The 103734-nt window shown below is 42.7% G+C and overlaps 3 protein-coding genes and 3 long non-coding RNA genes across 6 annotated transcripts; 5 read left to right on the top strand and 1 right to left on the bottom strand.

The window, feature by feature from the left end:
* The first annotated feature begins 44220 nt into the window (after nucleotides 1-44220).
* On the top strand, nucleotides 44221-52714 carry LOC142391178 (nucleotide-binding oligomerization domain-containing protein 1-like). Its single transcript, XM_075476955.1, has 7 exons — nucleotides 44221-44274; nucleotides 44374-44811; nucleotides 44920-46537; nucleotides 49074-49337; nucleotides 49722-50153; nucleotides 51559-51990; nucleotides 52279-52714. Exons 2-7 carry the CDS (start codon nucleotides 44421-44423, stop codon nucleotides 52712-52714), a joined length of 3573 nt encoding a protein of 1190 aa, XP_075333070.1. The 5' UTR covers nucleotides 44221-44274; nucleotides 44374-44420.
* An 8986-nt stretch (nucleotides 52715-61700) lies between these two features.
* On the top strand, nucleotides 61701-70133 carry LOC142391322 (uncharacterized). Its single transcript, XM_075477092.1, has 3 exons — nucleotides 61701-62414; nucleotides 69087-69518; nucleotides 69671-70133. The coding sequence occupies exons 1-3, from the start codon at nucleotides 61960-61962 to the stop codon at nucleotides 70071-70073; spliced, it is 1290 nt and encodes a 429-aa protein (XP_075333207.1). The 5' UTR covers nucleotides 61701-61959; the 3' UTR covers nucleotides 70074-70133.
* LOC142391321 (uncharacterized) lies at nucleotides 64082-66265 on the top strand. Its single transcript, XR_012770531.1, has 4 exons — nucleotides 64082-64321; nucleotides 65200-65262; nucleotides 65410-65538; nucleotides 65679-66265. It is a non-coding gene; the product is annotated as an uncharacterized LOC142391321 (long non-coding RNA).
* On the bottom strand, nucleotides 66358-67694 carry LOC142391320 (uncharacterized). The gene is made up of 3 exons (XR_012770530.1): nucleotides 67416-67694; nucleotides 66987-67100; nucleotides 66358-66871 (listed from the first exon to the last, which is right to left on the bottom strand). It is a non-coding gene; the product is annotated as an uncharacterized LOC142391320 (long non-coding RNA).
* A 6917-nt stretch (nucleotides 70134-77050) lies between the features above and the next one.
* Nucleotides 77051-79589, top strand: LOC142391323 (uncharacterized). Its single transcript, XR_012770532.1, has 3 exons — nucleotides 77051-77479; nucleotides 77633-78031; nucleotides 79437-79589. It is a non-coding gene; the product is annotated as an uncharacterized LOC142391323 (long non-coding RNA).
* Nucleotides 79590-85722: 6133 nt separating this feature from the next.
* On the top strand, nucleotides 85723-92140 carry LOC142391324 (uncharacterized). Its single transcript, XM_075477093.1, has 10 exons — nucleotides 85723-86001; nucleotides 87895-88326; nucleotides 88540-88803; nucleotides 88892-89146; nucleotides 89229-89474; nucleotides 89623-89880; nucleotides 90118-90420; nucleotides 91164-91433; nucleotides 91744-91827; nucleotides 91951-92140. Exons 2-10 carry the CDS (start codon nucleotides 87992-87994, stop codon nucleotides 92015-92017), a joined length of 2082 nt encoding a protein of 693 aa, XP_075333208.1. The 5' UTR covers nucleotides 85723-86001; nucleotides 87895-87991; the 3' UTR covers nucleotides 92018-92140.
* The last annotated feature ends 11594 nt before the right edge of the window (nucleotides 92141-103734 follow it).

A 103734-nucleotide genomic window follows, 5' to 3' on the forward strand; every position in this document is an offset into this window, starting at 1 on the left:
TGATCATCACCTGATCATCTCCTGATCATCTCCTGATCATCTCCTGATCATCACCTGATCATCTCCTGATCAATACCTGATCATCTCCTGATCATCTCCTGATCATCTCCTGATCATCTCCTGATCATCACCTGATCATCACCTGATCATCACCTGATCATCTCCTGATCAATACCTGATCATCACCTGATCAATACCTGATCATCACCTGATCATCACCTGATCATCACCTGATCATCTCCTGATCAATACCTGATCATCACCTGATCATCACCTGATCATCACCTGATCATCACCTGATCATCTCCTGATCATCACCTGATCATCACCTGATCATCTCCTGATCATCTCCTGATCATCTCCTGATCATCTCCTGATCATCTCCTGATCATCACCTGATCATCTCCTGATCAATACCTGATCATCACCTGATCATCTCCTGATCATCACCTGATCATCACCTGATCATCTCCTGATCATCTCCTGATCATCTCCTGATCATCACCTGATCATCTCCTGATCAATACCTGATCATCACCTGATCAATACCTGATCATCACCTGATCATCACCTGATCATCTCCTGATCATCTCCTGATCATCTCCTGATCATCTCCTGATCATCACCTGATCATCTCCTGATCATCACCTGATCATCTCCTGATCATCACCTGATCATCACCTGATCATCACCTGATCATCACCTGATCATCTCCTGATCATCACCTGATCATCTCCTGATCATCACCTGATCATCACCTGATCATCTCCTGATCATCACCTGATCATCACCTGATCATCTCCTGATCATCACCTGATCATCTCCTGATCATCACCTGATCATCTCCTGATCATCACCTGATCATCACCTGATCATCTCCTGATCATCACCTGATCATCACCTGATCATCTCCTGATCATCACCTGATCATCTCCTGATCATCACCTGATCATCTCCTGATCATCTCCTGATCATCTCCTGATCATCACCTGATCATCTCCTGATCAATACCTGATCATCACCTGATCATCACCTGATCATCACCTGATCATCACCTGATCATCACCTGATCATCTCCTGATCATCACCTGATCATCTCCTGATCATCTCCTGATCATCACCTGATCATCTCCTGATCATCACCTGATCATCTCCTGATCATCACCTGATCATCTCCTGATCATCACCTGATCATCACCTGATCATCACCTGATCATCTCCTGATCATCTCCTGATCATCACCTGATCATCACCTGATCATCACCTGATCATCTCCTGATCATCACCTGATCATCTCCTGATCATCACCTGATCATCTCCTGATCATCTCCTGATCATCTCCTGATCATCACCTGATCAACACCTGATCATCACCTGATCATCTCCTGATCATCACCTGATCATCTCCTGATCATCACCTGATCATCTCCTGATCATCTCCTGATCATCTCCTGATCATCACCTGATCAATACCTGATCATCACCTGATCATCTCCTGATCATCACCTGATCATCTCCTGATCAATACCTGATCATCACCTGATCATCTCCTGATCATCACCTGATCATCACCTGATCATCTCCTGATCATCACCTGATCATCACCTGATCATCACCTGATCATCTCCTGATCATCTCCTGATCATCACCTGATCATCTCCTGATCAATACCTGATCATCACCTGATCATCACCTGATCATCTCCTGATCATCTCCTGATCATCTCCTGATCATCACCTGATCATCTCCTGATCATCACCTGATCATCTCCTGATCAATACCTGATCATCACCTGATCAATACCTGATCATCACCTGATCATCACCTGATCATCTCCTGATCAATACCTGATCATCTCCTGATCAATACCTGATCATCTCCTGATCATCTCCTGATCATCTCCTGATCATCACCTGATCATCACCTGATCATCTCCTGATCATCTCCTGATCATCACCTGATCATCTCCTGATCAATACCTGATCATCACCTGATCAATACCTGATCATCACCTGATCATCACCTGATCATCTCCTGATCATCTCCTGATCATCACCTGATCATCTCCTGATCAATACCTGATCATCACCTGATCAATACCTGATCATCACCTGATCATCACCTGATCATCTCCTGATCATCACCTGATCATCACCTGATCATCACCTGATCAATACCTGATCATCACCTGATCATCTCCTGATCATCTCCTGATCATCTCCTGATCAATACCTGATCATCTCCTGATCATCACCTGATCATCACCTGATCATCTCCTGATCATCACCTGATCATCTCCTGATCATCACCTGATCATCACCTGATCATCACCTGATCATCTCCTGATCATCTCCTGATCATCTCCTGATCATCACCTGATCATCACCTGATCATCTCCTGATCATCACCTGATCATCTCCTGATCAATACCTGATCATCTCCTGATCATCACCTGATCATCACCTGATCATCTCCTGATCATCACCTGATCATCTCCTGATCATCACCTGATCATCACCTGATCATCACCTGATCATCTCCTGATCATCTCCTGATCATCTCCTGATCAATACCTGATCATCACCTGATCATCTCCTGATCATCACCTGATCATCACCTGATCATCTCCTGATCATCTCCTGATCAATACCTGATCATCTCCTGATCATCACCTGATCATCACCTGATCATCTCCTGATCATCTCCTGATCAATACCTGATCATCACCTGATCATCACCTGATCATCTCCTGATCATCACCTGATCATCTCCTGATCAATACCTGATCATCACCTGATCATCACCTGATCATCTCCTGATCATCTCCTGATCAATACCTGATCATCACCTGATCATCACCTGATCATCTCCTGATCATCACCTGATCATCTCCTGATCAATACCTGATCATCACCTGATCATCACCTGATCACCTGATCAATACCTGATCAATACCTGATCATCTCCTGATCATCTCCTGATCAATACCTGATCATCTCCTGATCATCTCCTGATCATCTCCTGATCAATACCTGATCATCACCTGATCATCACCTGATCATCTCCTGATCATCACCTGATCATCTCCTGATCATCACCTGATCATCACCTGATCATCACCTGATCATCTCCTGATCATCTCCTGATCATCACCTGATCATCTCCTGATCAATACCTGATCATCACCTGATCATCACCTGATCACCTGATCAATACCTGATCATCACCTGATCATCTCCTGATCATCTCCTGATCAATACCTGATCATCTCCTGATCATCTCCTGATCATCTCCTGATCAATACCTGATCATCTCCTGATCATCTCCTGATCATCTCCTGATCAATACCTGATCATCTCCTGATCATCTCCTGATCATCTCCTGATCAATACCTGATCAATACCTGATCATCTCCTGATCATCTCCTGATCAATACCTGATCATCTCCTGATCATCTCCTGATCATCTCCTGATCAATACCTGATCATCACCTGATCATCACCTGATCATCTCCTGATCATCTCCTGATCATCACCTGATCATCTCCTGATCATCACCTGATCATCACCTGATCATCTCCTGATCATCACCTGATCATCACCTGATCATCACCTGATCAATACCTGATCATCACCTGATCATCACCTGATCATCTCCTGATCATCACCTGATCATCTCCTGATCATCACCTGATCATCTCCTGATCAATACCTGATCATCACCTGATCAATACCTGATCATCACCTGATCATCTCCTGATCATCACCTGATCATCTCCTGATCATCTCCTGATCAATACCTGATCATCTCCTGATCATCTCCTGATCAATACCTGATCATCTCCTGATCATCACCTGATCATCTCCTGATCAATACCTGATCATCACCTGATCATCACCTGATCATCTCCTGATCATCACCTGATCATCTCCTGATCATCACCTGATCATCTCCTGATCAATACCTGATCATCACCTGATCAATACCTGATCATCACCTGATCATCACCTGATCATCACCTGATCATCTCCTGATCATCTCCTGATCATCTCCTGATCAATACCTGATCATCACCTGATCATCACCTGATCATCTCCTGATCATCACCTGATCATCTCCTGATCATCTCCTGATCATCTCCTGATCAATACCTGATCATCACCTGATCATCACCTGATCATCTCCTGATCATCACCTGATCATCTCCTGATCATCTCCTGATCATCACCTGATCATCACCTGATCATCTCCTGATCATCTCCTGATCATCTCCTGATCAATACTTGATCATCACCTGATCATCACCTGATCATCACCTGATCATCTCCTGATCATCTCCTGATCATCACCTGATCATCACCTGATCATCACCTGATCATCTCCTGATCATCACCTGATCATCTCCTGATCATCTCCTGATCATCACCTGATCATCTCCTGATCATCTCCTGATCAATACCTGATCATCACCTGATCAATACCTGATCATCACCTGATCATCACCTGATCATCACCTGATCATCTCCTGATCATCACCTGATCATCTCCTGATCATCACCTGATCATCTCCTGATCAATACCTGATCATCACCTGATCAATACCTGATCATCACCTGATCATCTCCTGATCATCACCTGATCATCTCCTGATCATCACCTGATCATCTCCTGATCATCTCCTGATCATCTCCTGATCAATACCTGATCATCACCTGATCAATACCTGATCATCACCTGATCATCTCCTGATCATCTCCTGATCATCTCCTGATCAATACCTGATCATCTCCTGATCATCACCTGATCATCTCCTGATCATCACCTGATCATCACCTGATCATCTCCTGATCATCTCCTGATCATCTCCTGATCATCTCCTGATCAATACCTGATCATCACCTGATCATCACCTGATCATCTCCTGATCATCACCTGATCATCTCCTGATCAATACCTGATCATCACCTGATCATCTCCTGATCAATACCTGATCATCACCTGATCATCACCTGATCACCTGATCAATACCTGATCAATACCTGATCATCTCCTGATCATCTCCTGATCAATACCTGATCATCTCCTGATCATCTCCTGATCATCTCCTGATCAATACCTGATCATCACCTGATCATCACCTGATCATCTCCTGATCATCTCCTGATCATCTCCTGATCATCTCCTGATCAATACCTGATCATCACCTGATCATCACCTGATCATCTCCTGATCATCTCCTGATCATCACCTGATCATCACCTGATCATCTCCTGATCAATACCTGATCATCACCTGATCATCACCTGATCATCTCCTGATCATCACCTGATCATCACCTGATCATCTCCTGATCATCTCCTGATCATCACCTGATCATCTCCTGATCATCTCCTGATCATCTCCTGATCATCTCCTGATCATCACCTGATCATCTCCTGATCATCTCCTGATCAATACCTGATCATCACCTGATCATCACCTGATCATCTCCTGATCATCACCTGATCATCACCTGATCATCTCCTGATCATCACCTGATCATCTCCTGATCATCTCCTGATCATCACCTGATCATCTCCTGATCATCTCCTGATCAATACCTGATCATCACCTGATCATCACCTGATCATCTCCTGATCAATACCTGATCATCACCTGATCATCACCTGATCATCTCCTGATCATCACCTGATCATCTCCTGATCATCACCTGATCATCACCTGATCATCACCTGATCATCACCTGATCATCACCTGGAGATTATTCATATTTATTTTGTTTCTACACAGATTACTCCTTCAGGTTTGAGGGTGCAGTTGCTATTTATAACCACCAGGTGGCATCATGCAGACAGACCCCAAGCACAGAACTGAAAAGTCTCTTATTTATAATAAATTAAGTTATTTTTGGAGACTTAATGCTCCGTTTTAACAGTTCTCATGTCAGTAACACCTGTTAACACCTATTTCCTTCATTGTTCTTTAATAATAATAATGATAAGAGACTCTTGATATGACTTTAATATGATTCTGTTTCCTGCTCTTTGTGTATTTTACATTCCTTCAGTATGAAGAACTGTTATAAAGCACGTTTAAAATAGCTCAAATCAGTGGGAATCTTATTTGTTGAGACACTTCCTGAAGTCAACAGACAGGGAAACATGATGTGAAATAAATATCTTTTATTGATTTCATTATAGTCATAATTGTTGTAATTATGAACACCGAGCTGTCGCAATACTCCAGAATTTAGCCAAAAAACAGCAACCGTTGGACGGCACCGCTGCGTCTCTCAGGACCCAACCATGCATAAAATCTCCCGTTAAAAAAAGAAAAAGGAAAATAAAAACTATATATTAAAAAATGATGCGTACCACTGATATACAGATCTGATATAAACAGGCGTATCGGTCACAAACCAATCAGAATTATAAACATGGCTTCTTTTACAATACACAGAGACCGAACATGTGGGATATAAGAGTACCTTTTTTTAAAAATGAAGAAGAAGAAGGAGGGGACAATTTATTTCACACATCTGTACAGGTTCGTCATCATCGCTTTAATGTTCTCACCCCCTACAGTCAGAATGCTCGAGGCATTTTGGGCGCAGTGTCCAGTGAGCAAAATCTGCAGTAAATGCACATGAACACACACACACACACACACACACACACACACACATCCGTCCAGCTGTGGCAGCAGTGGCTAAAGACAGAACTACAGGTGTATCTGCAGGTGACAAATACAAGAACCCAAGAGTTAAACCACTGTGGTGAAGGAGGCCACCTGATGGTAAAAATGACACATCAATACATTCGGTAGAAGTTAACCGGACCTTCAACACACACACACACACACACACACACAGTAAAAATAAAAACAGTCCTTAAAATGTGCAAAGAAAAGGTGGCTGAACCGAGCTGCTCCAGCGACAGCCGACGAGGGACCGTGAGAAAGCATCAGTGGATCATCAATAGTGCAGAATCAAAGTTTAGCAGTGCTGGGGGGCTGATTTAGGATGGCTTTAATACCCAGTAGTATGATGACACTTTTATTTTAGCAGTGTCCTTCATCACGTAGAGGTCTGATTATGATGCAATATGTCTGAGTCACTTTATATTCAAAGAGTCAGAACTGTCAAAAGCACTGAAAAATAATAATTCCATTTTAAAAACAAGCTTTTTCAGGAGAGTTTGCAGCTTCTGCATCCTGAGCAGCAGAAAGGCTGAAAGCAGAAAGTTGTTGGAGCCTCAGAAGAGTCTTAATTCTACCTAAACACATGTTACAGTGGAGAAGTTCATCATGCATCATGTTTGTGTTCCACAGACCTTATTGTGTGTGTTTATTCATTCATATCTGCCATGAAGAAGCGCTGGGAAATGAAACGGCCGTTATTACTGCCCTCTAGCGGTCAAACCGCACAGCTACATCAATCAATGCTTCATGATTTAACCGGAAGTCAGATCACCAGCACCATGGTACAGCGAGAACTATAAAGTCTGCTCTGTTTAAATTTACTGTCACATGAAGTAGCCACGTTTTAGCACCACATTCACTCATTCTCTGCTTAACCTCTAAACTAAATATAACCGGAGCCAACAAAGATGCTAGCTAACTGCTGCTAACTAGCTAGCGTTAGCTGTAGTAGGGTGACCATATTTTCGTTTGGGAAAACCAGGACAGCTTGGAGCGGACGGGGGGACGACTCTGTTCCCATGCATATGGAGGATGATGCTGCTGCTTTAACAATATTATTATTATATTATATTATATTACATATTATTATTATAATATTATCATTATTTATGTCTGTGGCATGCGCTCACTTAACATAGGCCTACCCAGTCCTACAATAACAAGATTTACAGTTGGTTTATTAAAAATGCTTTTCAGTAAAAGTTAACAACAAAACTTAACAATAACTCTCAACTCCAAATAACACATGATAGGCCAACTCACTTAGCCTCAGTAATGAACAAAATAATGTCTGTTCTGTAGGCTATTGGAAAAAAATAAAAAATAAATGAGCAAGCACTACTCTCGCCTCGGACAGCTGTTTTGTGCTTCTCGGTGTCCAGGTGGCTTTTCAGATCTCTTGCACCCATATTGGACACCGAGACATATGTGCCTGCTTTGCACACTGTGCACAAGGCTTCCCATTTGTCTCGACCCGGTCTGAAAGCGGGGAAACTCTTTTGTAAATCGTTGGTAAACGTGCATTTGCGCTTCGGCATGATTGTTGCTTGCCTACTGACAGTCACGCTGTCTACATTCTGCCTGCACAGACGCGGGTCAGGGATTACGTCACACGCAGCGCCGTTGGCAGTGCCCTAGTGCCTGTAAATTTAATGGTCCAAAGAAGGTCATTTAAAGGATAAGACCGTTTTTTTGACATTGGGCCCTTGATTTCACATTATAACATGATGTTCTACTCACCCCTGCTTGTTGTTGGTCATTTGGAGCTGTTCCGAAGATATTCGAGAGGCGTCTGGCTGCTCTCTTGAGATATTCGGCCATGAAACGGTTTCCTATGGGCAAGTTCATACAGGCACAAACTATGCTGTTTATAATTTATTAATTACTCTACACCAGCACTGATAACGTGGAGGTGCGTCGCTTACTTAAAAAAATCCGGGTTACTAATTTTGAATTTTAGCCGAATGAATAAATAGGCAGCAGGTCTGTGGGCTGCCTGTGGCAGTAGCACGACGATGACGTCAGTAACACCCACTTTACGACAAAAAAATCAAAATTACAATAACCCTGATTTTTTTAAGTAAGCGACGCACCTCCACGTTATCAGTTCTAGTGTAGAGTAATTAATAAATTATAAACAGCATAGTTTGTGCCTGTATGAGCTTGCCCATAGGAAACCGTTTCATGGCCGAATATCTCAAGAGAGCAGCCAGACGCCTCGCGAATATCTTCGGAACAGCTCCAAATGACAAACAACAAGCAGGGGTGAGTAGAACATCATGCTATAATGTGAAATCAAGGGCCCAATGTCAAAAAACCGGTCTTATCCTTTAAAAACCAGGACATTTCCTCACTTTCTAAAAAAAATCCGGGACGCCCGGGACAGGACGTGAAATACGGACATGTCCCGGGAAATACGGACGTTTGGTCACCCTAGCTGTAGCTTAGTTTACACTTGAAGAAGAAACCTGCGCCTTTCACACAAAGAGGCCACCATCTTATTTACATTCAGTCACTCCTGAGTAAAACAAGTTTCCGCTGTTAACAGATCAAACAGCTTTATATTACGTCTGTGAGCTGCAGCACAGCATTAACAGCGTTTTATTGTGAAAGGTACCACCGGAAGTATTAGTCAGTTGTAACATCTCCAGCTTTACCTTTTCTGTAGATACCATCTGTGGCCACTAGAGGGCAGAAACGCCCTGCTCACAGCATAAAGACTGAATCTGCAGACTGCAGCTGGCTGCCTGCATCATATGAACAAAATGACTTTGGAACAGATTTCCCTCCATTTCAGACACAACGGGACAACAATGCTGTCAGTAAAACATTCAGACTGACAAAGTACAACAATCTTTAGGAGAAGTTTTGTTTGAAACTGATCTATCTATCTATGACAGTGTTGTTAAAGTATTAATATGACTGCTCTCTTCCATCATAAAACTTAATTTTATAAAGATTTCCCACATTTCAATGTAGTGATGGGATACTCGATTCCTTTTACTGACTCGAGTCACTCACTAAAGTGAATCGGGTTCTCGAGTCACTTGAATCAGTCACCCAGAGTGTGCGCAGGAATGTACAAACAAGTTCCAAACCACGTCCCAAATCATTGTGAAAAAGGCTAAAAGTCCAGAAGTCTCCAAGGCCAAACATTTATTTTTCTTTCTTTCTCTCTAAATAAATTCTAATAACCCAAACAGCCAATAAATTAACATTCAGTGCGAAACAGTGCAAAATTATAATAAAATGTATTAAACTGTGCACAAATAGAACATTTAAATAAGCTGAACTATAGTGCAAAGTAATAATATTCTAACATTCAACACTGCACCATTAGAATAAAACAATTATGTACAGAATGAAGGAACTCCCGCTTCCTTCAAAATAAAGCCGAGAGGGAGAGAGAGCTGTGAGCTGTGAGTCGGGTCAAATAAATCATGGAAATATAAATACTGTTGGAGCTATTTATTCCTGATCTTCATTACTTTGAATTTGGCTCAAATGTATTCTTAGTTTACTTTATATTTTTGGGGAGTTATTGACAGAGTTTATTTGTAGGTTAATAATTGTTTGTTTTGTGTTTCTTTGTTTCTTTGTTAGACAGGAAGAACTGTGGGTCCATTTCCTATAAGCACAGGGACTGGTATAGCACCAGGATGGGTTGGGCTGGGGCCTGTGGTTTTTTACCAGAGCAGGAGAAGCAGCAGAGGACAAAGAAAAGTTACATCTGTGCTATTTGCTTGTTGAGTTTATATTTTTGAGTTGTAAACCACGTCCCGGAGAGATGTTCCAATAGTGGAAGGAGTGTTGTTGTGTTGTAGAGGGGCGGGGCGTTATTCAGACGCACTCAGCCCACGAGCAGCAGAGCTCCTCAGCTGGCGTGTTACTCAGAAGATGTTTATGTTGACCTAATGTTTATTCTCTTTGGAAAGGCTTTGTATCCTGTGAAGTTTAGTTTGACCACAGCCATGTGCAGATAAATGCCCGTGCATGAGAGGAAGGACTTGTGTTGGTGATTCCAACTGAAGGGAGTAACACTCAGTCATTTCAGTGATGCGTCCCTCAGGTTCAGCCTCGGTGAACACCTTTACTTTCTCTCACAGCCTGCTGTGTTTCTCACTGACTGATTCCATCTGAGTTATGAAGCCAAAGCAGGAAACCCTGAAAAGATGTGAAAAACATCTGGATTCAACTGATGTGTGTGTTTAGAAAGCCTGAACTTCTAAAGGTCCATGTGGTGACCATGTGTTCTGATGGTGTTGTATGAGTTTTATAAACTCTGAGGTGTCAAACAGAAGCTGTGAACATTACAAGCGGCTCTGAATGTTGCTATAGGAACCCCAGTGTGCACATCACCTGTGGAATGCCCCGGTTGCTATAGGAACCCCAGTGTGCACATCATCTGTGGAATTCCCCGGTTGCTATAGGAACCCCAGTGTGCACATCATCTGTGGAATTCCCCGGTTGCTATAGGAACCCCAGTGTGCACATCACCTGTGGAATGCTCCGGTTGCTATAGGAACCCCAGTGTGCACATCACCTGTGGAATGCCCCGGTTGCTATAGGAACCCCAGTGTGCACATCATCTGTGGAATTCCCCGGTTGCTATAGGAACCCCAGTGTGCACATCATCTGTGGAATTCCCCGGTTGCTATAGGAACCCCAGTGTGCACATCACCTGTGGAATGCTCCGGTTGCTATAGGAACCCCAGTGTGCACATCACCTGTGGAATGCCCCGGTTGCTATAGGAACCCCAGTGTGCACATCACCTGTGGAATGCCCCGGTTGCTATAGGAACCCCAGTGTGCACATCACCTGTGGAATGCCCCGGTTGCTATAGGAACCCCAGTGTGCACATCACCTGTGGAATGCCCCGGTTGCTATAGGAACCCCAGTGTGCACATCACCTGTGGGCACAGGCAGCGCACGGCTCCTCGCTGTGTTGCGCTCCAACGCCGGCCGCAGCTCTGCGCACAGTTCCAGGAGGATTGACCTCGGGAACCTAAAGCGGCTGATGAGCCAGTCGCCATCATGTTCACACACGCTCTCTTCGAATTGCCCCATTTGCAAAGTCTTCTAAAGCAGCCATTGTTTTTAATGGTGTGCGTGTCACCACTTTGCGCTGCTTTTATATCCACTCGTGTAACTGCAGACACATGGGTGTGTTAATTGTTCATGTGTCTCAGATGTGCACATCACTGTCTGAGGACTAATTGTTTTCATATTTATTTATTATAGCAGTTTCCCAACATCACCTCTAAGTGTCGCCAAAGAATCAGCAGCTGTAGAAAAGTGCGTACGCCAGCCCTGAAGCAGCCGTGAGGCACCGCACATTTCCACGGTCATTTCGCTCTTGATACGGTCGTCCCATAACCAGAAGGTTGGCGGTTCGATTCCCACTCTCACCACTCAAAAAAGGTTGGAACTGACAGCGGGAGGGGTGTCTGTGTCTGCAGGCTGCCGTCACTCTGAAACTCAAACCATAAAAGAGTCTTAAAGTGATCAGAGGTCAGCTGCTGCTGCTTTATATGACTTTAACATCATCAATAATTAACCTGAGTACATTCTGAGTGAACCTGAAAACAAGCAAGTCTCACCAAACCAACACCGGAGGCCCAAATCCAAAGGAGATGGACACTGAGGGGATGTCCCCTGGAGAGTTTCATCATACGTGCCGTTCAGATGGTTTCTTTCCTAGTTTCAGCTCACATGTTTAGCAGCTCACATATTATCCATTTCACTATTCTTTTTATGTTGTACTGGAGACTCTGGAGAGTTGTACACAGGGCCGGGGTGGGCCATTTTCTCAGTCCGGGAATTTAATTCAAATTCAGGCCACTCTGATATTTATTTAATTGTGGTTGTGTTAAATGATTTGCATGATTTAGTCTACCACCCTACCACCTTATGGTTTTCTTCTCTATGCCAATATTTTACATCACAAATGTCTATCTTGACTAACTACAGTATCTTCCTCTACCTGGCCCTTCAGTAGTCGTGCCCTCCTTGGTATCATCAGTAGCACTGGAAGTGGTCTGCTGATCTGATGCTAGAAAACAATCGATAACAATAAAAAATATATATTTAATAGTGAGTTGATAACCACAGTGTGTGCGCCTCTGTGGAAATGCACGATATGACGGCGAGACCAAATAGGTTACAGTTGCAGAGGAGATAAGCGTGACAGCACATTTGAAACTGTTTGTCAAAAAATGGAAAACTGGAATGTAAAGCAAGTGTTCGGTTCGTTTACACACAGCAAGCACGGGACGTGAACGTGTCTGCATCTGCATTCGTGTTCAGTCCGAAATGGATAGAAATCAACAAGAAAACAGATTCTTCCTTTCACATCAAAGCGTCGTGCCCGCGCGGTGTCCGGATAAGTGCTCATTGCAACTTGAAAATAGAACAGTCTATTCCCTGCACGGGCGTGAGCGGGCTCAGCTCACATTATAATAAATGGGAGGGGAAGGCTTGAACATGAAACATGATGCTGATTCCCGCGGATAGAACGCGCGTGCAGACTCTCCAGTAATTAAAAAAGGCAACTAAACACCCCAACGTGCTCGCGCTGCCCCTGCCCTGCCATACTGCCCCTGTCCCTGCGCACGCGAACCATGTACAATATTTGCATACAGCCCTTCTAAATAATTATATTTATTTTAATTGCATGTTTGAGATGCATTTAATAACAAATATCAAACAACAAATGTGATCGCCCCTATTTAATATTGCGTTAGTAACCACATGTGCGCGCCTGTGGGAATGCAGGCTACAGTTGATGAGATAAAGCGTGATAAAGCGTTAAGCAATTGTTCATCAGAACTGGAATGTAAAGAAAGTGTTCGGTTCTTCTTTGAATATAGGAATACACTTCTAAATCATATAAATTGTGAGATTTTACATATTTAACAACAAAAGCTGTCGGATGACAGTTGAGTTGACATTGCAAATGTTCGCCACGTTATAGCCTATTTGATCAAATTCACAACCAGGCCTATTATCCATATCTCTCAGTAACCTACCAGCTTGTCTTGAGAAGATATCTGTCAATTTGGCACATTTGGCTGCCACCTCCTGTCTTTTTTTTAGCTTAGCCCTCTCCACCTGGCCTCTTTCTACCCTCCATCACTGACGCGCTCTGTTTCGCGCCATTGTTATTTAAAAGACGAGCCATGGGCCAAACCATCTGAAACATGTGGGAGGAGAGAATTCCCTTACATGGTAGAACCTATTTAATCTGCTGTGATGCAGCAGGCGGCTGCGCTGCAATGGTGAATTTATGCAGACTACAGTTGAATTGATATTAATGCAAGAATAAGATAAGTGACAAAAATTAGTTACAACTATTTTCCCCATGGGCCAAGCAGCCCAGGTCGATGGTTTGGGCCGGGATAGGTCCCGGATAATACCATTGCCAAACCGGCATTGGTTGTACAGTAGTTGGATTGTTCCAGGATTGGAGGATAATTCAAGCTTTGAGAACCTGTAAAGTAGATTCTGTGAAAGTAAAGGATTAAAACTTCTCAATGACTTTGTCTTCTTTCTGTAATAAAGTTCCAGTTTCTCTAATTCAAGCTCTTAGAGTTTCCAGCAGACATTAATACAATTAGAAGAGCTTTCCTGAAGTATTCAGAAACAGACAAACTGAAGATGAAAGATGATGAACGATGCAGAAGAAGATGAAAAGATTCAGACAGGATAGAAATATATAAGGAAGAAGAAGAAAATCCGAAGAAAGATAGAAACAGAATGAAGTAGTCTAAAGATACACGCTTTCTGTTTTTCCATCGTCATCCATGTCTTTTTACGTTGCATGTTTTAACCTCCGCTGCTGCACGCCATCACATACTTTTCCTACCAAGAAAGCCAGCGTCAAGCAACTTTTTGTTAACATTCTGTGAACCTAAGTTCACCTCATCAGAGTAATCAGCAACCGACCAACTCTGACACTTGGACAATTTTATCATTCTGTACGGTGAAGTCCTCGACACCAGCCAGTTCCCGTTTCCTGGTGGAAAGAAGCGACCGTCCAGGCAACTGAAAAGTCCGCTGAAGTCATCCACAACCAAGGAAAGCCCTGAGAGCGGAACCCAGAGAAATCCCCTCGGACCCCGTGTGGCTACCACCTGCTGTGTTCCCAGCTGACTAAACAGGACTTCAGTAAAGTAAGGTCGACCTGTTTCCATCTTACAGACGGTTAGATGGGTGTCTCCAGACTTTCACTGTTAGAATGATAAATTAATCCAAGATGTCAGTCTTTAGCTTCAAATAGTAAGCCAACCTAAACTATTTGAGTAAATCCGGTACCTCTCCATTCCCCATATTTTATTTTCAATTCACAAAGTGTTCACTAAGTTCGCGTGTTCTGATTGGATGTAGAAGACCAGAAACAGACAAACTGATTCCTGAACCTCATTTAAATAAAAGGTACAGATTCCAGACAAAGAGACTTGCTTGTTTTCAGGTTCACTCAGAATGTACTCAGGTTAATTACTGATGATGTTAAAGTCATATAAAGCTGTAGCAGCGACCTTTGATCGCTTTAAAACTCTTTTATGGTTTGAAGAGTTTCAGAGTAACGGCAGCCTGCAGACACAGAGGACCGATGTCGGAGAGGAAGCAGAGGATTTACTCTTCTTCTACACAGACCTGGTCCAGACAGCTGCAGAGGGAAGAAGTTTGTGGAAGAAGCTGAGTAAGTGACACCTTTATTCATTCTAATTTCAGCATTCGATGCTGTTTTCCCTTCTGACAGAGGAACTCTGAGTGTAATGTGCTCAGTCACACTCGGTTGATCACCGCGCTCTGAACAGAATAAAACCGGAAAACTAGAGCTCTGATTCAGATGTTGGACTGGGCTCTGATACCGGACTCGGGGGAAATTATATATATAATATATAACTTTATACATAATGTAAAGTACAGTTATTCATCAGATCGCTGGTCATGACAGCTCACAGTTGTCACAGTAAGATGGGAAAAGGTCAGTTTTTATCTTCCAGTATCATAAAAACTGACCTCTGCACTGATTATGTAATAATTGTAGCAAGCTCCGGTGTGGAATTAATATACCTTAAACCTTCGGACGATACAAGGATTCCTGTGGGGGATGTTTTTCTGGGTAAAGACCAGATGTGGGAAGTCTACACAAAGGAAAGGGACTGAAATCGCCTAATTTACAACAACCTTCGGCCTATGAAAGCTTTTGGGAGTGGATTTAGCAACAGACATTTGCCATAAAGTTGAGGGATGCATTGACAAGTTAAACAGAACAAACAAAGAACCCTTTATGAAGAAATGGGAGACTCACCCATTCCCTATCTTATCTGGACCAATAAATCAAAGTTGACATTTTATCCTCATTCCCCCAGATAAGAGAACCAGATGCCTAAAAAGAACTTGAAATGACTTTACTTAAGATTCACTTTCAGCCGAATCTTAAAACTGTGTTTGATATCTTTGAACGAGTTCTTTCAGGTTCTCAGCGAAGTCACGGGGTGCATGTAAAGACGATTTTCATGATCGTAACTGAAAATATGACGAAGAAATAATCCTGTTGGAAAAGTGACTGACCCGCCTATGGAACCACATTGCCCCCTAGTGGTCTGTAGTGTTGAATAGTTAAATCCACACTGAGTCAGTAAACTGGACAGTTATATGCAGTAATGCAACTGTTAAACGATGTCCCTTCTGTATCTTTTTGTACTCCATGGTTAACACAGGAAAATAACATTGTTTGGTTTGCTATTCATATGTCAGAACTTTACAGATATTCATCTTAATTTTGAGACTCATAATCATTGTCTATGTCATGTTATGTGTTATTTGATGTCTTTATATCATAAGTCTGTTATATCTTTAATCCGCATATCTTAAAAAGTTGTGGTGTTTTCAGAATCATCGAGACAAATGTTTTATCAATCAATCAATCAATCAATCAATCAATCAATCAATCAATCAATCAATTTATTTATAAAGCACATTTTAAATAAACACAAAGGTTACCAAAGTGCTGTACATTAAAATAAACACAATAAAAACATCATAAAACAAAACTGTGCACATAAAACAAACAACCTAGACGGTGGTAAAAGCCAAAGAAAAGAGGTGAGTTTTAAGACGACTTTTAAAACAGGACAAGGAAGGGGCCTGCCTAATGTGCAGCGGCAGCTCATTCCAGAGCCTAGGGGCAGCAACAGAAAATGCTCGGTCCCCCCTGAGCTTCCGCCTTGTTTTAGGAACCCTCAGGAGCAGCTGATCAGCTGACCTGAGGGTTCGACTGGGTGCGTAGGGCTGCAGAAGCTCAGAGAGGTACACTGGTGTAAGGCCATTCATGGCTTTAAAAGCAAATAAAAGAATTTTAAAATGAATTCTAAAATGGACGGGAAGCCAATGGAGAGATGCTAAAATCGGCGTAATGTGCTCAAATTTCCTAGTGCCAGTTAAAAGTCGTGCAGCTGCGTTTTGTACCAGTTGAAGGCGTGCGATGGAGGACCCGCTAACCCCCATAAAAAGTGCATTGCAGTAATCAAGCCTTGTGGTTACAAAGGCGTGCATTACTGTTTCTAAGTGCTGTCTTGGAAGAAAGGGTTTTATTTTTGCCAACTGTCTCAACTGGAAGAAGCTCGTTTTAACCACAGCTTTAATCTGGCTGTCAAACTTGAGGTACGCGTCCACTTTTACCCCCAGATCACTAATAACAGGTTTGGCGTACTGCGCCAAGGAACCAAGATCGATTGAGGGGGACTCAGAGGTGCCACCAAAGACCATCACTTCGGTCTTCTTTTCATTAAAATTTAAAAAGTTTAGGGCCATCCAAGCCTTGACTTCATCTAAACAATTTACCAGTGGCTTAAGGGAGAAGGAGTCAGCTTTTTTAAGGGGGACATAAATCTGTCATCAGCGTAACAGTGGAATGAAATACCATGTTTCCTGAGACGAAAGAATGGAGAAATAGAGTTTCTTTGTGTAGCGTAAGTCTACGTCACGCCCGCCTCCGAGAGTCAAACTTCGGAACCCGCGATTCAAAATAGGACTCTTCCCTTTTGAAATCCATGAGAAGGATTCTCTTCCCTTTGAAACATGAGAGAGCAGAAAGAGTAAACCATGGAGTAAAGCCATGCATCCATGAGCCAGAGAAACGAGACAGAAAACAATAGAATGATGCGGAGAGGATGAACGATGCAGAATAAGATGAAAAGACTCAGACAGATGAGGAAGAAGAAAATCCGAACAAAGATAGAAACAGAATGAAGTAGTCTAAAGATACACGCTTTCTGTTTTTCCATCGTCATCCACGTCTTTTTATCTCGCACGTTTTAACCTCCGCTGCTGCACGTCATCACATAGTTTTCCTACCAAGAAAGCCAGCGTCAAGCAACTTTTTGTTAACATTCTGTGAACCTAAGTTCACCTCAGAGTAATCAGCAACCAACCAACTCTGACACTTGGACGATTTTATCATTCTGTACGGTGAAGTCCTCGATACCAGCCAGTTCCCGTTTCCTGGTGGAAAGAAGCAACCGTCCAGGCAACTGAAAAGTCCACTGAAGTCATCCACAACCAAGGAAAGCCCTGAGAGCGGAACCCAGAGAAATCCCCTCGGACCCCGTGTGGCTACCACCTGCTGTGTTCCCAGCTGACTAAACAGGACTTCAGTAAAGTAAGGTCGACCTGTTTTCATCTTACAGACGCTTAGATGGGTGTCTCCAGACTTTCAGTGTTAGAATGATAAATGAATCACAGATGTCAGTCTTTAGCTTCAAATAGTAAGCCAACCTAAACTATTTGAGTAAATCCGGTATCTCTCCATTCCCCATATTTTATTTTCAATTCACTAAGTGTTGTATATAATCACCCATATTCAACGCATCTCCTGTTTATTTTAAGGTTCATGTCTTTGGTCATATCGTTTTAATAAATAGTTCATTCATATATATATATAAAAATAATCAACAGGTTGTGTTGTATGCTTTCTTTATGTAATGTCTGTCAAACCAAACGAGAATTCACGAAAGCGAGATATGAGACTGATTATTAATTGAAATATTAACTTAACATACAAGAATCGTAAGATTCTGTATTTTTCCTTCATTGAAGGTGGTGCCCTACATACGAGGTTAAATAAAGTTTATTAAGACAGTGAGAACTTCTGGTAAATCCTTATATTTGATCAAGTAAGGCTACATAATGATATTTTAGCTCTCTTCTCGTGTTGAAAACACCCATCTGAAATATTCCCTTCAGCTGATTAATCAATTCCTCCACCCATTTTGTCTACAGACACCTTAAATTAGATTTAGTTATTTTATCTTCGTGTCATTAAAGTGTTTAGATGATAAACCCTCACCCACGCCTTACCTGTGATAAAGTAAGTCAGCCTGGAATTTGTGGGATTCATCCTATCTTTGTTCTCTGAGAGGAAGGTAGTGGTCCACAAGGAGTTTAGGCTTGTAGGACTGTTTCCAAACAGCTGTTTAGAGCCAGAAATCTCTCTGTGGGCAGCATGAGTGAGTTAAACGGGATTCAGGCAGCCATGGATCAATGAGGGACACTCCTGATCTTTTTTGGTTTCTGGAACATCCAATGTGTCACGACATCATGACATTATGGAGCATCTGTAGGGGCTTGAAGATGGTTGATGTAGTTGAGGTGAGAGGCCATGGTCTGTCCCAGGGTTAGGAACAAGTTTTCAGCTCATGGTTGGGACGACCAATAGATGAGTGTCTGAGAGGTTTGGTGGAAGGTGGCGCCCCTTCACCCATGTGAACATCAGTGCTGGGAACCCAGGAGAGAGGCCATGGCATGTTTGCCCTTCCCGCGGCGCTTTGAAAGAACAGCCAAACCCAGGTGCAGGCAGATGGACATGGTGATGTCATAGGCTGCAGAGACGTCAGAGGACGGCGCTGACAGACCTCTCCCAGGTGGAAGGTGGCGCATCAGATCCTCAGCAGCTGTGAGTCCGTCTCCTGATGGGTGGCCTGTTGGATCAGGGCACCACACAGACCACCTGACTTCCTGTTGTTGGGAAATGTAGAGGATGAAGAAAACAGGCTCAAGGGAAACAGTAAAAGTGTGAATCCGTTGAGTTTACCATCAAACTGTCATCTTGTAACAGCCGGATGGTCAGTGGCTTTCGGTGTGTTTGGATTTGGTTCCTTGGTTTCTTGAATGTTGGCGTCCTGTATTGTCGGTCTCTGTTGGCTTTACCCATACCTGGGCTTCACCTGTCCGCTGTCACTCACTTGCATCCAGTGACGGACTGGGGTAAAAAAACGGCCACTTGTTTTAGATGTCCACTTCGCTCCTGCACCCTGTGTTTATATGCAAAAGTCCCTTCTTTAGATTGCTGTCCACTCGAGAGAGACCCAGCTAATACTTCATGACAAGACAGTTATGGTAGTCCAACTTCTATGCTAACCAGTCCAGAGCTAAATACAAAGCAACATGGAGATACTGTAAAATTGTCAGCAAGACAAGCCGTCAAATCGAGAACCCATTACCAAGTCATGAAGTTAGGAATAGGAATAAGAAGAACTACAATAGCCCTGCCATAGATTACCAGGCAGTTACCACAAGCTAAACAGGTTTACACATCGTGAAAAGTGTGCCTTGTATTACTCTTTAGGTTAGCCAGACTAGCCACAGACTAGCTTATGACAGTAGGCTACACACTGATTTAGAAAAGTGAGTGACAATACAGACTGTACGTGAAGGAGATGAGATGAAATAAAATAAAAAATAGTGCCACGGCGGACACAATGATTAGTGGAAAATCCTTCGCCCCTACCTTGTCTTGTTCGTAGCGTCTGTGCAACACATCTTGTTAATATACATATTTGTGTAGTTGCTATCCCATTGTGAACGTATTTCTTGGCTAGCCTAGAAATCTAGACGCCCCTAGCGACCGCAAATTGAATTTGCTCCCGGGCTGTGGTCGTTTTGCGAGGCTGAAAATCGAAACTTAATCAGGCCAATCAAATCGTGAGGAGCAGGGTCGGAGAGGGGTAAACGATGGCTGCGCCCAGCGAACAGTCTTTCGAGTTGGCTTTGGCAGCGACTCTAGAAGATTTAAATATACATTTTTCTTTGCGAGACGAACAGATAACTGCACTTAAGTTTTTCTTGAAAAAAAAGGACGTTTTCGGAGTTATCCAGCGTCACTAGACCCCTGTACAGTTTTTTGCTGTACGGGTCTGGCTTGCTAGGCTATATAGAGGCCGCAAGATGGCAGTATCTCACCGCGTAGTAACCACCAAAAAACCACAAGTCAAGTCAAATCTGCTTTATTGTCAGTTTCTTCACAGGTCACACAAGGACATTGACATTACGTTCTCTCTATCCCATCATGCCAGGACATTGGCATAGGCCTGCACAGGACTAACATTAATAGACAGACAGACATTAAGTGCAACAAGACAGGACCAGTAACAGTAGGCCTGCTATAGAAGTGGCGAGTAGGCCTAATAATAAAGTGAATTCCTAACAGGGAATGCAGGGCTACGCATGTAAGTGCTACATTTTATGCTACATAAAATAGGCACACATTTAAGTCAACAACATTTTTTGAGTTCATTAACTTTGGTACAAGTAGTATTCTCTTTTTTTTTTCTTTTTTTGATTTTTTTTAAGACCTAACAGGGAATGGGGTTGGTTGTGGTGTACTGGTGTGGGCTGTTGCTGTGTGTGTCATGCATCATGTTTGGGTGCTGCGTGTCAGTTCTGCCAGAGATGTTGTCTGTTCTGTCATCTGCACACAGCCTTGAAAGTAAGCCGGTGCGAGGCGGTGCTGCGTTCCTGTAAAAGATTTTGGGGCGGTGCGGCACACCGGTAAGATTTGATAAGGGTTTATTATGCTGAATTAAAAAAAAAAAAAAAACACCAAAAAAATACAAAAAATGCAGTAACGCTCGCCTTTTAAGAAGAAAACATATCTAGGCTACCCACAATATGTCATTTTTGACCAGCTCCGATGAAGATAACAGCTTGGCTTGCTGAAAAATAATCAAAGGATCTCCGGCGTGCGCCAGCTTCCAATTTCATCGACTGACGCTTTCAAATCCACCCCATTATTTTTTTTGTTTTTTCCATCATTTTGCATTTTTCAGTCCAGTTCCAAATGTACTGAAAATAAAGTACTCACAGTAAAATATTTACAAACTGAAATATTTTGTAATGTCATTTTTTCACATAGAACACTTAGGTAGGCCCACAAGAATGTGAAGTAGTTAAGAATATTAAAAAGTCATGAAATTGGTGTGAATCGCCTCTGAATACCCCCCCGGGTAAAACAGAGTTAAAAAATAATACAGTGAGTGACACACCGGACATTGTAGCACCGGTAAGAAATTAAAACTACTTTCACCCCTGTCTGCACATCACCTGTTACGACGTGGTAGGCCTAAACACACACAAAGAGAAAGCACATCAGGTAGGCCTAACAGTGGCAGACATCAGCCCCACGCATTTAACAACAATTAAAATCATGGAAATATCAATCCAGTCATACATATATATTATTAATATATATATAATATATATACATATTTTTTTAAGTGCCTTACCTTCATGACGTTAATAGAGTGCGCAGGAGCCTGCTCTTCTCCGCAACCCGATCGATGACGTCATATGTATCCAAGTTCATAAGGACCTCTTTCTCTGTAGCCATCAGCATAAGGGCCTCTAGGTTATCCTGTGTCAATCGGGTCCTTAGCCGATTCTTGATGAGCTTCAAAGTGGAAAAAATTCGCTCACAAGCCACTTGCGTACAGGACAGTGTCAGAAGGAATTTGTAGGCAGAACATATATTGCTGTAAGCATTGGTGAAGAGGTTTAACTGCTTTAGGATGAAGTAGCAACATACAACACAGTTCTTGCAGGCAGAACATTTCTTGCTGGCCAATTGTATTTCTGCATCTTCCTCCATCTATGACTCTGAGGCATCTGGCGCTGCCACGTCGACTGTGAACTCGTTTAGAGGCGACTTTTTCAGGCTGTCCCAGTGTGCTGCGAGGTGGGTCAATTCAGACAGCAGATTTTCGACAGTGGCATCTTCATTGAAACGCAGCAGACGTTCGCTCAGGCTTAGAAGCAGTGGCAGATCTAGGATATTTCTGAGTAAGGGGCCATTAAGGGGCCACAGTGTTCATAGAGGGGCCAAGTATTTGTCCAACACCCTTGCACACAATTCCCTGTTTTGGTAAGGTACTATACATTTCACCAGTCACACCATGTTCAAACACGTAATTAAAAAAAAAACTCCTAACCAATTTTACATGTATTTTTACTGTCCATAGACAAAATGCTCTCAAACACACACAGCATGTGAGAAAATCCAGCATTTTATTTAATTTTTTAAAACCTTTTTACTTTTTGACAAATACTGTCAGTTCAAAACATCTCTCTCACAAACATACGCAAAGTTGCATGTGGGTGACTACTGTAAATATCACTCTAAAACAGCATTATTCTTCGTTTTTTGTGACGGGAACTGAACCGGACAAAAGACAGATGAGTTACAGGACAGGGGCACGTCAGGGGGCCAATCAGATTTCAGCTGGGGCCAATGCCCCTGTGGCCCCGCCCCTAGAACCGCCCCTGCTTAGAAGTGCATTCTGGGGCAGCTCTTTTTCCAGAAGAAAGTTGAAATTCCGAGGGTCAAGGCATGATAGATCGGCAAACAGATCTCCGTGCTGCAGGAATCGACGATGCATACAGGTGCTTGCAGTATCCAGGATGATGTTGTGCACTTTGATTCTGTAGTCCGTCAATGCGTCGGTGACTAATGTTTCAACGGACTCTCCCGGCATAGCCTTCTTTTTTTCAGCCGTTTTTCGGGCAATGCGTCCATCACCTCCACCTCAACATCCTCATCGTCAAACTTCGAGTTTGCCCAGCTTACAAACTCTTCTGTGGCCTGTTTCACCGTATCAAAATCTCTCACAAGATGTTGGAGTTTCCCTAACCATTCGGTGGGCGCTTAAAGCTACGGTCGGCAACTTTTTTTTAGTCATATTAGCTTGAACTGTCATGGGATTCTGGAAGTAGAATATTAAATAGGCTGTTTAGGAAAAATAACGAAATCTGTAGCTCCCTCTGAAGCCTGTAATCATGCTTGCAAAAATCGAGCGCTCCCGGCTGTTTTTAACCAATCAAGTTAGGGTGGAGGAATCCTACCTGTCAATCACAGCTTGTGCACATGCTGCTGAGCGTGAGTCTGCCCCAGCTTGTGTGCGCTCACACTGGTGTGAACTCACGTGCACAACCTCGTCCACAGAGGGGGAGGGGTTTGGGGGGGCGATTCGGAGCTTGTTAGAGGTTGGGGGAGGGACCTGAAAGTTGTATCAGTTCGAATTTTCCGACTTTAGACTCGGAATTTTGAAAACCTGCCGACGGCAGCTTTAAGAGATCCAGGCCGCTGGTTTGGAGGTATTTCGACAGGGGTCCAGTAAGTGCAAAAATGCGCAGGAACAGCTCTGCGGTCAACACGTTTCATACTTCAAAAGTGACTCCATGTATGTGCGAGCCTTTGCGCGCGCTTGCGTTGTGAAGCGTGGGTTCTCATGTATGGCAAACAAAGCGTGAACAAGAGCTACATACAGACCACTCTCTGGTTTGCCGAACGATCCGAAGATCTTCTTCAGCGCAACATCCTTTGCAGAGCAATGCGTCTCGCAAATCAACGAAATCCGCCTCTGCTTTGGGTCCTGGCTGACATTCTCCCAGGCGTTCATCCGCTGATAGGAGTCACGGAAAAAAACGGCGATGTCATTCAGTAAAGCAAACAATGATGCTGCTGCTATCACGACACTTGTCAGGGTCTGTTTTATCTGTTCATGGTTTATTTTGATAGTCTTGTCTGCTTCCTGTTTTATTTTTCCCTCACTTCCTGTTGTGCGTCACTTTAGGTTTCTTGACTCCCGTTGTGTGTGATTGCCCATTGTTTTCACCTGTGTTCTGTTTATTTATACCTTTGCTCCCCAGTGTGTCTTTGTCAGATTGTCTGCGTATTTTTGGTAGCTTTCCTGCGATTTATTCCTTCGAGATTGATTTACATCCCTGGTTATTTCTACTTCTTGCTTGTTTTCTGGATATCCCTTTTGCCTAGCGATTTTGTACCTTTGCCTTTACTGACTGCCTTCCCGTGTACCGACTTGGAATAAACTCCCTTTACGCCTACCTCGTCTGCCTCTGGTCTGCTCTGTGGGTCCACTGTCTGTCTGATCCTGACAACACTTGTCGTTTCGCCCATAACCAGATTAAGTACGTGTGCGTAGCACCAAACATGAACCTGACCTGGAGACTCTTTGGACAGCCAAGCAGAGAACCCCTTGTATGTCCCTTGCATGTTGGCTGCGCCATCTGTTGAATTTCCAATGCAGTTCTTTATGTCTATGCCACAAGACTCCAACGTCTGTTTAAGCAGGTTCAGAAAGTCCTCTCCTGTCGCTGATTCACACTGAACAACTGCAAGAAGCCTCTCGTGGAAGGTGTCAGTGACGTAGCGAACAATGACACTGCACTGATCTTTGGCCGTCAAGTCCTGAGTTGTGTCGATTTGGACTGAGTACATTTAGGCTTGGGTGATGTCAGAGCAGTGCCTCTCTTTAATAAGCTGCCGGATGGCTTCAATGACAGAATTCACGGTGGTTTTGGACATCAGTGTCACAAAGGAACCCCTTCCCTGCCCTTCCGTACTTTTTGCAATGCATTCCTGGACGGGTTGCTGTAAACAAGGATCATATTTACTGAGCAACAAAAGTATCTCCAAGAAAGTTCCCGTGATCAATGGACAGGTCAGCTAACGTCCGTGCAGATTCATTTTTGTTGCCCCGGTAGCTCAATGCCCGCTTTCCGATTAGTTTCACGATGTCCACCACCCGCTCTAAAACCTGACGCCTCTTACGCACTTGCTCGCGGAAGGCCGTCATTTGATTTCTGTTAATCAGACTTTTTATGTCCGTCTCGTTCGTCCATGACAGGTACGCCTTAACACAGTCGAGATGGGTCAAGATTTTTTCATGCTCATCAAGCCTCTGGTGCAAGTGCCTGAAGTCGGTGCATCCATTTATTAATTTATTTGATTCTGTTTTTTTGGAGAAGGCTAAGCAGACTGCACAAAACACAGAATGCTTCTCCTCATTATAGCTGACCCATTTACGTTCTGTTCCGTCTTTACGGCTAAATGCCCTCCTAACAGCTGCGCTTTCGCTCTTCTGCTGTGGGTGGAACTTAAAAAACAAGCCCAATGAGCTGGAGTTTGGCCGGCTAAAATAGTCGATCTTCTCTGTAAAACTCACATGCGTTATGCTCTCCTCTCTTGCAGCATCAGTCTCCATCTCGGTCTCCATCTCAGTCTCCAAAGCTTCCCCATCCTCTTTAGGCTCATTTTGTTCCTCCTCGGTGTCCCCTTGCTGATTGTATCCATCCTCGTCCTCGCCAGTGTCAGCAACATCAGTGCTAGCGCAGCAGGTTGCAGCAGATGAAAAAAACCCATCCAATGTAGCGCATTTCTCGCCCCCCGAAAGCAGTGCTCTTTTTAATTTGTCCCTCTTTTTTTCCGCTCCCCCCTTCTGTCGTTTAATACCTCCTGGTCCTCGATTCATTTTTTAAAATTGTTTTAACTTAGTAATCCATCCGCGATTTGACCAACAAGCTACAGAATGTTGAATCTTCTACTACGTTCTATTTTGTTTTGGCGGGAGCCGGGTAAATGAAATTCCCACAAGGCATTGCTTTACTCCAGTTGTCTCAAACACATACAAAATATAGATAGATATACATTTCTTTTATTTTAAAAATTTTTACATCGTACGAAGGTATATTCAGATGAAATAAAATAATATAATGTAAATGAACCAAAATAAAACACACATCATCAAGGTCGCACCGTCAGTGTGTAATGTATAGCAATTTCAGTGGTATAAATAGCGAAAAGGTGCCATTGAAAGGTCAGTAAGAAGGAACTTTTTAGGATGACGAGGGCGCGTGATGACCGACCGTGACTGCGGGGCCGCGATGAGCATTGTCAGGGCCGCCCGCGATTAACATTGTTAGGGCTGGGGCAGTCGGTGGCGCAGTGGGTTAAGCAGCCGCCCCATGTACAGAAAAAAAAAAAAAAAAACATTGTCAGGGGCGCGGCCCTTCGGGCATGTGCCCGAAAGCCAGACCGCTCAGTCCGTGCCTGCCTGCATCCATTCTTCTCATCAGCTCTCCCGCTTCAGAAAGTCCTCAGTTTCTTTGTCCATTCCCAGTTCCTGACCCGCCTTCCACTGCCATCCTTCCTTCATCCTTTTCATGCTCTTGGTTTCTGTGCAGAATTATTCTCAGATTAAATCAGGATATATTCAGTTTTAGGACATCTGATCCATATTGTGTTTGGATGCTACAGAGCAGTCTGATATGCAGTTACATCCCCGAAGCAACTGTAATGTTTTCACTCATTTAAAGTCTTGATTGCATCCTGATACCTTTGTTAGCTCGATTCTTTCATTGGAAGCTCAAGAACAAGCCAGAGGAATCCCAAGTTAAATAAAGTGTTTATTGGTAGTCACACATGAAACATATCAGGGCTGGGCTCATGGAACAGAGCTCCCGCAGGAAATCCGTCAGACCGAGCCTCGATTTCCGGGCACATTTTGTATTTATATCACTTATTATTTCACATACTCACACTCGACAGAGTATAAAGGCTGATTTATGGTCGGAAACCAGGTCGTCTGCGTGTGTGTCGCAGTTAACGCAGACATGCCCCCCCCCTTACGCAGACACTCTGGTGCACCTCCCCAAAATTGTAACTCACCGCAGACAGTGCCGCAGACATCGCCGCAGGGGGGAGAGAAAGGAGGCCTCTGATTGGTCAACTCTACATCCGCTCTACACTATGTATTTCCGGTTTGCTAACCGGCTAATGGTGACACTAACCGTGCTAACCGTGACGATTCTTTTGCCTCTCTGCCAGCTCCAGTAGTAGCAATACTTCTTCTATTTCTAGATCGATCAGCTGCATCTCAATCAAAGTGCGCATTCGTCCAGTCGCCATTGTTGTTGAATGAATTGTTCGTGATTGTCCCTCTTGCGTTGTGGCGTGGAATTAACATAGCGCAGACCGTGCTATTGGGCATAAATCAAAAATAACTGCGTCATGTCTGCGACAAGCTCACTGCGACACACTGCTGCGAGAGTATACACGGCCCTTAATTGGGCATGAGTAAGTTCAACATGCTTCGTCATATTCTCTGGATAAGCCAAACAATGTGTATGTTGTTTTGTCTCACAATGCCTGGATCATTTAAGGTCATACATCGTGTGCATCGTGGAAAAGTACAGAGACTATTTGATATGCATTTCTAATGTCTAAGAACAAAGCCAATTTTAACACCTTCAAACAGGAAGCATTATAAACTGCGTTCTCCTTTGCCCTAAAGTGTGTCTTCTGGTCTCTGCTGGAGCTGGTGTTTCCAGGTCTGGAGACAGAAACAGGCCCAAAACAAACCACCCGAACCCTAAAGAAAGACCTGGAATGTGGAGACTAATCATTTATTGCAGGGATGTCAAAGTCAAATACACCGATGGCCAAAAAAACAAATTTGTTACAAGCCGAGGGCCGGACTGGTTCAATGTTTATTAAAACATATTGAAATGATTGCACATAGCCTATTGAACCAAGACCTAACACACTGTATATTATTTAATGATTAAATGAATAAAGCAATATTTTGTTATGGCTCTGTCAGTAACTTCAAGTGAAAACATTTTCAACAGGCAAACAGACAAAAACGAACTTCCTTCAAAGAAAAATCGCATGTCCTGTACATTAAATGAATAAAAAGCTAATAATAATAATAATGAGCTAGCCTTGACAGCAGCCACGCTTTGTGATTTGGCATATGTGAGCATAGCCTGCCTGGACTTACGGCCTCGTTTTAATTCTTCCACCTTCTGTAGTCTTTGTTCTGTGTCCATATTCTTGTCTTTGTCTGTGTGTTTCTGAGACGTTTGTTAATGCCTTCTTTAGATTATATTCTTTCATTACAGCCAAACTTTCTCCACACAGAAGACACACAGGTTTGTCTTTTACCTCCGTGAACATGTACTCTGCCTCCCACCCGGCTTGAAACCCCCTGTTCTCAGCGTCCACCTTACGTTTAGCCATTTTTGAGGAGGAGGGTAGCTGAAAGTTGATCTCTGCTCTGACTGCTGACGAATAATGAAGCCGCTTGTGCGCGCTGCAGTGACTTTGCGGGCTACCGTTGCATTGTGGGGAATGTAGTGTTGGTGTGTGCAAAACACCAGCGGGCGGCTTTGGCCTGCGAGCCGGTTCTAATAGTAATTAAATATCATCCAGGGGGCCATAGATAATTCATTTGCAGGCCGGATCTGGCCCGCGGGCCTTGACTTTGACATATGTGATTTATTGTGAAGCAGTCGGTGCATGTCGCACGAGTCCATGAGAGCTCCGGTAGGAAGGAGTGTGATGGTGTTCATGAGATCAGCTTTATTTGGTTATTGCTGACTGTAATGATGATCTTCTGCTGGTTTTATTCAGGGTTCGTTCTCAGTTAACCCAATGCTCCACAGAGGACGGGTCTGCTCACCACAAGCATTTCTGGCTTCTTTAAGAAGGCCATCTCTTGCTTCTAGCTTGTTTTACAGATCAGGGTTTTGTTGGTACTGGAGATAACTGTTAGAAATTTTTAGATTTTTGACTTTATAATATCCCTAACAAGCGAAATAATGCCAGAGACGACCGATAACGTTAGTTCAGCCCGACAGCACCCATACGACACGAGGGCTACGGCTAGCCAGGCCTCTCTTGCTGGCGCAGATGAGAGCACGAGTGGTGCTGAGGCGCCATCTAACATGGCGATTATGGGGTTTCTCCAGCAACTCGCTGAAGACCAAAAGACAAATTTTGCTGATATCCGGAAGGATTTGTCGGAGACACGGAGAGGCATTTCGGCTGTCGAAGAAAAGCTGGCGGATGTTTTAACCAGAATAACCAGCTCGGAAGCCCGCCTTGACATGCTGGAGGACGCTGAAAAACAACGCCATGACCACCCGGCGGCACCTGCATCGGAGGTGGAGAAACTGTACGCCAAATTGACCGAGTACGAGGACAGAGACAGACGTGTTAATCTACGCATCTATGGTTTTCCGGAACACTGTGAGAAGAAGGACGCAATCTCTTTTTTAAAAGAAAATCTGCCGGAAATCCTTCACCTTGATTTTCCAGACGGCCTTGACCTGGAGCGTGCGCACCGGGCGCTGGTCCCCATCAAGCCTGGAGCTCCGCCGAGGCCGTTTGTTGTGCGGTTCCTGCGATTCCAACAGAAAGAGCGCCTGAGGAAAGCAGCTAGGGAGATCGGCGACGTGCGCTGGCAAGGGAACCGGATCAGCATTTATCAGGATTTCTCAAAGGCAACTCAGGACCGGCGACACGCTTTCTTGGATTGTAAGCGGTTACTCCATGCGGCCAAGATCCTGTTTGGCATCGGATATCCTGCTGTCTTGTCCTTCACCACCTCCGGTGGGTCCAAACACCGATTTGATGATCCGAAGAAGGCGATACAGTTCATCAAAACGCTCTGACTCGGCACTGCTGCATCACATACAGGTCAGGTGCATACATGCTGAATTTACGTCCGTGTTCTCGGAGAAATTCGCACTGGTTTGAAACTATATTAGACCTTAAGATTTATGCTAAAGTGTTGGCCCGTCGCCTTCAGGGCTATATGTTTAAGTTGGTACACTGCGACCAGACAGGTTTCATAAGAACCAGACTAGCTTCGGACAATGTAAGAAGGATTCTACATGTCCTGGATGGCTCGCGCAATCTTGACTCTCCTGCAGCGGTTCTATCGCTAGACGCAATGAAGGCTTTCGACAGGCTGGAATGGCCGTTCTTGTGGTCGGTGCTGGAAGCTATGGGCTTTGGCTCTCCTTTTATCAACATATTTGATCAAGGTGCTATATTCGAATCCTACTGCTATGGTGCTCACAGGGAAGACCTGCTCTAATCTCTTTGACGTTGCAAGGGGGTCCAGACAGGGCTGGCGCTTAAGCCGACTCCTATTTCCACTCTCCCTCGAGCCGCTTGCCCAGACGATTCGACAATCGCCTCTTTTGTCTCCAATCTCGATCAACGGAACACGTCATCACATTTCATTGTATGCTGACGATCTATTACTGTATGTTGATGATGCGACGCAATCTATTCCTCGAATGCTTGTTATTTTTGACAGATTTGGCGAGTTGTCTGGTTTTCGAATAAATTGGCAGAAATCTGCCCTGTTGCCCCTGAACAACGCGATGGCCTGTGCACCCGTCCCTCCGAGTATTCCAGTGGTCAAACATTTTACGTACCTGGGTGTTGAGATCTTTTCATCAACCAGCACTACAGCGAAGCATAATTTTGAAAATGCCCTCAATACAATCACTACAGACCTAAACAGATGCGCCTCACTTCCCAATTCTTTGTGTAGCCGAGTCTCCATTATTAAAATGAATATTCTCCCCAGAGTTAACTTTCTAAGCTCGATGCTTCCTCTCACGCCCCCAGCCCAGTACTGGAGCAAGATACAGACTGCAGTGACTAAATTTGTCTGGCAAGGCAAACGCCCTCGTATAAGGCTCACCACGATGCAACGAGATAGACTGACAGGTGGGCTATCTTTGCCGAACTTTAAGTTTTATTATTGGGCCTTTGCTCTTAGACCTTTAATAACCTGGTTTGAGCCTAGTGCCGCAGTGTCTTGGCGGGCTGTAGAAGAGAGTTTTGTTCATCCTTACTCTCTTCAAGACTTCCTGTATTCTAACGTGCCTTTAGCACAACGCAGAGAAACGTACGGCCCAGTAGTCTGTCAGATGATTGCTGTCTGGAGGGCTATAGAGAAGATGAGTGGGTTCCCCGCTGAGTGGCATCCTCGTTCACCTATATTTGATAACTCCAAACTGTTGATAGGTGGTCGCCCCATACAATATCATCATTGGCGGGAGAGGGGAATTCGAACGTTGGGAGATGTTTTTGGAGACATGGGTTTGCATTCCTTTCAGGATTTGTGCACACAATTTGATATTCCACATTCTTCCTTTTATTTCTATCTTCAATTAAGATCTGTTTTGGGAGCTTGCAGAGTTCCGTCTCCTCTCACACCACATCCATTAGACAAGATTCTACGTAGCACCAGAAGCACGAGAGGTCTAGTCTCCAAACTATATTGGTATATTTCCGAGCATGCTTACAGACCCCTGGCAGTGGAAATTTCATGGAGAGCCGATATTCCAAATCTTAATACAGATTATGATTGGCTGAAAGTCTGGTCTAACATTTTGCTGGCCTCCAGAAACCCGGATCACCAGCAGATACACTTTAATTTTGTTCACAGAACATATATGACACCAAAGAAGCTTTGCTCCATGAAGCTAATTTCGGATCCCCACTGTAAACTGTGCTCTTTGAATGCTGTTGGCACCTTCTTTCACATGATCTGGGACTGCCCCCCAGTGTCAGTGTTCTGGGGGATGGTTGCCTCCAATCTCTCTAAGTTATTTGGGATTGTGGTACCACCGTCACCTATCATATTCATTCTCAATGATTTGTCTACCCTGGGGTTGTCACTGTCTAATAGCCGTGCCTTGCTGGCTGGGTTCACGGCGGCCAAAAAACTGGTTGCCACAAGGTGGAAGCCACCGCATTGTCTTTCACTTCGGGCATGGCTTCTTATGTATATGGACATTGTATACTTGGAGCTATCTACAGCTCGTGTACATGGAGCACAGGAGACTACTATTGAAATGTGGAATTCTCTTTCTATGAAGCTTAAGAATGTGTTAGACTGAAGGTCACTGAAACTGTATTGTGTTTTTCGACCATGTCCCTGAGGTAGGGGGTGGGGGGATGGGTGGGAGGGAGGGAGGGTTTATTTATATTATTTATATGATTTCAGATTAAGTTTAAGTTGTTGATTATTTTCATGTATTTCATTATTGTTTTCTGTTTATTTGATCTTGGTGATTACCTTATTTACTACTTGCTAATGTAATTGCTTTTCATTTTATGACATGTTCTCATTTTCTTTTCTCCTTTTTGTATAAAAATTTCTTGAATAAAGACAAATTTGATCACAAAAAAAAAAGTTAGTATGAGTAGTAGGAGAAGTATGCGGTTTCGAACACAGCCTGGGATTGTTGTGGAGAAATTAGAGTCGAATCCCGCGTTGGTCAGCCGTCCATTGGGGAGTTTATTGAACAAACCGTCACAGCAAAACGTGCATTCAGAATGTACAAAATGTCCGACGAGCTCATTTTGGGACACCCTTTTATACCGTTTTATCATAACAAGTGTACGTGGCCCTCTCTGGAGGCGCCTAGCTTTCGCAGTTTATCATAAACACGCTCATTCTAACTATCAACAATATTCTGAACCCGTCAACAAGGCACAGGATGTAACTAGGCCAGAAGTCATGAACATGTCATGACATCCTTCTCCCACATAGTCCCCCCTGAAATCACTTATCAGTGATTTAATAAAGAAATAATCTAAAATAAAAGAAAATCATCCCACATAGTTAATTAAGAATTAATTAACATAATCAACACTAAATTATTCTAATAATTCTACAATATCAATCAACAGAACCATTTTGAATAAATGAAAAGGAATATATATATGTGTGTACTCGAATCACATTAAATGATTAAATTAAATTAAACGATATTGAATTCAACAACACTACAAGTTTTACATTGCCATCACACTTGTCCACTGTTCGCAGTGCATAGGTGCGAAAAACCCACCGGCTGCTACTTTCGTAACTCATGTTCTTATCTTGGGAAAATTCACCTACGGCCCCCCCCACTGGCGACCGACCACTTTACCAAGGTCGCACTCCGAACAGTTGACTGACACAATTGGCAATGGACATATCAGTGATCAGTTTTGATTGATAATACACATAGACTGAATACACCACCTTCAAATCAGTTAATCACCGTTTTGTATCAAGTACAATACATAAAATTATGGATTATCACACAACAACAGTAATAAAATGGAATGTAATGCAGCCCCTCCAGTCCCGTCCCATCTCCTGTGCTCTGGTGTCGTCTGCTTCTGGCCGAACATCCGTCCGGCTGGGTCTGGAACTGCTAAGCTAACTCTGGGAGGAGAGGTCGCCAGTACGTCACTCCCAATCAAAGAGATCTTCAGCATCTCTTCTCCCTGTCAGACTAAACTTGGTTCCACCCTCGAGGAAAGAATCATGTGAACCGTCCGTTGGTAACCTTCATTCGTTGACCCGCTCTCCCATGCGTTGGTCCTTAGACCTGGTCTCGCATGGTCATCTGCCTCCAGATTCCCTCCACTGTTCGTTTGAACATCACTTGCAGCAAACACCTTCTCAGAATGGGTATAATGCAACACACCAATAGGGAGACCATTATCACTATCAACAATATTGCTATTCCCGCCTTAACTGTCATCGCTCCCCCTTCTCCCCAAAATCCCAAACAGACCAGTCCACTACCATTCACCTCCACCAGCATCACACGTCAGCTCCTCTCTCCGTTCTCTGAACTCCTTCACGGCCGTTGTGAACGTACCATCAGCTGCAGTATTCCCGGGTATAAATGTACAACATTTTCCCCAACCATCTGGCAAACACCAATTTCCCCTTCTAATATCCATTCTAAAACTTGTCTGTTCTACCAAGCCATCATACTCGTCTCATGTAGTTGTTCTCCAAAGCCTGCAAACCCTTCACTCGTGTAGTTAAGAATTCCCTGTTGGTTGTATCATATGTAATTAATCCACTCACCATTTTGTCAAATATGATCCACGGCAAACCAGCCTCAAATCCAGCTGCAACCTCCCTGCGTGCTTTGAGCCCAAAGGAATCCCTCTCGGCTGTCGTATTGCATCCAAGTAAACGTGCTTATCCCTGATGTAGCCATCACTCGATCTTTTAACTCTCCCTTCTTCCACATCCAATCCTAGCATCTCGTTTACCTTGTCATACACTACCACAACTGATGTGTTCCTCCTCACCAGTGCCCAAAAACCTATCTCCCTGTTGGGTAGCACATTTAACAAAACATGATCTCCACACATCCAGTAACTCTCAGCCACTGGGTGTGTCTGATCCCCAAAAAGATATAGAGTTAAAATGATCATTACTATATTTTCACATTTTGATCCAAATAAATAAATCCCAATAAATCTTGTTTTCATTTAACAGTAGTATTACCTACGCGAGTTCCAAAAGCATCCAAACTCACCATTGTAATCTACTCTATAATCAGTGGGAGGCCCCTCCTGTGATGTACTCAGATTAAATTCCGCACAAGAAGACTCAAATTTGTGGCCCTCCCTTATTTTGAAAATAACTATGTAATTTATTTGGCCCGAACATCAATCTGCACTTAATACCACACATAGGAAACAATAACCGTTTATCCTCTTCCGATGTGAACCTACCTTCTCTGCATTCCCGTTGCTGGACCACCGCACAGTCCCTGAAGGTGTGTGGCTCTGGAACAACAACAGGCAATGCTCCTGGAGCGTCTGCACATATGAGACACTCCGTCGCTGTCAGTTCTCTCGTAGTGTACCATGCCCATCTATACCACATATTCTGTGCTGCCTTCCCCCATCTTCCACAGTTACACTGTTTTCCCGACTCCACCTGTGCATGTACACTCCGTCTGTTCTTGGATTAACATGATTATTCTGTCCTGTAGTGCTAATGGTATCAAATCCCCCTAGCCTTTCCCGAAAAATCTTTCTATTCTTACAACCATTGTGAACAACTCCTTCTGACCCAATCTGACTTGATCTTACCAGATTGCCCCTTTGTCGTGGCGTCCAGAGGCGGTGATTTGGTCGTCTCCTCCACCGGACCCATGATCCCCACTTCCTCAAATCGTTTATTCCATGAACTTAAATTCAAGCTTAGCAGATACCTCTTCACGACTAGCTCTAGTGTGTATTGCTGGCAAAGTTTGTGGCGTGGCATGGTCTGAGTGGGTGTGTATTGTTGCATCATACTCATCTGACCCAAGCTGGCTACTTTCTCTGCGGGGTGGCTTCATCACGGGACCCTTCCAGCCTCTCCTGGATGCGGGATCCCGTCCAACATCTCCAGGCTTCGTTCTCCTGAGCCCATGCTGTCGGCCAACACCCACACCTGGATGCTCACAGTGTCAGAAATCTTAACCTCTTCCTTTTGTTCATCCTTTCCCTCGGACTCGACTCCGTCTGTGTCTTTAGTTCGAACCTTAGTGCAGTGATTCAAATGGTACCATGTGTTGCTACCTTCCATTTGAACTGCTGTTGATGTTGCTCGCACCATTGTGTACGGTCCTTTCCGTCTTGGCTCAAGCCACTCCCTTCGGAACACTTTGATGTGCACCTGGTCGCCCGGCATCACTGGTCTCTCAACCAGCTGTTTGAGACCTGAGTCTCTGAACTCCTCCTGTAGATAGATTGTTCTGTGGATTGCAGTTAATTGCTTCATGTAAGCTGTCCACTCTGTTTGCACCTGCTCAAGTGGGAACTGAGGTGCTGGCATGGGTCGACCCGTTAGCATTTTATGCGGTGTTAGTGCCTGACTCTATGAGTCTGCATACGAAAGCTCATTAGTGCAAGCGGCAAAGCATCTAGTTAGTTTAGTTGAAGCACAGATTCAATTCAATTTCACTTTCCAGGTTCCATTGATCCTCTCATGCATCCCTTGACTCTGTGGATGATAAACGGCCCCACAGCGCTGCTTGATTCGCAGCTGCTGCAGAATGCCTCTTGCACTTTTATAAACAAACACTTAACCATTATTTGAGCTAATCTCTGATGGAATGACAAACAGATGAATCAATTCTCTTACCAAAAAAAATTTACGACTATTTATCCAATATGTATGACCAATCTCCTTGTGATGGCGTGACCTCTGGCTCCAGTAACACCATTGGTGCCAAAACAGCAAGCTGGCACTTTGATGCTACTTTCGCTGCTTCATCAGCCGCGATATTACCTTTACTAACCATTTTGTTACCTTTACGATTATTTGACACTGTATCACTGCCAATTTTCAATTTTCATGACTGCAATCCGCTCCTTCATTTGGACCTCCTGTCGCACTGGACTTCCGTCTGACCTCCTGAACCCTCTCTGCTTCCGAACTGCTCCAAATGAAGAGAAAATATCATGAGCATATGCAGAAACTGTGTACACACTCGTAACCTTACCTTTCACCAGTCAACATGCTTCCGTTAGTGCCTTCAGTTCAGCCAACGGTGCCGAACATGGCCGTTCACACTTCTCAGCTTTCACCGTCACAAAGTTCTCCACCTTCCTGTTTCACAACTGCAAAACCTCATGATCACCCAAATGATCTCACAACATGATCCATGCACAACATAAGTGACATCAGCCTGCACAAGTGGAGTTGCTCCTATGTCAGGTCTCAGTTTAATGTATCTCACAGCTTCTGCCACACGCTCATGTGGTTCTCCTTCAACTCACGTGGAATGACATCTGCAGATCCCGATGTAGTACACCTCTGTATTCACATCTGGATGTGTCAAAAGATGCACAACCTGCAAACATCCTGTCCGAGTCACAACATACCTACTCTGATTTATTAGTTCTGAAATCTTATGGTTTTTATTGGAGACATATAAGGAAAATGGCTTCTCATAGACTAGTGTTGCCCGTTTTGGATGACTTTTGCTAATTTCGTTTCAAATTTCCAAAGGCTAACTTAGCCTCGTTTGTCCTCTCCAGTTGTGCTTTCAACCTTTGATCTTTGGATTTTTCATGATTCCTTTCAGAGGAAGCTAATTTCATTGCACAACCTTCCCAAAAGAAGATCATACTTGTTTTATTTTAATTTCACTTATTTATTCATTAGTTATTTATTCATTTATTTTGGACATGGCGCTTTTCTTACTCCCTCCAAGTGGGATGGAGAGATATCAGTAATTCCCTATGGGCTTAACTAGATACTCTAATTTAGGCTATCAATGCTAAAATTTAAATTAGACACTTTGTTCCGCTCAAATTTTAGAACTTCGTAATAGTGGCACATTTAAATTTTAAATTCAGAAACTTTGTTTTGTCCTATTAACAGTGACCTATTTACATTTAAGTTTTAGAAACTTAGTCATAGTTTTGTAATAGTAACATATTTAAATTCACGTTTTGAAAACTTAGTAATCGTGACACATTTACCTTAAAAACTTTGTTTTGTTTTGTAATGATGACACACCTGAGGGTGGTTTTTAAACCCTTTTGAGTACGTCTAATGTAAGTGTACTTCTTACCTCTATATGTCAATGTAAACCAATACTGGGATTCCTCTGCCAGAGGAACGCCTTGGACCTGCCGGGCCACTTGCTCCGCCCCGCAGGGACTGGCCACGGTCCTGCCGAACACTCGGGTTTCTCGGTGCTCTCGGACAGCTGTAAACAAAGTGTCCCCTCTCGCCACAGGCCCAACATGCCCCCGAGGACCTTCGTCCTCCTGGTGCACCTCTTCTTGACCTTTGACAGGGTCGACGATGGACTTGCCCCTGTGATGGCTGTTCAGCGGCCCCCGCTGTCATGGCCTCATTTCGTACCTCTTGCTTCGCTTGCAGTTCTTCTAACTGCAACCGTGCAAGTTCCCTTTGCATATCCTTCTCCTGCTCATTCAGTTTCAGTTCTTTCCTGTATTTGTTTACTGCATGCACCACGTGGTCTCGGAATTGTCCATGTGACATTGAATTCAGCCCCACCACATCCTCCAGCCTCCCCTGAACTGGGGCAGGCAGAGCCTCTTTGATGGAAACTCTGAACAATGTCACCCAAGCTGGGCTCTTCTCGATTTCTCCCTCAGACTCTTGTGTCCATTTCTTCAATTGTTGTGCAATATACACAGCTGGACTCTCTGTTCCTGACAGTGGCTCCCCCTTTAATGCTTCGAGGTCCACTCCTACAGGAAACTCAGCTCGTAACGCTCTCCAGAGTGCAGCTCGATATGCATTAAAATCAGTTCCATCAGCTCGGTGGCTTAACATCCAGTCATTCTCACTGTGTCTCAAAATGCCCTCCATGGTAGAAGTTCCAAAACACAGTGCCCACACTGCCTTAATGTGTCCCACAGACAACAGTTTATGCACAGTCTCTTGTTCAAAAGCTCTTATCCATCTACTTGCACCTGTGTGAATGTCCGGCAATCGAGCAACCAGCCCCCCTAGGACGAGCGTCTGCCACGGCACATACTGTCCCTGCGTCATTTCTATCAAACTCGGTGCTGACGCTGTTGGACCCTTATGTTCTTCAGAAGATGCCTTTTGAACTGGAGGTGCCAGTTCGGGTGATTTTTGGTATTGTGGGAGCTGTCCCCTTGCCTGATCTGAATTACAGATGGCGTCTGGCTCAGGAGCTCCATGACTGATTGATGTAGCTATTTGTAGTTCTGGACGTTCATGAGATATTTTGTGATCTTTTATTTCAGAATCTCCTTGTATGTTTGCTGCTCCCGGCAGTGTTGGATATAGCTCTGCATTTTCAAAGAAATGTAAAACTTTTAATTCAAGCTCTCTTTTTCCCTGTCTCTTTTTGCTTTTGTCCTTTGGTTTGTAAGCTTTAATCCTTTGTTCCATACTCTTACAGGTAGTTACATTGAAAGTGCCCCCTTTTGGCCAGGGTGAGACGTTATTTTTTGTTCGTTTTTCCCATTTTAGAGATATCTTTTTAATATCTTTGGAATGTTCAGGATGTTTGGCGCTGATGATTATTGTTGGTGTTACATCCATTGTTTCACCTAGTTAGTTCCCTTCTATTGACTTTTGACTTTTTCTTTACTTATTTATTTTCTAAATTTCCCTTATTTATTATTCGTATTCCCCCTTTTTTTTTTTTTTTTTCTTTTTTGAAAGTCAATTTAAATAAAACTAATTATTTACCTCTAATCAATGCTAATTTAATGCTCAGCTAAATTTAGCTTAGATGCAGCTAATTATTGGATTGGATATTATCAATGCTACTGTTAAGCTAATATAGCTCGTTGCTATTTTGATTCCTAATTAGGAGTTAGGTTCTTATTAGCTTATTGTTAATGCTATTGTTTGCTATCCACTGCCAACTGCTGTTGGTTTCCCAGCTGTTGTTAATGAATGCTAGCTTATTGCCAATTAAGATTTAAACCAATATTTGCCTTATTGCTATTGTTGATCAATGTTAATTGTCTTTCTGATCAATGCTAATTATGGCTAACGAAATGCTAACAAATGCTACTAATGCTAACTATTGCTAATCAATGCTAATTGTATTTCTGATCAATGCTAATTATGGCTAACAAAATGCTAACAAATGCTACTAATGCTAACCAATGCTAACTATTGCTAATCAATGCTACTTATTGCTAATCAATACTAGCTTCCTTGTTGACCAATGCTAATTGAATGCTAATTATGCTATTCAACGCTAGTGATTGCTAATCAATACTAGCTTCCTTGTTGACCAATGCTAATTGAATGCTAATTATGCTATTCAACGCTAGTGATTGCTAATCAATACTAGCTTCCTTGTTGACCAATGCTAATTGAATGCTAATTATGCTATTCACGCTAGTGATTGCTACTCAATGCTAGTTATTGCTAATCAATACTATTGATTGCTAATCAATACTTGCTGTATTACTAATGCTACCCAATGTTAATTTATTGCTAATCGAAAGCTCAGTTAATGCTTACTCTGTTTGAAGTGACTCAGGCTAAAGGCGTTGCCCCAACTTTTGCTCACATCCGGATGCTTCCGATCCAATCCACACACAATGTCCTCCACCAATCCAGATGATCCAATGTACGTCACAGCTACGTCAATTCTGACCAATGAAATAAAAATATTTTTTGACCAATGAAATCTGAACACACCTCTAAATCTAACTCCAGTGAAACACGTCTGAGACACGTAACTTCTAACCAATAAAATATGAACACACCTCTAAGCCCGCCTCCAATGAATCACGTGAATTTCTAACCAACCAAATCTGAACACATCATTACATCTGCTACCTAGACTGTTATTAACTCCTCCCAAACATAACAATTGAACCAGACATAACAATTGAACCACACCCCAACTCAAAATGGCGTTTGTCACACTTTTTGTTACAAGTTAAGAAAGAGGAAGAAATACAAACTTTCCAGCTGGACAGGGAAAAAATACAAACCAAACGACACAGAAATAACAGTTGCACTATTCTTCACCTCCAAATGGCATTTGTTAGGGAAGAGAAAGAAATACAATTTAACACGCTGTGGACAGGGAAAATACAGACCAAAAGATACAGAAACAATGCATAAGCGAAAAACTTCCTTTATCAGGAGTGTTAACATTCAACTGGACTAGAGACAGCAACCTCTCCTCTAGAATTGCGAAACCCTCATTACTCGACTGATAACAACTCTGCAATTAGCACATTACCTAAAGAAAACTAATAATTATTACAGTTCAACCATAAAGTGCCCCTTGAAGACACAAGGAAAGAAAATGTGATCACACACGAACATTTGAAGCAGCAGGAAACTCTCAAGGCCAGAGCACGCGCCCACACACCAGTCGCGGGAGCGCGCAGCACCCTCTGTCCCCCTGAGAGCCAGAACACAATTCACTCGCCTGTTAAGAATAGAACTTTAGAAACTTAACACCAATCACAGCGGTATTCAATAATAACAAGATGCACTCAACGAAAATATAGAGTCTTAAAGAAAGAAACCCACAGCGTTTAAAAATAGCAGCACATTTCGGCAACAACACCTTATTTCCCCAAGTTATTAATGCGGCAACTATCACAATTAAGCAGATTATACCAATGAAGCAAATTATGACCATAAAGCCAGTTATAATAATGAAGCAAATCTAAGTGTAAATTAAAATACTACGAATACTCAAAAGTCAAGGGATGAGATGAGTTAGGTTAGAACCTTGATTTATCACACAAAATAATTTTCCTTTTTCTTTTTTTTTTTTAGATTCACATAAAACATCAGATTTCACACACATTTGACAGACACAGACAGAGACCGGTCCCACACACTCATACCAAGTCAGTCGATTACCAAATCGGTCGATCAAAGTTTTTGTGTCAGTCACCGTTCAAATCTTCACATTTTTAAATTATCAATTTCTTTCATTTAGACTTTTAATTTTTCAGGAGATGTTGGTGTCGGCAATATATGGAATACAAAATGTGTTTTCCCTACAAGCCTTGTGATATGGTTTCTTGACCAATGCAGCAAATGCTGACGTGTATTTATCAGCTTCGCTGTGACCTCTTAATAATAATCTCCTGTGGTCAATACGTAAACGAATTTGAATTTTCTTCTCAAAATGTCTTTATACTGAGGTCTCGGATAACTCCAAAGAGTTCTAAGCAGATATATAAAATTATATAAACATATATACTTAAAATGTGCCCGTATAGAACTGGAATTGACTTTTTCGGAGTTTTCTTGAACTGCTCTTTTGATTCCACCTTCAAACTTTTATGTTCGCAAGTCAATCAATTACCAGCATTCGTCTACTCCTTGACTAGTGAAAATAACTTTCACATATATTAATGACTAATGCGAACCATAATCCCACGGTAGCCCGAACCCCCAATGCATTAAAGGTCGGCCGTCGGCTTTATGACATCACTATGAGCGGGTGATTTCCACCCTGCCTGCTCTAAAAGCGTATCTATTATTCCAGTTTAAACTCATCGATTTATTCCCTGCCCGAGCATGAGCGACTAGTCCTTCTTAATTATCACAACAATACATCAACACAATAGCCCGACCAGCTGCTCACAGCTGTCTGCTTCACAACTCACATCAGCTGCTGTTTACCCAATTTTATCCCAATTAAAACACTTGGCTCCCCTTGGCCCACAATTTCAACAATTTCAGCAGCCCCCCTGCGCAGAGGTAACAATGGAAGGGCTTACCGTGTGCAGGATCCGTCTCTCTCCTGTGTTCTTTTAAATTTGGGGAAGCCGGAAGAAGCCGTCAGCTGTGCTCCACTAACCGAGATTAACTGCATAATGGTAGGAACAAAATCCCACCTGCCGGCTTGTTACAGCCAATGTCGGCTGTCGGGGCACAGCGGACACGCTCCGCCGGGATCCAGATGCAAACTATCACGTCGGGGTCACCATTATGTTGTGGAGAAATTAGAGTCGAATCCCGCGTTGGTCAGCCGTCCATTGGGGAGTTTATTGAACAAACCGTCACAGCAAAACGTGCATTCAGAATGTACAAAATGTCCGACGAGCTCATTTTGGGACACCCTTTTATACCGTTTTATCATAACAAGTGTACGTGGCCCTCTCTGGAGGCGCCTAGCTTTCGCAGTTTATCATAAACACGCTCATTCTAACTATCAACAATATTCTGAACCCGTCAACAAGGCACAGGATGTAACTAGGCCAGAAGTCATGAACATGTCATGACATCCTTCTCCCACAGGATCCAGCTATCTTCTGTGGTTACTTCGACATTAAAGCGAGAAATGTAATGATAAAAATAAGCTGGCTGTGGTGTAGAGGTCCTGAGTTCGCAGGGTGGCGATCAGGTAGGTAGGTAGGTGAGGCTGGAGGATCATGGTGGTGTCCGCATGGATGCGAAGTCTCATAAACCAGAGCAAGACAAAAGAGGATGGTCTGGTTGCGCCTGCAGGTCCTTTAGAGGAAGCCTTGATGAGTGCAGATGAAGGACAGGTGTGTGAGCAGGAGCTGACCAGACTCCACCCCTGACTTGCTGGAACCTGCTCCATCCCACCTGATGCTCAGAAACCTAAACAAACACCACAGCAACAGGATGTGACAGTTATCTCAGTTTAGAATACATTTTGCAGGTAAATTCTGATGTGAAAGCAACATTTGAAGCAATGACAGAAAAACATATTTCTAAACTTAAAGCACTACTATGTAACATTTCTACCTTAAAATAACAGCTTGAAAAAAATTGTGCGGCTAGAATGAGTTTTAATATTACGATTGGCCTGTCTCCTATGCCCTTCGGGGGTCTGAGTTGGAATAACTGCGCTGAGCGGAAGTACTTCGACTTGCTTTCTGGCACACCTACCGCAAAAACAAATAGACCCTCTCACGCTCCCAGGTACATTTGATTACTCTTACCTTCTCGGTCGACATAGCTTGCACCTTCTGACTCCTCGCCGGTTCGTCAACAAACGTGAAACGTGAAAGCGAAAGGGTGTTGTATGTACGACAGTGTAACCGTACATTACCTCCAAGCCTGTAGGGGGAGCTCCATAGTGGGCTTTTTGAGAAGTTACATTGTATTGCTTTAAAGAAACCAAAAACTTTCTGTAATAAAATCCAATTTGAACTTTGTATGTTGAACAGGGCTCACAGGAAACAAAGAGAGTCACAGTTGACTGGTGTCATGCTGTCTCCATGGGTCTTCACTGGGGGAGGTGATGGGCTCTTGTCCCTCTGTTCATTTTCTGTTGTTTTTGTTGTTTTCTGTGATCAAAGGTGCTGAACAGTTGATGGAGTTCATCATCAGTGGAAACTTTGAAGCCAATGTGTAAACTGTGCTGTGTGCGATCATGTTTTCCACATAGATATCTTGTACCTGTTTTACTGTCTTTGTTAATCCAGTATAGATGTTGTTTTTGTTTTTCAGATCAGTAAAGTTGGGTGTGTGTGCAGAACACACAGAAATCAGCAGGCATGGCCTGTACAACTCAGTCGGCTAGAGAGTATGTCACGAATGCCAGAGCTGACCTTGTGGAGGGATTAAAGGGTCTCTCTTTGATTCTGGAGAACTTGTACCAGAAAAAAGTTCTCCATGATGAAGAGGTCAGCAAAATACAGGCAGAGAAAGATGACTATGATAGAACCAGAGCAATAGTAGACCACGTCATTAAAAAGGGGGAAGAAGCCTGCTACGAGTTACTCGGGATTATTGCCACGACGAGGGATAGGACCTTAGGAAGGCCACCTTGTTTTCCTGAGAATAAGAGCGATGCTTCTCATGGAAAGATGAAGTTAGACCTGCACCACTGGATCAGCTGCTTTTCTTTCAAAGAAGACACACTAATGGAGGGAAACTACTTTCAAAGTAAGTATTTAAATCTGAATTTGGATGGGAAACTAATACTTTGTACGAATCTGTAACGGAGCGATGGTCAGTTAATTTTCTTTCTGTTCTTTCACTGTTTTTATTTAGGACCAAGGCCGTGCCGCATATATCAGAAAAAGCTCAAGTCACACGCATGGAAACTATCAAAGGACTTTTGGGTGGCAAGTAAAAGGTTGTTTGAAGAAAACAAGACGCCTGATCTGTCATACACTTCACTTGTTCTAGATACACAAGCTAAAGGCTCTCCATCTAAAATAAAGAAACTGAAGAGAAAGAAAAGCAAGATGAGTCGTCCTAAAAAGCTAAGGACATACATCCCTGAGGCCAAACCAGAAATATCTCCCAGTGGCCTGCTGAAAAAAGATGAAGACATGCTCTTGGTTGGAAAACCTGGAATTGGAAAGACAGCCCTGACTCGTGAAATGTTGAGAGTCTGGGCAGAAAGAGACAACAATGAGCTGGATTACATGTTTTACTTTGACATGAGGAACACGGCTCACTTCACACCGGCCATGAGTTTGGAGGATCTTCTTTTCACTGTTTACAGTGAACCAGATGAGGGCAGAGATGAGGTCTTACAGGACATAAAGAAGAACTCTGACAAAGTTACAATCATTTTTGATGGACTCACAGAGCTCTCTCCATCAGTTGTTCAGAAACTTGCAGAGAAAGACCTCCTACCTGATTCAAAGATCATCATAACATGCAGACCAGACGATGAGGAGGACTTCTTTGAGGATCCTCTTAGAGTGGAGGTGAAAGGCTTCAGTGAGCCGACCATAAAGACATACTTATCTGCAACGCTGGGTGAAGATCACAAGAAGGTTTTGAGTCGTGTGGAGTTGTTAACTCTTTGCCATGTTCCCATGTATGCACTGATGGTGGCTGCCTGCTTTTCATCAGAAGACTCTCCACAACCAGCAACTATAACTGAAATATACATCAATATTGTTCGTTTTTGCCTCCAGATGAGCAGCAACAGAACCCGGAACAAGAATCTAAATCAAATCATCCGGTCGAAGAGAAAGGAAATCCTGTCTTTGGCTGAGGCTGCTTTTATTGCAACTGAAGCAAAAACTGTGAACCTGCCAGAGGTGCAGTGTGAAGACAGATGTGTCCTTTCCTTCCTGAAGCCACTTGTTGTCAAAGTCGCCCCGACTGAATCAATAACGACACATGCATTTCTTCATTACACCATGCAGGAGTTTTTTGCAGCACTGTGGCTTTTGAAGAATCCTGATGGAATCAGAAAGGTTTTTCAGCAGAGCCTCACTGAGGACATGAAACACATGAAACATCTGATTCCTCTCATGTGTCGATTGCTGAATCAGAAAAGTCCAAGTTTGATGAGCTGTCTGATTCCTGCTGAGGAGCTCAGCAATACATCTGAGTGGTTCTTCAAAGAGATGATAGCTACGTTCTGCCCTGTGGCTGACACTGAGGACAGTGAGTCTGATGTCCCCTTAGTGTTCTTATGCCAGTGCCTGTATGAGTCCCAGTGCCCTGAAGCATGCAGCTACCTTCTGGATGAGCTGGACTACTGTCTTGACCTCAGTGGAGAGAATCTGGATCCTTACTCTTGGTGTGCTGTGGCCTTTGTAGTCACTCAGTCCAAGGAAAGGAAAATCCGTCTGAACGTTGCAGACGTGACAGCGTCAGAACTAGGAATGAGACGACTGCTGGAATGCTTTGAAAATGTCCAGAGGTATGTGTGAGCATGTGCTTTTACTTTCACGTAACTGCTAATTTTACAGAAGTTGGACATTAAAAAGGAAACGGATTTTTATTGAGTCCTAAACTTCACCAATATTTAGATATAGAATCCACACGGTACATGCAGAAGATCTTTTATATATGCAGAAGTTCTTGATTGTTTTAGGGGGAGCTATGGAGCCATTTTGCTACATCCACCAACATATTTATAGTTTTGTGTTCAGATGGGACTTTCATCAGATCTGCAAAGTTTGAGGAAAATTGAATATTGTATGTGTCAGATAGGAAGGAGGACCTCCTTTTTTCATGGCAGAGCATCAGTTTGCTGTAGATACATTTGGTAAAAATGTTGAAAAAACCTGATAAAGTAGCAGAATGAAAGGTTCACACGTTCTCTGAGAAAGTGTGAAGAGTAAATTGTTCAGAAGTCAAATATAAAAACGATCACTTCCTGTTCTTAGTGGGGGGGCTGTGGCCGATACAGTGACATATCGCGATATTTAGCGTGGCGATATTGTATCGATTCAGAGACACCAAATATCGATATTTTGGTCACATACACATAAAAAATAAACTCTGTATTATGACATTGATCACATGCGATCTGCAGGGACTGTTGTGCGAAAGGGAAATACTCCGGGAACACAACTAACATGAGAGTTCACCTCTCCCGTTACCACCCAGCAGCACTGGCAGGTGAGGGGGGCCAAACGAATCCAGCGCTTCCCTAAAAAATAAAATAAAAATAATCAACCGACACTGGACACTCTGACATTAGCAAAGCTATCTTCACATTCTGAGCGTGCAAGTAAGATAACTCAGTCCATTGTTTTTGTTGGCGGGATACGTCCATGTCAAGTGTTTCGCCCACACACTTAATCTCGCATCACAGCCGGCATTAAAGCTGCCAACAGTAGCCAGGCTTATGGCGAGAGTGCGGCGCATCACTGCCTTTTTCAACACAAGCACGGTGGCAAACCACGCTGCAGCTTCCGAGCCACAAACTGAAAACTGACGTAACCACGTGATGGAATAGTGCATACGAAATGCTTCTGAGGTTTCTTGAACAACAACCTGCAATTTGTGCAGCCCTGTTGTCTCCCGAAGGCATTCAGTGAAATCTTCACTCTGAATGAGACGAACATCGCGCACGCGGAAGAAATTGACTAGACTGAAATACAAACAGTTACGTTGGTCAGGTAAAGGGGACATATAATTACAATGAGTACAATTTACAATGTTTTATTTTTCTATTGTAGTTGGGAAAAGACAGACATGTTTTATTTTTCTATTCAGTTTCTATTCAGAGTGTTTGCACATGTTGAATGAGCAGTCCATTTTGTTGGAATAAATGTTTCAAGAAAGATGAATTGACTGAAAACTTTTTTTAACAGATAAGCATGTTGATAAGATTAATTATGTTGGTATCCTTTGCAGCTGAAAATTTTGCTATATATCGTGATAGTTGGTGTAGCAATACTCAGCATATCGCAATATCGTGATAATATCCTATCGCGACTTAAATATTGTGATAATATCGTGATAATATCATATTGAGACTTAAATATCGTGATAATATCATATCGTGGTGTCTCTGGCGATTCCAACCCCTAAATAATAACCTTACATTTGATATGGAAAAGACATTTTGACTTAACCAATTAAGATATTTTCAATGGCAAAATATGCAGGTCTATTTCATATTACTTTTATTGTATTATCTTTCAATTGTGGGCTTTGTGTATTTACTATCTTACTTTTAATGATAAAAAATAAAACGGGTTTGGGCATAGAAAACTTACCTGTTCCTTCCACACTGACAGAAGCAGTCCCATTGCTACTGGCTGCTGGCTCTGCTTCTGACACTTAATCACATTTTAAAAATGGTCATAATTCTCAGCACAAATCTCCCGTTTTTACAAAGCCTTCTGATAATTTCAGGTCAGTTTCATTAATGAGGTGCTGAATCATCTAGCATCTCAGGGCACTTTTCATAGAGCAGCTCAATAGCTCAGCTCAGTAGCAGTCCAAGAGTGAATCATTTAACTCCTGGTTGGCAGTGGGTGGGGCTGTGGCAGAGAGAAAGTAATGACAGATAGATCTCTTTAGGGACCGGCAGTGAACATACGGCAGGCTGGATGTTGTATGTGTGAGTTCACAAGAGCTGGGAAAAGGGAAACTGGACTTCTTTTTGGATATTTTTGTATCTTAAAGATCCAAATGAAACTGCTTTGAGCATGATTACCATGACCTGGATGACTGAGAATCTTCAGTCAAGAGTCCAGGTTCTGCACCTCTGAAGAAGTACTCAAGCTTTTTATAGTCTTTATTTAGAGATGGCCAAATGTGCTGGAATAAGGTGGTAGTCTCAAGCTCTTTGGATTCCCATGACCCAGATGACTGAGAATCTACACTGACATATCACATTAGTTCCCATTGTTTTGTCCAACCCCTGTAAAATAAACTGAATCACACCTTTTGGTTGAATAGTTGAACAATGAAGAAACAGCCTCCTCTTTAAATTGCAGGTGTGACCTCCTGTCTCAGCAGCTCTGGAAGAGTTTCCTCCTCAGTAAAGAGCAGATGGATTATGAGGCCTTGCTTGGTCTTGATGGAAACCAGTTACATCTTCCGGTCTGTGGTGAAAAACAGCTGTTTGAAAGAGCTGTGGAAGTCATGCAGAGGATGTCCACAAAGGTTAATGTCTGCCTCTACTGGGACAGAGCAGCTGCTGTCTGCCAGAGTCTGTGTGAGTCCCTGCTGGAGGCAATGCCATCCATCGGCTCACTCAGGTGAGTAAAAATGATCCCACATTCCTTTAATTCCTTTCAGTCTGTCAGTATTGAAATAAAAATCCTCCCTTTTTGGTGACAACTCTTCAACCAGTGGGACAAGAGGGAACTTCTTATTCGTGGAATGGCTTATCCGTGGTTTTAAAACTTTAGTGTTTGAAGGGATCGTGGGTTTTACAACTGTGATTCATACCACTAATGACTCGAGTAGTTAGACTTTGGTTGGTGTTACACTCACACTCAGACATTTTCAGCCATTTCATTGTGTTTTATATCTTTACTGCCACAAAGTGCTGAGTAGTACAGACCTAGTTTAATCTTGATTTTACGGGAGTAAAATAACCTACATCAGAATTATGTTTCATATTTTTTGTCATCTCACAGCTTCAGGATGACTGACAGAGGTTCAGGTTTACAGAACAAGGAAAAACACACTGAGATGTTGGCGATGGAAAAGGAGAGACTGTTCCTTGATATATGTCTCAAAACAACACTTCACTATAAACACAACTTGCCCAGTTTTGTCAATAAGCTCCTCTCATTGTTTCCTCTTAAAACTGATATGAATAAAATCCTCTATCTGTATCAACACTTCAAGAGTGAAGGGTTTTCAGATGTAATTCCAAATCTGAAGCCCCTTTTCCAGTCAGCTGCTGCAGTCTGGTCCATAAACCTCTCAGAGAGAAAGAGCTCCATCCTCCTGGAAGTGCTGAAACTCCAATCAGAGAAGAAACAAGTGGAGCTGACAGGCTGCTCACATGAAGAGAGTGAAGTGAGGAGTTTCCTGCAGTGTCTGCCTTATATCTCACAGCTCAGGTAAATTCATTTAACTTTACATAACTAACTCTACATTAAAGAGGAACATTTTAAAAGATCAGTTTAAACTCCATAAATTTCAGTGTCAGCATATTCTTCTGAATAATTGTTGGATTTTATTTCCACTTAAAGACTTTATCCACATGGAGTCATATTTCAGTTTTATTGAAGCTTTGTCCCATATCAGAGGGAAACATTGTACTCTTTACTGCGCTATCATTACTTTACTGTTTTGGTCGTTTGTTTTCCTGCAGTCTGATATTTTATCTACATGTTTGATCACTTTATAAAACTGAGTTTTTGTTAAAGATTAAACAGAACAACTGAATATATAGAAATAGTTAGTTTCACCATGCTTCTGTTAGAGTTTTGGTGACATGATTGTTAATAGATTGTTGATTTCAATGACTTCTCTGTACAATCAGTAGGAAGGTTGAGTGTTTTCAGCTTGTTCTTCCAGTCCATCATGTCAAAGCACTCCCTGCTGTTTTTAGTCCTCTGAACAGCAACATGAAACATGACTGGCTGCTGAGCTAACTTGTCTTCATGAAGGTCTCTGTCTGAACAAATGAATCACAGAGAAGAATGTGGGAGAACAGGGATTTTAATGAGAAATATTTAGCTCCAACAGTTTGGAAACATGTGCCAGTCTTCTGTCTGCATGAGAAGAATGAAATGATGTGAATAATAAGAACTCTGTGGCTCAGTGACAACAACACAGCCATGTTCATACCTCCTGGTACACAAAGAGAAAAACATGCAGTCAGAGCTGCTGTTGGCTTTTTCAGTTTCTCAGCAGCTACAGAACAAAAAGGAGCTTCTCTTTCAGTTGAATTTAACAGCATTTTAAAGGAAATGAAGGAAACAAAGAAAGTTCCATTGAGCTGCCTTTTTAACTTGTGGCTGGAGTGAACTTTACTGACCATGATGAAGATGGTAGCAGCTCTATAGAGAGCAACACATTCAGGTCACAGACAGCAGTGAGTCATCATCACTTTGTGTCTCCACCTGCAGATGTTGTGCAGCAGAACTGTGATTTACATGTGTGTTAAATCAGCAGCAAGGTGGAGCATCAGCACCTATTGGACATGATACGGACTCTGGATTTGTTCTTTCACCGCTGTTTGATTTCAGTTTCTATGTTTGACTCTTAAAGGTCAGACAGCAGATAAAATGAGGCTGACAGTTAGAACTGAGTGATTTCAGTGTCAGGATCAGTGTTTGTGTTGTGAGTCAGTAACAGTCTAAAACAATGTTCAGCTGCTCTGATGAAAGATGTGTTTAAGCTGGAAGTTCATCATATACAGGACACACATGTACAAGATGGAGTCCATCAGTAGTGTGTGGTTGTATTTATGCAGCTGAGATCAAATCATCACTAAATGTTTCCTTCTTGTTGTTCCAGTTTGGAACGAATGAGCTCAGGTCTTCAAGAACAAACCAGGTTCTTTGTGAATCTGTTCTGTGCAGCAGCAGAGAGAGAACAGCAGACAGGAGAGAAGATGCTGCAGCTGTTATCATCAGTGTGCAGATATCAAAGGTTTCCCTTCAATGATGATTATCAGGAACGTCAATGTGATTTCCTGCTGGATCTGTGCTCCCATGTGAAGGACTGTGAGACTAAAACAGGTCTGAGTGTCCTTCCATCATTACAGCCAGTTTTCCAGTCAGCTGCTGCAGTCTGGTCCATAAACCTCTCAGAGAGAAAGAGCTCCATCCTCCTGGAAGTGCTGAAACTCCAATCAGAGAAGAAACAAGTGGAGCTGACAGGCTGCTCACATGCAGAGAGTGAAGTGAGGAGTTTCCTGCAGTGTCTGCCTTATATCTCACAGCTCAGGTAAATTCATTTAACTTTACATAACTAACTCTACATTAAAGAGGAACATTTTAAAAGATCAGTTTAAGCTCCATAAAGTTCAATGTCAGCATATTCTTCTGAATAATTGTTGTGAGTCAGTAACAGTCTAAAACAATGTTCAGCTTCTCTGATGAAAGATGTGTTTAACATGGAAGTTCATCATATACAGGACACACATGTACAAGATGGAGTCCATCAGTAGTGTGTGGTTGTATTTATGCAGCTGAGATCAAATCATCACTAAATGTTTCCTTCTTGTTGTTCCAGTTTGCTTCTTTGGAGCTCAGATCTTCAAGAACAAACCAGGTTCTTTGTGAATCTGTTCTGTGCAGCAGCAGAGAGAGAACAGCAGACAGGAGAGAAGATGCTGCAGCTGTTATCATCAGTGTGCAGATATCAAACATTCCCCTTCAATGATGATTATCAGGAACATCAGTGTGATTTCCTGCTGGATCTGTGCTCCCATGTGAAGGACTGTGAGACTAAAACAGGTCTGAGTGTCCTTCCATCATTACAGCCAGTTTTCCAGTCAGCTGCTGCAGTCTGGTTCATAAACCTCTCAGAGAGAAAGAGCTCCATCCTCCTGGAAGTGCTGAAACTCCAATCAGAGAAGAAACAAGTGAAGCTGACAGGCTGCTCACATGCAGAGAGTGAAGTGAGGAGTTTCCTGCAGTGTCTGCCTTATATCTCACAGCTCAGGTAAATTAATTTAACTTTACATAACTAACTCTACATTAAAGAGGAACATTTTAAAAGATCAGTTTAAGCTCCATAAAGTTCAATGTCAGCATATTCTTCTGAATAATTGTTGGATTTTATTTCCACATAAAAGACTTTATCCACATGGAGTCATATTTCAGTTTTATTGAAGCTTTGTCCCATTTCAGAGGGAAACATTGTACTCTTTACTGCGCTATCATTACTTTACTGTTTTGGTCGTTTGTTTTCCTGCAGTCTGATATTTTATCTACATGTTTGATCACTTTATAAAACTGAGTTTTTGTTAAAGATTAAACAGAACAACTGAATATATAGAAATAGTTAGTTTCACCATGCTTCTGTTAGAGTTTTGGTGACATGATTGTTAATAGATTGTTGATTTAAATGACTTCTCTGTACAATCAGTAGGAAGGTTGAGTGTTTTCAGCTTGTTCTTCCAGTCCATCATGTCAAAGCACTCCCTGCTGTTTTTAGTCCTCTGAACAGCAACATGAAACATGACTGGCTGCTGAGCTAACTTGTCTTCATGAAGGTCCCTGTCTGAACAAATGAATCACACAGAAGAATGTGGGATAACAGGGATTTTAATGAGAAATATTTAGCTCCAACAGTTTGGAAACATGTGACTGTCTTCTGTCTGCATGAGAAGAATGAAATGATGTGAATAATAAGAACTCTGTGGCTCAGTGACAACAACACAGCCATGTTCATACCTCCTGGTACACAAAGAGAAAAACATGCAGTTAGAGCTGCTGTTGGCTTTTTCAGTTTCTCAGCAGCTAAAGAACAAAAAGGAGCTTCTCTTTCAGTTGAATTTAACAGCATTTTAAAGGAAATGAAGGAAACAGAGAAAGTTCCATTGAGCTGCCTTTTTAACTTGTGGCTGGAGTGAACTTTGCTGACCATGATGAAGATGGTAGCATCTCTATAGAGAGCAACACATTCAGGTTAGACAGCAGTGAGTCATTATCACTTTGTGTCTCCAGCTGCAGATGTTGTGCAGCAGAACGAAAGTTATGTATGTAACTACAGTTCTATGAATCCTGGATGATCGCCAGAGGCGGTGCTTCAAGCACTGAATGATACATCTCGCGCATGCGCAGGTCGAGTGTTTATACCAACAAAGTCACTCGTGACCCCTAATGACCCCGTAGAGCCTAAATCTTCCGGTGACATCAGCAGATCTGTTCCTACAGAATCTTCTCGCGAGTACACAAGGATTCTGAGTGACAGAACACTCTGGCGGTCATCCAGGATTCATAGAACCGTAGTTACACACGTAACTTTCGTTCTATTTCATCCTTACTGACCGCCAGAGGCGGTGCTTCAAGCACTGGATGACTCATACCAGAAAAGTCACGAGGAATCCAGCACCTACTCACTTCACTGAGAGGAAGCAGAGTCGGGCAGCAGGACCACAGCACAGGAGTGGCAACATTCACTCGATAGAACCTGGAGAAAGGTACTCGGTGATGCCCATGAAGCTGCCTCACAGATGTCTTCCAGGGGAACGCCCCGTAGGGCTGCCCATGATGTCGAGACAGCTCTGGTGGAGTGGCAGCTCACCCCAGCTGGCGGGGGGTGCCCACTTCCTTTATATGCCTGGGTGATGGCGTCCACCACCCAATGGGACAGTTGCTGCTTAGAGAGCGCACAGCCCCTCCGAGGGCCACCATAGCAGAGGAAGAGCTTGTCCGACTGCCTGATACCGGCAGTCGCGGCCACGTAGGCTCTCCCAGGGCACATTAGCTGTAACCTGTCCTCCCCCTCCGGAGGAACAATCCGTGCCAGGTGGATAGGTCTGTTGAGGTTCGATGAAGACAGAACCTTCGGGAGAAAGGCGGAGTTTGGCCATAGGGAAATCCCCGAGCCATCCGAGTTCCACCTCATGCAGGAGTCGCTCACCGACAGAGCCTGCAGCTCCCCGACGCGCTTCGCTGATGCGATGGCGAGGAGAAAGGCAGTCTTAGCAGAAACCCATGTCAGCCCGCCTGAGCAAGGGGTTCAAAGGGAGGTGAGCACAGAGCACCAGGTGCAGATCCCATGGCGGGGTGCGCCGCACTTGTGGGGGGCGCAACCGCCGCGCACCTTTCAGGAAAAGGGACACCAACCTGTGGCTCTCCACCGTGCCGCTATCCACTTGAGCATGCCGAGAGGAAATGGCTGCCACATTCACCCTCAGGGTAGCGGGGGACCGGCCGCCATCCAGGAGTGACTGGAGGAACTCCAGAATCCTAGGGACAGGACAGTGCACAGGGTCCTCACCCCTGTCCAAGCACCATGTAGTGAACAGTCGCCACCTCTGTTCATAATGCGCCCCGGTAGAAGGTGCCCTCGCGTTAAGGATGGTATGGCAGACATCGCCAGAGCACTCAGTCAGCTGTGGGTCGGGCCCTGCAGTGGCCCGACCCACAGCTGCAGGCGGGAAGGGTCGGGATGCCAGATTCGAACCTGCAACTGAGACAGGAGATCTCTCCTGTCGGGGAGGCACCATGGGGAACCGCTGCAGAGCCTGTGCAGCAGTGGGAACCACGTCCTCCCTGGCCAAAAGGGGGCTACCAACAGCAGTCTGTGGCCCTGATGGAGGACGCTCTGTAGTGTTGGGACAATCAGAGGGATCGGCGGGAAAGCATAGAGGAGAACCTCTGGCCAGTCGTGGGCAAGAGCATCCTGGCCCAGTGGACTGCTCTCCTCTGTCCAGGAGAACCATAGGGGGCAATGGCTCGACTCCTCTGAGGAAAAGAGGTCCACATTTGCTCTGCCGAAGGTGGTCCAGATATTGAGAACCACCTCCGGATGAAGCTGCCACTCCCCCGGCGGAGGCTTGCAACGGGAGAGCAAGTCCGCCGTCTGGTTTTGTTCCCCGGGCAAATACATTGCCCTCAGGCTGGCCAGGCGTGGTGCTGCCCACAGCAGGAGGTCCTGGGATGCCTGCAGCAGCAGTGCAGACTTGGTGCCACCTTGGTGGTTTATGTGGGAGACGACCGAAACATTGTCCGACCGCAGAAGTACATGCCGGCCTCTCAAGAAATGGAGGAAAGCCTGCAACGCCCCGTGCACAGCCCGCAACTCCAGTACGTTGATGTGCTGTGAGCGGTCCCGCGCCGGCCACAGCCCCTGAGCTGTCCGGTTTTGCCACACGGCGCCCCACCCCGAGAGGGAGGCATCCGTCGTGACTGTCTCCCGACGGGATGCAATGGAACCCATGGGCATGCCCTGGAGGAGAAACAAACGCTTCCTCCACGGGGCCAGGGCAAGAAGGCAACGGTGGGACACCCTGAGCCTCCTGTGCCGGTGTCTCTTGGCATCCAGGTGAAAGCAGTGCAACCACCTCTGGAGGGGACGCAGCGACAGCAATCCTAAAGGGACCATGGCAGCCGCAGCTGTCAGTGTCCCCAGGACACGTAAGAACTCCACATAATGGAACCACCTGCCTTCCCGAAATGGGAGGAGGCGGCGGAGGAGGCGGCGGAGGATGTCGTCCACCCGTCGGGCGACGGGCAGGCCTTCATGGTGACCGCATCGAGGGTACCCCGAGAAAAACCGTGCTCTGTGATGGGGCCAGGACACTCTTTGTAAAATTCACCCTGAGGCCCAAACGGGCCACATGGGAAAGAAGACACGTCGGGTCGAGGGCCACCTGAGACTGGGACGGCGCACAGACGAGCCAGTCCTCCAGACACGGCAAGATCTTCATACCCCGCAACTGTAGGTGCGAGAGGGCTGCCGTCACACACCTGGTGAACACCCGTGGGGAGAGGGAGAGACCAAACCGGAGCACCCTGAACTGGAAATGACGCCCCTGAAAGGCGAATCGGAGAAACTGGCGATGGTGTGGTGCTATAGGAACGTGAAAGTAGGCATCCTCCAGGTCTATTGAGGTAAACCACTCCCCTCTCGAGACCATATGCAGAACCTCTGCAGTGGTCAGCATATGGAACCTCAAGACCTTCAGGAACCTGTTGAGGTTCCTGAGGTTAAGGATAGGACGGAATCCGCCATCTTTCTTTGCTACCAGAAAGTAAGTCGAGTAGAAGCCCCCGGGGTGCAACAGGGGATCTACTGGTTCGATGGCACCCTTGTCCAGGAGGACGAACAGCCCCTGGACAAGGGCTTGGGCTTTTGCCGGGTCGCGGATGATAGTCATCCTGACTCGGCCATGGGTTGGGGGCCGGCGTCGGAACTGAAGTTTGTACCCGTGGGTCAAGGTGGAAAGAACCCACGGGTACCTGGTGGAAGCAGCCCAGTAGCTGAGCTGCTGCTGGGAAAAACAGCTGACGGTCGGCCCCGTGGCCTCAGCGCCGGGCCCCCCGACCTCTAAAGGCTACAGGGGTACGACGGGCAGTATGTGAGCTCTGAGGTTGCCCAGGGGGCAGTTGCTCAGGTGCCCAAAAGGTCTGCGCCTGCCGCTGAGCAGGCTGTGGGCGTGAGTACTGTGGCCTGGGGAGGCCCCTGGCCTGTGAGTGGGTGCTGCGCTGTGGGGCAGCTGGACGGCCCCTAGGGTTGCCAGGAGGCGGCGCACTTCTGTGAAGCCCAGACAGCTGCTGTTGGGTCTTTCCAGCTTGGACCGTGCGCTCAAGGGCTTCCAGAGCCGCGGAACCAAACAGCTCCCCCGGTTCCACCGGAACACTGTGGAGGGTTCTTCTGCAGGCCTCCGAGAGAGGGGACTGCGCCAACCAGACCTGGCGGCGAGCCTGAACAAGAGTTGACTTTACCCGCCCCAACTCCCTAGACATCAGTGCAAAGGCCTGTAGAGAGGCGTCAGTAACACTGTGGACGGAAGTGTCCAGCTCAGCCTCCTGCAGGGATGATGACAGGGCGAGCAGCAGGTGGGACATGGAATTACCTATGCGAGCCATGCATGCCACCGCATCATAGGCCTTCGACAGCAAATCATCCGTAACCCGGCACTGGGGGCCAGGACACCTCGCCTCCCGTCTCAGAGCCTCATCGGCTGAGACGATCAGGGCAGCTATGGTGGGCTCAACCGCTGGCATGCGGTCCAGGCCGAACTTGGATGCGTCCTGCATGGCTGCCAGGGTCCGAGCATCAGCTGTTGGATGAGTAGGGGCCCTAGGGTCCCTCCAGAATGTCTGCAATTCCCTCAGATACTCCTCTGATGGAGGCACGGTTAATTCAGCGGGGGGTGAGGAGTGCCTGAAAAAGGCACTGGCCGAAGCTGGCTGAGCCTGCGGCACATCCAGCTGCAGCCTGGCTAGAGCCGTACGAATGGTGGCTCCCATAGAGCAGTCCTCAATACCACCCGTAGAGCTACGGGCCGAAGAACGGGAGCCTGCTGCAGAGGGACGGGAGGCTTCGTCTTCCTGGAGCACGCCCGGCGCGTAGTCCTGAAACATAGTAGCCGAAGCTGCTATGGAAAACGCATCCTCCTCCGACCCGAAGGAGGCCGTCGGAGGAACAAGAGCACCTGGCTGGCTTGCTTCAGCCCCAGGTTGGAGGGCCAGGAGGAGGGACTTCATGCTGTCAAGCTCCGCTGTTAGCTGATCGATTCTGGAGGTAAGCCCGGACCCCTTAGCCCTCTTCCCGGAGGTGGGGCCTGCAGTCTCAGGCTAGACCGAACTGGGGCCAGCCGCCGGTCAGGGGTCAACTGGGGAGACAAGGGAGGGCCCAACAGGCGCTCTACCTCAGCCAGCCTAGCAACTCTGACTGCATGAGGCAAGATACCATGCAGGACTCGTCTGAAAGACCCTGCCTAAGATGTCCGAGGCCAAAGCACGAGGGACACAAATCATGGCCATCCTCAAGCTGTAGAGGAGTCATACAGGTCGAGCAGGAGTGTTTGTCATCCATCTTGGCCACCGGTCATATATATATATATATATATATATATATATATATATATATATATATATATATATATATATATATATATATATATAATTTACTTATTTTCAATATTTATGTATTTATTTATCTATAGATGGATGCTGGGAGAGGGGAGCAGCAAACGCTGCCTTCTCCGACAATCAACTATAGGCCACCTGTGCTGGGAGCGGGGAGCGCACACGCTGCCGTCACCAGGAGAGGGGCTATTGTTCATTTATTTATTTATCTATAGGTGGATGCTGGGAGAGGGGAGCAGCAAACGCTGCCTTCACCAACAACCAACTATGGGCCACATGTGCTGGGAACGGGGAGCGCACACGCTGCCGTCACCAGGAGAGGGGCTAGTTATTTTTTATTATCTATTTATCTATAGATGGAAGCTGGGAGAGGGGAGCAGCAAATGCTGCCTTCACCAACAACCAACTATAGGCCACCTGTGCTGGGAGCGGGGAGCGCACACGCTGCCGTCACCAGGAGAGGGGCTAGTTATTTTATTTATTTTTTTATTTTTTTATATGGATGCTGGGAGAGAGGAGCAGCAAACGCTGCCCTCGCCGACAAGCAACTATAGGCCACCTGTGCTGGGAGCGGGGAGCGCACACCCTGCCGTCACCAGGAGAGGGGCAGAACAGTAGAGAGAAAAAAACGGCACAACCGAGTTGGCTGCGAGTAAACATTGACGTAGGCAGATTACAGATGCTGGGAGAGGGCTAGCAAACACATAGTCTTCAACAACGATGTAACTATAAACAAAAAACTGATACTTTCTTGCGGCTGCAAAGCACCGGGAGAAGGAGCGAACACGCTGCCTGTCACCGACACTTGTAACAACCGGCAGTACACTTCATCAGCCGAGGAATAAACAAAGTTTACAGACCTCTCGGCGGAGTTCGTTGCGTTCTCTGAAGGGCTCGCAGCTCGCAGCTTCGATGGAACGTTGCGAGGCCACCAGCAGCGAACAATGAAGCGGTAAGTATGGTTTAAAAATTTGTCCCGTATGTAGGCGCGGTAATACCTGCGAGCGAGAAGATGAAAGGGACAGATCCGCTGATGTCAGCGGAAGATTTAGGCTCTCCGGGGTCATCAGGTGTCACGAGTGACTTTGTTGGTATAAACACTCGACCTGCGCATGCGCGAGATGTATCATTCAGTGCTTGAAGCACCGCCTCTCGCGGTCAGTAAGGATGAAATAGAACTGTGATTTACATGTGTGTTAAATCAGCAGCAAGGTGGAGCATCAGCACCTATTGGACATGATACGGACTCTGGATTTGTTCTTTCACCGCTGTTTGATTTCAGTTTCTATGTTTGACTCTTAAAGGTCAGACAGCAGATAAAATGAGGCTGACAGTTAGAACTGAGTGATTTCAGTGTCAGGATCAGTGTTTGTGTTGTGAGTCAGTAACAGTCTAAAACAATGTTCAGCTGCTCTGATGAAAGATGTGTTTAACATGGAAGTTCATCATATACAGGACACACATGTACAAGATGGAGTCCATCAGTAGTGTGTGGTTGTATTTATGCAGCTGAGATCAAATCATCACTAAATGTTTCCTTCTTATTGTTCCAGTTTGCTTCTTTGGAGCTCAGATCTTCAAGAACAAACCAGGTTCTTTGTGAATCTGTTCTGTACAGCAGCAGAGAGAGAACAGCAGACAGGAGAGAAGATGCTGCAGCTGTTATCATCAGTGTGCAGATATCAAAGGTTTCCTTTTAATCATGGAGACAAACGTCAATGTGATTTCCTGCTGGATCTGTGCTCCCATGTGAAGGACTGTGAGACTAAAACAGGTCTGAGTGTCCTTCCATCATTACAGCCAGTTTTCCAGTCAGCTCCTGCAGTCTGGATCATAAACCTCTCAGAGAGAAAGAGCTCCATCCTCCTGGAAGTGCTGAAACTCCAATCAGAGAAGAAACAAGTGGAGCTGAGAGGCTGCTCACATGCAGAGAGTGAAGTGAGGAGTTTCCTGCAGTGTCTGCCTTATATCTCACAGCTCAGGTAAATTCATTTAACTTGACATAACTAACTCTACATTAAAGAGGAACATTTTAAAAGATCAGTTTAAACTCCATAAATTTCAGTGTCAGCATATTCTTCTGATTATTGTTGGGTTTTTATTTCCACTTAAAGACTTTATCCACATGGAGTCATATTTCAGTTTTATTGAAACTTTGTCCCATTTCAGAGGGAAACATTGTACTCTTTACTGCGCTATCATTACTTTACTGTTTTGGTCGTTTGTTTTCCTGCAGTCTGATATTTTATCTACATGTTTGATCACTTTATAAAACTGAGTTTTTGTTAAAGATTAAACAGAACAACTGAATATATAGAAATAGTTAGTTTCACCATGCTTCTGATAGAGTTTTGGTGACATGATTGTTAATGGATTAATGATTTAAATGACTTCTCTGTACAATCAGTAGGAAGGTTGAGTGTTTTCAGCTTGTTCTTCCAGTCCATCATGTCAAAGCACTCCCTGCTGTTTTTAGTCCTCTGAACAGCAACATGGAACATGACTGGCTGCTGAGCTAACTTGTCTTCATGAAGGTCTCTGTCTGAACAAATAAATCACAGAGAAGAATGTGGGAGAACAGGGATTTTAATGAGAAATATTTAGCTCCAACAGTTTGGAAACATGTGCCAGTCTTCTGTCTGCATGAGAAGAATGAAATGATGTGAATAATAAGAACTCTGTGGCTCAGTGACAACAACACAGCCATGTTCATACCTCCTGGTACACAAAGAGAAAAACATGCAGTTAGAGCTGCTGTTGGCTTTTTCAGTTTCTCAGCAGCTGAAGAACAAAAAGGAGCTTCTCTTTCAGTTGAATTTAACAGCATTTTAAAGGAAATGAAGGAAACAAAGAAAGTTCCATTGAGCTGCCTTTTTAACTTGTGGCTGGAGTGAACTTTACTGACCATGATGAAGATGGTAGCAGCTCTATAGAGAGCAACACATTCAGGTCACAGACAGCAGTGAGTCATCATCACTTTGTGTCTCCACCTGCAGATGTTGTGCAGCAAAACTGTGATTTACATGTGTGTTAAATCAGCAGCAAGGTGGAGCATCAGCACCTATTGGACATGATACGGACTCTGGATCTGTTCTTTCACCGCTGTTTGATTTCAGTTTCTATGTTTGACTCTTAAAGGTCAGACAGCAGATAAAATGAGGCTGACAGTTAGAACTGAGTGATTTCAGTGTCAGGATCAGTGTTTGTGTTGTGAGTCAGTAACAGTCTAAAACAATGTTCAGCTGCTCTGATGAAAGATGTGTTTAACATGGAAGTTCATCATATACAGGACACACATGTACAAGATGGAGTCCATCAGTAGTGTGTGGTTGTATTTATGCAGCTGAGATCAAATCATCACTAAATGTTTCCTTCTTGTTGTTCCAGTTTGAATCTTTGGAGCTCAGATCTTCAGGAACAAACCAGGTTCTTTGTGAATCTGTTCTGTGCAGCAGCAGAGAGAGAACAGCAGACAGGAGAGAAGATGCTGCAGCTGTTATCATCAGTGTGCAGATATCAAACATTCCCCTTTGATGATGATTATCAGAAACATCAGTGTGATTTCCTGCTGGATCTGTGCTCCCATGTGAAGGACTGTGAGACTAAAACAGGTCTGAGTGTCCTTCCATCATTACAGCCAGTTTTCCAGTCAGCTCCTGCAGTCTGGTCCATAAACCTCTCAGAGAGAAAGAGCTCCATCCTCCTGGAAGTGCTGAAACTCCAATCAGAGAAGAAACAAGTGGAGCTGAGAGGCTGCTCACATGAAGAGAGTGAAGTGAGGAGTTTCCTGCAGTGTCTGCCTTATATCTCACAGCTCAGGTAAATTCATTTAACTTTACATAACTAACTCTACATTAAAGAGGAACATTTTAAAAGATCAGTTTAAACTCCATAAATTTCAGTGTCAGCATATTCTTCTGAATAATTGTTGGGTTTTATTTCCACTTAAAGACTTTATCCACATGGAGTCATATTTCAGTTTTATTGAAACTTTGTCCCATTTCAGAGGGAAACATTGTACTCTTTACTGCGCTATCATTACTTTACTGTTCTGGTCGTTTGTTTTCCTGCAGTCTGATATTTTATCTACATGTTTGATCACTTTATAAAACTGAGTTTTTATTAAAGATTAAACAGAACAACTGAATATATAGAAATAGTTAGTTTCACCATGCTTCTGATAGAGTTTTGGTGACATGATAGTTAATAGATTGTTGATTTAAATGACTTCTCTGTACAATCCGTAGGAAGGTTGAGTGTTTTCAGCTTGTTCTTCCAGTCCATCATGTCAAAGCACTCCCTGCTGTTTTTAGTCCTCTGAACAGCAACATGAAACATGACTGGCTGCTGAGCTAACTTGTCCTCATGAAGGTCTCTGTCTGAACAAATGAATCACAGAGAAGAATGTGGGATAACAGGGATTTTAATGAGAAATATTTAGCTCCAACAGTTTGGAAACATGTGACAGTCTTCTGTCTGCATGAGAAGAATGAAATGATGTGAATAATAAGAACTCTGTGGCTCAGTGACAACACAGCCATGTTCATACCTCCTGGTACACAAAGAGAAAAACATGCAGTCAGAGCTGCTGTTGGCTTTTTCAGTTTCTCAGCAGCTGAAGAACAAAAAGGAGCTTCTCTTTTATGGAGGTAGATTTGTTTCTTTATTATTCAATCAAAAAAAAGGTTGCTTCAATCAAAAAATATATTTTCAATCAAAAAAACCCGTTTCAATCAAAGAAAAAAAGTGTTTGAATGCAAAAATATATTTGACACTCAAAAAAATGCATTTGAACACTATTTTTTTTTTGCTTGAAAATGTTTTTTTTGATAGAAGTGAAGGTTTTTTTGTTTGAAGCAACTTTTTTGATTGAAGTATTGTTGTTTTGTGTTTGGGCCATATTATGGGTAGGACATTTGTGTCTTTATAATTCAATCAAAAAAGAAGTTGCTTCAAACAAACAAAAAATATTTTCAATAAAAAAATCACTTCAATCAAAAAATAAACCTTTTCAATCATAGAAAAAATGTTTTTGAATGCAAAAAAATATTTGAGACTCGAAAAATTGCACTTGAACACTTTTTTTGATTGAAAATGTTTTCTTTGATTGAAGTAATCTTTTTTGTGTTTGGACCATGTTATGGGTAGGACATTTGTGTCTTAATTATTCAATCCCAAAAAAGTTGCTTCAATCAAAAAAAAAACATTTTCAATCAAAAAAAAATATTTTCAATCAAAGAAAAAACTGTTTAAATGCAAAAAAAAAAAAATCATTTGAAGTGTTTTTTTTTTTGATTGAACTTTCTTTTTTTTTGAATGAAGTGAAAAAAGTTTTGAAGTCGTTTTTTTTTTTAAATCATTTTGACACAAACGTACCGCAGTGGGCGGGTGCTTCCCCATTGGTCAGACATGTTTGAGTGACAAGTGTCTACACCAACGACGTCTTTCTGACAAGCAAGTCATGGTCGCCACTCGCCAGCGAGCCAGGAAGCCAGCAAGGCCGAGCGCATTTTGTGGCCGCGGCTGCGGCCACGACCGGCCATGACTTTCCGAGGCCGCGGCCACGACCGGCCATGACTCTCCTGGCCGCGGCCACGACCGGCCATGACTCTCCTGGCCGCGGCCACGACCAGCCATGACTTTCCGAGGCCGCGGCCATTACTGAGGGAGCAGCCAGACGCTGAGACAGACGTTGCGAACAGGAGTCAGGAGATTACCTTTCACAGGTAGGATTCAACATTATTATTGGTTGTATTTTGTCAATAGAATATTATTGTACTGTATTTGTGTCTGCCGAAATCGTAGCCAGCAAACGTTAAACTAGGATATGTTTATAGCCGGTGTTATGCCGAGAAGTGCACCCCCTGCTGGTCGTACTTTAAAGCGAGTCTGTGATGGAATGATATGATATAACTACATCATAATTTGTTTACCTGATTGAATTAACGGATGCGAATCTCAACAAGTCCAAATTTGTATATAAAATTAAAATAACCAAATTTCATAGTTTCAGGTTAATTTTTATATCATTTCCTCTGGGCTATAATGAGTTGAGATTGTTAATAGAAAATGTATCCAACCGTCTTTCGTGTTGACTACAAAAGTATTAGTCACGGCCCTTACTTTTGAATATATGTCCAATGATATAACAATAGTTAGGAATAGGAATACGCTAAACTGTACAATTGTCGGATTATCATAATTGTACACGTATTATTAATTTACATGAAGAGATGTGAAAAAAAGATGCACGAATGAAACACCATTGTCAGCTCAATATTATTTTTTTGGATAAATGTAATAATCCACACCTGAAACGGTTTACGCGCGCTCCCGTGAATGGGAATGCACTTCTCGGTAGAACACCTCTGTTCACACGGCTATTAGGCCAACGGAAACTTCATAAATCATATATTCCATAACACAGGCTTAGATTACAACTAACACAAGAATGCTACTTTTGAAATAATGCAAATATTACTGTTATAACATTGACCATCATATTTCAGGTTTATTAATGACGTTTATTATGCCTGTATTATTCATATGTAATTCTTTCATCCTAACAAAAGTATTTACCTCATGTCTCATACCCACCCCTCAGATTGTCCGACTGAGAGTTGGTGTTATTCCCTCCATCTTTGGCTTACAGGTTCACCTACAAAGAGTAGGTGTATCATCATAAGGCTATTAGCATTCATAAATTGAAATATTATCAATAACAGGGCAGGGTGAAATGCTTATCCCTGTGTGTGTGTGTGTGTGTGTGTGTGTGTATTTTTATATATTTTAATATTATGCTTCTTCATTTTAGCCAGAAAAGGGCAGGACTACATGTTCTTCCAGAAAAGATGAAGAGAGCCTGTCTGTGACCACTCAGGATGACAGTGCTAGTGTTTCTCAATCCCGGTCCTCAAGTACCACTGCCCTGCATGTTTTCGAGGTATTTTGGCACTTGCCGGTTACATCTCCAGGTGTTCACACAGCTGCCATTGAGTTGCCATGGCAACTGCTACTGTTTTACCTACAGTAAAGGTGTCAAAACCTTTATGTATTTGAATTAATTAATTAATTATTTTTCAGACCCAGATAAGCCAGGAGGTCCAGGGCCAGAACACCACCTACAGGTACCGTACATTAACAGCAGAATGACAGTGTGTGATAGACTGTCAGTAAGCTGTATTTATAAGACACTGATGCTTATTGTCAGCTGCCGCTGTTTTGGCAGCTCGAGCCTTGTCGTAATTTTGTACTTTGGAACGGGTGGAATAATGAGAATCCAGCTTTGTTATATATATTTCTAGTGTAAGGTAGAGGATGTTTGTGTTGTATGTGTATTTATTTGACGATTGCCCATGGTGCCCTACGAATGAATGAGTACGTATGTATACACACTGCTTGAAGATCATTCAAGCTGTTGACCTAACGAATTTTCCAATCATGTACTACAAGCTTTGTATCATTGAAGAGGAATAAAGACACTATACAGCTGTTATGATTTTCATGTAACATCTTTATCAAGTCTGTAATAAAGTCCAAAACAATGTAAGAAAATATCTTTGATTTTTGCTTTTTTGGCTTCACAGCATAACTTTGTTATGACCATAGCATCAAGGTTCAAGGTGCAATGTTTTTTAAATTGCCAATTGTGCATGAACCGCAGTCAAGACACATGCACTACTTGTTCAGGGATCTCTCTGAGTTAACAGTCTAGAAAAATAGAAATACTATAATAAAATATAAAAAACACTGTACAAGAAGGTAGTTGTATATACACAAGTTTTAATATTTTGAATGGTATCAACCTAAAGCAAAACAAAATAAGCTAAAAGCCCTGAAAGAGGAGTGTTTTGCAGAGCTTCTGTCTCGTGCTCCCTTTTATGCAGGTCAAGAGAGGTCAGTTTGCCAACGTGGTGGAGCCTTATTTTCAGAAACACAGACACAAACAATGACAACAAGTTGGAATAATGGTTGTTGATGCCAAACTTTGTCTCCTCAATGTGTTCCCCAAGCTGAAAAACATCCTCCGTTCTCCTCCCGGATGATGTACGTGACTGTCGCCGTCTTTACAGCTTTGCTGAAGCTTGGCAGAATCACCCACTCTGCAGCTCTCAGCACCTTCACTGTGCCACATGATGGAATCACTAGTACACTGTTGTTTTTCAGGACTAGAAAGTGGTAGCTATCATGAAATGATGAAGGTACAGCATCTCTGACCAAGCTTGCATGGCACACACCACAGGACAGCTTTTGCAGAATCTGGCAGACTACAAACCCTGCAATGTAGTCCAGAGCATTGTCCACAACATCCACCAGTATAAATATTGAGAAGTAGCTATTTAACATATTTAGAACGGTAATTTTTATGATGTTTAAAAAAGAAATACTCACATCATTAGGCTGAGTTAGTGAGTTTGAGGTTGAAGCTTCTGGGTCATCCTGAGTGGTCACAGACAGGCTCTCCTCAGCTTTTCTGGAAGAACATGTAGTCCTGTCCTTTTCTGGCTAAAATGAAGAAGCATTATATTAAAATATATAAAAATACACATACACACAGGGATAAGTATTTCACCCTGCCCTGTTGTTGAGATTTGCATCCGTTAATTCAATCAGGTAAACAAATTATGATGTAGTTATATCATATCATTCCATCACAGACTCGCTTTAAAGTACGACCAGCAGGGGGTGCACTTCTCGGCATAACACCGGCTATAAACATATCCTAGTTTAACGTTTGCTGGCTACGATTTCGGCAGACACAAATACAGTACAATAATATTCTATTGACAAAATACAACCAATAATAATGTTGAATCCTACCTGTGAAAGGTAATCTCCTGACTCCTGTTCGCAACGTCTGTCTCAGCGTCTGGCTGCTCCCTCAGTAATGGCCGCGGCCTCGGAAAGTCATGGCTGGTCGTGGCCGCGGCCAGGAGAGTCATGGCCGGTCGTGGCCGCGGCCAGGAGAGTCATGGCCGGTCGTGGCCGCGGCCTCGGAAAGTCATGGCCGGTCGTGGCCGCGGCCGCGGCCACAAAATGCGCTCGGCCTTGCTGGCTTCCTGGCTCGCTGGCGAGTGGCGACCATGACTTGCTTGTCAGAAAGACGTCGTTGGTGTAGACACTTGTCACTCAAACATGTCTGACCAATGGGGAAGCACCCGCCCACTGCGGTACGTTTGTGTCAAAATGATTTAAAAAAAAAAACGACTTCAAAACTTTTTTCACTTCATTCAAAAAAAAAGAAAGTTCAATCAAAAAAAAAAACACTTCAAATGATTTTTTTTTTTTTTGCATTTAAACAGTTTTTTCTTTGATTGAAAATATTTTTTTTTGATTGAAAATGTTTTTTTTTTGATTGAAGCAACTTTTTTGGGATTGAATAATTAAGACACAAATGTCCTACCCATAACATGGTCCAAACACAAAAAAGATTACTTCAATCAAAGAAAACATTTTCAATCAAAAAAAAAGTGTTCAAGTGCAATTTTTCGAGTCTCAAATATTTTTTTGCATTCAAAAACATTTTTTCTATGATTGAAAAGGTTTATTTTTTGATTGAAGTGATTTTTTTATTGAAAATATTTTTTGTTTGTTTGAAGCAACTTCTTTTTTGATTGAATTATAAAGACACAAATGTCCTACCCATAATATGGCCCAAACACAAAACAACAATACTTCAATCAAAAAAGTTGCTTCAAACAAAAAAACCTTCACTTCTATCAAAAAAAACATTTTCAAGCAAAAAAAAATAGTGTTCAAATGCATTTTTTTGAGTGTCAAATATATTTTTGCATTCAAACACTTTTTTTCTTTGATTGAAACGGGTTTTTTTGATTGAAAATATATTTTTTGATTGAAGCAACCTTTTTTTTGATTGAATAATAAAGAAACAAATCTACCTCCATACTCTTTCAGTTGAATTTAACAGCATTTTAAAGGAAATGAAGGAAACAAAGAAAGTTCCATTGAGCTGCCTTTTTAACTTGTGGCTGGAGTGAACTTTACTGACCATGATGAAGATGGTAGCAGCTCTATAGAGAGCAACACATTCAGGTTACAGACAGCAGTGAGTCATCATCACTTTGTGTCTCCACCTGCAGATGTTGTGCAGCAGAACTGTGATTTACATGTGTGTTAAATCAGCAGCAAGGTGGAGCATCAGCACCTATTGGACATGATACGGACTCTGGATCTGTTCTTTCACCGCTGTTTGATTTCAGTTTCTATGTTTGACTCTTAAAGGTCAGACAGCAGATAAAATGAGGCTGACAGTTAGAACTGAGTGATTTCAGTGTCAGGATCAGTGTTTGTGTTGTGAGTCAGTAACAGTCTAAAACAATGTTCAGCTGCTCTGATGAAAGATGTGTTTAACATGGAAGTTCATCATATACAGGACACACATGTACAAGATGGAGTCCATCAGTAGTGTGTGGTTGTATTTATGCAGCTGAGATCAAATCATCACTAAATGTTTCCTTCTTGTTGTTCCAGTTTGCTTCTTTGGAGCTCAGATCTTCAAGAACAAACCAGGTTCTTTGTGAATCTGTTGTGTGCAGCAGCAGAGAGAGAACAGCAGACAGGAGAGAAGATGCTGCAGCTGTTATCATCAGTGTGCAGATATCAAACATTCCCCTTCAATGATGATTATCAGGAACATCAGTCTGATTTCCTGCTGGATCTGTGCTCCCATGTGAAGGACTGTGAGACTAAAACAGGTCTGAGTGTCCTTCCATCATTACAGCCAGTTTTCCAGTCAGCTCCTGCAGTCTGGATCATAAACCTCTCAGAGAGAAAGAGCTCCATCCTCCTGGAAGTGCTGAAACTCCAATCAGAGAAGAAACAAGTGGAGCTGACAGGCTGCTCACATGCAGAGAGTGAAGTGAGGAGTTTCCTGCAGTGTCTGCCTTATATCTCACAGCTCAGGTAATTGATAATATTTTCATAAATTCTGTTTACTCCAAGAACTTTCTCATTGACTTCAAGTGCTTCTGTTGGAAGACTGAAGAATTATCTAATTTAATTTTGCATTTGAAAAAATAAAGCATTGTATAAATTATTTTTTGTCATAATTCCAGTTTAGTGACGGAAACTTCAGAAGAAATCCAGTTTTTGGGCTATCTATTGTGTGCAGCAGAAGAACAAGACCAGCAGACAGGAGAGAAGATGCTGCAGCTGTTATTATCAGTGTGCAGATACAAGGCAGACCCTCTAGATTTAAAATGGTGTGATTTCCTGTTGGACCTTTATTCCATTGAGACTAAAACAGGTCTGAGTGTCCTTCCATCATTACAGCCAGTTTTCCAGTCAGCTCCTGCAGTCTGGTCCATAAACCTCTCAGAGAGGAAGAGCTCCATCCTCCTGGAAGTGCTGAAACTCCAATCAGAGAAGAAACAAGTGGAGCTGACAGGCTGCTCACATGAAGAGAGTGAAGTGATTAGTTTCCTGCAGTGTCTGCCTTATATCTCACAGCTCAGGTAAATTCATTTAACTTTACATAACTAACTCTACATTAAAGAGGAACATTTTAAAATATCAGTTTAAACTCCATAAAGTTCAGTGTCAGCATATTCTTCTGAATAATTATTGGATTTTATTTCCACTTAAAGACTTTATCCACATGGAGTCATATTTCAGTTTTATTGAAACTTTGTCCCATTTCAGAGGGAAACATTGTACTCTTTACTGCGCTATCATTACTTTACTGTTTTGGTCGTTTGTTTTCCTGCAGTCTGATATTTTATCTACATGTTTGATCACTTTATAAAACTGAGTTTTTGTTAAAGATTAAACAGAACAACTGAATATATAGAAATAGTTAGTTTCACCATGCTTCTGATAGAGTTTTGGTGACATGATTGTGAATAGATTGTTGATTTAAATGACTTCTCTGTACAATCAGTAGGAAGGTTGAGTGTTTTCAGCTTGTTCTTCCAGTCCATCATGTCAAAGCACTCCCTGCTGTTTTTAGTCCTCTGAACAGCAACATGAAACATGACTGGCTGCTGAGCTAACTTGTCTTCATGAAGGTCTCTGTCTGAACAAATGAATCACACAGAAGAATGTGGGAGAACAGGGATTTTAATGAGAAATATTTAGCTCCAACAGTTTGGAAACATGTGACAGTCTTCTGTCTGCATGAGAAGAATGAAATGATGTGAATAATAAGAACTCTGTGGCTCAGTGACAACAACACAGCCATGTTCATACCTCCTGGTACACAAAGAGAAAAACATGCAGTCAGAGCTGCTGTTGGCTTTTTCAGTTTCTCAGCAGCTAAAGAACAAAAAGGAGCTTCTCTTTCAGTTGAATTTAACAGCATTTTAAAGGAAATGAAGGAAACAAAGAAAGTTCCATTGAGCTGCCTTTTTAACTTGTGGCTGGAGTGAACTTTACTGACCATGATGAAGATGGTAGCAGCTCTATAGAGAGCAACACATTCAGGTCACAGACAGCAGTGAGTCATCATCACTTTGTGTCTCCAGCTGCAGATGTTGTGCAGCAGAACTGTGATTTACATGTGTGTTAAATCAGCAGCAAGGTGGAGCATCAGCACCTATTGGACATGATACGGACTCTGGATTTGTTCTTTCACCGCTGTTTGATTTCAGTTTCTATGTTTGACTCTTAAAGGTCAGACAGCAGATAAAATGAGGCTGACAGTTAGAACTGAGTGATTTCAGTGTCAGGATCAGTGTTTGTGTTGTGAGTCAGTAACAGTCTAAAACAATGTTCAGCTGCTCTGATGAAAGATGTGTTTAACATGGAAGTTCATCATATACAGGACACACATGTACAAGATGGAGTCCATCAGTAGTGTGTGGTTGTATTTATGCAGCTGAGATCAAATCATCACTAAATGTTTCCTTCTTGTTGTTCCAGTTTGAAACGAAGGAGCTCAGATCTTCAGGAACAAACCAGGTTCTTTGTGAATCTGTTCTGTGCAGCAGCAGAGAGAGAACAGCAGACAGGAGAGAAAATGCTGCAGCTGTTATCATCAGTGTGCAGATATCAGAAGTTTCCCTTCGATTATGATGAAGATGATGATGATGAAGATGATGATGATTATTATCAGAAACTTCAGTGTGCTTTCCTGCTGGATCTGTGCTCCCATCTGAAGGACTGTGAGACTAAAACAGGTCTGAGTGTCCTTCCATCATTACAGCCAGTTTTCCAGTCAGCTCCTGCAGTCTGGTCCATAAACCTCTCAGAGAGGAAGAGCTCCATCCTCCTGGAAGTGCTGAAACTCCAATCAGAGAAGAAACAAGTGAAGCTGACAGGCTGCTCACATGCAGAGAGTGAAGTGAGGAGTTTCCTGCAGTGTCTGCCTTATATCTCACAGCTCAGGTAAATTCATTTAACTTTACATAACTAACTCTACATTAAAGAGGAACATTTTAAAAGATCAGTTTAAACTCCATAAAGTTCTGTGTCAGCATATTCTTCTGAATAATTGTTGGATTTTATTTCCACTTAAAGACTTTATCCACATGGAGTCATATTTCAGCTTTATTGAAACTTTGTCCCATTTCAGAGGGAAACATTGTACTCTTTACTGCGCTATCATTACTTTACTGTTTTGGTCGTTTGTTTTCCTGCAGTCTGATATTTTATCTACATGTTTGATCACTTTATAAAACTGAGTTTTTGTTAAAGATTAAACAGAACAACTGAATATATAGAAATAGTTAGTTTCACCATGCTTCTGTTAGAGTTTTGGTGACATGATTGTTAATAGATTGTTGATTTAAATGACTTCTCTGTACAATCAGTAGGAAGGTTGAGTGTTTTCAGCTTGTTCTTCCAGTCCATCATGTCAAAGCACTCCCTGCTGTTTTTAGTCCTCTGAACAGCAACATGAAACATGACTGGCTGCTGAGCTAACTTGTCTTCATGAAGGTCTCTGTCTGAACAAATGAATCACACAGAAGAATGTGGGAGAACAGGGATTTTAATGAGAAATATTTAGCTCCAACAGTTTGGAAACATGTGCCAGTCTTCTGTCTGCATGAGAAGAATGAAATGATGTGAATAATAAGAACTCTGTGGCTCAGTGACAACAACACAGCCATGTTCATACCTCCTGGTACACAAAGAGAAAAACATGCAGTCAGAGCTGCTGTTGGCTTTTTCAGTTTCTCAGCAGCTAAAGAACAAAAAGGAGCTTCTCTTTCAGTTGAATTTAACAGCATTTTAAAGGAAATGAAGGAAACAAAGAAAGCTCCATTGAGCTGCCTTTTTAACTTGTGGCTGGAGTGAACTTTACTGACCATGATGAAGATGGTAGCAGCTCTATAGAGAGCAACACATTCAGGTTACAGACAGCAGTGAGTCATCATCACTTTGTGTCTCCAGCTGCAGATGTTGTGCAGCAGAACTGTGATTTACATGTGTGTTAAATCAGCAGCAAGGTGGAGCATCAGCACCTATTGGACATGATACGGACTCTGGATTTGTTCTTTCACCGCTGTTTGATTTCAGTTTCTATGTTTGACTCTTAAAGGTCAGACAGCAGATAAAATGAGGCTGACAGTTAGAACTGAGTGATTTCAGTGTCAGGATCAGTGTTTGTGTTGTGAGTCAGTAACAGTCTAAAACAATGTTCAGCTGCTCTGATGAAAGATGTGTTTAACATGGAAGTTCATCATATACAGGACACACATGTACAAGATGGAGTCCATCAGTAGTGTGTGGTTGTATTTATGCAGCTGAGATCAAATCATCACTAAATGTTTCCTTCTTGTTGTTCCAGTTTGAATCTTTGGAGCTCAGATCTTCAGGAACAAACCAGGTTTTTTGGGAATCTGTTGTGTGCAGCAGCAGAGAGAGAACAGCAGACAGGAGAGAAGATGCTGCAGCTGTTATCATCAGTGTGCAGATATCAAACATTCCCCTTCAATGATGATGATGATGATGATGATTATCAGGAACATCAGTGTGATTTCCTGCTGGATCTGTGCTCCCATCTGAAGGACTGTGAGACTAAAACGGGTCTGAGTGTCCTTCCATCATTACAGCCAGTTTTCCAGTCAGCTCCTGCAGTCTGGTTCATAAACCTCTCAGAGAGAAAGAGCTCCATCCTCCTGGAAGTGCTGAAACTCCAATCAGAGAAGAAACAAGTGAAGCTGACAGGCTGCTCACATGCAGAGAGTGAAGTGAGGAGTTTCCTGCAGTGTCTGCCTTATATCTCACAGCTCAGGTAAATTCATTTAACTTTACATAACTAACTCTACATTAAAGAGGAACATTTTAAAAGATCAGTTTAAACTCCATAAAGTTCTGTGTCAGCATATTCTTCTGAATAATTGTTGGATTTTATTTCCACTTAAAGACTTTATCCACATGGAGTCATATTTCAGCTTTATTGAAACTTTGTCCCATTTCAGAGGGAAACATTGTACTCTTTACTGCGCTATCATTACTTTACTGTTTTGGTCGTTTGTTTTCCTGCAGTCTGATATTTTATCTACATGTTTGATCACTTTATAAAACTGAGTTTTTGTTAAAGATTAAACAGAACAACTGAATATATAGAAATAGTTAGTTTCACCATGCTTCTGTTAGAGTTTTGGTGACATGATTGTTAATAGATTGTTGATTTAAATGACTTCTCTGTACAATCAGTAGGAAGGTTGAGTGTTTTCAGCTTGTTCTTCCAGTCCATCATGTCAAAGCACTCCCTGCTGTTTTTAGTCCTCTGAACAGCAACATGAAACATGACTGGCTGCTGAGCTAACTTGTCTTCATGAAGGTCTCTGTCTGAACAAATGAATCACACAGAAGAATGTGGGAGAACAGGGATTTTAATGAGAAATATTTAGCTCCAACAGTTTGGAAACATGTGCCAGTCTTCTGTCTGCATGAGAAGAATGAAATGATGTGAATAATAAGAACTCTGTGGCTCAGTGACAACAACACAGCCATGTTCATACCTCCTGGTACACAAAGAGAAAAACATGCAGTCAGAGCTGCTGTTGGCTTTTTCAGTTTCTCAGCAGCTAAAGAACAAAAAGGAGCTTCTCTTTCAGTTGAATTTAACAGCATTTTAAAGGAAATGAAGGAAACAAAGAAAGCTCCATTGAGCTGCCTTTTTAACTTGTGGCTGGAGTGAACTTTACTGACCATGATGAAGATGGTAGCAGCTCTATAGAGAGCAACACATTCAGGTTACAGACAGCAGTGAGTCATCATCACTTTGTGTCTCCAGCTGCAGATGTTGTGCAGCAGAACTGTGATTTACATGTGTGTTAAATCAGCAGCAAGGTGGAGCATCAGCACCTATTGGACATGATACGGACTCTGGATTTGTTCTTTCACCGCTGTTTGATTTCAGTTTCTATGTTTGACTCTTAAAGGTCAGACAGCAGATAAAATGAGGCTGACAGTTAGAACTGAGTGATTTCAGTGTCAGGATCAGTGTTTGTGTTGTGAGTCAGTAACAGTCTAAAACAATGTTCAGCTGCTCTGATGAAAGATGTGTTTAACATGGAAGTTCATCATATACAGGACACACATGTACAAGATGGAGTCCATCAGTAGTGTGTGGTTGTATTTATGCAGCTGAGATCAAATCATCACTAAATGTTTCCTTCTTGTTGTTCCAGTTTGAATCTTTGGAGCTCAGATCTTCAGGAACAAACCAGGTTTTTTGGGAATCTGTTGTGTGCAGCAGCAGAGAGAGAACAGCAGACAGGAGAGAAGATGCTGCAGCTGTTATCATCAGTGTGCAGATATCAAACATTCCCCTTCAATGATGATGATGATGATGATGATTATCAGGAACATCAGTGTGATTTCCTGCTGGATCTGTGCTCCCATCTGAAGGACTGTGAGACTAAAACGGGTCTGAGTGTCCTTCCATCATTACAGCCAGTTTTCCAGTCAGCTCCTGCAGTCTGGTTCATAAACCTCTCAGAGAGAAAGAGCTCCATCCTCCTGGAAGTGCTGAAACTCCAATCAAAGAAGAAACAAGTGAAGCTGACAGGCTGCTCACATGCAGAGAGTGAAGTGAGGAGTTTCCTGCAGTGTCTGCCTTATATCTCACAGCTCAGGTAAATTCATTTAACTTTACATAACTAACTCTACATTAAAGAGGAACATTTTAAAAGATCAGTTTAAACTCCATAAATTTCATTGTCAGCATATTCTTCTGAATAATTGTTGGATTTTATTTCCACTTAAAGACTTTATCCACATGGAGTCATATTTCAGCTTTATTGAAACTTTGTCCCATTTCAGAGGGAAACATTGTACTCTTTACTGCGCTATCATTACTTTACTGTTTTGGTCGTTTGTTTTCCTGCAGTCTGATATTTTATCTACATGTTTGACACTTTATAAAACTGAGTTTTTGTTAAAGATTAAACAGAACAACTGAATATATAGAAATAGTTAGTTTCACCATGCTTCTGATAGAGTTTTGGTGACATGATTGTTAATAGATTGTTGATTTAAATGACTTCTCTGTACAATCAGTAGGAAGGTTGAGTGTTTTCAGCTTGTTCTTCCAGTCCATCATGTCAAAGCACTCCCTGCTGTTTTTAGTCCTCTGAACAGCAACATGAAACATGACTGGCTGCTGAGCTAACTTGTCTTCATGAAGGTCTCTGTCTGAACAAATGAATCACACAGAAGAATGTGGGAGAACAGGGATTTTAATGAGAAATATTTAGCTCCAACAGTTTGGAAACATGTGCCAGTCTTCTGTCTGCATGAGAAGAATGAAATGATGTGAATAATAAGAACTCTGTGGCTCAGTGACAACAACACAGCCATGTTCATACCTCCTGGTACACAAAGAGAAAAACATGCAGTTAGAGCTGCTGTTGGCTTTTTCAGTTTCTCAGCAGCTAAAGAACAAAAAGGAGCTTCTCTTTCAGTTGAATTTAACAGCATTTTAAAGGAAATGAAGGAAACAAAGAAAGTTCCATTGAGCTGCCTTTTTAACTTGTGGCTGGAGTGAACTTTACTGACCATGATGAAGATGGTAGCAGCTCTATAGAGAGCAACACATTCAGGTCACAGACAGCAGTGAGTCATCATCACTTTGTGTCTCCAGCTGCAGATGTTGTGCAGCAGAACTGTGATTTACATGTGTGTTAAATCAGCAGCAAGGTGGAGCATCAGCACCTATTGGACATGATACGGACTCTGGATTTGTTCTTTCGCCGCTGTTTGATTTCAGTTTCTATGTTTGACTCTGAAAGGTCAGACAGCAGATAAAATGAGGCTGACAGTTAGAACTGAGTGATTTCAGTGTCAGGATCAGTGTTTGTGTTGTGAGTCAGTAACAGTCTAAAACAATGTTCAGCTGCTCTGATGAAAGATGTGTTTAACATGGAAGTTCATCATATACAGGACACACATGTACAAGATGGAGTCCATCAGTAGTGTGTGGTTGTATTTATGCAGCTGAGATCAAATCATCACTAAATGTTTCCTTCTTGTTGTTCCAGTTTGGATCATTGGAGCTCAGATCTTCAAGAACAAAGCAGGTTCTTTGTGAATCTGTTCTGTGCAGCAGCAGAAAGAGAACAGCAGACAGGAGAGAAGATGCTGCAGCTGTTATCATCAGTGTGCAGATATAAGAGGTTTCCTTTCAATGATGATTATCAGGAACTTCAGTGTGATTTCCTGCTGGATCTGTGCTCCCATCTGAAGGACTGTGAGACTAAAACAGGTCTGAGTGTCCTTCCATCATTACAGCCAGTTTTCCAGTCAGCTCCTGCAGTCTGGATCATAAACCTCTCAGAGAGAAAGAGCTCCATCCTCCTGGAAGTGCTGAAACTCCAATCAGAGAAGAAACAAGTGAAGCTGACAGGCTGCTCACATGCAGAGAGTGAAGTGAGGAGTTTCCTGCAGTGTCTGCCTTATATCTCACAGCTCAGGTAAATTGATAATATTTTCATAAATTCTGTTTACTCCAAGAACGTTCTCATTGACTTCAAGTGCTTCTGTTGGAAGACTGAAGAATTATCTAATTTAATTTTGCATTTGAAAAAATAAAGCATTGTATAAATTATTTTTTGTCATAATTCCAGTTTAGTGACGGAAACTTCAGAAGAAATCCAGTTTTTGGGCTATCTGTTGTGTGCAGCAGAAGAGCAAGACCAGCAGACAGGAGAGAAGATGCTGCAGCTGTTATTATCAGTGTGCAGATACAAGGCAGACCGTCTTAATTGGAAATGGTGTGATTTCCTGTTGGACCTTTATTCCATTGAGACTAAAACAGGTCTGAGTGTCCTTCCATCATTACAGCCAGTTTTCCAGTCAGCTCCTGCAGTCTGGTTCATAAACCTCTCAGAGAGAAAGAGCTCCATCCTCCTGGAAGTGCTGAAACTCCAATCAGAGAAGAAACAAGTGGAGCTGACAGGCTGCTCACATGAAGAGAGTGAAGTGAGGAGTTTCCTGCAGTGTCTGCCTTATATCTCACAGCTCAGGTAAATTCATTTAACTTTACATAACTAACTCTACATTAAAGAGGAACATTTTAAAAGATCAGTTTAAACTCCATAAATTTAAATGTCAGCATATTCTTCTGATTATTGTTGGGTTTTTATTTCCACTTAAAGACTTTATCCACATGGAGTCATATTTCAGTTTTATTGAAACTTTGTCCCATTTCAGAGGGAAACATTGTACTCTTTACTGCGCTATCATTACTTTACTGTTTTGGTCGTTTGTTTTCCTGCAGTCTGATATTTTATCTACATGTTTGATCACATTATAAAACTGAGTTTTTGTTAAAGATTAAACAGAACAACTGAATATATAGAAATAGTTAGTTTCACCATGCTTCTGATAGAGTTTTGGTGACATGATTGTTAATAGATTGTTGATTTAAATGACTTCTCTGTACAATCAGTAGGAAGGTTGAGTGTTTTCAGCTTGTTCTTCCAGTCCATCATGTCAAAGCACTCCCTGCTGTTTTTATTCCTCTGAACAGCAACATGAAACATGACTGGCTGCTGAGCTAACTTGTCTTCATGAAGGTCTCTGTCTGAACAAATGAATCACAGAGAAGAATGTGGGAGAACAGGGATTTTAATGAGAAATATTTAGCTCCAACAGTTTGGAAACATGTGGCAGTCTTCTGTCTGCATGAGAAGAATGAAATGATGTGAATAATAAGAACTCTGTGGCTCAGTGACAACAACACAGCCATGTTCATACCTCCTGGTACACAAAGAGAAAAACATGCAGTTAGAGCTGCTGTTGGCTTTTTCAGTTTCTCAGCAGCTACAGAACAAAAAGGAGCTTCTCTTTCAGTTGAATTTAACAGCATTTTAAAGGAAATGAAGGAAACAAAGAAAGTTCCATTGAGCTGCCTTTTTAACTTGTGGCTGGAGTGAACTTTACTGACCATGATGAAGATGGTAGCAGCTCTATAGAGAGCAACACATTCAGGTCACAGACAGCAGTGAGTCATCATCACTTTGTGTCTCCAGCTGCAGATGTTGTGCAGCAGAACTGTGATTTACATGTGTGTTAAATCAGCAGCAAGGTGGAGCATCAGCACCTATTGGACATGATACGGACTCTGGATTTGTTCTTTCACCGCTGTTTGATTTCAGTTTCTATGTTTGACTCTTAAAGGTCAGACAGCAGATAAAATGAGGCTGACAGTTAGAACTGAGTGATTTCAGTGTCAGGATCAGTGTTTGTGTTGTGAGTCAGTAACAGTCTAAAACAATGTTCAGCTGCTCTGATGAAAGATGTGTTTAACATGGAAGTTCATCATATACAGGACACACATGTACAAGATGGAGTCCATCAGTAGTGTGTGGTTGTATTTATGCAGCTGAGATCAAATCATCACTAAATGTTTCCTTCTTGTTGTTCCAGTTTGGAACGAAGGAGCTCAGATCTTCTGGAACAAACCAAGTTCTTTGTGAAACTGTTCTGTGCAGCAGCAGAGAGAGAACAGCAGACAGGAGAGAAGATGCTGCAGCTGTTATCATCAGTGTGCAGATATCAGAAGTTTCCCTTCAATGATGATTATCAGAGGCTTCTTTTTTATCATGAAAACAAACATCAGTCTGATTTCCTGCTGGATCTGTACTCCCATCTGAAGGACTGTGAGACTAAAACAGGTCTGAGTGTCCTTCCATCATTACAGCCAGTTTTCCAGTCAGTTCCTGCAGTCTGGTCCATAAACCTCTCAGAGAGAAAGAGCTCCATCCTCCTGGAAGTGCTGAAACTCCAATCAGAGAAGAAACAAGTGAAGCTGACAGGCTGCTCACATGCAGAGAGTGAAGTGAGGAGTTTCCTGCAGTGTCTGCCTTATATCTCACAGCTCAGGTAAATTCATTTAACTTTACATAACTAACTCTACATTAAAGAGGAACATTTTAAAAGATCAGTTTAAACTCCATAAATTTCATTGTCAGCATATTCTTCTGAATAATTGTTGGATTTTATTTCCACTTAAAGACTTTATCCACATGGAGTCATATTTCAGTTTTTTTGAAACTTTGTCCCATTTCAGAGGGAAACATTGTACTCTTTACTGCGCTATCATTACTTTACTGTTTTGGTCGTTTGTTTTCCTGCAGTCTGATATTTTATCTACATGTTTGATCACTTTATAAAACTGAGTTTTTGTTAAAGATTAAACAGAACAACTGAATATATAGAAATAGTTAGTTTCACCATGCTTCTGATAGAGTTTTGGTGACATGATTGTTAATAGATTGTTGATTTAAATGACTTCTCCGTACAATCAGTAGGAAGGTTGAGTGTTTTCAGCTTGTTCTTCCAGTCCATCATGTCAAAGCACTCCCTGCTGTTTTTAGTCCTCTGAACAGCAACATGAAACATGACTGGCTGCTGAGCTAACTTGTCTTCATGAAGGTCTCTGTCTGAACAAATGAATCACACAGAAGAATGTGGGAGAACAGGGATTTTAATGAGAAATATTTAGCTCCAACAGTTTGGAAACATGTGACAGTCTTCTGTCTGCATGAGAAGAATGAAATGATGTGAATAATAAGAACTCTGTGGCTCAGTGACAACAACACAGCCATGTTCATACCTCCTGGTACACAAAGAGAAAAACATGCAGTCAGAGCTGCTGTTGGCTTTTTCAGTTTCTCAGCAGCTGAAGAACAAAAAGGAGCTTCTCTTTCAGTTGAATTTAACAGCATTTTAAAGGAAATGAAGGAAACAAAGAAAGTTCCATTGAGCTGCCTTTTTAACTTGTGGCTGGAGTGAACTTTACTGACCATGATGAAGATGGTAGCAGCTCTATAGAGAGCAACACATTCAGGTCACAGACAGCAGTGAGTCATCATCACTTTGTGTCTCCAGCTGCAGATGTTGTGCAGCAGAACTGTGATTTACATGTGTGTTAAATCAGCAGCAAGGTGGAGCATCAGCACCTATTGGACATGATACGGACTCTGGATTTGTTCTTTCACCGCTGTTTGATTTCAGTTTCTATGTTTGACTCTTAAAGGTCAGACAGCAGATAAAATGAGGCTGACAGTTAGAACTGAGTGATTTCAGTGTCAGGATCAGTGTTTGTGTTGTGAGTCAGTAACAGTCTAAAACAATGTTCAGCTGCTCTGATGAAAGATGTGTTTAACATGGAAGTTCATCATATACAGGACACACATGTACAAGATGGAGTCCATCAGTAGTGTGTGGTTGTATTTATGCAGCTGAGATCAAATCATCACTAAATGTTTCCTTCTTGTTGTTCCAGTTTGGATCATTGGAGCTCAGATCTTCAAGAACAAACCAGGTTCTTTGTGAAACTGTTCTGTGCAGCAGCAGAGAGAGAACAGCAGACAGGAGAGAAGATGCTGCAGCTGTTATCATCAGTGTGCAGATATCAAACATTCCCCTTCGATTATGATGAAGATGATGATGATGAAGATGATGATGATTATTATCAGAAACTTCAGTCTGATTTCCTGCTGGATCTGTACTCCCATCTGAAGGACTGTGAGACTAAAACAGGTCTGAGTGTCCTTCCATCATTACAGCCAGTTTTCCAGTCAGTTCCTGCAGTCTGGTCCATAAAGCTCTCAGAGAGAAAGAGCTCCATCCTCCTGGAAGTGCTGAAACTCCAATCAGAGAAGAAACAAGTGAAGCTGAGAGGCTGCTCACATGCAGAGAGTGAAGTGATTAGTTTCCTGCAGTGTCTGCCTTATATCTCACAGCTCAGGTAATTGATAATATTTTCATAAATTCTGTTTACTCCAAGAACTTTCTCATTGACTTCAAGTGCTTCTGTTGGAAGACTGAAGAATTATCTAATTTAATTTTGCATTTGAAAAAATAAAGCATTGTATAAATTATTTTTTGTCATAATTCCAGTTTAGTGACGGAAACTTCAGAAGAAATCCAGTTTTTGGGCTATCTGTTGTGTGCAGCAGCAGAGGAAGACCAGCAGACAGGAGAGAAGATCCTGCAGCTGTTATTATCAGTGTGCAGATACAAGGCAGACCCTCTAGATTTAAAATGGTGTGATTTCCTGTTGGACCTTTATTCCATTGAGACTAAAACAGGTCTGAGTGTCCTTCCATCATTACAGCCAGTTTTCCAGTCAGCTCCTGCAGTCTGGTCCATAAACCTCTCAGAGAGAAAGAGCTCCATCCTCCTGGAAGTGCTGAAACTCCAATCAGAGAAGAAACAAGTGGAGCTGAGAGGCTGCTCACATGAAGAGAGTGAAGTGAGGAGTTTCCTGCAGTGTCTGCCTTATATCTCACAGCTCAGGTAAATTCATTTAACTTTACATAACTAACTCTACATTAAAGAGGAACATTTTAAAATATCAGTTTAAACTCCATAAAGTTCAATGTCAGCATATTCTTCTGAATAATTATTGGATTTTATTTCCACTTAAAGACTTTATCCACATGGAGTCATATTTCAGTTTTATTGAAACTTTGTCCCATTTCAGAGGGAAACATTGTACTCTTTACTGCGCTATCATTACTTTACTGTTTTGGTCGTTTGTTTTCCTGCAGTCTGATATTTTATCTACATGTTTGATCACTTTATAAAACTGAGTTTTTGTTAAAGATTAAACAGAACAACTGAATATATAGAAATAGTTAGTTTCACCATGCTTCTGATAGAGTTTTGGTGACATGATTGTAAATAGATTGTTGATTTAAATGACTTCTCTGTACAATCAGTAGGAAGGTTGAATGTTTTCAGCTTGTTCTTCCAGTCCATCATGTCAAAGCACTCCCTGCTGTTTTTAGTCCTCTGAACAGCAACATGAAACATGACTGGCTGCTGAGCTAACTTGTCTTCATGAAGGTCTCTGTCTGAACAAATGAATCACACAGAAGAATGTGGGAGAACAGGGATTTTAATGAGAAATATTTAGCTCCAACAGTTTGGAAACATGTGGCAGTCTTCTGTCTGCATGAGAAGAATGAAATGATGTGAATAATAAGAACTCTGTGGCTCAGTGACAACAACACAGCCATGTTCATACCTCCTGGTACACAAAGAGAAAAACATGCAGTCAGAGCTGCTGTTGGCTTTTTCAGGTTCTCAGCAGCTAAAGAACAAAAAGGAGCTTCTCTTTCAGTTGAATTTAACAGCATTTTAAAGGAAATGAAGGAAACAAAGAAAGTTCCATTGAGCTGCCTTTTTAACTTGTGGCTGGAGTGAACTTTACTGACCATGATGAAGATGGTAGCAGCTCTATAGAGAGCAACACATTCAGGTCACAGACAGCAGTGAGTCATCATCACTTTGTGTCTCCAGCTGCAGATGTTGTGCAGCAGAACTGTGATTTACATGTGTGTTAAATCAGCAGCAAGGTGGAGCATCAGCACCTATTGGACATGATACGGACTCTGGATTTGTTCTTTCACCGCTGTTTGATTTCAGTTTCTATGTTTGACTCTTAAAGGTCAGACAGCAGATAAAATGAGGCTGACAGTTAGAACTGAGTGATTTCAGTGTCAGGATCAGTGTTTGTGTTGTGAGTCAGTAACAGTCTAAAACAATGTTCAGCTGCTCTGATGAAAGATGTGTTTAACATGGAAGTTCATCATATACAGGACACACATGTACAAGATGGAGTCCATCAGTAGTGTGTGGTTGTATTTATGCAGCTGAGATCAAATCATCACTAAATGTTTCCTTCTTGTTGTTCCAGTTTGAATCTTTGGAGCTCAGATCTTCAGGAACAAACCAGGTTTTTTGGGAATCTGTTGTGTGCAGCAGCAGAGAGAGAACAGCAGACAGGAGAGAAGATGCTGCAGCTGTTATCATCAGTGTGCAGATATCAAACATTCCCCTTCAATGATGATGATGATGATGATGATTATCAGGAACAACAGTGTGATTTCCTGCTGGATCTGTGCTCCCATCTGAAGGACTGTGAGACTAAAACGGGTCTGAGTGTCCTTCCATCATTACAGCCAGTTTTCCAGTCAGCTCCTGCAGTCTGGTTCATAAACCTCTCAGAGAGAAAGAGCTCCATCCTCCTGGAAGTGCTGAAACTCCAATCAGAGAAGAAACAAGTGAAGCTGACAGGCTGCTCACATGAAGAGAGTGAAGTGAGGAGTTTCCTGCAGTGTCTGCCTTATATCTCACAGCTCAGGTAAATTCATTTAACTTTACATAACTAACTCTACATTAAAGAGGAACATTTTAAAAGATCAGTTTAAACTCCATAAATTTCATTGTCAGCATATTCTTCTGAATAATTGTTGGATTTTATTTCCACTTAAAGACTTTATCCACATGGAGTCATATTTCAGCTTTATTGAAACTTTGTCCCATTTCAGAGGGAAACATTGTACTCTTTACTGCGCTATCATTACTTTACTGTTTTGGTCGTTTGTTTTCCTGCAGTCTGATATTTTATCTACATGTTTGACACTTTATAAAACTGAGTTTTTGTTAAAGATTAAACAGAACAACTGAATATATAGAAATAGTTAGTTTCACCATGCTTCTGATAGAGTTTTGGTGACATGATTGTTAATAGATTGTTGATTTAAATGACTTCTCTGTACAATCAGTAGGAAGGTTGAGTGTTTTCAGCTTGTTCTTCCAGTCCATCATGTCAAAGCACTCCCTGCTGTTTTTAGTCCTCTGAACAGCAACATGAAACATGACTGGCTGCTGAGCTAACTTGTCTTCATGAAGGTCTCTGTCTGAACAAATGAATCACACAGAAGAATGTGGGAGAACAGGGATTTTAATGAGAAATATTTAGCTCCAACAGTTTGGAAACATGTGCCAGTCTTCTGTCTGCATGAGAAGAATGAAATGATGTGAATAATAAGAACTCTGTGGCTCAGTGACAACAACACAGCCATGTTCATACCTCCTGGTACACAAAGAGAAAAACATGCAGTCAGAGCTGCTGTTGGCTTTTTCAGTTTCTCAGCAGCTACAGAACAAAAAGGAGCTTCTCTTTCAGTTGAATTAAACAGCATTTTAAAGGAAATGAAGGAAACAAAGAAAGTTCCATTGAGCTGCCTTTTTAACTTGTGGCTGGAGTGAACTTTACTGACCATGATGAAGATGGTAGCAGCTCTATAGAGAGCAACACATTCAGGTCACAGACAGCAGTGAGTCATCATCACTTTGTGTCTCCACCTGCAGATGTTGTGCAGCAGAACTGTGATTTACATGTGTGTTAAATCAGCAGCAAGGTGGAGCATCAGCACCTATTGGACATGATACGGACTCTGGATCTGTTCTTTCACCGCTGTTTGATTTCAGTTTCTATGTTTGACTCTTAAAGGTCAGACAGCAGATAAAATGAGGCTGACAGTTAGAACTGAGTGATTTCAGTGTCAGGATCAGTGTTTGTGTTGTGAGTCAGTAACAGTCTAAAACAATGTTCAGCTGCTCTGATGAAAGATGTGTTTAACATGGAAGTTCATCATATACAGGACACACATGTACAAGATGGAGTCCATCAGTAGTGTGTGGTTGTATTTATGCAGCTGAGATCAAATCATCACTAAATGTTTCCTTCTTATTGTTCCAGTTTGCTTCTTTGGAGCTCAGATCTTCAAGAACAAACCAGGTTCTTTGGGAATCTGTTCTGTGCAGCAGCAGAGAGAGAACAGCAGACAGGAGAGAAGATGCTGCAGCTGTTATCATCAGTGTGCAGATATCAAACATTCCCCTTCAATGATGATTATCTGGAATATCAGTGTGATTTCCTGCTGGATCTGTGCTCCCATCTGAAGGACTGTGAGACTAAAACAGGTCTGAGTGTCCTTCCATCATTACAGCCAGTTTTCCAGTCAGCTCCTGCAGTCTGGATCATAAAGCTCTCAGAGAGAAAGAGCTCCATCCTCCTGGAAGTGCTGAAACTCCAATCAGAGAAGAAACAAGTGGAGCTGACAGGCTGCTCACATGCAGAGAGTGAAGTGAGGAGTTTCCTGCAGTATCTGCCTTATATCTCACAGCTCAGGTAAACTCATTTAACTTTACATAACTAACTCTACATTAAAGAGGAACATTTTAAAAGATCAGTTTAAACTCCATAAATTTCAGTGTCAGCATATTGTTCTGAATAATTGTTGGTTTTTATTTCCACTTAAAGACTTTATCCACATGGAGTCATATTTCAGTTTTATTGAAACTTTGTCCCATTTCAGAGGGAAACATTGTACTCTTTACTGCGCTATCATTACTTTACTGTTTTGGTCGTTTGTTTTCCTGCAGTCTGATATTTTATCTACATGTTTGATCACTTTATAAAACTGAGTTTTTGTTAAAGATTAAACAGAACAACTGAATATATAGAAATAGTTAGTTTCACCATGCTTCTGATAGAGTTTTGGTGACATGATTGTTAACTCTTTCGGTGCCATTGACGTCTATAGATGTCAATTTAAAAAAAAACGCTGACTGCCAAAGACGTCTATAGACGTCAATTGCGTTTTTTAACGGAGCGGGCTGGGGAACAATCTAGCGGAGTTCGTCACTAAATCTTAGGCTTGTAAACACTAAACAGAGAATATACTGGCAAAATTACCCGCAAGGTGGCAGCAGTGCCACTTTGCACAAAAAAAGAAGAAGCGTGTTTTCTCCGTTTTTTTGGTCAAACAGCTGTTTTTGGTGAAACCAACCTATGTTCTACTGTCTATTACTAAAGGACTGAAAATGGTAGAAACAAACTTTTTTTTCCTGATGAAAGAAGAGAGTCTACTCTTTCGTTTGGTAATTTCGGTGTGTACATAGTCATAAGACACACTTTTCTGTGGGTCTTGGAAAATCAGTCAAAATACTGTAAAACACTTGGCAGTATGGGTCTCTCTGAACTGAAAATGGCTGGCAGCCAATGAGTTAATAGATTGTTGATTTAAATGACTTCTCTGTACAATCAGTAGGAAGGTAGAGTGTTTTCAGCTTGTTCTTCCAGTCCATCATGTCAAAGCACTCCCTGCTGTTTTTAGTCCTCTGAACAGCAAACATGACTGACTGCTGAGCTAACTTGTCTTCATGAAGGTCTCTGTCTGAACAAATGAATCACACAGAAGAATGTGGGAGAACAGGGATTTTAATGAGAAATATTTAGCTCCAACAGTTTGGAAACATGTGCCAGTCTTCTGTCTGCATGAGAAGAATGAAATGATGTGAATAATAAGAACTCTGTGGCTCAGTGACAACAACACAGCCATGTTCATACCTCCTGGTACACAAAGAGAAAAACATGCAGTCAGAGCTGCTGTTGGCTTTTTCAGTTTCTCAGCAGCTACAGAACAAAAAGGAGCTTCTCTTTCAGTTGAATTTAACAGCATTTTAAAGGAAATGAAGGAAACAAAGAAAGTTCCATTGAGCTGCCTTTTTAACTTGTGGCTGGAGTGAACTTTACTGACCATGATGAAGATGGTAGCAGCTCTATAGAGAGCAACACATTCAGGTCACAGACAGCAGTGAGTCATCATCACTTTGTGTCTCCACCTGCAGATGTTGTGCAGCAGAACTGTGATTTACATGTGTGTTAAATCAGCAGCAAGGTGGAGCATCAGCACCTATTGGACATGATACGGACTCTGGATTTGTTCTTTCACCGCTGTTTGATTTCAGTTTCTATGTTTGACTCTTAAAGGTCAGACAGCAGATAAAATGAGGCTGACAGTTAGAACTGAGTGATTTCAGTGTCAGGATCAGTGTTTGTGTTGTGAGTCAGTAACAGTCTAAAACAATGTTCAGCTGCTCTGATGAAAGATGTGTTTAACATGGAAGTTCATCATATACAGGACGCACATGTACAAGATGGAGTCCATCAGTAGTGTGTGGTTGTATTTATGCAGCTGAGATCAAATCATCACTAAATGTTTCCTTCTTGTTGTTCCAGTTTGAAACGAAGGAGCTCAGATCTTCTGGAACAAAGCAGGTTCTTTGTGAATCTGTTCTGTGCAGCAGCAGAGAGAGAACAGCAGACAGGAGAGAAGATGCTGCAGCTGTTATCATCAGTGTGCAGATATCAGAGGTTTCCCTTCAATGATGATTATCAGGAACATCAGTGTGATTTCCTGCTGGATCTGTACTCCCATCTGAAGGACTGTGAGACTAAAACAGGTCTGAGTGTCCTTCCATCATTACAGCCAGTTTTCCAGTCAGCTCCTGCAGTCTGGTCCATAAACCTCTCAGAGAGAAAGAGCTCCATCCTCCTGGAAGTGCTGAAACTCCAATCAGAGAAGAAACAAGTGAAGCTGACAGGCTGCTCGCATGCAGAGAGTGAAGTGAGGAGTTTCCTGCAGTGTCTGCCTTATATCTCACAGCTCAGGTAAACCTGGCAACAATGTTCAGTTGAACAGCAACTTCTGTTGTGTTTTATTTTTAATGTATTGTGATGTTATCATATCTAATAACATGCTTTGCTTTGTTCATCATGATGCATCAGCTTTTGCATCCATCAGTGTACAAAATATAAAAGCAACACTTTATAAACATATAATCCTGCCCTCTCTCTCATTTTTCCACGCTCGCTGTGTATTAGCTGTGGTCCAGAGTTCTTCCAGAGTGTGTGCGCCTCCATCTCTGTGAGGTCCAGGGAGGAGCTGCAGCAGCTGCTGTCTCTGCTGCAGCTCCTCGATTTCCAGCTTCTGTTAACAGGAGAGTTGCCCAGGAAGACCTGCTGCTCTGTGGGGAGAGTTCTCAGACTGTGCTGCTCTAAGGTGGATCTGATCCTCACAGCCAGCAGGATGTCTGTCAGAGGAGCCTCCCTCCTCCTCAGACATACAGCACAGCTGCGCAGCCTGAGGTAGGAAGTTCAGTCCCTCTGTGTCCCTTTAACACTATTTACCAGCTTCAGTTCTTGGTGCCTTTTCTGATCAGCGCTCTATTTTCAGGCTTTCCAACAGCACAGCCTTGCTCCTGTGTCGGTGGGTCAGAAGAGGCAGACTGGTGTGTCCACTGGCTGCTGAAGAGCTTTCTCTGCTGTCTGAGAAAGCTCAACCATCAGAGAGAGTGTTGTTGAAGGTGGTCAGCAGTTTGGCTTCTCTGCTCAGATACTGGACAGTCGGCCGGTTACAGCTGACTGAGTCCTGCATCCCTGCTCAGCATCTCGTCACACTGCTGCTTCATGATGGTTCTCTCACAATCAGGTGAATGTCTTTCCTGAACCGTCTGAAAACTACATGGAGATGTTTTTATTAACGGATGTTTTTCTGTTTTTTAAATCTTCAGACTGAATGAAAAGAACGTCCAGCAGCTTGTGTCCCTCCTCCATGAAGTCCAGGACAAGGACTTGGCTTCGTCCTTCCTGAGTAAGCTTGGTGGAGACCTGACCTCCTGCTGTCTGAACTGGGAGCTCCTTCACTCTCTGCTGCAGCAGTCAGCTCAGACCATCACTGTGAACCTGAGGAAGAACCGCTTTTTACAGCACAGAGCTGCTCCTCTGCTGCCCTTTCTGCACAGGATCGTGTTTAAAAGGTGATCGTTTAACCTTTTTAACAGATAAACAGACTGTTTGTCCTCTTTAATCATTTGTAAATGAAATGTTGTGGCTCATCTTTCAGCATCAGTTTATGAGTTTCTGAACTAAACAAAGTGTTCCTCTGAATACGCTGAATGCTTTCAGGCCCAGTCCCAGTTTTGTGAGGACCTTCATCAGAGAGCTCTACTCGGCTCATGCAGGTCACATGGTGCCCAGTTTACTGAGGTCACTGGATCATGTGATCAACCTGGGCTGCACAGAGCTGGACTCGGTGGACTGTGCTGCTCTGCTCTTCATCCTCAGGCACAGTGACAGAGTTCAGCTGAAGCTGCTGTGGGCCTCCGTCCCAGCTGAGGAAATCAAGTCCATCCTCTCTACGCTGGACAGAGTTTCTGATCTCAGGTCAGACATCAGAGCTTGTTTCTCACTGCTGTGAATAACAGCCACATTCTCACCTCATCAGCCCAAACCGACAGATTGGACTCAGTCTGACTGCAGTAATCACATAAACCAGGGAGCTAAAAGCAGTTTGTTGTCTTTGGAATATCTGCAGATCATGTCGGTAATGAAAATATATGAAATAGTTTCTATCTGTGTATGAACTGTTTGATTCGGTTAATTTCTGCATGTTTCCACCAGTGTGGACAGGAAGCAGCTGCTGAGGTTCATCCACTGCTGTGCTGCCTCTGACGGCCAGCAGGAGGCAGCATCCCACCTGCTGAGGACCCTGCAGCACAGGCTGGATCTGTCCTGCTCCTCCTGTGTGGAGCTCCCAGAGGAGGATGAGACTGAGCCTCTGAGTCTGACCGCTGGTGACTGCAGGGCCGTCTGCACCGTCCTGAGACACAGCAGCCGGGACACGCAGCTCCACCTACGAGACTGTGAGGTGGAGGACAGCGGGCTGGACCTGCTGTTTGCTGTCCTGGACAGGGTCTGCCTCAGGTGAGAGGGAGCACTAACAAAGCTGAGCCAGAGAGAAGCTTGTTCACATTCAGAACTCATCCATGCATTCATCTCCAGTAGACTCCATCACTGTAACGCTCTTTGAACTGGACTTCCCAAAAAGAGCATTAAACATCTGCAGCTCATCCAGAACGCTGCTGCTGGAGTTTTAACCCGGACTAAGAGATCTGAACACATCACAGCAGCTTTAAAATCTTTACTCTGGCTTCCAGTCAGTCACAGAATAAATTTTAAAAGCCTGCTGATGGTTTACAATCTGTGATGTGTTCAGAGAATATAAAGCCAGCAGAGCTCTTAGATCCAAGGACTCAGGTCAGCTGGTCCAGTCCAGAGTCCAGACTAAACATGGAGAAGCAGCATTTAGCTGTTATGCTGCCAACAAGTGGAACAAACTGCCAGTGGAGATTAAACTTTCACCAAATGGAGACATTTTTAAATCCAGGTTAAAAACATTTCTGTTCTCATGTGTCTATGCATGAAATCTGCACGCTATCTTTGAACTTATCTGGAATGTTGCTTGTTTTTAAATTAATTTTAATGATTTTATTTGTTTCTCTTTATATTCTTTTATGTATTTTAATGCTTCTTCCACTCCCTGCTGCAAAGCTTTTATTTTATGTAAAGCACTTTGAATTGTTTGTACATGAAATGTGCTATATAAATAAATGTGATTTGATTCATGTTGCTGCATCCTAACAGTCTGCCCTGCTCCTCCTGTTCAGAGTCAGTAAGACTGTCCTCCTCCAGCTGCTGTCCCTGCTTCCTGTGAACAGTGAGAGGGACACGGTGAGACGGGCGGTGTCCCTGTGCAGAGCCCTGGGTGGAGAGCTGGATCTGAGTCACACCACACTGGATCAGAGGCTCTGTGGAGCTCTGCTCCGGATGCTGGACTTTTGTGAAGGTCTGACAGAGCTGGACCTCAGTCACTGTCAGCTCACTGACCAGCTGCTGCTGCAGCTCATCACACATCTGCACAAAGTCTGCGTCCTGGAGTAAGTGTCACAAAGTGTTCCCTCTGGAGACAAACACAAACATCTGGAGCCCAAATAAAGTGGTGCACCTGATTCAGAGTTCTGCATCAGCCCAAACATGCCTTCAAGGAGCCGTGATGCTGCATCCACATCCAGGAGAGCCTGGAGTCCCTGTTAGTGTCTGTGTGATGTGGACGCACTCCTGCTAGAGGAGAGGCACATCTGTACAGCAGCACTGTGTTTACAGATGTTTGTAGCTGTGCTTCACTTTGACATGAACCTGCTCGCAGCAGAGCAGAACATAATGTTCAGTGTTGTGTTTGTGTTCCAGTCTGAGTCACAATAAGATCAGCGATGCCTCCACTGATGGCTTACTGCAGCTGCTCTCCACCAACCCCTCCATCAGCTCTGTGAGGTGAGCAAACATTCATTAATGCAGCGTCAGAGAACAGCTTCCTGCTCAGAGGAATCATGGGCTGGATTCATGTTGTTGTGTCTGAATGAGGGACATCTGCGCTCTGCTTTGCTCTTTTTCCAGACTCTTCAGCAACGACATCGTGGACAGATCTCCCTTTAAGAAAAACAAGCAGTTTGAAATCTGGTGAAGCGGCCGTCAGTCGGTGGTCATGTGACCATCGGGGGCGTCGCTGTTTTCTGGCCTCTTTAAAAACTCTTTTCCTGATCATGAGAGGAAGATATCGTCTGCAGTGCAGCACTAACTCTGTGTGGGGGGGTCAGCAGGGACCCCTTCAGGGACATTAGGTCAGACCAGCTCTGATGATGACCACATGAGGATGTCTGTCTCTGTATCTGCTGATGGAGAGGAGGCAAAGAGCCGCCCGCCGGCAGCGTTTGTCTTGCTGGATGTTTCTGAGCGGCTGCAGCTTCTTCTTCTTCTCTGGAGCTCATATTCATGACGGCACCCTGTGACCATCATCCTGACGTTCACACTTCTGACTGCTGGCTTCAGCAGGAAATCATTTTGTTGTTGTGTGAAACAAAGAGAAGCCATAACTGTTGTATCAGTGCTGTGAGGAGGCGGATTTATTTCTGCTTCTCTGTATTTATTCTGGAGGTCGTCTCAGGGTAACGATGCAGCAGCTGAACACTCAGGAAAAAACAGGTTAAAACCACTTTAACTGTAAGAAACGATAAGAAGGATGAGTTTTAGTTCAGTTTAGTTTGCACGTGCCCCCGTAAACATGCGTTGTGCCCCTGTAAACATGCGTTGTGCCCCTGTAAACATGCGTTGTGCCCCTGTAAAATTCCCAAATACATCCTTCAAACTACGCTAAGACGGAGGGAGGTGAGAGATTTGTTTTCTCTGTTGTGTTGACGCCTACCTATAGGCCACTGTCATTTCTTACACCAAATACACAGCGTCTGGTTCCACGGCAGATGAATTAATGCGAGACAATATCCTATTCTGCCTTTTTATAGCCTATTTACTAAACTATCTTAGCCATTATAAACGGGTAAAATGTGGGTAGGCTAGTTTAAAAGGCTACTCAATCAGGGGAATAACTTATCAGAAAATATCAGGTACTCTTAATTTAAGATTTTGACTTTTTGTAGAAGTATTTATTGACTGTGCTGCAGTAAGATTAAAACATGTTCAGTACCTGGACTGAAATATTGTTCATTATTCTGTATCTGTTGATCTGTTGAAAGTTGTAACACTGGGCATTCTGTGTTTTTTAGTAATATTTCCTCTTGTTAAAGGCTGACTTGATTATGTTTGATGAGCTACAGAAGGAGGAATTGAAAAGCTAAATGGCTGAACTCAAAGGTGTTTTTATCTGCTTGGATAGCCTATAGCTCTGTTAAACCTGTTGAGGTTTGTGCACATTTGAATAAATGTTCTTATACATCCAGTACAGGCTCATTTTCTGTATACAGTAATGCTGGTGGTGTTCTGGGGGGCCTGGGCCCCCGTACAGCTGTAGGCCAGGCAGCGTCCCTGCAGCCGAGTGACTCTGTGGCAGAAACAGAGCTGGATCTCAGAGGCCTTTTCTGTACGAGCCAGTTTACAGCAGAAACACTTTGATCTGCTGCTGAGGAGAAGAAATGTTCCAGCGTGTTCCTGAGCAGCTGCTGATGGACTCATTCAGAAAGAGGCAGATCCCTGAAGCTTCCAGCTGCTGGCTTTCACACATCATTTCATCAGCTGTGACACAAGTCACGAGTCAGCTTTTAAACAGCAGCAAACAGGTGTGCACGCTAACATTTAGAAATGCAGAATAAAAGAAGATATCAGCAGTTCTCAGTGAAACTCTCATCCTGGAAGACTGAGAGTCTGCAGGCTTGTTGGCAGCTCTCAGCTAAATGCTGACAGCACTCAGTCTGCAGCAGGCCTCCAAAGACCTGAGAGTCCAGGCTCCAGTGCGGATCCTCTGGGACCAGACAGCCTGCAAATGGACAAATCACTCATTTAATAAGGTTTCTCTTTCCTTCTGAACAGGAAACCTTTTTCTCCGTCTCAGGGGCCGAATCCTGTTTGTTTCTGGCTTTGGAGCGACTGACTCCACGATGGTGAGATCAGGACTGAGGCTCAGATCTGTGGCCAAGCAGTGTCCTTCATCACGTAGAGGTCTGATTATGATGCAATATGTCTGAGTCACCTTATATTCAAAGAGTCAGAACTGTCAAAAGCACTGAAAAATAATAATTCCATTTTAAAAACAAGCTTTTTCAGGAGAGTTTGTAGCGAGAACTATAAAGTCTGCTCTGTTTAAATTTACTGTCACATGAAGTAGCCACGTTTTAGCACCACATTCACTCATTCTCTGCTCAACCTTTTAACTAAATATAACCGGAGCTAACAAATATGCTAGCATCTGCTGCTAACTAGCTAGCGTTAACTGTAGCTTAGTTTACACTTGAAGAAAAAACCTGCGCCTTTCACACAAAGAGGCCACCAACTTATTTACATTCAGTCACTCCTGAGTAAAACAAGTTCCCGCTGTTAACAGATCAAACAGCTTTATATTACGTCTGTGAGGTGCAGCACAGCGTTAACAGCGTTTTATTGTGAAAGGTCTCACCGGAAGTGTATGTCAGTTGTAACATCTCCAGCTTTACCTTTTCTGTAGATACCATCTGTGGCCACTAGAGGGCAGAAACGCCCTGCTCACAGCATAAAGACTGAATCTGCAGACTGCAGCTGGCTGCCTGCATCATATGAACAAAATGACTTTGGAACAGATTTCCCTCCATTTCAGACACAACGGGACAACAATGCTGTCAGTAAAACATTCAGACTGACAAAGCACAACAATCTTTAGGAGAAGTTTCATCCTTAAAGCTTTTTACCAGTTACTGTGCAGGTTTGAAACTGCTCCTACTTTCCATCTTCACTGAGTAATGATGAGAAATGTGAGCTGTGGTAAAACTCCAGCATTAACTAAATATGACAGAGTTGTTAAAGTATTAATATGACTGCTCTCTTCCATCACAAAACCTCATTTTAGAAAGATTTCCCACATTTCAATGTTAATCCTGACTGAGGGTGTAGTTACAGCTTATGGCCACCAGAGGGAAGCATAGAGACAGATGCAAAGAGATTGTCAAGTTAGCAGAGACGCAGTTGCCTCTATGCTTCCCACTAGTGGCCATGAGCTGTAACTACACCCTCAGTCAGGATGAACATTGAAATGTGGGAAATCTTTCTAAAATGAGGTTTTGTGATGGAAGAGAGCAGTCATATTAATACTTTAACAACACTGTCATATTTAGTTAATGCTGGAGTTTTACCACAGCTCACATTTCTTATCATTACTCAGTAAAGATACAAATGTGAATACCTTTATTCCTCCCACAGTGGGGACATTTTTATGTTACAGCAGCAGCAGCAATAGATAAAAAAGAAATTAAAAAATACAAAAATAGTAAAGGAATTAAAGTAACAGTATAAACAAGGAACAATATGGGACATATATACATCAGTATATTTATAGTGTTCTTCTTGACCAGTTTATCAAGTCTCTTCCTGTCAGCCGTCCAGATGCAGCTCCCCCGGCAGAGCGCTCCATACAAGATGGCCGATGCCACCACGGTGTCACAGAAGGTCTTCAGGAGAACCCCCTGCTCTCCGGAGTCTGTTTGACTTTGAAAGTCCTGCGTAAGTTCTCTGTTCTCCCTGTCATCCTAATGAGTGATGAGGCCGAAAATTGCCTCCTTTCCTCCTTTCCTTCCTCCTCCTTTCCTCCTCTCTCCTCTCTCTGCCCCCCCCCCCTCTCTCTCTCTCCTCTCAAATCAGTGTAAGTCTCTTGTCTACAAGTATTATGTATAAGTCTACAAAACTAATTTGAACATTTGTAATGACAAATGTTCAACTCCAGGATGTACAATGAAAATGAAGTGGCAGTCCTCTCCATGCTACTCACAAAAACATTATATTGGACCAAAATGTTTTGTGTATTATATTCCAAGACTTGAGTAGTTACTAATATTACCACAAAACAATCAGATAAAATAAAGCTGCCAGCTGACGGTAACTGAAGCTTGTTAACAGACTGTCCTCTAATCAGACAGAAAAATATAAGAATAAGCCAGTTTTTTCCTCTTAAAATGGTGTGGTTCAGTCCATCATTACAGTAAATATAAACTTCCATTAACTTGGACACAATCACTGATATTTCTTGTGTTTATTTGATTACTTTCATTTTGATTGAGTCACAGGAAGTGTAGTTTATACACAATTCCGCCAGCTTTCCTGTTGTTGTAGTTACCATTTATGGCCACAAGAGGGCGGAAAAACGCCCGCCTGGATATAAATACAACACTACGATTTGTTACCCATCCAGGTTTTGTCAGTGTCAGACTTCATCTTTGTGCACGTGCACCGTTTGATAAATTGATCAAATGTCAGACTCCACTGAGAGGACCACAGACGGCCTTTTTTGAACTGCCTCCACCCAGAAGTCTTCACCTTCCTCCTTTCTGTTACCCGAAGCCGTTGCTTGACCCGCTCATTCTTCTGAGCTTGGGAGATGCAGCCGGCTGACGCCCTCGTTGGAGAGCTCAGCGCCGGTTCTCATCCTGCTCATCGTGCTCGCTCTCAGCATGGCCGCCTGGAGCTGCTGGAGCTGCTGGCACCGCTGTGGGCGCAGGCTGCAGCTCCTCCTTGCTCTTCTCCTCCTGAGCTGACAAAGCCTGCAGGTGGGCACATTAACAACGTTTCCAAGTTTGTTTCATCAAAGCTTTGAAGAACTTTCAGCCAGAACATGCAGTTGTTCCCATCTCAGTCAGATTGTCGAGGACACCATAAATAAGGCCACAGAGGAAGCCTGCAGTACCTTGTGCTGCCACTCGGTGGCCTCATTCTGCTCCTTTTTCTTGGCCTCTTCCAGGAGAGAAATCTTGGCTGAAACCCCCCAGTGTCTCTTGGCTCTTTTGCTGCTCTGCAGCCTGCTGGTCCAGCTCTGCCTTTGCCTCCTCAGCTGTTGGTCTTTCTCTCTCCAGCCTTTCAGCCTCCTCCCGTCCTCTCCTCCTTTCTTTCCTGTTCCTCAACTTCTGTAGGAAAGCAGAGCATTTCCAAATGTTACACACGCGCTTTCATTACATTTTACACACGTTTCATAGCCAATCGAACGCAGAATCTCTTCTCAAAGCGTTATTATGAACTGAGCATGAACTTGCAGCCACATCATGAGACGCTGAAAATGAGAATGTTTCTGAATACTCCAGTGGAAAGGCTCTTCTGTATCAACTTCATGCTTTCATCTATCCAATAATATTAAATCAGTGTAAGTCTCTTGTCTACAAGTATTATGTATAAGTCTACAAAACTAATTCATTACAAATGTTCAACTCCAGGATGTACAATGGAAATGAAGTGGCAGTCCTCTCCATGCTACTCACAAAAACGTTATATTGGACCAAAATGTTTTGTGTATTATATTCCAAGACTTGAGTAGTTACTAATATTACCACAAAACAATCAGATGAAATAAAGCTGCCAGCTGACGGTAACTGAAGCTTGTTAACAGACTGTCCTCTAATCAGACAGAAAAATATAAGAATAAGCCAGTTTTTTCCTCTTAAAATGGCGTGGTTCAGTCCATCATTACAGTAAATATAAACTTCCATTAACTTGGACACAATCACTGATATTTCTTGTGTTTAGTCGATTACTTTTATTTTGATTGAGTCACAGGAAGTGTAGTTTATACACAATTCCGCCAGCTTTCCTGTTGTTGTAGTTACCATTTATGGCCACAAGAGGGCGAAAAAGCCCGCATGGATATAAATACAACACTTCGGCTGTTTGTGATGTAGCCAGAGTAGCTAGCTGAACTGGCTCTTTAAAACGTAATTAGCAACATTATCTCACATTTTTATGAGGGATTTAGACGCACTCTTGATAGCTCTACCAGTCTATTAAGTCCCAACTTTAAACACCATGGTACACTCTCATTTTCAGGAAAACTAAAGCTGTTTGTTGATCCTTTTCCGTTTAAATGTTGTCTTTACAACCCCGAAAATAATTAGAACAAACAGGCAATCTGATTAGGTCAAATGTGAGGCTTTTATACTGATGTTACCTATTTTTATTCTTATTTATTTAGTTTCTACACAGATTACTCCTTCAGGTTTGAGGGTGCAGTTGCTATTTATAACCACCAGGTGGCAGCATGCAGACAGACACCAAGCACAGAACTGAAAAGTCTCTTATTTGTAATAAATTAAATTATTTTTGGAGACTTAATGCTGTTTTAACAGTTCTCATGTCAGTAACACCTGTTTATTCTTTATTCTTGTATTTTATTCTTTTAATTTCTTTGTTTTTATTTTTTGTACAGCACTTTGGTCAACTGAGGTTGTTGTAAAGTGATTTATAAATAAAATTGGATTGGATTGGATTTCCTTCATTGTTATTCGATAATAATAATAAGAGACTCTTGATATGACTTTAATATGATTCTGTTTCCTCCTCTCTGTGTATTTTACATTCCTTCAGTATGAAGAACTGTTATAAAGCACGTTTAAAATAGCTCAAATAAGTGGGAATCTTATTTGTTGAGACACTTCCTGAAGTCAACAGACAGGGAAACATGAGTTGAAATAAATATCTTTTATTGTTTTCATCATAGTCATAATTATTGTAATTATGAACACCGAGCTGTCGCAATACTCCAGAATTTTGCCAAAAAACAGCAACCGTTGGACGCGTCAGGACCCAACCATGCATAAAATCTCCCGTTAAAAAAAGAAAAAGGAAAATAAAAAATATATATTAAAAAATGATGCGCACCACTGATATACAGATCTGATATAAACAGGCGTATTGGTCACAAACCAATCAGAATTATAAACATGGCTTCTTTTACAATACACAGAGACCGAACATGTGGGATATAAGAGTACCTTTTTTTAAAAATGAAGAAGAAGAAGGAGGGGACAATTTATTTCACACATCTGTACAGGTTCGTCATCATCGCTTTAATGTTCTCACCCCCTGTAGAGGCAGGGATATGTTTCTCACTTGTCACTGGGGGTAATAGGTGTGTGTGTGGGCGGAGCTATGCATGTGTGTGTGGCTGTGGGTGTGTCACTGGGGCTGAGTGATTGCCTATTGAATTTCACCTGCATCTATCTGTGATATATGTGGTTTGTTTGAGACCAGGAGAGGCAGGGTGCTGACATTTCTGTTGACCGCTAAACAGCTAAACTGCTAAACTGCTAAACTGCTAAACTCTTTCCAACATAGTCAAGTACAACAAGTAACTCAACAATAAAATGTGTGTTAGCGCATATGTTTTATTGTAAAGGAAATAAAACATCTTCAATTGCAGTACAGCTTCAGGTTTCCTCCTTGGATTCAGCGAGTCAGGCAGAGCCCTGTTCCCCTCTCTGTGACTACTTTAAGACTTGATAGTCACTGAACATTGTCAACAGAAACTCTTCTACATATCAGACACTTCGTTGGATTGCATGTAAAACAAACCACTCAGCTACTTTGGATCTTGACCGTGAGTAAATGTGGAGGAAGTGACGGAGCACAGTGCAACCCATGGTATGTGGACCTCAGTTTGTTCATACTGTGAAGTTTATGCTTGCCTGGACACAGTTGATGCTGGGAACTACTGCATATTGGATGCACATGGACGCTGTGGCTGCTGTTTGATGTCGTTCTTGCCACATTGCTTGTGGAAAAGTGGATCAATTGTTTTGTGCACATTAAAGGAGTGAAGTTGGATTTACTGCTGATGCTCAAGCTTGAATGAAGAGTGTGAACTTGGACACAACATGGGGTTGTTCATTAATGGAGTCAGATTTGTGCCAAAATTAATATGAATGTGGATTGATGATGCAGATGTGGATATGGATTGTGACATTTGCTCTCTGAACTTTTGTGGTATATACTTTGCTGGGGAACTGGGAATTTGAAGTATTTTGTCCGAATAGTTGATTTTCCAGATTTGTTATAATCTCTAAGAATGAATGAGCTTCTTGCTATACCTGGATATAAGGTGTTTACTGAATACTGTCTTAAAAATTTATTGTTACATTTTTCACTTACTAGGTCCAAATCATCTAACTTTATTTGATGTAAATTTGGAGTTGGAATGTTCAAGATATTGTTCTTTATTGATCGGATAAGGACTTGTGGGATACTCTGTATGACTTTCCTATAAGTCTCACTGGAGCAACTCATGCTATATTTAGCATTAAAATCATTCAATTCAAGTATGTTTCCATTATCATCCATTATGTGTCTAACAGACCAGATTTGCTTAGTCATCCAGTCTTCCATAAACACAGACTTCCTTCCATTCAATATTACCCGATTATTCCACAGCGGTACATCATGAGGGCTGAAATTATGCCTGAACATCAGTTTCCAATTTAACAAAAGCTGTTGATGAAATGTGGATAGTTTTATGGGCAGTTTTGAAATTTCAAAATCACATACTAATAGAAAATCAATACCTCCAACTTTGTTAAAAACAAGAGAAGGTAGCGAGAACCAATATCTCATCATCATTTCTTAAGAAAGAAAGAAGCCATTTGATCTTCAATATACCATTCATCATTTCAAAATCAGTTGCTTTTAAACCACCATCCTCATAATGCTTTATCAAATCTCCATTTTTGATGTAGTGATGCTTATTTTTCCATATGAAATTAAAGTTTATTCTATTGATTTCTTTTATAATTCTTGGTGGGATGGCGAGGGAGTATGCTGGATAAATGAATCTGGATAATGAATCAAACCTTGGTTAACATGGTTCTACTGAATGGTGTTAAGTCTCTATGTAGTCAGTCATTTTTAAATCTCCAGCTTTACCTTTTCTGTAGATACCATCTGTGGCCACTAGAGGGCAGAAACGCCCTGCTCACAGCATGAAGACTGAATCTGCAGACTGCAGCTGGCTGCCTGCATCATATGAACAAAATGACTTTGGAACAGATTTCCCTCCATTTCAGACACAACGGGACAACAATGCTGTCAGTAAAACATTCAGACTGACAAAGTACAACAATATTTAGGAGAAGTTTTGTTTGAAACTGATCTATCTATCTATGACAGTGTTGTTAAAGTATTAATATGACTGCTCTCTTCCATCATAAAACTTAATTTTATAAAGATTTCCCACATTTCAATGTAGTGATGGGATACTCGATTCCTTTTACTGACTCGAGTCACTCACTAAAGTGAATCGGGTTCTCGAGTCACTTGAATCAGTCACCCAGAGTGTGCGCAGGAATGTACAAACAAGTTCCAAACCACGTCCCAAATCATTGTGAAAAAGGCTAAAAGTCCAGAAGTCTCCAAGGCCAAACATTTATTTTTCTTTCTTTCTCTCTAAATAAATTCTAATAACCCAAACAGCCAATAAATTAACATTCAGTGCGAAACAGTGCAAAATTATAATAAAATGTATGAAACTGTGCACAAATAGAACATTTAAATAAGCTGAACTATAGTGCAAAGTAATAATATTCTAACATTCAACACTGCACCATTAGAATAAAATAATTATGTACAGAATGAAGGAACTCCCGCTTCCTTCAAAATAAAGCCGAGAGGGAGAGAGAGCTGTGAGCTGTGAGTCGGGTAAAATAAATCATGGAAATATAAATACTGTTGGAGCTGTTTATTCCTATACAGAGTTTATTTGTAGCTTAATAATTGTTTGTTTTGCATATTACATACTGCATACTACATACTACATATTACATATTACATACTGCATACTACATACTACATATTACATACTGATCGATCAGACCGTATGCAGAGTGTTTACCCACAATGCATTTCGTTCCTGCCCGAGCCGAAATCAGCCGGCCTGAAGCTGATTTCCCTTAAGCTCTAAACTCTGTAAACTTTAGCAACATTTGAAACATTTTCAGGCGAGAAAGTAGTCGTTTAGATCCCCAACGTGTTGAAAACCTAACAAAATACCGGCTGTTTACAATTTTGTTCCCGAAATGGAAAGGCTTTGTATCCTATGAAGTTCAGTTTATGATTTGTTTGTTTTCATTTCTCTAGTTCTGACGGCATGACTGACCACAGCCATGTGCAGATAAATGCCCGTGCATGAGAGGAAGGACTTGTGTTGGTGATTCCAACTGAAGGGAGTAACACTCAGTCATTTCAGTGATGCGTCCCTCAGGTTCAGCCTCGGTGAACACCTTTACTTTCTCTCACAGCCTGCTGTGTTTCTCACTGACTGATTCCATCTGAGTTATGAAGCCAAAGCAGGAAACCCTGAAAAGATGTGAAAAACATCTGGATTGAACTGATGTGTGTGTTTAGAAAGCCTGAACTTCTAAAGGTCCATGTGGTGACCATGTGTTCTGATGGTGTTGTATGAGTTTTATAAACTCTGAGGTGTCAAACAGAAGCTGTGAACATTACCAGCGGCTCTGCTGCCATTCCTCCAGAAACACTTCCGCTGCTCCGGCTGCAGGAGCCAGTAGGAGCTCTGTCCGTCTCTGACGTCACAAGCAATAACCAATGGGAGAGTTTGGAACAAGCCCCGCCCCCTGATTGGCTGAAGCACAGAGATGAATCCAGAGAGCAGAGCAGCCTCGTTCCCTCTGTTAAAGACACCTTTATGTCCACTGAATCCAGTCTGAGGAGAACTCTGAAATGTTCCAGCTAACAGGAAAGTTGTCCACAAGAACCAACACAAGACGTTCCATGTTTTTAAGGGTGAGCTACAGCAGAAAGTTTCAGCGCTTTGGAGGAGCAGACAGGAGTCCAGCAGCTGAGGAGCACACTTTGAGAACACAAAGTGAGCTTTTTTTGGACAGAATTACAGTCAGAGCGACTCTGCCTTTCCTTTCCTAAAGTTTCTGCTCCCGGTGAAGGTTTGAACCTGAAACCTCTGCAGCACCGAGCTGCTTTCTATCATCCTGAACTGTCTCCTCTGAGAGGACTTCCCTCTGTACTCTGAGAGTTCAGCATAAAGGCGTTTCAGTCACAGCTCCGACAGCCTGAGCACACACTCTTTCTTAAATCCTGCGTCTGCCGTTGAACTTCAGTTTAATGACACTTATTGTTGTAAACATCAGAGAACAGAACAGAACCAACTGAGTTTAATACGAGGGCAACATTTGCAGAGTTCATTCGGTGTAAGATGCGAATAAGCCCAGAAACAGAAGGAGGAACATCGTTTACATTCATTAAAGACACAAAAGGAATCTGATTCTGAGAGACTTTATTTATTCCAAATAAATAAAGTTCCTCTCCTGAGCCGACTCGGCCTCATCCTTCTGTTCCCCGGGGTCACGGTGCCCCATGAGAGGCCACCAAACAGAGACAGTGGAAAGCATTTGGGTGGCTAAACCACCACAACTTCTGGATTTAAAAAGGGAAAGTTGTCCCTGGACAAACCACAGGGAAGGGAACAGTCCTCGCTCCTTCCTTTGGCCGCATCTCTCTGATCTGCAGAGCTAAGTTGCACCTTTAACTTTAGGAATCGAGGAGCAGTGAGCCACCCAAATAGCTCCCGATGCCCCAGTTTTAAAGGGTTGATCCCCAAAAGAAAAGGGGCCAAGGGGGGAATTGGGAAAGGACACAAATCTGTTTTTTGTATCTGTATTTAGCAAGTCAAATCAGGCTGAAAATACACGTGTAAAAAGGGGAAAATCCAGGCGTGCCCACCTGAGTGAGTGCTGGGAAAGCTGTGTGAATACAAACAGGGTCCATTTGGGTTTAGAAAATGACTGAGGAAACACACAAAAAGCCCACCTGGCACCCATTAGAGCCCTGCATTAACTCATGGGCAACATGGATGCCCCAGTGTGTCCGTCTCACAGCCTGTTCAGCAGCTCTGGTGCAGGTTGGCTGGGTGATGTTCCTGCT

Source organism: Odontesthes bonariensis, chromosome 11 (genome assembly GCF_027942865.1).
Source record: "Odontesthes bonariensis isolate fOdoBon6 chromosome 11, fOdoBon6.hap1, whole genome shotgun sequence".
NCBI lineage: Eukaryota > Metazoa > Chordata > Actinopteri > Atheriniformes > Atherinopsidae > Odontesthes > Odontesthes bonariensis.

Bases quoted from the DNA above. Each gene is read 5' to 3' on its own strand.
- LOC142391324 (XM_075477093.1), top strand. From the start codon at position 87,992: ATGCTGCAGCTGTTATCATCAGTGTGCAGATATCAGAGGTTTCCCTTC. The intron at 89,147-89,228 runs GTGAATGTCTTT...TTAAATCTTCAG, and splicing joins GATGGTTCTCTCACAATCAG to ACTGAATGAAAAGAACGTCC. The intron at 89,475-89,622 runs GTGATCGTTTAA...GAATGCTTTCAG, and splicing joins CACAGGATCGTGTTTAAAAG to GCCCAGTCCCAGTTTTGTGA.
- LOC142391178 (XM_075476955.1), top strand. From the start codon at position 44,421: ATGGCCTGTACAACTCAGTCGGCTAGAGAGTATGTCACGAATGCCAGA. The intron at 44,812-44,919 runs GTAAGTATTTAA...GTTTTTATTTAG, and splicing joins GGAGGGAAACTACTTTCAAA to GACCAAGGCCGTGCCGCATA. The intron at 51,991-52,278 runs GTAAATTCATTT...TTGTTGTTCCAG, and splicing joins CCTTATATCTCACAGCTCAG to TTTGCTTCTTTGGAGCTCAG.
- LOC142391322 (XM_075477092.1), top strand. From the start codon at position 61,960: ATGTTTCCTTCTTGTTGTTCCAGTTTGAATCTTTGGAGCTCAGATCTT. The intron at 62,415-69,086 runs GTAAATTCATTT...TTGTTGTTCCAG, and splicing joins CCTTATATCTCACAGCTCAG to TTTGCTTCTTTGGAGCTCAG. The intron at 69,519-69,670 runs GTAATTGATAAT...TCATAATTCCAG, and splicing joins CCTTATATCTCACAGCTCAG to TTTAGTGACGGAAACTTCAG.